At 40.5% G+C, this 101,520-nt stretch overlaps 3 protein-coding genes across 10 annotated transcripts; 1 reads left to right on the top strand and 2 right to left on the bottom strand.

Annotated features, from left to right (window-relative positions):
- Positions 1-8,239: 8,239 nt before the first annotated feature.
- ATOH7 (atonal bHLH transcription factor 7) lies at positions 8,240-9,951 on the bottom strand. The gene has a single exon (XM_004427067.3). It carries the CDS (start codon positions 9,248-9,250, stop codon positions 8,792-8,794), a length of 459 nt encoding a protein of 152 aa, XP_004427124.2. The 5' UTR covers positions 9,251-9,951; the 3' UTR covers positions 8,240-8,791.
- A 34,482-nt stretch (positions 9,952-44,433) lies between these two features.
- Positions 44,434-90,709, bottom strand: PBLD (phenazine biosynthesis like protein domain containing). Of its 4 annotated transcripts, XM_004427066.3 has the most exons (10): positions 90,611-90,709; positions 64,837-64,975; positions 55,707-55,806; positions 55,251-55,349; positions 52,355-52,464; positions 52,238-52,267; positions 49,696-49,784; positions 49,252-49,430; positions 46,676-46,738; positions 44,434-45,581 (listed from the first exon to the last, which is right to left on the bottom strand). In XM_004427066.3, the coding sequence occupies exons 2-10, from the start codon at positions 64,918-64,920 to the stop codon at positions 45,469-45,471; spliced, it is 867 nt and encodes a 288-aa protein (XP_004427123.1). In that variant the 5' UTR covers positions 64,921-64,975; positions 90,611-90,709; the 3' UTR covers positions 44,434-45,468. The 4 variants fall into 4 exon arrangements, with proteins under 4 accessions (XP_004427123.1, XP_087288261.1, XP_014640395.1 ...); XM_087432135.1 differs by lacking the exon at positions 55,251-55,349; XM_014784909.2 differs by lacking the exon at positions 64,837-64,975 and having other exon boundaries at positions 90,611-90,691.
- HNRNPH3 (heterogeneous nuclear ribonucleoprotein H3) lies at positions 89,590-100,194 on the top strand. 5 transcript variants are annotated; one of them, XM_087432131.1, is made up of 10 exons: positions 89,590-89,685; positions 95,028-95,162; positions 95,690-95,828; positions 96,350-96,534; positions 96,995-97,081; positions 97,372-97,487; positions 98,589-98,724; positions 99,478-99,573; positions 99,654-99,746; positions 99,891-100,194. In XM_087432131.1, the coding sequence occupies exons 2-10, from the start codon at positions 95,051-95,053 to the stop codon at positions 99,965-99,967; spliced, it is 1,041 nt and encodes a 346-aa protein (XP_087288257.1). In that variant the 5' UTR covers positions 89,590-89,685; positions 95,028-95,050; the 3' UTR covers positions 99,968-100,194. The 5 variants fall into 5 exon arrangements, with proteins under 5 accessions (XP_087288257.1, XP_004427119.1, XP_014640394.1 ...); XM_004427062.3 differs by lacking the exon at positions 89,590-89,685 and adding an exon at positions 89,902-90,062; XM_014784908.2 differs by lacking the exon at positions 89,590-89,685 and adding an exon at positions 89,917-90,081 and having other exon boundaries at positions 96,350-96,489.
- The last annotated feature ends 1,326 nt before the right edge of the window (positions 100,195-101,520 follow it).

Raw genomic sequence — 101,520 nt, 5'->3', positions numbered from 1 at the left:
GTGCTAACATTTGCCAATCCTCCTCTTTTTTTGCTGAGAAAGACTGGCCCTGGGCTAACATCCGTGCCCATCTTCCTCCACTTTCTATGGGACGCCGCCACAGCATGGCTTGCCAAGCGGTGTGTCAGTGCATGCCCGGGATCCGGGCCGGCAAACCCTGGGCCGCCACAGCGGAGTGCGCGCACTTAACCGCTTGTGCCACCGGGCTGGCCCCTAGAGCAGTGGTTCTTAACTTTGGCTGCACATTAGAATCTCCAGGGGAGCTTTTAAAAATCCTGATGCCCAGGCCACAACCCCAAATCAGTAAGCTCTGGGGTTATGGCACAGGCATCAGTAGTTTTTAAAGCTTTCCAGGTGATTCCAATGAGCAGCCAAGGTTGAAAAGAATCATTTTATTACCACGATTTGATCACAAAAGTTACCCAGCAAGGTCCAAGGGGATGCAGATGGCATAAGGCTATACTGTTGGCCTGGGTGAAGAATGTACCCCTCCATGTTGCACATGCAGTGCATGCTTGGAAAGTAGAAATAAACACGAACTTTGGCCTTGTTAGACGCTACTATTTTGCACTACAGTCATTAGACATGTAGCATTCATGAAGCCCCCAGAGTAAGCTCAAAAACCTGCAAAAATATACTGGGGAAAGAGGGAAAGTTGGTGCAATTCTTCTGGTCCTTTGTTTCAAAAAGCAATCCAGATCCCATAAGCATCCTTCTCTCCAAACAACTGAAGGGCTTTTCATAACTTGATTAGTCATAGAAATGGGGATCAGAGGGAAAATGGAGAAAGAAAACACACCATTAAAACCAAAATGCCTTTTTGAAATGTAGCGCCCTTCACCAAAGTAAGTTTTTAATCTGAATTGGCAAATAGTGGAACTGGTTTGAATGCATCTTTCTCTTTTTATTCCTCACTTAACTTTTGTAGTCATTCAATGAGAAATTAAATGGTTAAGAGATGAACAGTTGGGTAGAGCTAGAGGTCTGAATGACACACCATGGAGAATAATTCCCAGAGGAGTCAAAGCTGACTTTTGTAATGACAGGTTAATTTGGATATTCCTCAAATGATAAATGGGTTGCCATCTAAAGGTTCACTTGCAAATTTATTGTTTAAAACTCAGAATATAATTCCTACATACACATCACCCAATGCTAGATTCCCAAGTGAAACCAAAAACGCCCGTTTAATTCATGACTGAGTTACAGTATCTTTTATACTAGATTGGGTTATAACCCCAAGAACAGGGTTCCAGGCAAGGCAGCCAATAGGAGAAGAAATACTACTTCCCCCTCCTTTTCTGTGTCTATGATGTGTCAAAGCCGGAGTGACTCTTGTCCTTTCTGCATCTATCCCCCGTTCCATATTTTTCACCCCAGATGCCCTGTGCCCCATGTTCTATAACCTGCCCTGCTGTAGCCCATGCCATGTCACCCCTTCCCCACGGCCTGCCAGCATGCTTCTTGCTCCAAAATGACCTAACTCCAGTTCCATGCACCTTGGCTTGATGTTCAGAAGAAAGCAGTCCAACTGAACAAATTCTGAATGCCTGAGTCTTTTAACTTCACAGAGGTGCTGCATTTTTAAAAGCAGTTGCTTTCTTACTCCCATCAACTTCTAATTGATAGAATTGCTGGCTAAGTAAAAAAAGAAAAAAAATGAGGCTGTAAAGAGAGGTCTAGAAAACCGACTGGGTCAGACACCCAAATTGTTATTGTTGATCACAGCCTCCTCCTGTCCTCCTCCTCCGCACACACTCCCAAAATACTTTCCAAGCTGAGATCCTGACCTGAGTCTGTTTGTATATGGGCTATTTATAAGTTGGTTGTAAACTCAAAGGCAAATTTACTCATAATGACCGTTACTCAAGGTCACTTCCAGAGTCCTTGGGTAACCTGGACTCAAAGTATTTCCGCTGATGGCTGAGTTGAAAATCAATGTGCCTTACCAGAAAGATGAACCGTTACTTAGATTGCAATCGAGCTTGCTGAAGTCCTTTTCACCACTAATTGCCTTTTCTTGTTTTAAGTGGATCAATATTTCAGAAAGTTAATTACTGAAGCATTGCTTGAAGCATCTTCTAAGTGGTCACCAGTATGCTAAAAAAGTTGCTAATACCATGTTTTTAAAAATCTGTGCAGTGCAAAAAAAAATTGCATATTTGTTAAAAATATGTTTGCCTCTTATTTCTGTCTAATTATATTAGTTAGCATACTTGGTATTATAGAACCATAAACAGGCTGCCTTTTGTTAATGTGTAAATAATGGCCACTTCAAACTCTGAAGAGCAGTAGCCTTGAAATTGCAAGAAATAAAGAACACACTTTTCAATCCTCTGAGAATTGTACCAGAAATGCTGAGAGTAAGCATAAAGAAAATAGCTGTACTGTAGAGGCATATAAATACTAATTTACCAGAAGATTTTAACATATAAGTGAATAGAAAATGTTTCCCTAATAGTAAAAATTAAAATATGTCATCATTATTTGACAATAAATATTTTAAGGCTGAAATAAACGTAAATTTCTCTTTAGAATGCAGAAAACAGTTCTAGTTTCCAGGTTTAAAGATTACTTTTTGATGATGATTGGACCAATTTTTTAATGTACAAATATATTTGATACTTAAGAGTGATTTTTAAAAATTATTATTATTCCAATTGTATAAATTACTACGTGAGTTATAACCTGGTTAAATATCTCTAGAGCAATAGAAAGACAATTAGGTTTTGGTCTTCCTAAAACATCCAGCAAATCCGGTAGAATTCTCATAGAATGTTCTTTAGCTTTCTAAGATAAAAATTCATTCTGTCTCCTAACTGGAAACAGAGACATATTAAAAAATGGGACTTAAAGATGGGAAAGATGGGGGGTGGGAGGGGGGAGAGCTTGACCAGTTTAGATTGGAAACAAATGGAGGTACAAGTATAGTTTTGTTACAATAAGAGGGGTTTCAAAACCACAAGAAACAGGAGTTATTTTCATATAATATGGTAAGAGTGAATTGCTTGATGTTCCAAAATTCCAAAGAACCTGCTGTTTCTACACAGATTCAGTGAGTTATCTGCAAACTAGAGGCAGGTTCTCATAATTTCCCCACAATTAGTGGTCTAAGAATCCAGTGAACTACATAGTAGTATTGACTATAGTGGTCACACTACTAAAAGATTACTAAACGTGCGTATGTACACAGTCTAAATGGTTTTTCTCTGTATTTTAAGGAGAGTTAAAAGCCTGAAATAATTCAAATGAGATCATTTGAATGCAACTGTGCTTTTTAATACATGTTGGTAAATTAAATTTTTTTTCAGTATTTTGATTTCAGAAATACCTTATCCTCTTTTCTGATTAATTTTCACTTAATTTTTGCAATCTTGAGTATTAAATTTCTTGACTTACTTTTCTCCCTCATTACCTCCCTGTTGAGATAAAAATCTGTAAAGTATTTGACAACATTAGGAGAACTCCTTATTTCTAGGAATTCTTAGGTGAATTTCTAGGTGAAATTCTTAGGTGCATTCCTAGAAATAAGGGGTATTTTAATAACTCAGATGAATTTCAGACACATTCTCTAATTTTTCTATAACTCTGGGGTCTCTGTTTCTTTATCTGTAAAATAAGCAAAATACTTGAGCATTTCCAAAGATGGAGGGTAGGATAAATAAATAAATATGTATGAAGAGTTTACCTTAGAGACCCTAAAAAAAGTGGTAGCAGGGCTTTTTCCCAAGAAAAATGTTAAAAATATTTTTCTCCAAAGTAAGTGGTTAATTTGTTTAAAAAGTTCACATTTCTTTCCTATCCCACTACTTTGTTTTTCCTTAGAAGGGTAGTACACAATGGTAGAATTTCTTCCAAGATGGCATGTGGTTAAAAAAAAAATCTAGAGAAAAATCAAATGAATTCAAGAAATATCCTATCTGCTTTCTGCAGGCAGATTCCAGGGAAATTTATTTGGGCCTAGGCAGAATAGTCTAAGAGGAACTTTGACTCCTGTGTCTATAATTGAAGCTAGTGGAAATAATGACTCCGCTGTCATAGAGAAGTAGCAAGGGAATCCCTGTATTCTCTTCTGGCTTAGGCAATTCAACACAACTCTACGGCACTGTTCCAGACCCTAATGAAGAAGTGCTCCACGCTAGTATGTCAATGGCCTTACATCAAAATGAATCAACTTTAGGATAACAGATAGATACAGGCCCTCAAAAATGAGCATATCCTTTGGTCTCTGTTTCTGCATTCTTAGCTACATCAAGTCTGAATTTAACCTCGATGATTCTTTTCAGCCATGAGGACTGACGAAGGACATACATGTGCCTGAAGGCATGTGCACACACACACACAAACACACACTTCAAGTAAGGAGTCGTGGAGCATCCATTGCTAACTTAATTCAAACAGAATCAAGTGACACGTCTTACGCTTTTCCTTTCTCTTCCTGCGTGAGTTCTTTCCACTTGAAAACACACCGGGCCCCAGAAAGCTCACAAACATGGTATGCTTCCATCTTAGGAAGCTTGAGTCAACTTATTTTCTAAAGTACTTTTTTGGTTATTGAAATCCTAATGGAAAAACCATTAAAATAGCCATTTTGAAATGTGTGAATTACATAAACTGTATATTTTGCCTCTATTACTAGAAAGCAATTAATGGATCTTGGCTTTTATTCCTGTTCCTCTGCATTGTGCATGTTAGATATTCTGTGGAACTGAAAACCAGTGATCGCTTAAGCCAAAATGTTTGTGAGCATAAACTGTGTCTTTCTTCAGAAGGCATATGGTACTGTATTCTGGTAGACCACATCATCTCCATGACACCCCTTGCTGTTTCCTAGTTGTGCTTTCTTAAAGATTTGTTGGGGGTTGTGTTTTGTTTGGAAACTTTGCAATTAGAAGAAAAAAAAGAATTAAGAGTCAGTATTTAATTCAACCTGGATGTTTAAAAAAGCAGTTTAGAGGATGTGATGGACTGTTTCTTTATTCATTAAATAAAATTTTATTTATTCTCAATTAATTGTTGGGTTTGTTTTGTTTCGTGTTTTGGTCCCAGACTTTGCATGTGAGATGGGTCAGTTCTTGTTCTCAGTAGTTTTCTTTCAGCTCAAGTATTTTTTGGATACACTACCAGTTTGAAATTGCAGTCCAAAAGTCCTGTGTCAATTCAATAAAACACTTGTTAAAGCGTGCACCCACTAGTATATTGATGACCAGAGAGGGAATGAATGTTGGTCAATGAAGTTGGTCACATATTTACAGTCTTATATACACTTTGAAACTTCTTTCACCCCTAGGTAGCAAAAAAAGATATCTTTAGCGACGCCCAAGCAGAGAGCAGAGTCTAGCCAAATTCAGTCCAAAAACAGCACTTCACTTTTACTGTAAGATGGCAAAATTTAAGGGAACGGAGCCTTAATTGTTGAATCCTGCACTTCTATTAACCACAACTCAAATACACTCCATCTGTTTCATACCTAGCAGAAATTTTACATCTTCGTTAGTACAAAGGTCATCTTATTAACTAAGAAACTGGCTGTATTGGACGTTAAGGAAGATAGCCTAATCCTTCTTAAGGTCTGCAAAGACAAAGAATGAGAAGTCAATATAATCAGTTTTTGGTAATGAGGCTAATGGCATCATAGCAGATATTGTTTAATTAAGTGGTTCTCAACCCTGACAGCCCATTAGAATCACCTGGGGGAGCATTTAAAAAATATCTATGCCCAGGCCTCACCTCAAAGCAGTTAAATCAATTCTTGACCTGGGAGCCCCAGGCTTGGTATTTTTTTCAAGACTTGCTACATGTGATTCTAATGAGCAGTCAGGGTTGAGAACCACTGGCTTACATGGCCATTCCCATCTTGATAGCCCCATTCATTTGTATATGGTTCTTCAAGACTGCTGACCCTGGGGTTTGGGACCCCAACCTCCAGCTGACAACTAGGGAGAGCCCACATATAACTAGTTGAACTGAAACCCTGCCTGAGTGTGGGTCTTCTTTTATTATTCAATGCCCTCTTTTAGGACCTCTTATGGCACATATTACTAGTACTACACTCTAGAAGCATTCAGCTCTACTCTGTGTAGGACTGCTTATTGATTAGTACATGGGTTCTTCTTGGCTGCCTACTCAAGGAAAGGATGGTGTTGAGAAAGTCTGGGTATGAGTAGGTGCTTGATAATATTTGTTGATTTATTGAGAAAAGGGAGCCCAGGTAATAGAATATTTTGGAATTTCAATTCTGTCCTGTTGTCAAACTAGAAAGAACACGAATTTTCAAAGGTGAACAGTATAGAATATTGTAGCAACTTTTAGGTTGCTTGGTAATCTAAACTCTATTATGTATGATAATATATGAATCTTAACTTCGAAAAGATTTTACACTTGCTTTATCCAAGCTCCTAATCCACAAACCATGATGGATTTCCCAACATACAGTTTGAGGAGTTTTATCAAAGATTGGATTTGATCACTGAGATCCATTTACTTTTCCTTCAAATGTCTTCCAGGAAAAAAATAGTACAGTGAGTAGGGTGGAAAGATTAGGGATTTGGTAAGAGCTAAATTGCTTCCAGAGATTGCCAAAACACAGAAACAGGCAGCTAACGGCATAATATTTAACAGACAGAATCCCATTCTTCTGAAGGAGTGGGAAGGGGAAAGGAGAGGCATGGGATTAGAATCCCAGCATTTTAATTAAATTGTTCAATTTCATTAAGAAACTGCTGTTAAGTTAATAACCAAAAAAGAAATATTCATTGAGTGTTTATTCTGTCTAAACCTCTGTACTAAAAGCCACAGAGATAAAGTGAAAACTACAGTTCTCTTTTACAAGGTATCTACAGTCCAGAGAGGAGGATGTGAACCCTACCTGAAAAAGGACTAATAATCTTAATACATTTTTGAGACTTTCTCTGATTAACACAGCATTTTTTTTAGCATTAATTTTCTTCATTCTCAAACTCTACAAACTTACTGGGGTTATTAATGAAGTATTTTAAGTCTAGATCAACAGATCATTGTGCCCAAATAGTGAGGAAGGCAGATACCCTGAGCCTTGCCATTAGCCCAAGTGCACACAGCACAGTGGAGCGTGACCAGAAACGGGTCCAAGCATCGTCACTTCTAGAGCTGTGTTGTCTGCTGGACTATAGCACCTTCTCAGAGCTGTTGAAGTCAAGAGGTTAAACATTTTACTCTAATTTGCGGTGAAGAAGCAAAGTCCTGAGCCTGACTCAGTTTCTTATTAACAGATATCAGAAGGAAAGGGAAATTCAGCATTAGTCTCTCATTGGATTTCTAGAGATAACACTTGTGATTTTGTAAGTTTTAGTTTATGGGCTAGGGAAGACACTTCCACTCATTACAAACCAAATGGATTTTGATAATTAGGGATAACAAAGAAAGTCAAATTTTTAATGGAGACTCTGTAGATAAATTGCAAATAGATGGCTGTGTCTGATGTTAGGCAGTGGAATACATAATAAAAGGGGTTGGGGGATGTCATTGTTGTTTTGTTGACTTGTGACAAGTTCCATATGCACAGACAACTTAGAGTCCTGCTTTTTCTAATTATTAACAAGACATTCTCCCAAACGCATGCAGTGCTGTTGACCACCAAGTCACTCTTTACATTAAAGGCCTGGTTTATTCATCCAACTGTTAAGCAAATTTATAAAAGTAATTCAAACCAATACCATACGTATTATTTTGCTCCATCTTGATTAGCCTTGATGGTAGTGAAGCTCTTATGGCTCGACTTGTACTGATTAAAAGGAAATCACTTCCAAAAGCAACATTTTTTATTTTTCAGTGTTTGTTTCCTATATAGGAACAAATATATATATTTGCAAGGAATCAGTAGTTAGTAATTGGCTTAATAAGGAAAATAAAATATTGAGGAACTGTATATCTAGTTACTTAAAAACTAAATATTTCAATTATTTTAATCTTTTAAAAAAACACGAACAATATATATTTCCAAATTGTAGAGAAAACTTTCAAATTAATTACTTGTACTTTCATCAGCTTGTCTTTTTTGACAAAGTATTATAAACTAGCTCGTTTGCCCATCAGTGGGATTAGGTTTAAACATTCCACATCTTTACTCAGGTAAGCATTCAATATCATCACCCCCAAATAGGCCTTTAGTGCCATCAGGAAACTAGCAGGACACTTGCCATGAAAAACAGACCCACGTTTTTATTTATATTTTACAAAATCTATATTTTAATAATGTATACACAATTTTAAAAAATACAGAGCACTCACGCCCATGTACTCTACCAAAAAAAATGTCTTACTACTTCATGCATGCACACACAGTGCACTAAGCATAAATGCATTTACACGACAGAAGGTAGCTCTGTTTTAAGCATACACAAGTAATGGATACTGTAACTTCACCGGAACAGGACAAACCTACAAAGTTTAAGAAAGTGATTATTTCTCTGAGGACTAAAACTGCAGTATAGCCTAATCCTATTTTTTCTTAAGATTGTTTTCCCTCAAAGTAGTCCAGAAAGGGGAGAGGGGGCATTATTTTCACAGCAATCAAAACCATCACAACATCCATTAATGAAATCTACCACCTACTGATAAGGATGAAAAAAGAAAGGCAATAAAAATCATTCGTCCATAGGACTGGTGATGCGAGTAAAAGTAACCTGAAAGTTCGCTAATTTTATTCTAAGAATGCATCGTAGGCCATCGAAAGCCCCTGCGGCTACTTGGGGGAAGGCTGCGGCTCCAGAGCGCGACCACTGGGCATCTCACCCCGGCGGGGCCGCGCACTCTAACTGGCCATCTGGAAGGGCTCGGGCTGGAAGCCGAAGAGCCTCTGGCCGTAGGGCTCGCTCTCTCCCGGCAGCTTCGCGCCCGCGAATGGAAGGTAGTGGTCTCGGCCGAAGTGCTCACAGTGGAGATTGACCCAGTCCCGCTCCGAGCCGAATCGCTCGGCCTCGGCCAGGATGCGGGTGAGAGCCATGATGTAGCTCAGCGCCATCTGCAGGGTCTCGTACTTGGACAGCTTTTTATCCTGGCCCCACTGGGGCACCACCCTGCGCAGCCGGTCGAAGGCTGTGTTGAGCCCCTGCATGCGGCGGCGCTCGCGCGCGTTGGCCGCTAGGCGCCTGCGCGCCGCGCTCTCCAGCCGGCCGGCCCCGGAGCACGTGCCCGCGCACTCGGCGCCACCCGCGCACGGGGCCGCGGCGCGCGCTCCCGCCGCCGAGTTGCTAGGCTTGCAGGACTTCATGCCAGGCGTTGAACGAGGGAGGCGCGGAGCTCACTCTCCCGCTAGGACCCGCGCGAGGGCTAGTCTGTGGAGCGGCTCCCCAACGTGACTCTTCTTGGGAAATAAGTCATACACAAAGCAACCCACGTGGAATCAAAGTTGACAGTGGGGAGTGCGGGACTCCGCCTTCTGTCCTACTGGATCACCAGATTGACGTCTCTTCACTTGCCAAAATTTAGGGGAAATTGAGATGCTGAAGAGAAAGTCATTTTCCCAACGTGAAGTTGAAAAGGTGAACCTTCTCGCAGCAGAATTTGGTGTGGCTGGTTACGGGAAGGCCTCTCAAGTCCTTTGGGAAAGCCTGAGACTTCTTTTCAGGAAGATGAAATCTTTCCGAAGCTCAGATAGGGAAGGAGCGCTTTTTCCGCAGTAGCTGTCGGAGAGTGCTGGATGAATCTTTGAAGGAGGAGAATTTATAGCAGAGGGCTGAAGGAAGGAACAGGTGGTGGCAGGTGGGCGGGCGTCCCTCGGCTTCCATCTCAGCACCTTCCTACCCTGGGAACTGCAGGGGGGGAACGCACAGCAAAATCCTGACATTACAGCCTTCATCTGTTGAAGTTTCTCCAAAGCTATGTCCAACACTAACTAACGCACCATCTGGAGTGGCCTGGCTGTCCCCAAAAGAATAACAAGGTGGGGGTGGGAGACAGCTTGGTCCATCTTTTCCCATCCCAAGATCAGCGGGCAGCTTATATATCAAAAACTTAACCGAGGTTTTAAAATTATTAGAAATCACTTGTGTGAACATGTTGATCTTGGAATTATGAGATATATCAGAAATTTAAGAAGATTTAGCTTTGTCAAGTTGTGTGACAATTTTACATAATGCTGACTGAATATACTAACAGTTTTTTTAGTTATTAAGTTGGGACGAATTAGCAGGTCCTAATATCCTTGCAGACCTGGAATTTTACTGTGCAAATAATTTACCCGTTTTCTACAGAATAATTTATTATAACATATCAAAAGATATTAATGTGTATATCAAAAATTATGTTATTCTAATTATATAATTAAATTGCATGAATTTGGATACTTAAGCAAATTAATTCAGAATTTATACTCCATTTCCCCTTACACAGGTTCATAAATGTTTTCAGGACATACATTGAGATGATAATCACTAAATTTTTTAATGTGACATTTAAATATAATAAAATCATAATGCACATATATGTGCAAAATGGAAACATCTAAGTAATTTGTGAGGTTTTTAAAAATAATTCCTAATGGGAGATTTTATTCCCCATCTCGTAGAACTGTAAGTATTTTATATTACTTGGATGTTTCAGTTGTGTCAACTGACCTCAGGAACAATAATGAAGCATGATTTCCCCTAGTATTGATAATGATGAATTGATTTATACAGAGAAACCATTACCTTGATTCTCTCATCTCAGCTTCTTTCTAGCTCTTAAGGAAGAGTAAAGTAGCAAAGAGACCAGCTCCAAATAGATTCAAGTCAATCATTTCTGGATTCTTTGGGAAGATGCTCTTTCTCCTTTTGGAATATGGATTATGTTGGCATTGTTCTCAGATATTTTTGTTTAATTAAATTATCAACAAGCTCTCACAAATCAGGAGTTTTTTAACTGTGTCTTGCTTCCCCCACCATTGCCTTAGACTGAAACCCCATTGTGAGTGCCCTGACTCCAAGTCCTGTCTTCCCATAAATAGTTCATTAATCCCCCGCTGAAGCAATGACAATGAAATGAAGTTGAGTTACATGAAGACAATAGGATGCAATTGAACATTAATGATCTCCAGCATGACAGATGTTGAACACAGACTTTTGCATGGAGCCACTCAGCTCCGTTACTCTGAGTCATAACAGTCTTGGTCTGGCACAGCAGTCCTGTGACAGGAAAGACTATGTTATTTAGTCATCAAAATGTGAAATACATTTTTTTGAGTGTTCGTGGAAATCTGCCCTATTAATGCTATTATTTCTCATGTTCATTTATCTCATCCCTTGCCCCCAAGGAGCCTCCCCTGTGCTACTCTTTGGAATATTTTCATACAAAACATACTGTGCACTTGCTCTGGACACTATTGACCGAAGTGCTAATGAGATGCATGCTTTTGCCGGCCATGTATTCAGGGTTGGTGAGATTATAGCCTGTACATCAAGAGAATCAAAAGCATAGCTTGAAGAGAAAAAGGAAACATAGCAGTATACACACAGCACAGCTATATTAGAACATAAACCAGCAGATATCTGTGATATGAAATTGATCCAAGGATAGAGAGTATTGTTGCAATAAAGGGCGTTAGAAGGTATATAGTAATTCATTTCCCAAATGTGTTCTGAAGGACAATTTATTAGTACTACAAAGATGCTTCTGGGGAAAAAGGTTCCATTGTCAAGTAAGTTTGGGAAACATATCTGCTATCTCCTGCTTGGAGAGTCATGAAGCAAAACTGACATAGTAAAGTTTCTAAGAAGTCCTGGAGTAAAGAAACATTGATTTCAGTGTTTCCTAGACCTTCTTGAACACAGAACCCTTTTTTCCTAGAAAGGCCTATTAACAAACTTCCTTGGAACACACTTTTTCAAACCTGCTCTAGTACCTTCCATTTATTTTATAGAGGAGGAGACTGAGATCCAGAGACTAAACACTATGCTCAAAGGCACCAAACAACTTAATGACTAAATTAAGACAAGAAATCAAATCTTCTACATCCTTAGCTTTTAGAGGCTTTAAAATTATGAGATCAATTAATACAAGCCCCTCAGTTTAATATGGGGCAGCTGAGATCCACCAGCGACTTCCCAAAGTCAGACAAGTCACTAGTAAAATTTCAGGAATAGAGTTAGAAATTTTGTGCTTAAAGGACAGTGTTGTTTGTTTTATAACCTTAGTGTCTAGAACAGTGCCTAGAAAATAATAGGTAATAAGTGACCCAGACTGAATGGCTGGAAACATAAATTAGATAAATGATAGTTAGGTAGATGCCAATCAGAATGAGTGCATTCCTGGTGAATAACCCATTCAAATGATTTACAATCCCTCACCTTGTAAAGAACACACACTAGCTCCACATTTTGAATGCAGAATGGATTCTTTCTTATCAAAAAACACATCCATAGCCATTTGAGCCAGAAGAACAAGCATGTCAGACTAATTTCCACAGTGTTTCTATACTAAGGGCATGATCCCACCAGGTGAATTGGCAGTTACTGTATGTCTGGGGATTGGCCAGAAATCAAAACTGGCAGATGGAGATGGAGGAAGGGGAAAGGTAGAAGGAGCTTACACCTGTAGGAGCAGAAAAATAGGAGAAATATTATTTTAGAGGTAAAAGATAAATCGCTGGAAATTATTACATAAAATGTGTAGAATAGTTTCAAGAGTAAACAACCCTTTATTATCCAATACCATATTTAATTTTTAGAATGGAAACTCTCCAAAGAAATACACAATTAAAAGAGCGAGAAAAACACTTAGCAAAAAAATGTTCATTCTGAAATTTGCAGAGAAAAATATGGAGAATGAGAAATGGGGCTTCCTTATGGAAGGGGTAGCAGTTGGGGGCTCTGGAAGATAAAGAAATTTTAAGATTAAACCGTGAAATATTAAGAGGTAAACCAGCAAAAGACAAAGGAACGATGAAGTTGAGTTCCACTTACATTTCATTAAAGACCAGAAGTGTGAGGTGTTAAAAGTTCCTGTAACTTTATAATGTGCTATGTAGTTATTAAGGGGGGGACAAAACCCGCAAAAGAATTTATATGTTTAGAGAAAGGAAGGGAGAAGAAAAGTCTTGCACCTCTGTCCCCTGCCCCTCAAAGGTCTGGGAAGAGAAAACCTGGTAGAAGGCAGAACTAAGAAGGGACAGAGACAAATGTCTCCCCGACAGGGCCAAGAGAAAGATGACAAAGATGGGGAGCCCTGTCTCAGGCCCCAGAAGTGATCACTCACCTCCAGAAAGTACAGGCTCAGGTGAGTCTCCAACCCCCAGTCACTTCACACACTGCTTGAGAATTCTGGTTTGGCAATCTGATTTAGCTTCTAGTCGCCATTAGCCAGACTGACTTGCATGATTTGGACTCTGTGTTCACTCTTCTCGGTAGTGGATCTCAGCCTCTTCTTAGAGGCCGGGCTAAGCACCTTCGTCCAAGTCAGTTTTGAATCCTGGATCTGCTATCAACTAGCTGTGTGCCCTTGCACAAATCACTTCTGTTTCTCCATCTGCAAAGTGGAATCCTAATACCTACCTCACAGGGCAGTAGTGAGCATTAAATGAGACTGTACCTGTAAAGGACTCTGCCTGGTCCCCAAGAAAGTCACTCTTTAAGTGACGGCTAATACTACATGTTCTGAATAGTTTTTACAAATGATAATGAAAATGAACTCATCATCAGTTTCTGCAGCCTTTTTGAATTTAATGAATAATTTTTGAACCTTTTACACATAAAGCTACAGTTAGTCATGATATAAATCCCAGCTGTGTGACCTTGGGCAACTTACTTAACCTTTCTGTGCCTCTTACCTTATCTGTAAAAGAGGGTTAATAATAGAAGCAATCTGATAGAATTGGTATGAGAATTGAATTAGTTACTCTTTGTAAAGCTTTCAGATCTATGCTTGGCATAAAGTTAAATGCAATATATGTGCTTGTTTAGATAAACGAAATGACCTGTTGCAATTATCCAGGATGTAGATTAGCCACCCTCCTTCTGCTCGTTTTTGCTTTATCTCCCTGCTCTTCAGTGCTTGTCCCATAGAGTGAGCAGGGACAGGGAGAGGAGGATAAATTCAAAGGAATTCCTTTTGCCTTTGATATTGGAGCGATCTAAGTTTGAAATATCAGAGACAGAAGCCAAAAAAAGGCTGCTCAGGGCCTTACTGGGTAGTAAATTTGATGGTTTCGTTGTAGTCTGACATTCAGTCTGACAGTTACAGACACACATTTTGAAGTGTTAATTTTCAAGGGATGCTTCACTTTTCCAGTAACTGAAATATTTGCATTCACCATCCAGGGCCCTTCTCTTCCTAGTACTGAGGTATTTGAGAAGACAAATTAATAATCAGGATGTTTCTTTTCATGAACATAGAAGCAGAACAAAGGGAATCAGTCTTAGGGTTGTGCTGGACTGTTCTATGGTACACTTGGCCTGGAAGCTGTGTTTTTCAGAATGCCCTTCCCTGTGTGGTTCCCTGTGTGGATTTGAGTTAGGCAAAAGTGAAGTTGCATGAGCTTTTGGAAGCAGAAATGAAGCCACTGTAGGGGAGAAAGACAATTCCTCTACCCTCTAGGTCCTTCTGGCTGGTCTAAGAATCAAATTGACATGAGACAGAATAACAGGAGAAAATAAAACAAAGTTTAATAACATATATACATGAGAGAAACCCAGGAAAACTGAGTAACTCACCAGAATGGCTGAAGCCACCACCTTAAATACCATCTTCAGCCAAAGACAAAGGAGGATGTTGGGGGTAGTGGTTTTCCACTACCCAAAAGGGAGGAAGGCAATTTACATGGAGATGGAAATGCAAATGTTTGTTAAGCAAGTGTTTGCTGGGCCATCTATAGACAGTGTGACCCGAGAGACAGAACTGATAAAAACGGGCTTGCTTGTGCCTTTCTGTCTATCACGCCTATTTTACATGATACATAGTTATCTTATGGTATTAGTTCCTCCAAGGAACAGGCCTTCTATCTTAAATTCTTTTAGGCAGTTGGGGGAAGGTCAAAGTTTCTTTCAGAGTCTTTTGTTCTTAAAACTAATTAAGGCAAAGAGACACACTTGGGGGTGGCCAATTCTGATCCCCCACACCACCATGCTCTGAAGATCATTGTAGGTTAGAGGCCATGAGAGGTGCCCATGGATTCTAGTTTGTCCTTGCTCTTTCTCTCTGTGTATCCAGGGCTCCCTCCCACCAGCCCTGCTGACCAACAGCTGCCCCAGGCCCACTAACAGATGCTTCATGCAAATTCACAGAGGTAGTGGCCACAAAGAAGCTGACTTCTGCACCATCCTCCCCACCCAGTCTTACTCCAGCAGCTGGACATCCCTGGCTTCCAGGCTCTCCTGCAAGCTCTGACTCATTCACTCAAGCCAGGGCTGCTTAGTGACTGTTCTCTGATCCTTCAACAACCCTTGTTGGGCCTTTATGTCCCTAGCCCCGTCCCCAGTTGTGTAAGGCCTCATCATTAAAATGAACTTCTTCTTCCATAATACTCACAGTGGCTCTGCCACCCTGGTTGAACCCTGACTGAATCAGGAATCTTTCATCCAGGCCACAGGAAGGCCACAGGACCTACCCCTGCCTCCCAATGGAGACCCTCCACACTGGTACCCAGTGTCCATGTGTCCACTAGAATTAGAGCCTTTGTCTCTTGAACAGTAATTACTATTTCCATCTGTTCAGCCCTGTGCCAGGCAACATCAGGGATAAGACAGCCTTTAGCTTAATGGAATTCACAATCCAGATGTGGAGATAAGACCCAACACACATCAAAAAACTACCCTGACTAGTAAACCAAGTTCATGCTCCCCAAGAGGTGCACATGGCGGTCCATTAGAGTATGGGAAAAGATTAGAAATTTTGCTGATATTTATTCTATCTCTTTTTTTTTATTTATATCTTGGGGTGTGTTTTATAGTGTACAAAATATAAATACATACATTTATATGGGAGTATATACCAATGCTTTTTTTTTCTGATAGGAGCATGTGATTAGAAAGTTAGGGCCACTGTCCTAGGCATGAGGCAGTACAAGATGAGTACTATTAGGAGCTCAGAACAGGGAGATTTTACTGTGCTCTGGAGGAAGAAGGATTTTAGCTGGTGGCCCCACCTCTCTGATATCACCTCTTACTGCTGCCCCGTCAAAAGTCTGCTCCCCCTCCTCTGCCCAAGCTCCCCCCACCTAGGGGCTTCTTCACTGGTTGCTCCCTAGGCCTCAAATGCAATTTCCCCAGATCTTCCCTGGCTGGCTCCGCTGTGTCATTTAGCTCCTGTTCTATCTGATCTTTATGTCCTTAGTTATTTGTTTGGCAACTTCAGGAATTCAGGGGATTCCTCTGTACTGTTCCTAGCTGTCTCCAGTACCTAGAATTGTGTCTGGCACATAATAGATGCTCAAGAAATATTGGTTGAAAGAAAGAAGGAAAGAAAGGGAGGAGGAAAAGGTCTTTGGAGGGATTCCACACACAAAGGGAAAAGAGACACTGCTTCAAGAGCTGCTTCAACACAGCTCTTTTTCCTCCTGCTAACGGACTCTTTGGGGGGGAATTGTGCCCTCCAAAAGCAGTGGCAACAGGCCTGCTGCTTTTGTTCCAGCTCTGAAATTGTGGTATCCGCTGTTTCGCAGTGAGCAGGTGGCTTACTTCCCAAAGGGTGGCTCTCGTTACAATCCAGGTTTCAGGCAGTACCTGAGTCAGCTCAGAGTAAAAGCCCGGAGGCCTCACCAGCCCAGGCCAGCCGCTGACGTCAGCTCCCTGCCCCAGGAGGAAGCGGCTTTATGTTGATTTTAGTTGGTGTTGCTTTTTTGTTTCCTCGTGCAATTTCAGCAGCTTGGCTGAACAAGTTATTCTAAATGTCCAAACACCCGGGTCTTTTAATTCTGAGGTCGTGTTTCCGTCCCTCCTCACCATCATGTTTGATTCTTACCTCCCTGCCTGTGCCCCAGCCTCCTACTGACCTCCACTGAGGGGGGAGCAAAAATATATCATGCTGGCTGACCAGACATCTGTACCAACCAGATTCCTAGGCTGTCTCTAAGTGGGATCCAACATTGGTAGCCATATGAGTATAAACTCTTTTCCATTCATTTGGCAACCATATACCAACCTGTTTCATTGTCTCAAACTGATTTTCATTCATTTGTTTGTTCAACAAATATTTATTGTACTTACTGTGTGCCAGGTCCTGTTCCAGGCACTAGAAATAGAGTTGATCACACTGCAAAATTCTCTGCCTCATGGATATTTAAAACTGGTATTGTTGGTGTCTTCTTATGAATTTATTTCCTGTTTCTCCAAATAGGTTATAAATTCTTTGAGGGAAGGGGCAAATTTTAGATATCTGCATCTTGCTAGAGTGTACAATAAATACATATTTGCTGCTTGATAGGCTGAAGTTCTTACCCAAGCTAACTTTAAGCTAAGGAAATCAAAATCACCACCATAAAAAAATTAACACCTCCAGGAAACACCAAATGCTTACCAGATGTTAGTTCCTGTCTTCACAATACCCTTTGAGTAGGGATTGTGATCATCTTCACTTCATGGCCAAGAAAACCAAGGGCCCTGGTTAAACTGAGCCACACAGCAAGTGACTAGATTTGAAACCCAGTCTCTTTCTCTCTAGAGCCCATGCTCTGTGCTGCCTAATGGAAGTCACATCTTCTTAAATGTGAATTTAAGAAGGTCTCGTCTGGAAGAGCTCTGATGTCAGTGACAGGGCCTTATTCATCTCTGTGTCCCCGGTGCCTCGAATGATGCCTGGCACGTAGTAGATGCTCATTAAACATGCTGGGACATGTATGCAGCACTGTGTCAGTCCCAGCCTGCCCCAGCTCTGCTAAACAGTAGGCAACAGGACTGGTAACCTGCAGGCACAGATTAGCCTATTTCTGTGAACCAACTCTGAGGTTTCCTTGGAGCACCATCTCCCACTAGCGGTTTAGAATTAGTACCCAGCCCTGAGCTTGGTGTCTGATGTACCTGGGGATGAACCAGAGGTTCCTGAGGACTCATTGACCCTTACCCTTCCTCTTTGGACCCTCCCGCAATCCCCCCACTGTATGCCCTACTCTTTAGGTTTCTGAAGGCCTGTCCTTACCCTCAGTCTGGTTAGCAGGGTCTCTCATTTACCTTGAGCTCTGTCCTCCCAAGACCTGGACACTTACTCTTCTCTCAGCAGAGGACCAGGGGCCTGCTTCAACCTACACATACCTCCCTCACCCTAGGACCCACCACTTCATCATTTCCACATTTCAGCATACTTACAGCCTCCTGCTTCTGCATCTCTTCCCACAATATCAGATCCTTAGAAGTCAGTACCAAAAGAGAGAGAGCCTAAGTTTACAATACCCCTCTGACACTGGGCTTCTGACCATCCTCCTCACAGGCCAATTTCACCACTGAGTCAGCTCTTCCAACCCCAGCCTCCCATTGCTTGCATGTTCACCTCCCTGCCACTGCCTGCTCTTGAGGCTTCAGTGGAGCAGACAACAGAGCACCCCACACTTTGTCAATCATACAACCACTGCTGACTGCAGTGCTCGGATGACAAGTGACACCCACAGCCCCCTCCTTTCAGCACATTTGTCCTGTTCCCCAGTGGCTAATGCCCAGTTACCGTATAACTTGTCACTCTATGTCACTTGATTCATCTTAGCAAGTTTGCTTTGCTGCTAACTAATGAACACTGAATTGGGGCCCAGGTTGGTTCATGCCTCCATGCTCCCTGGTGGCATGGAGGATGCTGGTAGGTCATCCCAGAGGAAAGCCAAAAGTTTACTTAAATACTTGATGACTTTAGGCCAAGAAACAACCCTAGAACATGAGTTTTCTGCAGAAGCCCATTATAAGAACTTCTCACCAAATAGATCTCCCAAGTGTCCAGACTCAAGTGGGTCAGAGGAATTCCAGAGTGCTGGCTCTAACTCCCAATGCCCACTTTCTCCTATGACTTACTTTACCCAGAAGATCAGCTTTATTGGTTCCCCAAAGTGTGTTTCCCAAAGTGTGTCCTGAAACTGTTACACTTCAGCAAACAAAAGAAAATTCTGGCTAAACAAAGCTATATGGGCTTTTTACTGCAGGACTTTCTACAGCCTTTACTACGATCATGGTCCTTCTCAGGATGGGATATGCGAGTTTCCCAAATTATGTGGCCATGGAACCTCTTCATCTCAGAGCATATCTAGAAAATAGTATCCACAGAAAACGTTTTTGGAAAACGCAGGCTGAATCCATACTCTTACATTAAGGAGAAGGCCCTCTAAAAACATTTTAGTGGTTGATTTTTAAAAAATATCTGTATGGCTTTAAACTCAAAAGTTTTGTTTTTGTTTTTTTTTAAGATTTTATTTATTTATTTATTTCCCCCAAAGCCCCAGCAGACAGCTGCATGTCATAGCTGCACATCCCTCCAGCCGCTGCACGTGGAACGCGGCCTCAGCATGGCCGGAGAAGCGGTGCACGCCCAGGATCCGAACCCGGGGCCGCCAGCAGCGGAGCGTGAGCGCCCAACCGCTAAGCCACGGGGCCGGCCCAAAACTCAAAAGTTTTTTAACTTGCTATTTTGAAATTAATGAACCAACTCCTTCTCGTCTACATTCTAGTCATTCTTTTGAGTCCTGAAGATTTTGCCTATAAAGTTACCTGTGAGCACGCAAATTCTCCAGGTGGTGCCAAGGGTGAGGTGGATGTGCTAGGAGAAGCGTGTTGGCGCTGGGAAGACTTTCAGGGCAAAAAATTGGCTCACCAGGAAGATGGTCAGAGGCTCACCACTCAGTTGGCAGCCAGCCCAGAATTCAACTATATAGGGACCCAGGAAAGGAAGGAAGTGCCAGTAGAGAGAAGGGCATTGGTGGCAGCGTCAGATTCAAACTCTGGGCTAACCCACAGTTTCTTGCCCAAGGCCTGGTGGTAGACACATGCCTGTGAATCAACTATCTCTGTTATTTGAGTGTCTCCAATTATTGTCCAGTTAACTCACTAAAAAGAGAGAGAGAGACAGAATCAGACACTGTATTCCTCCTGATGGAAAAACACAGCTCCTAGTATACCTACTAAAAAATTGAATCTGAATCTTATTAGGCCTCTGTATTTAACAATCAATTTGCATGACGTTCAGGGGACAGAAACATGTTAAGAGACAATCAGCAAAATTCAGAATTGAGAATCTCAATAGGACAGTTGACTGGTTTGTCAACAAATATACTGCATGAGGAAAAAAAAGTGAAGAGGGAACCTATGGAATTAAAATAAGAGACTACAACCATGTTAACCATATGCAATGTGTGGCTTTGTTCAGATCCTGGTTCAAAGAAACCAACCCTGAACATATTTATGAGGCAATGAGGGAAATTTGGATCCTGATTGCTTATTGGACAGTAAGGAATTATTGTTAATTATTTTAAGTGCAATAAAGATATCATGGTTACCTTGTTTAAGTCCTTATATTTTAGAGATACATACTGAAATATTCACAAATGAAATTACATAATGTGTGGGATTTGCTTCAAAATAATCTAGGGTAGAGGGAAATGGATAGAAGCATAGGTAAAACAAGATTGCCTATGAGTTAATAATTGTTGAAGTTGGGTGATGGGCATGTTGTGGTTCATTATGCTATTCTTTCTGGTTGAAATTCTTCATAATACAAAGCAAAAAGGTGGGGAGGGGGAGTGTTGATCACACCATATGAGCTCCTGAAATTAGAAAGAAATTAGTCAGTAGAAAATTTCCATTTCAGGGTTGTTTTGGGTGATACTTTGGGAATGGGGACGTAATTCGGAACAGGAGCAGTGTGTGTCTTCAGGTGCTGGTGGTCAGCATCAGTGTCTTGGGGTCAAGGAGCTGACCTTCTTGCAGTTCAGTCAAACCACAGAGTCTGATTCCGGGTTCCCAAAATCTAACACTTTTCTGGTTTTACCCAAGACCTGCCTGGAGATACACCTAGCTGCTTCCCCCTGGTCTGATCCCAGTCCCTTTATCTACCATCTGGAGAGGAAGGGGAGAGTGGGAACTTAGAAAAACAAATGGAAGGCACAAAAGTCCTCAAGGAGGGAGCTCATAAGAAGGCTGTAACTGCTAATTCATGACATGGAAACATGAATGCTCCAGGAAGCTTGGAGAAAGTTTTGGTGAATCATGTAAAGTCTATCATGAGCTATAGCAATACCACTGATGCTCTGAGTGGCTTCTGCAGAAGTGAGGATGGGTTGTGCCAAGGGCAGCTATTTGGGAGGAGGCTGGTCATGGCCATGGCAGTAGGATGCACTCCATGACGAGAAAAGAGAAGAAATTGAAGTGGCCCTAACAGGGACTTGTGTCTTTAGCTCTGCTACCAAGGTACCCAATAATTGGTGACATCATATGGACTGTCTCCCTATTTGAGGGAGCTAGGAGAGAGACTTTGATCGCTTGCTCAGGGATTTTACCTGGCTTTAGAGCTGTCACTGATAAACAGACCCAACCTCACAGTTGGATCCTCAGAGGAAGCCCTTTGGAGAAGATGAGGCTAGAGCCTTTGCAGTTTGAATCAGTGCCCAAAAGTGATTTAGAAGGATGAATCCTATGAAAGAAGCCATTTCCAGTAATAACTGTAGGAAATCTCTGGCCTGCTTTACTGGATCATTGGCATAGCTGAAGCTACTCCAGTTAATCACTGAAGGTAATATTGTAGTTCATAAAGAAAAATATGGGGCTGGCCCAGTGGCGCAGGTGGTTAAGTGCGTGCACTCTGCTGCGGCGGCCCAGGGTTCGCCGGTTCAGATCCCGGGCGCGCACCGACACACTGCTTGGCAAGCCATGCTGCGGCGGCCTCCCATATAAAGTGGAGGAAGATGGACATGGATGTTAGCCCAGGGCCAGTCTTCCTCAACAAAAAAAGAGGAGGATTGGCAGATGTTAGCACAGGGCTGATCTCCCTCACAAAAAAAAAACAAAAAAAGAAAAATATGTACTTAGCTGTACTAGTTTGTGCAGCTTAGATGAGCCTGGGGCCTTTTTTCAGAGACCTTCAGCACTTGAAAAATTAATGCTCCAGTGTCATCTATTCTTCAGAAAGCCCACTTGGTCGTTTTGTGTAGGCACAAATTTAAATCCCAGGTTGCCAGATGTAGAGGTAAATCACTTAGCCAAGGAACAGATCCACCTGGCTAACTACCTGGCACATGCATCTCCATGCAGACTTATAGCTCTTGTGGTTGAAGATGACTTTTATGGGGGAAATTTTATGTTATAATGATATTCTCAAGGTTCGAAAACCCAGAGGTTTTGGATTAAACCACTTGCAAACATCACAAGCCTATTATACAAAACTCACCCTTCTGCCTTTTTTTTTTTTTTAAGTTTTCAGTAGGAAACAGTATCACTTAAGGTTCTTGCAGAAGGAGAAAGAAAACAGAAACAGTCTTCAGTTAATTTAAGCAGAAAGGAGATATGGAATGAAATGAGGAGTGGCTCACTAAATCAAAGGATCTTAAACAACCAATTTTCTGGCAGGACAAGAATGAAGGTGACTTCAGATCTTAGGAGCCATTGCTCTTGGCCCTGGAGCACTATCGTGAGATGACTCTGCTCCGACCCACTTATCTATAGCAGTCAAATTTCAGATACCCAGGAGAGAGAACTGGATTGGCCAGCTTGTCAGGTGTCTCTAGCTGTGGCTAGGAAACAGCAACGTGGTCACTGGCGGGTTGGTCATGAGCCAGAAGCCGCTGCAGTTTGTGTCTGTTAGAGAAAGAATGACCCTTTCATACTGCCCCAATGATGGGGATCCAGCTGAAGCTGTCGATAAAGGAAAAAAGTAATCAGGCATCTCTCAGAGACTGCAATTCTGGCTGTAGCACAGTTCTCCAACAACCAAAGCTCTCTACTCATCTGCAAGAACTGGCCCTCCGTCTCCCATCTGCCTTACCCAGCCCCACTCAGAAGCAGGGCTCCTCAACTCTGTTCCCTTGGTGTCCATTGCAAAGACACTGCTTCTGATTGGAGCACATATGGCCAGGCAGGCCCACACTTCATCAGAGTGGCCCTGAAGAGAGCTACCCCCAACCCCAGGTATAGAAAAGTTTTTCTCCCATATGTGTTGTCACTAGATCTTTTTTTTTTTTTTAAACCCAGCTCTATTTTTTTTTTTTCCTCTTTTTCCCCAAAGCCCCAGTAGATAGTTGTATGTCATAGCTGCACATCCTTCTAGTTGCTGTATGTGGGACGCGGCCTCAGCATGGCCAGGGAAGCGGTGCGTCGGTGCGCACCCGCGATCCGAACCCGGGCCGCCAGCAGCAGAGCGCGCACACCTAACCGCTAAGCCACGGGGCGGGCCCTCACTTGATCTTAATTACCCAACTTTCTCCTGGGAATGATTCACCTGAGAAAAGGACAGAAGCCATTGCCATGACTATTGCTGGGTTCCCTGAAGTTCTGGTTCTGATAGGACCAGGGATTGGCATGACATGCTTCTAGATCAACAACCCATTCCTTACAGGGTGAATCAAAAAATGAACCCATTCATACAGGGTGAATATACCTGAATCTTCTTTGTTGAAAAACAAGAAAGATTAATGAGTCAGAACAGGGAGCTATGATGAAGTTAAAGAATGCCCATGCAACTTTAAGACTACAGAGTTCAATGGTAAAAATGTTAAAATTCAAGATTTTAAAACCAGTGCTGCTCATTCATGTCTTCTGTTCCTGTTAATTTTAACACGCATATCTTGTTCATATTTGGCTGAAATTATCATTATTATCTTTATCGTTATTTTTACCACCCCAGATTTATTAAAAGTACATTAACATACCAGGCACTATTCTAAACCCTTTCAACATATTATTTCATCCTCTAGCAGCCCAGTGAAGTGGGTACAATTATTATCCCCATTTTACAGGTGAGGAAAGTGAGGGCCAAAGAGGTTAAGAAAGTTGCCCCAAGGTCCTTCTACTGGTGAGTGGTGGAACCTGAATTTGTCTGACTGCAGAACATAACCTCTTAACCACTATAAAATCTTATGTCAGTCCAAAGAAAACGGGCTTGCTTAACAGGGAGTCGGAACATGGAACATAATGATTCAATACTGACACATGCAGAGGAACCCACATGTCTCCCTCAGGCTGGAGACAGTGTGGTAAGGCTTTAGGAACTTACATGTATTGCATTTGTGGTCAAGCCTCCAGGCCTTGGATAAATAGTGGCTAACCCCACCATTAGTCTGGCTTAGCCTGACAGCCAGGCTCCAACACTAGCCTCTAGTAAACAGACTCTTTAATTCAGCTTATTGATGGGCTGCAAAGACATCAGACTCCATTGGAAGAATCCTGGGAGGATGCTCTGAGCTCTGCCCTGCCCATTAGGGGCTGTAAGTTTGTGCAAACAACCATAAAATTAAACCCACCCAGGGAGGGACATTGATTTCCAATTGGCATAGTTCGCCAGATGCTGTTTGGTCTAAGAACTGCTTAACCTCTACTAGTGACGCCACCTGCCCTTGGCTCCGCAGGGTGTGTTCCCAGCAGGGAAGGCATCTCCACTAATGTTGCTGCAGGAACTTGGGCTGAAGGCGTGGCAGGTTCCCCATATGTTGCACGGGACAGGCCAGCCACTCCTGGGGTTGGATTCATCCTCTTATCCAACCCTGGAGCTAAAGCTGCCCCTAGGAGATTACAGACGCTCCCACCCCTAACTAATTAAATAGGTGACCTCCTGCTGCTAAAAGGGAATGGGGGCGGAAAAACAGAAGTTGCCTGATTTAACCAGGACCTGGGTAAGTAGCTCACCAGCCGGACCCAGAAATCACCAATGCGTGGCTAAACGGTCTCTAACGGGTCAGGGTGGTTCTATGCCTGAGACCCGGAGTTCTGTTTATTCTCAACCCTGTTTGTAGTTTTCAAATCTTCTAGTCCACTACGTTTGTCATAGAAGCTTTACACATTATTAAAAATAATATTATCTGTTAATGAGTATGTCTTACAATCATTATCATTATACACCACTCCTTGTGTTAAAACATTGGAATAAAAGTAACTATTCAAAGACACTATTTTTTTCTCATGGGACAACCTAAAGATTATTCTACCACCTTATACACATGCACATGCACACACATACACATGCAGACGTAAAGAGCAGGCTTCTGGATTCAAAGCTGCGTCTGCCTAAACTACCAGTGTTGAATCTAAATGTCCATGCAATTATAAGTTTAGATAGAAACTAAAATCATGGTTTGGATTAAGGAAAGAAACCTGTTAGCATTTTTCGGGAGTTCAGCCTACAAGTAAGTTATTAGTTGTTCTGTTTTCCATTCTGTTTTTGCTACAAATCATTTAAAAGGAAAGAAGACCTGAGAGGCAAAGAGGAAGACAGTTGTAATAATAGGAAATTGGGATAAATTAAAATGGTACTAAGTCACAGCACAACTTGGCCTCTTTGCCACCAACTTTTGACATTCTAATTAGGGTAAATGGTTATGCAAATCTAGTCAGTCACTCATTTCCCCCCTAGCCAGAGTGCCTGTGATTGTTTAAGTGAGGACTGTTGATGGCATAATTAAAGCTCTCCTAAAAATTAATTGGGAATTGGAGGACAGCCTCCAAAGATGCCCTAATTTGTGGGCAGCGCAGCACAGCTGTCCTTTTGTCCTGCCCACCACCAGGATGCCTCGAGTTTCCCCATCAAGTATAATAGAATGTGACACTCGAGGTGTTCTCAAGCCTCGGTGCACAAAATGGAGTGGAAGACACAGACAGAGAGGAGTCTGCGGCACCCAGGCTCACCTCCTTCTGGGCAGCTGAGGAAACAGGGTTTCAGGTGAATCCAAACATGGAACACAGAACACCTGGGTTTGGGGGCATATATGAAACAAAATTGGTCATGAGTTGATAAACGTTGAAGCTGCATGATGGGTACGTGGCGGGGGCAGAAGGATTAACTATAGTATTTGCTTTGCTTTTGTGCATGTTTGAAATTTTCTGTAATAAAAAAAACTTAATGCATACATTACCACACAAAATTGGGGTTCTCTTGCCCAATGCACATAAAAAAGGCCAATTATTGCAGCCTCAGCTTTGGGGGAAAAAAATCAGCTTTACTTTGCGAGACCGATCTGCAAGGAGACAGGGGCATTTGCTCTCAGATCTGTCTCCTGGATCCAGGGCTTGGGGCACAATTCATGGGATTAAGGGCAGGGCAGTCTGAAGTGTGGACATAGATGATTGGAGGTAGGGAGAAGTGAGGTAATTGATGATCTGCACAAGCGTAGTCAAGCTTCATGGCTCTTCATAGGGCAGGTTCACAAAATGGCGGCATCACCATGATCTGAGGTGGAGTTTTTAGCTCCTTGATGCCAAAAAGGTCATTTATTGAGCATTTGCGCAGGCCCAGTTGATGGGTTGGTGGTCTTGTTACGACCCAAAGGGGGCGGGGGGCAGTCGTCTGCCCACTGCAAGACATGCCAATAGTCAAGAGGCAAGGTGGTAGGAGAGAAAGGACTTTTTATTACAGCTTGCTAGCAAGAGGGAGTATGGCCGACTCACGTCCAAAAGAACCATCCTAAGGGGGCACAAAAATCTTACAGCAGTTATATAGGCTGGTGGGTTATAGGGGAGGGAGTTAGGAAAGTTGACCTTCTGGTGTTAGAGACTGGGAGTCATCATACCAGATCTTTCAGTTTTCATTGATAATGGCTATCAGCATAGACTCTCTGCCTGGGGGGTCACCACATTCCTAAGGAACTCAAAAGAACAAAGTTACCATCTTATCACAGCTAGGAGGGGCCATAAAATCCACAGAGCATGTCTGGGTTAGTTAATCAGAAGTCATGCAAAGTTACAATAGGGTTTCTTTTCTACAATATGGCTTCCCTTATGTCAGCCTTGTGTTGAGCTAGTATCACTCTCAACCGGCCTGAACTGAACAAGGAGTCTCAGTTCCTGAAAAACCACTCTTAATTACTCTGTTGATAAGATGGGGTCAGTTGAACTGGTCCTGGAAGGCCCGCGGTTACACATACACTACTGTTAAATTAATTAAACGAGGAGGCCATTAGACTGAGATGGTTCTAATGCCTTAGCCACCTACATAAGCAAACCAAAACCTAAGCCTGTAAATGCCTCAAGGTTAAGAAATCAAAAGCTAAGGACAACCTATCACAAACAGCCAACTTAGGCTTTCCAAATAAGGCAATTGCTTAAGCTACAGCCAATCAAATAATTTCCTTGCTCTGCTTCTAAGTCTTCTCTATAAAAGTCTTGCCCCTAGCTCCTGTGAGTGGAGTGCTCCTAACCACTTCTGGTTTGGCACTGCCCAATGGAAATCAATTTTTGCTCAAATAAACTCTTAAAAATTTTAATACGCCTCAGTTTATCTCTTTTCTCTTTTTCTTTTTTTGGCCTCAGTTTCTTTTAACACTACCAAAAAATAACATCTATCATGAGGAGGAAGTTCTTAGTAGCAAAAGTCAACTTATGGTTACCCTCTTAAAGGAGAAGAGTTATAGAGTACCTAATCTTAAAAATGAGTATGCTGTTCTGTTACTTCTTATCAAAACAACAACACATCCCCAGATCTGACCCTGACTCTTCCCAGGTTTGCCCTAGCTTGGAATGAAGAGCAAAGATTGAGGAGAGAAGTGGTACCAGGTGAGAGACAGAAGAGGGGAAACCAGCTGAGTGGGTGAGAAAAGTGAGTTCCCCAGATAATCCATCCAGAGAATACTTGAGAGTTGACTATGAATTAATTCCATGTCATAAAAAACCAATACAATTCTATTTGACTGAAAAAGAAAAATAACTGAGAGATGCTTTCTAAATTAAATAAATTAATAATTTTATTTATTTATATTTTTCCCCCAAAGCCCCAGTAGATAGTTGTATGTCATAGGTGCACATCCTTCTAGTTGCTGTATGTGGGACGCGGCCTCAGCATGGCCAGAGAAGCGGTGTGTCGGTATGCACCTGGGATCCGAACCCAAGCCGCCAGCAGCGGAGCACGTGCACTTAACCACTAAGCCACGGGGCCGGCCCAAAATTAAAAAAATTAAAAGTGCCTGATAGTCAAGGGGCAAATTCTCTCATGATTAACAAGCTCCCCTTTGCAGCCATGAGCTAAAATGCAATGGGAGAAGCAGTTGGTAGTTTCAGTCCTATAGGTAGAGGTTTTTTAAAGACGGGGAGTCCCTTGACTACAGGAATCATAGTGCTGGATAGCTGCAGGAGATCACCAATCTTCTCCAGGGCAAAATGATGCTTTTATCTTTATCTTTTAGGATTATCCATGTCTGAGGTAACAGTAATTAATGAGCTAGTAAAAAGCTGCCCCAGCCAGGCTGTGCCTAGTGTTTCCTAGCTTTGTTAGGAAAACTTGAGAGAACCAGTGTGAGCTAATTGATTGGTCTTCTGGTAGTAACTAAATCAAAAGTGTCTTGGGTACCCTGAGAAGCCAGAGTCTCCACTTTCCTGAGAATCAATCAGCTCAAGATTGATGAAGGGCTGCTAAGGTCAGACTTAGAAACACAAAACCATCTGCCAACTCTCCAGGGCTGGTACCTGCAGTAGAGCAATTTTAGAAGAACAGGTGTTCACTTTTAACTTACCTCTTCTTTCCTTTTATGCTGAAATCATGATTTCAGCTAGAAAGAGCCTCCAGTTGGTTGAGGAAATTCAAACTGTGTATTGTAACTTAAAATAACTTGGCCCAAAGGTATTGTGATAACCTCAACCGGCTCTTGCACAAAGTCATAGACCACTCATCCCTGACAGTGGCCACTCTGCCCTCTCCAGAAGCATTTGGCAGCATCAGGAAACAGTGACTATAAGGCATTACTCTAGAAGGGCAGCTATATACTGAATGTTTGTGTCCACCCCCCCCCCCAAATTCATATGTCGAAACCTAATCCCCACTATGATGGTATTTGGAGGTGGAGCCTTTGGGAAGTGATTAGGTCATGAGGGTGGAGTCCTCATGAAAGAGATTAGTGCCTTTAAAAAGAGACCCCCTTTGAGGCCCCTTCTGCCATTTGAGGACAAAATGAGAAGATGGCCATCTATGAACCATGAAGTGTAGTCTCACCAGACATCAAATCTGCCAGCACCTTGATCTTGGACTTCCAACCTCCAGAACTGTGAGAAATAAATATTTGTTGTTTATAAGCCACCTAGTCTATGGCATTTTTGTTATAGTAGCCCAAATAGAGGACGACCAAGGGCTAAGCCAGGGAACACTGTTTCACTCTCTGAGTACAGAACAGATCCATTTTGGTCCATCCACTGTGCAGAGTACGCTTGAGAACCCACAAAGTCCTTCAAAGCTGACACTTAAATGTTTCTGGTTCCTTGAAAGTATCTTCTGGGTCAGTAGGCTAAGAACATTTTCAAAAGTCTTTGATGATGGTCTGTAAGCACATCCATATGCTTGTTGATGATGGTTCAATAACTGGAGTTGCCTTTCCATCATAAAAAAAAAGATTCAGAATTTACACCAAGTTTTCTTCTTTTAAATGAAGGTATTCCTTGTTCCTGCTGACCATTTATGTCCCTGATTTCCCAAAATATGGGAAATTCCCCAAACCACTCTTGTGGTAAATTGCATTTTTCCAAAGATGGCTGCAGTCAAATATATCCCATCTCATATGCTCTTATTACAATGTGACATTAACAATCCTCCATCAAGAGATGGGATTTGTGTTCCTGCCCCTTGAGCCTGGACAGACCTTTGTAAACTCCTCGACCAGTAGAATGTAGCAGAAGTAAAACCATGTGACTTCCTAGTATAGTCATAAAAGGTGATATAGTTTCCACTTGGCTCTCTTGGGAGATGTGCCTTGAAAGCCAAGCTGACATGGATAAAGCCCAGCTATCCCAAACCTACCATGCTGGAAACATCATGTGGAGAGACTACAGAAAGATAAAGATCTCCAAGGAGCCCCAACTGTTGTAGCTCCCAGCTGTTTGAGTGTTCCCTACACAGCCTCCAAACCTGTGTGTGAACAAGACTTTGATGATCATAGCCCTGCCTTTGAGCCACACCAGCTGACACCAAATGGAGTAGAAATAAACCTTCCACACTGTGTCCTGTGCAAATTCCTGACCCACAGAATCTGTGAGCACAATAAATGATCGTTTTATACCTCTAAATTTTGGGTAATTTGTTGTACAGGATACTAACCAGAACAACCCTCTAGAGATAGTCCTTGAAGTATAAAAAGGACATTAGATTTGTAATCATATAGTCTGGTTTTGAATCCAGATTTAACCATCTAATACTAGCTGAGAGATCTTAAGCAAGTCAATTTCCTTTTTGAGCATTGCTTTCCTCACTATAAAATGAGGATAATAATAGCTGCCTTAATATGCATCAAATTTTAAGATGCAGAACAGTGTGATTAGTAAGCTACCATTAGTGTGAGACATTATGTCTATACACAAAGACATATATATATATACACACAAACACACCCACATTGATATATTTCTGCATGCATAAAATGACTGGAAGAATACAAATTGGTAACAGTGATTGCCCCTGAGGAGGGGAATGGTAGATCAGAGATCAGAAGTGGGAGTGAAATTTAGTATATAGACTTAGTATATAGACTCTATATACTTTTGCATTACTTGAATCTTTTACCAAGTGTTTGTATTAAGTGTTTCAAAACAATGATAAAATTAGAATAAATAAATTTTGGGAAGTTATATGGCAAAATTTGTATAATAAATATTAAAATGTTTAATAAAAATAATAATTAAGATAGTGCAGTATTGGTATAGGAAAAACAAATGGTAAATACAACAGAATGGAGAGCTCAGAAACAGCCAATCACATATGGATATTTGACATATGAGGGAGGTGGCACTACACATCATAAGAAAGCATGGACCTCTCAATAAATGGCTCTGAGCCAACCTGCTATCCATATAGAAAAAAGTTAAATTATACCCCTCCCTCACACCATACACAAAAATAACTTCTAGATGAATTAAAGACCTAAATGTGAAAGGCAAAAATTATAAAATTTTTAATGATGACATAGAAGAATATCTTCAGGAACTCAGTATGAAAAAAATTCTGAAACAAGACACAAAATGCATAAACAAGAAAGGAAAAAAGTGGTAAATTCAGCTAATTATTTGTTTATCAAACAACCTGAGAGAATGAAAAGGTAAGCCCTGGGGTAGGAGAAGATATTTGTAACTCCTATGACTGACAAATGACTTTTACTCAGAACTCCTACAAATCAGTAAGTAAAAGAGAAAACCCAATAGAAAAATGGGCAATGGATTTGAAAGATACTTCTCAAAAAAGGAAATAGATAGCCAATAAACATACTAAAATATGGTCAACCTCATTAATAAACATATGCAAATTAAAACCTCAATGAGATATTTGTAACTCACTTACCAGATTGGCAAAAATGTTAAAAATCTGACCAAGGGCTGGTGAGGTGTGACACAATGGGAACTGTCATACTAGAGAGGTAGTGGCGTAAATTGGTACAACTCCTTTGGAAACCAGTTAGGCACTGTCTGTGAACACTGAAGATATAGCCTGTGACCTACCAGCGGGTACGTACCCTAAAGAAAATTGTGCATGTGTACATTATGCCACACGAAGAAGAATGTTCACAGCAGATTATTTGGTAATAACTAAAACAGGAAACAACTGAATAAAGTGGTATGTTCTTTCAATGGAATTCTATATAGCAATACAAATGAACAAATTAGGGCTACACACAAAACTAGATGAATCTCACAAACATAATATGGAGCAAAGAAACAAGACACAAAAGAATACATACAGAAGGATTTCATTTGTGTGAAGTTTGAAAATAGACAAATTATACTTTATTTTGGAGGAATACATACACAGGTACTAAAATTATAAGGAAAAGCAAGGGAATGGTTACCATAAAATCAAGATAATGGTTACGTCTGGGAGGAAGAAGAGTCTGATAATCAAGAAAGAGAACATGGAGACCCTCTGAGGTGCTGGCAATGTTCTATTTCTTGTTCTGGGGGTAGTTGCATGGATATTTGCTATAAATTATTTGTTAAACTATACATGTGTTTTCCATGTTTATGTAATATTTCACAATAAGAGAGGTAAAGAAAAATTTAACCCCAGAAATAAAGCAAAGAAACTGCAAAAAATGTTAATACATGACAGAAGAGGAATTTCAGTTCAGTGGGGAAAGGATGGGTTATTTTGTAAGTGTTACTGACACAAGTGGCAATCTATCAAAAGAAAATAAAATATATGTACAAAAATAAATGTCAGATGGATTTTAAAAAACTGAATGTAAAAATTAAAAATCTTGGAAGAAAATTTAGGAGACAACATATACCACCTAAGTTGTAGGGCAGATTTTTCTAATCAAAAGTGGAAACTCAGAAACCATAAAAGAAGGAATAGACATATTTGACTACATAAATACTTTAAAATTTGGTGAAAGTCATACAGACAAAACATTGAGGAACACAACTATGAGAGATAAAAAGTCAAAATACACAAAGTGTTTTTGCAAACCGATAAAATGCAATCGAAAATAGGCAAAATATATGAATAGAGAGTTCAGAGATGAGAAAATACAAATGGCTGGGTGTCGGCCTGGTGGCGCAAGCAGTTAAGTGTGCGTGCTCCGCTGCGGCGGCCCGGGGTTTGCCGGTTCGGATCCCCGGCGCTCACCAACGCACCACTTGTCAAGCCATGCTGTGGCGGCATCCCATATAAAGTGGAGGAAGATGGGCATGGATGTTAGCCCAGGGCCAGTCTTCTTCAGCAAAAAGAGGAGGATTGGCAGATGTTAGCTCAGGGCTGATCTTCCTCCCCCCAAAAAAAGAAAATACAAATGGCAAGTAAATATATCAAACTATGTTTAACTTCCCTAATCAGGTAAATGCAAATTAAGTAACAAAGAGCTATCACTTATCAGATTGGCAAAATTCTGCTGGTGGGGTTGTGGTGAAAAGGTCACAGTGCTAATGGCAATGTGAACAGCTCCAGACTTTTTTGGAAAGCTATCTGACAATATCTACTAAAATGAAAAATACACACATTCTTCAAAGCAGAAATCCCTCTCTGTCAAATCTATCCTAAAGAAATAAAAGTACCAAGACATAAAAAATAAAATAAAGTTGCTCTGTGTAGTACAGCTTATAATGGTAAAAATCTGGAAATAACAGGTCTTCAATAGGAGATTGAGGAGAGTGATTGAATAAATTGTGGAATGGCTATACTTTGGAATAATGTTCCACCATTAGAAAGACTAAGCTAGAGAATGAGCTAAAAGATCTATAGCAGTTGACTGTTACATGAAAAAAAGGAAGATGCAGAGAGGGGTAAATAACGTGACACCATTACTTTAAAATGAACATATACAAAATGAAAATTGTATATGTGTATATATAAGCCAATATATTATGTGAACATGAAGAAAAGTATGGAAGAATACACCAGGTTATCAGTAACAGTTTCCTGGGGTTGGGAATGGGCAGGGAGGAGGACTAGTTGGGAAAGGAAGCGGTGAGAGCTGGGGTGAAAAGGATAAAGACGGAATGCTGAGCACGTGCATGAGTAGGAAACTAAGCACTCAGCACTCAGTAAAAGTCCTGAGATAAGAAGGGGGCAAATCAGTATAAATGGGTAGAATACACCTAATGTAGGGAACACAGACACAGAAGGAGCCCAGGGTATAGAATCCAAGCAGGGTGAGGAGGGTGTCCATGTTGTGATGGTGGTAGCCTGGAATGGGAGTCAGAATCCAAGCAGGGAGAACAGGACTTCCCTGCAGGACATGAGTGGAGAGGTAGGAGACGGTTACATACAGGAAGATTGATCAAATAGGAAAATATATTAAGGATAATGGAAGTGACATTTCTCACTGTTGGTGAAGGGAGTTACAAATACAGAAAGGGCTGGTGATGTTGGATTAGAATTGGAGGTATTCATTTGAATTCATGGTTTTCAACATAGGTAGATAGATATAGAAATAAATAGAAGTATGTGTGTGTGTACAAAACATATATTCCCTAACTCTGTCCATTGAGACAGGCTGAAGCAGCAACACCCAATAGACCTAACAATTAGATCCTGGCTTCTAAATGCCATTTTGCATTAGAAGGAATCAGGGCTCCTTCAAGAAATGGCTGATTCCAGGTCTGAGGCATAAAAAATACAAAAGGAGCTGGAATATCTTATTGTGCCAAAAAGCAAGGAAGTGCTCAAAGAATGATGTAGACAATAGCCAGCTTAAATGGGCTCTCTCTGGCCAAATTTGGGATAATGTATCAAAATAAATGTTCATAGTAATAAATTATAATCTATTATATAATACAGAAAACCATGAATCCAAAGAATATAAATGAATGAATGAATGAATTGAAAGTTTGTTGTGGAACAGGATATTTAAATGGTTTCAAAGTACTTCCCCAGAAAATGCTTATTAATTACAAAGGGAAAAAGAGTAACTTTACAGTGAAGAAATCTAGCAGACGACACTACCTTAATCAAGTAATCAGAGTAAAGGTCATCAGTCCTGGGGCTGATTGGAATCATGTGCCACCTAATAGGATGCAACAAGGACACTGTGTCAGCTCTGATATTCCTGCCAAGATGCCTATCCTGAATCTAATCACAAAGAGGCATCACACAAACCCAAATTGAGAGACATCCCACACAAAAACTGGCCTGTAATCCTCAAAAGTGTCAATGTCATGAATATCAAGGAAAGACTGAGCAAGTACTCCAGACTGAAGAGACATGAAAAACTAAATAGAACATGTGATTTGGGCCTGGATCCTCTTGCTTATTATGAAGGGCATATTGCTATAAAGGACTCCTGGTGAAACACGAATCGGGTCTGAGGATGAATGAGCAGTAATGTATCCAAGTTAGCTTCCAGACTTTGGAAGATGGTGTTATTGTGTATATTTATTGGTATATGTTGCAGTGGTGTATATTGTGTATATTTAGAAGAATGTCTTTGATGGTGTATATTGTGTATATTTAGAAGAATGTCATTGTTCACAGGAAACACAAACTAAAGTATTTGGGATAATGGGGCATCAGATTAGCAATTTAATTCTTGAATAGTTCACAGGGAACACTTTTGTACTGTACCACAAACTTTTCTGTAAGTTTATGTTGACAGAAAAAAAGGGATAATACCAGAGAGAGAGAAAGATAACAAATACAGACATCTAATTTAGCTCAAAACCCAATAAAATTAGAATAAAGTTATTCTTTAAAATATTTTCTTAGGGAGTGAGGGATGGAGAGTTTTGGGTTTTGGTTTTTTACTGAGCGAACTTCTAGGGTGATGTAAATAGTCTATATCTTAATCTGGATGGTTGATACACACTGTATACATATGTTAAAATACATATAATACATATGTGCCCAATTTCACACATTGGGCACTTCCCTCTCCCCACTCGGGGAAAACTGGAGGTTTTTTTCTTTGGAGAACATAAAGCAGACGCTCTCTAGACTCAGGGGCACCAAGCACAGATGGGGGAGGGATGCCATACAGAAAATTGAGAGATCAAGTAAACCTATACATGGCAAATTCTGGTTCACGCCACTCCAGGTTATTTTTCTTCCCTTGGCTCCCTGAACTGAAAACTTTCCTTCACGTCTTATTGGCTGGAGTTGTACCACATGCTCAATCCTAATCCAATGAACAGCCTAGGGAATGTGCATAATGGAGGACTTCCCCAAAATCAGGACAACCTTGAAGTTTGTCATCACCCTCATCATTATCAACCTCATCAACACACATTTATCATATACTTATACCATACAGACTTGACTATATTACCTACTGGACCAAAATTAAATATTCCTACAGCCGTTAATCTGAGTAGCTTCTCCAACTCTCAGAATCCTAGGTCAGCTCGTGGAGCAGCCACCACAGGGACCAGAGCCTCTCGCCACCTCCACAGTACTGCCTGCCTTGTTCAGGATCCAAATTTTCAGGAGATCATTTCTGATTTGGCTGAGCCTAAGTAGCATGTCCACCCCCTGATTTGCAGGGGAGGTAGCCTCTGGCCACTTTGGCTTCCTTGAGAAGTTGGGCACTATCTCCTTGACTCCTCACAATGAGAATTTCCTAATCCAAGGTGCTAGGAGGATGGTGTTCAGATGCTGCATAACTCCAAACAAGCGTTCATAACAACAGAAAGTCATGCAACATCTTTAATCTATCTTGAGTTAAAAATAGAAAACACTTTTCTTGTTATTGAGTTATCCTTGAGTTTACCTGATGCCTCTTCGACTGGATAGTCTCTCATTTCTTTCTCTGCTCCAACAGCATAAGGTCGTGAATCCTCTTATTGTAATTTAATACACAGGAGTGTTCCTGGTCTCTAAGAGTTCATAATCTCCCATCACCTGATACTCTCTGTTACAAAGGACTGACGTGTGATTTTGACTCTCTGCTTTAAGTCTCATTCCATCCATCAATGGTCTCTGTTTCGCAGAGATTCTGTATAGCAGTTTGCATGTGTATAAAACAGAAAATAGGATTGAACACTCTTCCCCTTTAACAGAATCTCACTCGAGTGCTATACACTTTTTAATATAGGGATCAATTCCTTCTGGAAAAGATTACAATATTAATTTGCTGTGAATGATTAACATTGCCAAGCCAACTCCCTAATATTGCATACAATAAAGTTTGTTTTCGCTCCCCTAAAAATCAGTGCTTCTTATTCTTGCAGGTCTCAGCAGCCCAAATTGTTCTGCATATGGTTGCATGTTTAATTAGTGATCCTTCTGTGTCTGCAATTAGCACCATGATGATTAATAAAATAACTCCTTTAAAGCTCCATTTAGCTAGCAGAACTGCACAATCAGGTATAATTAATTCATCATTAATAAATCATGGCTGATTAACTAATCTGTTTATTACCAACACATTACTGAACAGCTCCATCTGAGCACAGCTAATTTTTCTATACTGAACAGAACTGGAAGCTAAAAAAAAAAGCTCCTCCAAAACTGCACTAAGCAGCAACTATATTGTTATTGTAAGGGAGATTTTGAGGCAACGCACATTTAAAAGTTATTGAGCTGCATAGGCAATTGTCGCTTGGGAGGGAAGAAAACAGTGGCTAAATCTGGAAGGCTGAACACCAGTGGTTCTTAAACTTAAGCGTACACCAGAATCACCTGGAGGGCTTGTTAAAAACCATATTTCTGGTCCCCACCTCTAGAGCTTCTGATTCAGTAGGTCCAAGATGGGGCCTGAGAATTTGCTTTTCTAACAAGATCCCAGGTGGTGTGGATGCTGCTTATCTGGGGACCACACTTGGAGAGCCACAGTTCTACCCTTTCTCATACACTGGGAATGACTCACAATTGTCATGATTTCCCAAGTCCTTTCTATAGATTTTAATAGTTAAAAAAAAAAAACCAGGGGTCGGTCCCATGGTGTAGCAGTTAAGTGCACGCGCTCCGCTGCTGGCTGCCCAGGTTCGGATCCCGGGCGCCCACTGACACACTGTTTATAAGGCCATGCTGTGGCGGCGTCCCACATAAAGTGGAGGAAGATGGGCACAGGTGTTAGCCCAGGGCCAGGCTTCCTCAGCAAAAAGAGGAGGATTGGCATGGATGTTAGCTGAGGGCTGATCTTCCTCACAAAAAAAAAAAAAAAGTTCTCATCACAAGAAAAAAAAATACTTAAAAAAAAAAAAACAACATGGGCCAGCCCCAGTGGCCTAGTGGTTAAGTTCTGCACGCTCAGCTTCAGTGGCCCAGGTTCGGTTCCCTCGGACCCACACCACTCATCTGTCAGTGGCCATGCTATGGTGGTGACCCACATACAAAATAGAGGAAGATTGGCAGCGGCTGTTAGCTCAGGGCAAATCTTCCTCAGCAAAAAAACCCAACAACAATAAGAATATCCTCCAGTATTATTTATCTGTTCTTGTGTTTACATGCTCTCTCTTCAACTCAATTGTTAGTTCAAGAATTGCTTTCTTTTATTTCTCTCTCTGCCTCCACAGAACCTAACAACTGCTTTCTAGATGTATAAACTCTGGACAAAACCCAGACAGGCTTGTGCATTCAGCTCCCTGCCCCAGTCTTTCTAAGCCCTGTCCTTCAATACTCCCCTGACTACGCCACAGTACTCAGTGTCTGTGCCATATGTAGGCCCTAATCACAGACCAGCACAAGTGCTCATTATCTTTTCATGAAAGCATGAACCTGGTCTCCTCAGTTAGAGTCCCTTGAGAGCTCTGTAAGCTCCCTCTCTAATCTCCTTTGCAGCTTGCCCCCCATCTCTCCACCCCACCAGCTTCTAGCACAGTGTCTTATACACAGGAGACAGCAAATTGCTTTTTACCAACAACCTCAGACTGCTGAACAGATCTGACCCACAGGCTGTGAATTCAGATCCCAGCTGGGCACCTGACTTGCAGGATACATGGGAGCAACAGCAAAGGGGATTCCCACCCTGAAAAGAACTTGGAAAGAGGCAAACAATCTACCCTCCGAGAGCTAAACCACAAAGCAAACAAAGCAAATCAGAGCAGAGAAAAACAAGGTCAACTTTAAGCAGTGGTTCTCAACGAGGGTGATGGATTTTGCCAAGTGCCCCCACTTCAGGGATATTTCACGATGTCTGATGATATTAAAGAAATGTCTTAACTATAATCTGGTCGAAGCTGAAAGACTGGGCTGGTGAGCAGTGGAGGCCCTGGGAAAGGTTGCTCAGGGAGACAAGCATCAGTAGTGCCCAGCCCAGTCAGATCTGGGAGGGAGGGTGAGCCATGGAAAGGAGAATCCAGGCCGTGCCATGAGGCAGGTTACATTCAGTGGACTCACATCTCACACAAGTGCAGGGTAAAGCCAGGGTGTCTTAGAAAAATACTTAAAAAATTTATAAGACAATCAGGGAAATAGAAACATTAACTGGATATCCAATAATATTAAGTAATTGTTTCTAACTTTTGAGGTGTTGTATTAGTTTTCTATCGCTGCGTAAAAATTACCACAAACTTAGTGATCTAAAACAACACACCTTTGTCACAATTTCTGTGAGTCAGGAGTCCAGGCATGGCTTTGCTGGGTCCTCTGCAAGGCTGCAATCAAGGTGTTCGGTGAGGCTGGGGTCTCTGTCTCATATGAACACTCAACTGGGGAAAGAGCTGCTTCACTTAGGTTGCAGGCAGAATTCAGCTCCTTGCTGTTGTAGGACTGAGGGCCTCATTTTTGTGCTGGCTGTTGGCTAGATGCTGCCCTCAGCTTCTAGAGGCTACCCACAGTTCTTTTTAGAGTTCCCCAACATGGTACCTTGCTTCCTCAAAGCCAGCAAGGGAGAAAGAGACTCCAGAAGACTGGTGCTACAATCATATGTAACATAATCATGTAACCATGTACACATAATTCAGTATATCCTACCATCTTTGTCATAGTTTATTGGTTAGAAGCAAGTCACACTCAAGGGGAGGTGATTACACAAGGGCATGAACACCAGGAGGCAGGAATCATGGGGCCATCTTAACAATCTATCTACCATAGCTGTGATGTTGGTATTGAGGTTACTTTTTTTTAAGAGCGCTTATATTTTAGAGCTAATTACTGAAATATTTGCCAAGGAAAGTATATGATGTTTGTCTGGGATTTGCTTCAAAATAATCTAGGCGGTAGGGGAAGTGGGCAAAGGTATAAATAATTGGCCATGAGTTAAAAATTGTTAAACCTGGGTGACAGTTTCTTGGCACTCATTACACTATTCTACCTTTGTATGTTTGAAATTTTCATAATAAAATTAAAAATAAAAAGATAGACAGTATGTGTATTAGTTACCTATTGCTGCAAAACTAATTACCTCACCACTTAGTGACTTAAAACAACAAACATGTATTGTCTCAGTTTCTGTGGGTCAGGAATCTAGCACAGCTTAGCTGGGTGCCTCCGGCTCAGCGCCTCACAAGGCTGCAGTCAAGGTGTCAGCCCGACTGCAGGCATCTGAGCCCTGACAGGGGCTAGAGGATCCACTTCCAAACTCATTCTTGTGGCTGTTGGTCCTCGGTTCCTTGCTACATGGGCCTCTCCTTAAGGCTGATCATGACAGGTGGCTGGCTTCCCAGAGACCAAGTGATGAGAGAGAGAGAGAGAGAGAAAAATGGACCAAAACAGAAGATGCAGTCTTTTATAACCTAATCTCAGAAGTGACATACTCTCACTTCTGAATATTCTATTGGTCACACAGACCAACCCTGGTGAAATGTGGGAGAGGAATGCACAAGGGTCTGAAGAGCAGAAGGTGGGGATCATTGAGAGCCATTTTGGAGGCAGGCTACCATAAGGCATAAGGAAAAACTTGAGTGTTGTCAAAATTATCCTTGAAAATCCCATATATAACCTATAAAGCCTAGTAGACAGATATACCAGTTCACAAGCCCAACACTGTCAGTTTTTCTCCAGTGCTGTAACACATCACTGTTTTGCTGAATGCAAGATGAAGTTGTTGGCTTGAATTAGAGATCATGGTTGTTCCAAAAATAAACATATTTAAACATTGAAATCATATTTGGCCCTTCTCTGAGTGTGTATAGTTAAATTCAAGTAAATTAAATGCAGTATTCTATGCAGGATTCTAATGCATTGTTTTTTGTTTTTTGTTTTTTGTGGGGGTTTTTTGGTGAGGAAGATTGTCCCTGAGCTAACATCTGTGCCAATCCTCCTCCATTTTGTATGTGGGATGCCACCACAGCATGGCTTGATGAGCGGTGTATAGGTCCAAGCCCAGGCTCTGAACCCATGAACCCCAGGCTGCTGAAGCACAGCACGTGAACTTAACCACTACACCACCAGGCTGGCCCCCCTAACACATTGTTAAAGTGGGGAAGCTTATGTCTTGATGACATCTGCCATTTAGGTCCATTTTGCTCACTCTCCTTGTTTTAGCTGCAAAGTCACCAGCAGCTTTCTGATTATAATTTGGCTTCCCACACAGATATGCAAATGAGGAGAAAATGCTCTGATATAATCCATTCCATGGTTACATTTCTTACTGTAAAATTTTTAAAAATTGGTATTCCGACTTTATACATCAGTCTCTATGTGCTAGGTTAATGTGAATCTGCACATGATAAATTCATTCTTGGTGCATTTACATAACAGGCTTCTAGCCTGCACCCCTGAGCCTCTGGACTGTGATAATTTATCCAAGTAATGCCACCCTAGGGTGCCATCTGACTGGCCTGAAATCTTCCCCAGGTGTGGTAGCTATATTTTTACTGCACACAGAATATATCCATGAGCTCCCCACATTTCTCAGCTCCCATTCTATTAGATGGTGGTATATGACCAGTTCTGGCCAACAGGCTGTAAGCAGAATTGACACCCATCACTTCTAAGCCAAAATATAGTGAGGTTTCCATACACTCTTTCCTCCTACTGCAGCTACCATGGAGGCCATATGCTGAGATGGCAGAATGCAAAATCGGCCTGGACCCCTGCATGATCACGAGAAACAGAACCCCTTCTGAGCTGCACTAGAAAAGTAATATGAGTACAAATAAAAGTTTGTTATAATAAGCCACTGTGATTTTATAGATGTTGCCTACATTAGCATAACCCAGTCTAACCCAATACACCAGAGGATGCTGACTTTGCTGGGAGCACTTTTTCAGTCAACAGCAACATTACACTTCTGATCTGGGAGAAATCTCTAACAATTTCCCTCCACATTTCTCTATGCCCACTCTTAGTAAGATCAGGTAGGCAAGAGATGGGCAGAAGCAGAAAAGACAGGGAAAAACCTAACTGGAATTAGAGTTTTTAAAGTGCCCTCAAACCGGCCCTACTTATATCAGCAGAAAACTCACTCTACACAGTGTGCTAATATGTGGGATCAGAATTTGCCACCCCAAAAGCCACTCTTTGGCTTGATAATTTTTAAGAACAAGAGACTCAGAATGAAACTTTGACCTTCCCCCCTAACTGCCTAAAAGAATTTAAGATAGAAGACCTGTTCCAGGAGGGAGCTAATACCATAAGATAGCTATAATATAACGTAAACTAGGTGTAATAGGGAGGAACCTAGCAAGGCCCATTTGATCAAAGTCCTCTCCATCTCTCAGTGTCTTTACAAGGCATGGTCAACATTTGTTTACCAAACATTTGCTTTTCCGTCTCCATATAAATTTCCTTCCTCCCCTTTGAAGTCCCAAACTACACCCCCAACATCCTCCTTTGTCTTTAGCTGAAGATGGTATTTAAGGTGGCAGCTTCTGCCATTTTGGCAAGTTACTCAATTTTCCTGGGTTTCTCTCATGTTTACATGTTATTAAACTTTGTTTGATTTTGTCCTGTTATTTTGTCCCATGTCAATTTAATTCTTTGACCAGCCTGAAGAACCTAGAGGGTAGAGGAATGGTTCTTCCTCCCCTACACTAATTTTTAGAGGTTGTTTGCTCCTGCAACCCAAAGATGTCATTTCATTTCCTCTGGTTTATCTATTCAGGTGTGCCTGTCCTGCCTCCTTCCCTACTTCCCTTGCTGCCACTTCTGGAGCACTATAGCCACTATGGCCACTCAGTCAATCTTAAGTAGGCTGATAGAGTAAACACAGTAAATATAATCAGCTGCACTGACTATCCTGACTCAACTGTCCATGGCTAAATGGACAATTTTTTAAAAATCACTCACAAAAGTGAATATAGGGTTTGAAAATATAGGATGAAAAGTCAACTCAAGTGCTTCAAATAGCAACTTTCATGCAAAAAAAAAAATTTCAGAGTCATCTCAGGGATTTGTTTCCCAAAAATATCTATTAAGAACAGCATACAGGGGCCGGCCCAGTGGCATAATGGTTAAGTTCGAGAGCTCTGCTTCAGCAACCCAGGGTTCACAGGTTCAGATCCCGGGCGTGGACCTATGCACCACTTATCAAGCCATGCTGTGGAAGGCGTCCCACATATAAAGTAGAGGAAGATGGGAACGGATGTTAGCCCAGGGCCAATCTTCCTCAGCAAAAAGAGGATTGGCAACAGATGTTAGCTCAGGGTTACTCTTTCTCACCAAAGAAAAAAACAGCATACCTTTGTGAGATGAAATTCATACCCTTTCAGCTATACATTTCTATGAAATTATTCCTACAATTCAATCTCAGATTGGAAAAACCGCATTTTGTGAAGACCCTCCAGTGATTCTCCCCCTTGATGTCATGACTCACCGATGAGTTGTGATGAGCTGTGAGGTGTGTGTCAGGTCATTGGTTACTCATTAAGTTAAAGCACTGAAGCTGATGAATTATTTACAAATTAGGGAAAAGATTACTGCTATAATAAATTCACTCTCATATGCCTTAGCAAAAATAAATAAAAATAGAAAACATGGTATTATTAAGACGAAAAAAATTGGGACACTACAGGAATTTCTAACTGATTAGCTTGCAGTTTTTGAGATGGCTGAGAACTGCCGTCAATGAGATCACCTTAAACAAACACTCTTAATGACTGGAAAAAGTCCCCATCCCAAAGTCAATTATACGTATTCAATATTATAGATTTAACTGAATTTAAAGTTATGTTAAACCCACACATCTATGGACAGCTAATCTTTGACAAAGGAGCCAAGAACATACAATGGAGAAAAGAAAGTCTCTTCAACAAATGGTGTTGGGAAAACTGAATAGCCACATGCAAAAAAATGAAAGTAGACCCTTACCTTACACCATACACAAAAATTAACTCCAAATGGATTAAAGACTTGAATGTAAGACCTGAAACTATGAAACTTCTAGAAGAAAACATAGGCAGTACGCTCTTCGACATCGGTCTTAGCAACATATTTTCAAGCACCATGTATGACCAGGCAAGAGAAACAATAGAAAAAATAAACAAATGGGACTACATCAAACTAAAAAGCTTCTGCACAGCAAAGGAAACCATTAACAAAACGAAAAGACAACCTAACAATTGGGAGAAGATATTTGCAAACCATACATCTGATAAGGGGTTAATCTCTAAAATATATAAAGAACTCATGCATCTCAACAACAAAAAAACTACCAACCCAATTAAAAAATGGGCAAAAGACCTGAACAGACATTTCTCCAAAGAAGATATACAGATGGCCAACAGACACATGAAAAGATGTTCAAAATCATTAACTATCAGGGAAATGCAAATCAAAACTACAATGAGATATCACCTGACACCCGTCAGAATGGCTATAATTAACAAGACAGGAAACAACATGTGTTGGAGATGATGTGGAGAGAAGGGAACTCTCATACACTGCTGGTGGGAGTGCAAACTGGTGCAGCCACTATGGAAAACAGTATGGAGATTCCTCAAAAAATCAAGGATAGAACTACCGTATGATCCAGCTATTCCACTGCTGGGTGTTTATCCAAAGAACTTGAAAACACCAATGCGTAAAGATACATGCACCCCTGTGTTCATTGCAGCGTTATTCACAATAGCCAAGACTTGGAAGCAACCTAAGTGCCCATCAAGGGACGAATGGATAAAGAAGATGTGGTATATATACACAATGGAATACTACTCAGCCATAAGAAACGATGAAATCCAGTCATTTGTGACAACATGGATGGACATTGAGGGTATTATGCAAAGTGAAATAAGTCAGAGGGAGAAGGTCAAATACCGTATGATTTCCTTCATTAAGTAGTAGATAACAACAACAATAAACAAATACATAGAGACAGAGAAAAAATAAAAAAATAAAAATAAAGTTATGTTAAAACTTATTAAGGTAAGAGAAGACTCCATTTTAAGTTGTTACTCTAAAGCTATATATCAAGATAAAGATATTACATTACTTTTAGTGTTTAATTTTACTACTATACTCATATACATACATTTTTTTTTAATTTATGGGGTTTTAGTTACTTAAATATATGTCCTGATTTTTAGTTACTGAACATGAGTGTGTTCCAATAAAGGAAATAATTTTTTAGATACATTAAAATTACTCCCAATCTTACCCCCACACATGAACTGTTTTTACTTTTCTATCTTCATGGCTCATCCTTGTCCATATAAATTCATGTTCTCTGTAGACATAGCATAACATTTCTAACAATTTATAGTCTACTATAATTTTCTTTCTTAGTATTATATCATGAAATATTTTTCTATATTTCCACGTAGTTATTGGGTCTTTTTAATGATTGCAAAATATTCTATTGGATACAGCTAAGTTTAAATGGCTTGATCTTTTACTCCTCATAAATTTGTTCCTCATTCTGTGATTGGTAGTCATAATCAAAGGTGACAACATTATTCTTTGTTACTGGTTACTTACATTTCAGATATACTCAAAGGTTGAGCCAAAACTCCATTAGTTAATTAGTCAGGAAGTATTATTAAATCTCCATTAATATGTCTTCATTTTTCTATTTCTAACATGAGGATTAAGTGGACTACTATGCAAGTTTGCTAAAGGCAGCCCCTTACATTTCTTTTTGTGCAGAAAATACTTAGTCATTCAAGATAGCAGCACCGCAGTACCACCATCTTAGGCTGTCAGCGTGCCCTCTAACACAATAGCAGCACCCCCGCTAATGTCAACTCGTCCATCAGGACGCAGAGAAATCTCCAGTTCTCCTCCTCGGTGGGAACACTGAAAGGCTAAAGAAAACATAAAACAAGTCACAAATTAAGGTCGTTTTCACCCTTTTTAATTAACAGAACATAGTGAGAGACCTCTTATTACAAGCTCTAGAATCCTCCCAGGTCAGTTTAAAGAATAAATTCCTTTCTCTATCCACAGTACCACTCAGGCCACCCTGTTATCTTGAGGATTGAGGGGCCACAAATGCAATTTGATCCACAAAACACACAGCTCCACATCTTCCCTTCCTGAGCCACTTCCTCTATCACTTCCTGTAATGCCCCAGACATACCTCACCATAGCTTCCTCTCGGCTCTGTCTAGGAGTAAGCAAGGACGTGTGAAAAGACAGAGGCATGAACTAAAAGTCTAAGAAAATAAAGAGGGGTGGTCTCGGCCCTCCTGAGAAGACTCCATCTTCCCGGGTCTGAATAGGACAAAGTTCACTTTGTGGTTATCAAGCAACCACACGTGTCAGGCAAACAAGAGGCACGGCCTCAGCTTTCTTGAAGCTCAGTGCTGCGGGGAATAACTCAGCTCACCAAATAGAGAACAGCCACCCTACTATCCCCAAATCAAGGTCACAGAGGCCTAACCCTCCCACCATGTAAGATATCCATCCTTTAGGGTCAGACTCCTACTTTGGTTATTGGGGCTATGTAGCCTCCATTGGCTGCGATCTATTTTCTCTGCCCCTGAGCAATACATTTATCACTAGGGGACTTGGCTCAAAAGCAATTTGTTTGATTCAATCCCGCGGCTAGCAATGGCAGTAAGGAACCTTGATGGTCATTCAATCTCAACTTGTCACATTATAAATAACCTCTCTGGGCCAAGTTATACAGCTCGTTAATTTTATTCAACAAACACTTATTGGGTACTTACTGTATTAGAAGTGTGTCTGTGTGATGGGAGGCCCAGAGGTGGAAAATATTTGGGGGGGAGGATGTTTTTGAGTAGAGAGTTCAGGGTGAAGGAATTTAAAAACTTTTCATTTTCATGTGGGTGATACATAACATTTTATTACATCTTCAAGTAGGCAGTACATATGAGAAGAAATACTAGCTTAAAGTTAGGCAAATTAAAAAGAAATCGACAAAGAGCTGTCCTACCATGCATGTTTTTCTTCCCCAGTTGCTGAGACCAGTAGCTGCCAAGAACAGTATGTGCAGACCCTTAAAAGAAGTAAAAAGTTATGATACAATCCTGAAGAAAACAGGGGCAACTGTGGTAAGTTTATAAGCGATTACAATCAACTATCCAGTGTGACTAAATCTTAGATGATTTAGTCCTTATGTTGGCCACAGCCACAGCAGAGTGTGGAATTATGAATGGAGATAGAAAGGAAGACATAGAATTTATGGATAAGCTCCTCCAAATGGTGTATTCTCTATATCTTACACTTTCTGAAGGCTGGATTAAACTGCAGGTTTTAATTCTTGTCTTGTCTACCAGTTCACTGTCAGCCCACAGGAGGAAAAATCAAGGCCTTCACATAAATCTTTGTACATCTTTCGAGGGAAAATACCTCCTTCCTCTGAGGATACACATGCAAGGAAAGGTGTGAACTCTGACAAAAGGCCAAATTTCCCACCAAGCCAATATTCCCAGGCTTTTGGTGTCAAAAGAACTTTCTTTTTAGTGAGGTATTTTTTCACCTGATTGTGCCCTAGTTTTAGATCAAAGAATAGATATTAAAATGATGAAACAAAGTATAATGTAATAGCTGACAGAAAAGTCTTTGGGGGAGAAAAGGATGTGGAGGAAAAGGCCCTTCCTTCAGGAAAACTTACTAAATGTTATGAGAGGTCCCCAAATGGTGACCAACCATCCCAGTTTGCCCGAGACTGTCCTGGTTTTAGCACCGAAGGTCCTGTATGCTGAGAAATCCCTCAGTCTCAAGCAAACAGAGATGGTTGGTCATCATCATTCAAAGAACTTCCCACTCTGGAAAAGCATTTTTGCAGGGGGAAAAAACTTGCCTTATGTGCCAATTAAGATCTTTATTTAGCAGCTATGCAAGTGTAAATCTGCTCAGAATTTCTCTTCCATGGGGGAGGGTTGAGCTGGACTGTTTGGATGTTGTTGGGCATTTTCCTGAGTCTTTAAAAGTGCTTACTTGCTGAGCTTTGAATTTCATGTGTTTTGTTCCTCAGAGAGTAACTAAGTCAAGGTCCTGAAGCCACCCCGGCCCTTGCCATCTGACCAGAATGGGAGCCTCGAAGTCTCTGCCCAGCCTCCTTCTGCCCTGGCGTCATCCGCTCCACCAGCCTCCTCCATCAGGCATTCCTCTCTTTTGCTACTCAGCCTACTCCTCTCAAAGAGGTTGTAAGTAGGAGGCTTCACATTCTTGCCCATTTTTTATTTCATCCCTCTGCTTCTGACTGATAGAAAATCTTGAATACTCGCAACCCCAAACCCCTCCCATCCACTTTGGGGGCAGGTCTGGGAAAGGAGAAGGGGAGGAAAAGAAACACTATTCCTGCCCCTCTTTCCCACCTGCAGCCAGGAATGTATCCTTCAAAAACCAAATCTTACCTTGATGTCAAGGATTATGCAGGCTGGTCACTGAAAAGAATAAAAGGCTTTGGAAATGTAGTGGACATCAGGCCCTGAATTTTGCAAATGTCAGATCTGGAAGTATTGGCTCAGGGAGCCAGTGTTGTCGTTATTACTAAAATAGCTAATAGTTATTGGGTACTTACCATGTGCCAGGCAGTGTGCTAAGCACTTAACATGCATGTGTTTACATAAGCCTAAGAGGTATTATCCATGTTTTATAGAGGAGGGAACTGAAACTTTAAAAAGTCAAGTCATTCTTACAAAGTAGTTTTCACATGCATTGTCTTGTTTACTCTTCATCACAACCCTCTGAGAAGAGGTGTCATAAAGACTCATTTTGCAGGCTGGGAAATACGTCGAGTCTAAGCTACTGTCCAGGGCACCAAAGCTAGTCAGTAGCAGAGCCAGGACTTAAACCCTACTTTTCTGACTTTAACTTCTTATTTTGTGAGGAAGATCAGCCCTGAGCTAACATCCATGCCAATCCTCCTCTTTTTGCCGAAGAAGACTCGCCCTGAGCTAACATCCGTGCCCATCTTCCTCCACTTTATATGGGATGCAGCCACAGCATGGCCTGACAAGCAGTGCATCAGTGCGCGCCCGGGATCCGAACCCGGGCCGCCAGCAACGGAGCGCGCGCACTTAACCACTACGCCATGGGGTTGGCCTCTCTGACTTCAGCTTCTATTCTCTTCCCAAGTTCCTCTTTGCTTTCTCTATTGAAGAAGTTCTTGAATGTTCTGATTTACTGTGTTTAGAAGTCAGCAGGAATTATTAAAGTGAAGTATTTTGTGCTACACATTGTTACTGAATCGGAATTACTGAATCAGAAATAAAAGGTTACATGAAAAAAAAAAGTTAAGTCATTTGCCCAAGGTCAACAGCTAGGAAGCCAGGATGCAAACCCAGGCTGTCGGAAACTAGGGTCTAACCCTGCTATGCTGCCTCCTTTAGTCTGTGTTTTTCACATGAGACTTCAGTGAAGGGACGGCGAGGGGGAAATAGGGAAAAAAAGGAAGCTCAAAACCCAAGCAACCTGAAAGGTCCCATGAAGGGCACTTAAACAGCTGTTTGTTATTCTCCTCCTCCATTGTTTAACCCTCCCAGGACCCAAGTCAAAAAGTACCTGTGACAGGGTCTTCGGCCACACCAAACCATGGCGCAAAATATCTGGAGTAAAAGTCAAACGCTCGGGCCTGCCCATCAGACTCTCCTTTAAGGGTGAGAATGAGTCCTTTCACCTTCCCTGTGTTTTCCACTTGCAGCAGATTCTGTGTGTTCACCTTCAGGTTCTCCAGAAATGACCTTGTTCATAAATGGGGTGGATTATTATTACTAACCCACTCCACAGACCACCCACCACACAGACTCTGCAGAGCAGGCCAGGATGCCGCTGGCCCCAGCAGCTCAGCAGGAGGGGAGGGAAGAGCAAGGGGAACATCTTCCTACCCGGGAAACAACTCTGGGGCTATGTAAATCCTGGTTTGACCAGACACAGCATGGCCAGACCATGCCAGAGCTATAAATCGAGGTGCTTGGCTATCCCCAAAGTACACTTGTGTTTGTTTACCTGTTATAAGTATCACTGAGCCGGACGAGTAGATTTTTGGTGTCTGGAGAATAGCAGATGTCTTGGACCAGTGTGTCACCTATGGCAGTCTGTGGAGACAGACCAAAAACTCCTCAGGAGTGTGCCCTGGATCAAGTCCTTGATCCCCTGTATGGGGAATGACTTCTCATGAGCATCTGCTGTGTGCCAGGCACACCCATCATCTCCAATCCCAAGAGTTTTAGTTCAGTTTCGGGACTCAAGGTGTTGCCCAAGGAAGGCCAGTTTCCTGGTGATCAGAGGCCTTTAAGAGGGTTGAGCTTACCCTCTGAGAGCCAAAGATAGGCATTGTTCACAAATGTTACCACGTACCTCAACACACAACTCCTTCAAATGGGTGTTCTCCCCACAGATAAGGAGAAAGACTTACAGAGGCCCAGGGTCATGGTCACACAAACACACACACACACACAGACACACACACACACACACACACACACACACACCCCTTGACCCAGGTTTGCGGGGCTGTGGAGGGGCCCTCACTACTGTCTACTATCTTTAGAGATGGGGTGGCCTTATGCCCACCTTTCAGAGTTGTTGTGAGGATTAAATGAAATAATATAGGTGGAGTTCCTGCAGCAGTAACTAGAACATTCTACACGGCAAGGACTCAGGTCCGGCAGTTTCATTGGAAGTGAGGACTAGAGGACTCATCTTAATGCTGCTCTGCTTGGCAAGCCCACTGTTTTCACTCCGATTGTATGCTAGAGATCAATAACATAGCAACCTTTCTTAAAGATACGTTGATACGCCCTTTACCAAGGACTGCACATAATCTTCCTCATATCCAAGAACATTATTTATTTATTTTCTTGGGGTGCTCAGGGAGATTATGAGGGGACAAAAGCCCCTCAAGTCATACTTTGGCACTGCCACCAGAGCAGATGACAGTTATGTGGTAGTTGTCGGGATGTCATTAGGTGGCTTCAGGATTTCTAACTCTCCTTAGGGACCGAGATGTTCCAGGTCCCAAGGCTGAGAAGCCCTGCTCCTTGGGTAGTGCCTGGGCTGTCTGCCTCTGTGACCATGGCTGACTAATGTCCCTCCCTCGAGAAATGGGAACTCCTGCAGCCAGATCTCATCTGCCCTCCAGGGCCTCTCATCTCTCTGAAAGGTCATCCTGCCCTTCTCTCCATGGATTTTTATGTCAATTTGAAAGTTTAATTCTCAGCTGGGAATCTTATTGTCAGTTTCTAGGAACACAAAATGACAATTCTCACAATAAATAATTCTTTATCATCCCCACTGTACAGTTGCAACCCTGAGGCTTAGAGAGATTATATTAAGTTCTTTCTACCGTGAACAAGGTCTCCTACTATGAATATTTTCCATTTTCTTGGCAACATGCTTAAAGCTGTCCATTTATGATTTTGGCTTGTCTCCCAAAACCCAAGCCATAGGTGGGGCTGAGGGTAAAATCAGAATCCATCATGATTGCTTATACTCTTTGAAAACTTAGATAAAGCAAAACACTAAAGAGATTACAAATGCTATAGTTGAAAATTCACTGAGAAACACCGCAGTGGCACCCACAATAGGCCATTTCATGGAATTGTTTTTTCTTTTCATTTTTTTTGTGAGGAAGATCAGCCCTGAGTTAACATCCGATGCTGATCCTCCTCTTTTTTGCAGAGGAAGACCAGCTCTGAGCTAACATTCGTGCCCATCTTCCTCCACTTTATATGGAATGCCCCCACAGCATGGTGTGACAAGCAGTTCATTGGTGTGCGCCCAGGATCCGAACCCACGAACCCTGGGCCTCTGAAGCAGAGCGTGCACACTCAACCGCTTGCGGCACTGGGCCGGCCCCGGAATCGTTTTTTCTCATGGCAGCCCTTGCCCTGGTCCTGACCTGGGCCCTTCCATCTCTACAGACTAAGCACCTGGTTGTCCAGGGCTGCTCTGGTCCTCTGGAATCTCCATGGGACAAGTGTAGTGCTGCTTCACTAGGTGACAGTGAGAGTTAAATGAGATAATGCATGTGAAACGCTTAGCACATGGATTGCACAGAGCAGACTCTCAAAAATGTTCTCTATTATTAGTTATTAATATTATTAAGCCCCACCCCTACATAGACCACTTGAGGAGGTCAGGCCAGGTATTCATGCTTTCCTGGTCTCCTTCATCAAAGCACAGCCCCCCCCCACCTCAGCCCCATCCTCCATCGCAGAAATTGGGGACACTGACAGCTGCTAGGCAGTTTCCGTTCTTTTCTTTCATTCTCAGCCTGCCACACACAGACTCTCCTCCCCTCACCCTACCGTGGAGGCTAATGCTGACAATGAAGAGTCAGGAAAAACTGGTCAACCTTCTTACCAAATAGATTCCATATTAAAATTCAAACCTCAAATCCACCGTGAACTATTCATCCAAGCTTAGACTGGAACATTTATACTGGTAGAAGGTCTATCTTCTGGGATCAAATGGTACTGAATCTTTATGTTCAAACAGTAATAAATGACCATATCACACAACGTCAGGTTCAATTCTTTTCACTAACCTTTATCAAGTCCTCCACCTCATGGAAGTCCTAGATGGGGAAAAAAGACAAACCCATTGTAAAACAGGCAAGCCATCAGTTGTGCACAGTTTATGGCAACAATTAGCAAGAGCTGACCTGGGGGTGGGCTGGATAAAGAGGAAAATCCAGGACGATATCATCCTCTCCTCTTCTGACCCTTAGTTCCCCGCTCAGAGTGACAAAGGTTAGAGTACTATTCACGTTTTCTGGCCAAAAAAAAAGAGTGAATTAGAAAACTGTTTGAAAAGGAATCAAGAAATTGGAAAATAAACTTCGTTATATGTTCATATATCTGTTTCGATCACCACTGCATTGTCTGAGACCCTCTGGCAGTACTGTCCCTTCCTGTGATGGGGCCCAGGTGTGGGTTGCTGGGGTCCAGAGTGGAGAAAACTCTCACTGGATTCAAACTGGAGAACCAAGAACATAACTGATTGGATTTGACATCATACTGCAAGGCTGCAAATCCCAGCGCCTTATCACTTACTAACTGTACCCTTGTGCAAACTATTTAACCTCATTAAGCCTCGATTTCCTCATAAGTAAAATGGGGTAATAATGAAACCTATACTAATTTCATTTTACCAATAAAATTGGGGTAATAATTAAACCTCATAGGGATGCTATAATGTTTTCTAATGCAGATTTTTAAATATCCACCTGCAATAACTCTATTAGTCTGAGATACGCCAAGGGGATGACAAATAGAACGTACAAGTTATGAACAACAGTCTGATATGAACAAATCAGATTTATTCTAAATAAACCAAGCTAAAATTGTGATTTAAAGATCGGACCACAAATCCTGATATCACATCCCTCCATGTTACTGAAACAACTTGGGCCATTTATCTGACCCCAGTGTACGTAACATTTTTAATGAAAACAGAGATTTGTGACTTAATTCTTTTCTCTCTCCTAATATTCTTGTAAAACTTAACCCTATTTCAAAGGTGAGGAAATTTGGCATTGCTTATTAAATTTCACTGAGTATAAAATTTACATTCTGAAACCTAAAGTTTAATTTTAATAATAGGTGTAAGACCTCAGTATTTACAAAGCATTTTATCATACCTTATCTCATCTAACCTTAAGATGGGGGATCTGAGGGCTGTCATTCCAAACCTCAGCCTCATACCAACCACTGTGGGGTTTTCAAAAGGCACTCAATTCAACTTCAGTAATACCTACTTTTCAAGACTGAGTTCCTAAACATTTCAGGATGCTTGCTTGCCTTCATTCTTGTCCCCTGTCCACAGAAACCAAAATTATCTTTTTAAAATGTATAATGGATTACACCATAGAGGGGCCTTGGCCTAACTCTCAATGTTATCTCCTGCCAATCATCCTCTTGCTCAGGAAGCTCCAGCCTGGTTATATAGACGCCTCAGGGGCTTTGCATTTGCTGCTGCCTCTGCCCAGAATGCTCTTCCTCCCACTCTAGCTCTTTGCACAGATGGCTTCATATTCTTCAGTCCAAATGTCCTCTTCTCTAATCCATGCTGTTGTCCAGAATCTCATCCCCTTTCCTCTCAGGGCTAGGACTAGGTGAGGCAAGGAAGTACCAGGAGGTATAGAATGTAAGGAGGCACCAGCTCTCAGGTGTAACCTGAGGCCGTGATTGTCTCACTTCCACCTTGCCCTGACCCAGCTGCCAGGAGTGTTGGTGACTGACAGCTCTCAGCTGAGTCCTGCTCTGGGAATTGCCCTTGGCTGAATAGTGCTACTTTATCCAAAGTCACACTGCTTTACTGGGCATTGGAGACTGGTCAATGGAGGGTACAAAGGCCTGAACCTTTGCCTCTATTTGGAACCATACTGCTTGAAGGACCTTCGCAGCCTCAGACCTCCCTGTGGATTTGGCCTAGGTCTTTCTTTGTTGCTACCACTTTGCAGTTCAACTTCTTCCTCTGTTCAATCCTGCTTTCTTTACCCCTCTACCAGTATTGATCCCAAGAATACTGTCTCCAGTCCTTCCAGCATGCAAATATGTCTCAGGGTCTGCTTCCTGGGGGAGCTTGCCCTGTAACACCTTCCCTTACTATCCCCGTCTAAGCAATTCCCTAAAGAACCTTCTTTTTCCAACTCCCCACTGTTACCCTCTGTCATATCATCCTGTTTATTTCCTTGCTGAACTTTCTGTTTGTTGCCTAGGCTTGTTCACGGCTGCTTCCATCTCCACTTTTAGGGCATTTCCAGTGTCTCTCCTCTGCCTCACTCCCACAAAGCCCTGATCTTTATGGCTTTGTACTAAATGCAGCTAAGACAGAAACTGATAGAACTAAGGTGCTGCGTCCTCTCTTCACAAGGTGAATATCGCTGGGGCTCAGAAATCTTTAAAATTCAGAGTAAAACAACTCTTGTTGTGAAATAAATTTCAATGTGGGTGGGGACATACTTAGGGCAAAGTGTGCCTTTTTGTTCCCCAATGTCACCTCACGTGAGTCACCTATTGTGCCTTGCGAAACTCCCCTCCTGTATTAGTCACAGAGACTAGAGAGCTTCTATTTAAATAAAATGGCATTCTAGGGAACAACATGGCTTTTGAACATGCCTGGCACATACCCAGAAAGGCCAAAGCGTTATTGAAGGTTGCTGGGGTTTTTTGTTTTTTTTTTTTTTTGTGAGGAAGATCGGCCCTGAGCTAACATCTGCCAATCCTCCTCTTTTTGCTGAGGAAGACTGGCTGTGGGCTAACATCCGTGCTCACCTTCCTCCACTTTATATGGGACACCGCCACAGCATGGCTTGCCAAGCGGTGCGTCGGTGCACGCCCGGGATCCGACCCGGCGAACCCCGCGCCGCCACAGCGGAGCGTGGGCACTTAATTGCTTGCGCCACCGGGCTGGCCCCTGTTTTTGTTTCTGCATAATGAATTGCATGAAATAAACTGCAATGTCTTTAGACCAGTCACTTTGGTTACTGGAAAAGAGTGTGTGAGAATTTTAAAACATATTTTCTAAGTGATAGGTTCATAAAAAAATTACATTACTTATTTTGTGAAACAGCACAGCTGCAGAGGCCAGGGTAGCATGGCCACAGAGAGGGACCTCACTCACCGGTGTAAACCACCTTAATCCAAAGCAGGAACCTTCAGAGGAGGAAAAACCAAAGAGAAACGAGATCATTCCCATACAAGTGGGTTGCAAAAACTTTTCTTATTCTTTTCTATATATTTCACTAGCATGATTAACAGCTGAAACACATTGTGAAAGGAGGAATGAAGTCTAGACAAGCATCCTAGGGCTCCCCAGTGCTAAATCTAGAGCTGAAACATTCAAATTCACCCACACTCACTCCCCCAGACGAACTGAAAACCAAATCAGCATCTCTCCATCTCTCCTCTCTGCATGCAAATAGTAAGTGGGCATTTCCCTTAAATATCATTCCCTCACTGAAGAAGCAGCTTCTGGTACCATTCAAGAACGGTTAAAAAATGCATATTTACTTTGTGTAAAGTTGTCAGTTGGGTGCAGTTTTCGGATAAAAGCAGTTTCAGAGAGGTTCATTTCCTGTGCAATTTTTTGATGCATGTCTTCACCCAATTTCTAAATTAGAAACAAAAGGTTATCGAGACTCAAGAATTGCAAATCAGACTTCCTTGGACAGCAACTGCCATTAGTTAATAACGAGTTTAGTGATATTAAAAGTTACATGCTTAAAAGGAAATAATTGCTAAGGAATTTAAGGCACTTTCATAAAGATTGTTTTTGGGAAATCCATGCTTGTAGCACTCTGTGAAGAGATGTACAAAGATAGAACAGACTCTGAAAAACCTACTGGCCTGGCCTATCCTTTGTCAGATTATTACCAAGTATATCTGAGAGAGTGTGTGCTCTCTTCTAAAAACAATCTCTATAAATGGAAACTCCACAAATCTCCCTTTCTTGCTGGATAAAGAGATGTTTGGCACCGCCTCTGGATAGTGACCAGTCTGCCCCTATCTATGCATGGTTCACTCTCTTTCATGAGTCAGGCCTCAGGCAAGAAGTCACTTCCTCCAGGAAGTCTTCCAGGCCATTCTGTCCAAAAGCACTCTCTCCTCCCCAGAGCTTAGACCACCTGAGATTACCTAGTGTGTCCCTTTACTGTCTGTCCCCCCCACCTCTGACTCTGAGCTCTATGAGGGCACAAACTGTGCTATCTTGCTTTGTCCTGCCTTAGAAGAATGCCTTGTATTCATCCCAGGATGGTAGGAGCTCAATAAATATTTGCTGAAAGAATAAATACATTATTCACTTAATGTTCATTAAAAAAACCCTCAATATAGATATTTTTATCCATTTATAGATGAAGAAATTAAACATGGAGAGGTTGTGTAATATCCTAAGAACACAATATACCTAATAAATAGTAGAGTGATTAATAACGTGTGCTTTGCAAATGGTAACAACCAGTGAATCTAGAGGAAAGATATATGGATGTTCATTGTACCATTCCTGAAACTTTTCTGTAGGTTTTTAATTTTTCAAAATAAAATGTTTAAAAAAATAATGCTGGCTTTGGAAACAGACAGAATTGGATTTGTATCCTGGGTCAGCCCCTAGTAGCAGTGCAAAAGTGGCCAAGTCATTTAATCTCATGGAGCCTCAGTTTGCACAAGCTTTAAAATGAGGACAATAGTACTTAAGTCAAGGGCTATTATGGACACATACATTCATATATATGCACACACACATTCCTCTTAAGAAAAAAACGGATCAGAAATATGAGTTTTCCTTTTGAGAATGAAAATCAATTTTTTAATCGACAAAATGCTCACTAGATTTTGAATTCTAAAGAAATCTGAAAACAAATGCATTTTTTCTTTGGCCAAACTTACTATTCTTGAGCTCCTGAAACCCAGAAATAAGAATTATAGCTTTCTACTAATAAATTCATAATTCATTTATCTGAGTTATGCAAGTTAAATACTCTTTTAGTTGAGTCAATTTCTTTTGAAACATTTTCCATATACTTGTATAAGGCATAAAACAGTGGTTATTGTGAAAAATCAGTCATGATTTTTAAATTATCAGCTGATATAAAAATCCTAGCAGGAGACTTACTAAGCTTTTCTTAAAGGAGCAGTGTATTCAAAATCTATAGAAGCTCTGTAGTCCTATAGAAAGAGAAATCACTTGAGAAATTGATACTTATTTTCTGAAACCCCAAACATAACACAATGGTTTTGGTTTTTACTTGACGTTTTTCTTTCAAAAGATTAAATCCAATAATGCACATAAAGTGCTCATCACAGAGCCCAATACATGGTTAAGTACCTGATAAATGTTAGCTTTTTATTTTGAGTGGCTCAAAGCCCATGCTTTAACCTGCCACACTACCCTGCCTCCTCATAACAAAGACAAACTATACTATTCCTTTAACATGCTGGAGACATGAAAACAAATGTCTATCAGATAAAATGGACTCCTACAACGTACAACGTTTCTGAGGGGAAAGCGGCAATCAATCAATTACCGAGTGCTGTGCTGGGCCAATAGCATCAGCACCACTACCAAGGGAATTTGTTAGAAATGCAGAGTCTCAGGCCCCACCCCAGACCTTCTGAATCAGAATCTCCAGTTTAACCAGATCCGAAGGTGATCCCTCTGCACATTAACATTTGAGAAGTCCTGGTGCATAAGATAACGGCCCTGTGTTAAAGGGGCTTAGTGTCTCGGTGGGAAGTCAAGACAGACACAGAAAGCAACAGTGAGCAACACCAGAGAGTATGTAATTGAGATACATAGATTTTAACAATAAATACTCTAGGACTTTAAAGATGAGGCCTTGAGGTGGACTTAGAAAAGGGCAGATTTTGGTGAGGTGGGCAGGAAAATGTGGGCAAAGAGCTTTGTATTAGAGAAGCTTCTTGGGCAAGTCACTTGACTTCACACTGTTCTCCTTCTGTTAGATCTTTGACATTCTAGGATTCTATGAGCCAAGGTAAGGAAAATTAAGATGGTAGGAATGAAGTGGAGTGAGCACCTGTCACACCTGCGGGCCTTGGGATGGAGAAGTCTCAGCTGAGTAAAGGAGTTGGGAGGGGGCTGCTGGGGCCGCCCAGCCAACAAAGCAAAGATGTTAACAATTGAACTCAAGCACTTTCCATGGCCTGTTGGATGTTCCCTGTGGAAACTGGCCCACATGCCCGTGCATGCAAGACCTGAGAGAAACTGGGAGCCATTTAATTCTCTAGTGTGGAGTCTGCAATCACAGGTCTCAATGGTGATTGAAGGTATGATAAAGAAAAGCCTATGCTGGTCTTCCTGGATTTGCCTCCTTGGCTGCAGAACCCTACACTGCCTGCCAGTCCTTCCTCTATCTGATCTGTCCAAACTCCCTACCCTTGTCCTTCCTTCCTTTGTGTATTGCTTCTCTCAACCTTTAGGATAAGAGTCTCTAAAAGCATTAAAGCATCCGACATTGTAGCCAAGCTTACCATCTATTGGTAATAGATTTCTTTGCAAATGGGCTTTTTTTGCACATGAGTTAGAACACACACTTCACTGACCATCACTCTTTAATCCTCTCTGCCTTGGTATATTGCACCGACTGCAATTTGAATTTCTGTAACTATAATTTCTGTCCCAGGACACTTACAATGCACCTGCTATTTGCCTGAGGGACCAAAGACAATGTAGAAAGTTTGATAGTAGCAGCCCTCAATATGCACCACAGGCAGCTGAATTTCTACACTGGAACCAAAGGCCAAGATAATGGTGAATCATGAGAAGCTGGTATTTCTTCAACTTTGAGCTTTAGAAACAAAAGAAAGAGACTGCATCATTCAGAATGTTGAATTTTGGTTCCAATAATTTTTCCATTTTACACTTCAAGCTTATTTTCAAATGCAGCACACAACAGTTATAAACCAATAGCTTTCTCTTTCTTTAATATCCATTTCCTTTCGGCAATCTCATATGAATCAAATTTACAACGGCAAAAACAGACTCGTGTTTGTTTTTCTGAGTTCCAGTGTACGCATTGGGACACTGAGGTTCGTCCCATCCTCAATATGGCCCATAAAAGATCAAGAGTAAAGGTTTAAAATACTCCCATCTTGTGGCAGTTTAGAAATATGACAGCCTAAACATGACAGTCCTGCTATAGATAGATTCCAGCAAAAGAAAAGCACTTGGATATAGAAAGTTCTACATCATCCAAGAAGAAATGGGAGATTCCTTCTGAGGCACTTGGATTTCCTATTGTGAAGTTAGGTCCACACAATGCAGCACTCAAACAGTAGGCCATCTTCAGTTTTTCCTAATGGTTCCTATGGATGCCTTGTCTCTCCAGCTCCATCAAAGAACTCAAAGTTCATACCGACCTTGCATACCCCACCCACGGCACCCCACCAAGGAGAACAAAAGATCAATTATTGTCGGTTAACAGAACTTTTAGGAGATTTTGCCAAAATTTAATTGATTATAATATTTTCACTTTCACTCGACAGATATTTGGCACCTCCCATGTGCTAAGCCATGTGTGTTGGAACAAGTCAGAACAGGTTAAGATCTCATAGAATGTGCAGTCTAGTGAGGAAGACAGGTATTGAATGAATTACAGTAAGAGTGATGCATGCTGCCAACTGAGCAGTAAGGAGTGCTGTGGGAACACATAAAAGGGGAGGACATCTAGTCTAGTGGTGAGCACGGTGGGTTAAAACATGGGCCCTGCTGTCAGGCAGAACTGGAGTGGGATCCTGAGGTCAGCCACTTAGGTAAATTACTTAAACTTCCTTTGTTTTCTCATCTGTAAAATGAGGATAATAATAATAAGACCTACTAATAGAGTGGTCGTGAGGGTGAAGTGAGATAACATATGAAAAGCAATTAGCACAGTATCTGGATGAACTTGCCTGAAGTCATTTCTTCCAAAGCTGAGGTTATATTCCAGAAGCCAATGAGGATACTTGGGAAGTAGAAATTCCCACACTGACATTTCCCCCTCCTTTGCATTGCTCTCTTCTTTCAAATACTGGGCAAAGGAAAACCCTTCAATGCCCTAGAAGAATCTTCTCTGCACTCCTCATCCCTTCTCTGGGCATAAAAATGAGACATGAGGTTGGAACTCCATAGAAACCCCAGAATCCTCTGACTCAATGTGGTCACATCGAGCCAGGGATCCTCTCTCTAAGGAAGGGCACCAAGTTTGGAAATGGCCACTGCGCCATAAGCTTCCCTACATGAGTTAAAGCATGGACTGAACACAGTATTGCTATACACCTGTTTTTCCTTAAATACACAACCCACCAGGCTGTCAAGGGGCTTTTGGTATTCTCTAAATTTAACCAGGAAAAATGGAACAGCAAGCAGTTTAGGAACTAAAACTAAGCATTCCTCTTTAAAAGTGTGAAGCCAATCTTCCCTGCTGTCACTGGAAATGATTGTTAGTGTTTAAAAGAATAAAAATGCATGTACATGAATATTACATTTGATCCTAGCACGGTGTCTAGCACATGGTAGACAGCCAGTAAATGCCAGTTCAATTGGAATAAATGTATACACTGAGCACACAACAAAGTTGTTTTTACAGATAATTTTACCAGGAAAACTCAAGAATAAACCTTTTAGAAGGTTTTATATTAAAAAATAAAGCTTTTTAGAAAAGGTATCCTCTAAAACAATGGTTCTCAACTGGGGGCGATCTTTGATTGTCATGACCGGGAGATAAGGCGGGGGGACTACTGTCATCTAGTGGGTAAAGCCCAAGGATACTGCCAAACATTTTACAGAGCACATGACAGCCTCACACAGCAAAGAACTACCTGGTCCAAAATGTCAATAGTGCTGCTACTGAGAAACCCTACCCTAATCATACTCACATACACATACACATATACATACATACAATAACAACAACAAAACAAAAAAACTTGGGGGTTTGTTAGAATATCAAGGAGAATAAATATGGGCTCCCTACCCCTGTTGATGTGTTATTTTCACTAAATATTAAAGCTGGTTTAGGGGGCCAGCCCAGTGGCGTAGCGGTTAAGTTTACACACACATTCTGCTAAGTAGGCTGGGATTCACCGGTTTGGATCCTGGGCACGGACCTACTCACCGCTCATGAAGCCATGCTGAGGTGGTATCCCATATAGAAGAGCTACAACTCTACAACTATGATACACAACTATGTACTGGGGCTTTGGGGAGAAAAAAAGAAAAAAAAAAAAGAGGAAGATTGGCAACAGACATTAGCACAGGGCCAATCTTCCTCAAAAAAAAAAAAAAGGTGGTTTATAGAAAAATAAGTGAAGTACCACCTCTTATCACTACCACAGCCTTCTGACCTATTCCAATAGTTGGTCATGAGTTCCTGTAGGTTTTTACACAGCTGTCATCGAATGTATCCTTTTCATTTTTTTATATTGTTTCTATACATTTTCCATGTTTCTATATGATCTTTGTCAAATTGATTGTCAGGCATTTGAGGACACCATCAATTTTTTTAAGGTGTTAAATATTTTTTTCAATATCTGTTCTATGTTCCCTTTAGCCTTTAATCTGTTTGTGTTTTCACCTAATGTACAGTGTCATAATTTCCTCATGTGAAAATTTCAAAAAGGGACTTGTCTAGAAAGGAAAATGAAATAAAACTTTAGAATATTATAGAAGCTCTTGGAATGTTGTTACCCAGAATTTTTTCTTTTCCTTCCAGCAGTCTTTCATCAAGTATTCGAAAAGCTCAAAGTGCAATTACCTAGTCTTTAGTCTGTCCTCCAAGTTCTTCTGTGGTTAGTCTCATCTTGGTCAAATTTTAAATAATTTTAAACAAAACAAAACAAAAAAGACTATTCCTTGAAGCCATGCACTTAAAATCTGAAGTATTTTCTCCTCCATAAAACCCAATGTTGTTCCGTTCTCTGAGTCCCCACTGTACCTGGCACTTTTAGGTCTTTTAGCCTCTGTGGTTTAACTACTGAATAACGATCAGGTTTACATGTCTGTTTCCTGCACTAGACTTTGAGCACCTCAAGGGCAGGCAAACTTACTAATCTTTGTACCTCCCGTCCCAACCCCAGAGCCTGGTTCATGTATTTATACGTTAATGACAGGCTATAAATGCCTACTGAACTGTGGTCAACATTATGAAGTTTAGCACTTATTTGTCTTAATATTTTCCTGAATTTACTTGTGTCCTCTCTAGGTGTTTCAGGTCTCCACTGTCTCCAGCCGTGGGTAAAAGAATCCAAGGGCAGAAACCACAGTTTATACTTTCACTATCATTTTTATTGATTATGAATTGGGGGAAGTGCTCAATTAGCCTCCAGGAGAACAGGACTCTCATGTCCAGAGAATAGAAAACTAGCAAACTAGTCCTTAGATATCTATTCAGTTGTCCCTGACAGGCCATCAAATGAGCCTGGTCTCACAGGTCCAAGGCCAAGAAGAAGTGAGCTGGGAGACTCGTAAGAGAGCATCCCGAATCATGGACTGCGTCATCTTCTTTTTTTTTTTTTTTTTAAAGATTTTATTTATTTTATTTTTTCCCCCCAAAGCCCCAGTAGATAGTTGTATGTCATAGCTGCACATCCTTCTAGTTGCTGTATGTGGGACTCGGCCTCAGGATGGACGGAGGAGTGGTGCCTCAATGCACACCCGGGATCCGAACCCGGGCCACCAACATTGCAGCGCGCGCACTTAACCACCAAGCCACAGGGCCGGCCCTGCGTCATCTTCTTTTTCTCTCTTCCATTCATACTGAAGCATATTGCTTTGAACTGTGCTAAGTTCTTTGCTTAAATTTTTATTTCTTAGTTTTTCCAAATACATAAATAACATGTAAGATATATTTTAATGGAGAAATAGAGATAGATAGATGGATAGATAGATATAATTAAGTCTGGTGTTTAGTGAGTATACTGGAGGTAAAAGGAGTAAATTGAAGAATAATGCTAATTCTTGTCATCTGGTGGAAATTGAGTACATAAATCACTTGAAACTATTTTCAAAACTCTTCAAGGGGGGCTGGCCCCATGGCTTAGCGGTTAAGTATGCGCGCTCCACTACTGGTGGCCCGGGTTCGGATCCTGGGCGCGCACCGACGCACCACTTCTCCGGCCATGCTGAGGCCGTGTCCCACATACAGCAACTAGAAGGATGTGCAACTATGACATACAACTGTCTACTGGGGCTTTGGGGGAAAAAAAAAAAGGAGGAGGATTGGCAATAGATGTTAGCTCAGAGCCAGTCTTCCTCAGCAAAAAAAAGAGGAGGATTAGCATGGATGTTAGCTCAGGGCTGATCTTCCTCACAAAAAAAATAAATAAATAAAATAAAACTCTTCAAGGATATTACATGGGGACATGGGGCAAGTATACTAAGACTTGACAAGCAGTTTTAGTCAATTCCACAATTCCTTTACGTGAAGTTATGTTTGCCAGATTGTTTCTAAAGAAAGTTCACGATTTAGAATCTGGTTGTTACTTCTTCTCTCACTAATCCTCCCAAGCTCTTGTGTTACTTGATAAAGCCTATTAACTTTATTACTTTCTGCATTTTGTGGTTGGAAAATGCCAGCGCAAGGTTGCGTAATGAATGTATCACGAAGGTGAGATAAGGACTCTTGATCACCATTTTGCTGCTCCACTTGAGGGAGAAAATAAGTGTATCAAGGACTCAATTAACAATATTCACTTATCTCAGTAAAGCCTCAGCTGTTCTCCATCTTGCTGCATACTAGACTCACTTGTGGAGCTTAAAAAAACAGTGCTGCCTGGGTCCCACCCCCAGAGATTCTGTTCTAATTGGTCTGGGATACAGCTTGGGCATGGGAATTTTTAAAGCTCCTTGGGTGATTTTAATGTGCAGACCAGCTTGACAGTCACTGCACTTGAAGGCCCCAACACACACTTTGCCCAACTTAATAAGACTTATTTAAGATCATCAATTGCTCACTGTGTTCCTGAAGTAATTCTCAAATAATCAACTCTTGCACTAACTGCTCTGAGTGGAAGGCTTGTTTCCTAATATCTAGGTACTAATACAAAGCACCTAAGATCAAGGAATATTTGACTACTCTGTTAATACTAATCCTGATCAAAAAGCCATTTTTAAAATGAGACTTTCAGTAAACTAATTTCTCCCTATATTAGAGCTTAATCCCTTCTATCTTTCTGCTTAATTACTTAATTCATTGCAAAATGTCTCATTTCTTTGCCCTGAAAATAATTTCTAATTGTCTGAATTATAGGAAAAGTTAAAGATATCCAGCTAGAATCTTTTATGCTAAATGTAATATCAGTCATGTCCAGTCACATAAAACTCATCTAATTTCATTCTCCTCCACGTTTGGTGCTAACTCTATGAAAACCAGATGGCTAAAACGGAGCTCTAGTTCTTCTTTTTTTTATTGTCTCTAGTTCTTCTTTACATGAATCTTCATCTCTCTAGACTTAAGTGTCTAGGTGTATGCATTCTTGTCATATAATTTGGTCAAAATCAACTTGCAACATGAACATTGCTGATATCAGTTGACAAAGTATACAAACCAAAGAGGTAAACAAACAGGTAGGTCTGGTTTTTTAAGAAATACTTGGTTCTACAGTAATCTAGAATTTCAGGCACTGTGCTTCAAAACAAAATACTTACATTTTCTAGGAGGCAAACAGCAGCAGGATTCCCACAAAATGCTTTTGTTGTGAATGCATCTGCTATGAAAATAGGGAGCTTCATTTCCTTGCAGGCTGTTTTTGCAAGCTCTCAAAATTGCTGGTAGCCTGCTTTACTTCTTGTTGCACAAAACAAAAAAGTTAATTTTTTACTTGGTGTACTGAAGCAATTAGCAGTTCCCAGATGCAAAGTCAAGCAATTATTCTAACACACCTACATTTAAAGATACATGATCCCCTAATTTTTTTAAGCCTGTAAATTGAATTTGTTTTGAAATACTGCATGAATAGAATATTTTCTTTTCAGGTTTTGTATTGACGTTTCATACTGTACATATACTTAACAACATAATCATATTCTGCCTTAGAATAGCCAAAACTAGCTCAGGCTACATTTTTAATGAAGTGTATGAAACATCCAAGGGGCACACATGTTGCTTACAGTCTCCCAATGAGTATGACTACCCTTTATTGATTTATTTTAAATTGAAGTATAGTTGACATACAATATTATGTTAGTTTCAGGTATATACTATCTTTTTAAAAGAATGCATTTTTCTAATTATAAAAAATATGTTGATTATAAAAAATTGGAAAATTAAAAAGTGACCCATAACCACTCAAATCAGCAATGATTTTTTTTTTACTTAACATAGTCAAAGGAGCCTCAGGCTTTAATTAATTTTATGTTATTGTATAAATCTGCAGATGGTGACGTTTTTGAGCTCGTGATACAGATTTGTTAAAGCTTTTCATGATAAAAATAATACTTTCTCTTTACTGGAAATCTATAAAATACAAGAAGCAAAAAAAAAAGAAGAATCTCCTATACTTCCACTCCCTAGAGATAAGTTCTGTTAACATTCTGGGTGTTTCCTCTGCTTTACTAGAAAGCATCAGTTTTGTTATAGTAATGGAGGGATTCCTCCCTCCCAAAGTTATAGAACTTGAAGAAAATTCAGCAAAGTAGGGGTGCTTTGTTTGAATCCAAAAGAAAATAACCCATCCTAACATGCCCTCTAGGCAGCTCCCAGGCCTACAGGTTTGTTTCTTTTTGTTAATTTTTATACAAGTGTTTTGCTTCACTTTCTTGCCAAATGCCTGCGTTTTAAAATTTTTTTTTATTGAGCTATAATTGACATGTAACATTATATTAGTTTCAGGTGTACAACATGATTCACTATTTGTATATACTGCGAAATGAGCACAAGTCTAGTTAACATCCATCACCATATATAGTTACAAAAAAAATTTTTTTCTTGTAATCAGAACTTTTAAGATCCACTCTCTTAGCAACTTTCAAATATGCAATACAGTATTATTAACTATAGTCACCATGCTGTACATTACATCCCCATGACCTAATTATTTTATAACTTGAAGTTTGTACCTTTTGATCCCCTTCAATATCTTCACTAAGTTTGTACCTTTGACCTCCAAGCAATAGCATTATTATTTTAGATATACAGTTTTTAATCAGAATTTTTACCCTCTTAACAGTGTAGCATTAGTATTTTCCAAGGGCACTAAATGCTTCAAAAATATCATTTTAATAGACATACAATAGACTTATGGATATGCTATAATTTATTTAATCATTTACCTTTTGGTGAATATTTATTTCTAATTTTTCACTTGTAAAGATAATGTAGTGATCAAATTGCTGAATGTAAATCTTGGTCTGCACTTCTGATTCTCTCATTAGAAAAGATTCCTAAAAGTGAAATCCCTGGGTCAAGCATAGAGATATCTTAACTTACACATATAGTTAAATTTATCTTCAGAAGGAATGTACCAATTCAGACAGCATATGAAAGTGTCCTACCTATTGCTACTCTGATAGATAAAAAATATCTTGAGTTTTCATTTGTGTTTCTTGAATTAATCTAACCAGACTGTAAAGAGCATAAAGTCAGAACTTCTTGTTTTTCTTCACTGCTGTAATTTCAGTTCCTAGAACAGTGCCTGGCACATCATAAATATTTATTGAATTAATTAAGTAAACAATATGCTGAGCATACATCAAAACTGGACTTTCATACATTGACTGACAAATACTTAGAGTTTCTCAACATGGTATCATCTGCCAGCCAACATTTCAGTTTCAGTAGCATCATCATTATTGACAGTACATTGCAGTTTGTTTATGCAATTATTTGGAAGTTTTATTATAGAGTGCCTTTATTTTAGAAAATTTGAATGGAGAACAGAAACAAATTAAAGTTCTGACAATGAAGCATAATTTTCATAAGTGTAATAGAGGCCGGCCCCGTGGCTTAGTGGTTAAGTGCATGCGCTCTGCTGCTGGCGGCCCGGGTTCAGATCCCAGGCGCGCACGGACGCACCGCTTCTCTGGCCATGCTGAGGCCATGTCCCACATGCAGCAACTAGAAGGATGTGCAGCTATGACATACAACTATCTACTGGGGCTTTGGGGGAAAAAATAAATAAATAAATAAATAAATAAATAAATGTAATAGAATTGATATTATTATGGAAATCATAGGTGTGCCAAAAGGAGCAAGTTTTTAGCCTCATTGAACTTCAGCCTCATGGGTCTTAGCCACCAGCTACATGTTCAATGGGATGAGAAAATATATATTGAAAAGACTGTCTTATTTTTCTATAGTCATTATGAATTCCACGTGAAAGTTTTAAAAATAATATGTTTGTTTAAATAGTCTTCTGAAGTTTCTTAATCTAATTCAGTACAGAAGAATAAAATTTTACAGCTAAGTACTTTATCAGGCTTCCAGAAATACTGCATTGCTTCTCAAATGAAAACATTTCTTTAAAGGGAAAAAATTCTCAAAGACTCTAATAGCCAATGTCATTTGCCTGTTTAACAGCCACCTCCCTCCACCCCACACGCACACACTGGAGCTTCTCTTTTCCTAAAAGAACTCTGGTTTTTTTTCGGGGGAGGCAATGTGCCCAGCCCCATCAATGAATCACAAATGGTCTAAGCCAATCAGAACAGTCTCATTCTCCTTTGCCAGATGCTCACTATTCCAGATTCTCTTGCAGCTAGAGATGGCCACATGATCCAATTAGGGAAAGATTGCTGGAGGGATTCTGCGGAAAATATTTTGCTTTCTGTAAAAGGGGCAGATCTGAGAGGAGAGTGGACTATCACTGCCCCTCCTCTTTTTCCTGTCTTGAACATGTTGCTGATGCCTGGAAATGCAACAATTATCTTTTGACCATGAAATGACAAATATGAAGATGAAAAGCTAACAAACTAGGTAAGAAAGAAAGAGTATAGGTTCTTGACGATACAGTTAACCTGCTAAATAAACATTAGAAGCTCCTACTTCCAAACTTCTTAAGTAAACAACAAATGTCCTTAAGGTTCAAGTCATTGTTAGTCCATGTGGTAGCAAAAGTAATGGCTCCCCAGAGCATCATGGCAGAGTGAGCTTCCTCCATTGAACTCTCCCCCTCTAAGACCCAACAAAAAGGACATTCATATTCCAACAGAAGCTATTCACACAACACGGAGGATGTCTGAGGCACCCAGGCAGCCATACACCCGAGGACTGAGGTTCTGGAATCTCCAAAGTAAGTGGAAGGAGGTAAGAGGCTCTCCCTTCCTTCCCCAAGGACTGCGACCCAGAGACCGAGACAGTGCGGCTCTCAGAGGAGGGGGAGGGGTGGCTCGCCATGTGAAAAACGGTGCTCTGCAAGACCCCTCACAGCCTGAAGGGATTCCCCTACAGAGCGAGCGGAACTGTTGCGAGGGTAGTTTCAACAAGCTAGCCCCTCAGGAGAGCAGAGAGCAACAGCGAGGAGAGAAACCTCTGACATCGGGGAGGGGAAAGTAAGCGCCCCTCCCCCACCCGGCCCGCCCAACTGGTGCTTCAGCACAGCAGTGCTTCAGCTCAGCCCCGTCCCCAACGCAGCGGCTCCCAGGCACCCAGGCCCGACCAGTAGTGGGGCGAGCCTGTGCCCCTGCACTAGAGGCAGCGGCAGCTTAGTCCCCACCACGCCACAGCCCCAGCTGCTCCAGCTGGACCAAGCCATGGTCCCAGCTTCCCCAGCTCCACCGGGCCACGGCCCCAGCTCTTTCAGCTGGAACGTGCCCCACCCCCAGCTCCTTCAGCTTGACTGCCCCCCGCCCCCGCCACAGCGGCTTCGGCTTGGCCTGTGCGCAGGCTCCAGCTGACTTGGCGCCAGCAAGTTTGGCCCGCCGCACTCCAGTTCCAGCTTCTTTGGCCCAGCGCACTCCAGTTCCAGCTTCTGTGGCCCAGCAGCACTCCAGCTCCTCCTTCTTCAGCTCAGCGCACTCCAGTTCCAGTTTCTTTGGCCCAGTGCACTCCATTTCCAGCTTCTTTGGCCCAGCAGCACTTCAGCTGCAGCTGCTTCAACCCACCTGCACCCAAGCCCCAGCTGCTTCAGCCTAGCTATGCTCCAGCCCCAGCTGTTTCCACGCTTCCCCCCCAGTAGCCTCCACTCAGCCACGCCTCAGATCAGGCAGGGGCTGACGAGAGTGCCCGCAGATTGAGGCAGGCTAGAATACACAGCCATTGACCCCCACCCAGTGGCAGCAAGAGGAAACTGTGACCATATATTTTCACTATGAGGAAAGGTAAGCCAACACCAACAGGCACCATGCAAAAATATATTAAATCTCCAGACCAAAAGGAAAATGAGAAGCACCCAGAAGTCAACCCGGAAAGCACAGAAACGTATAACCTTAACAACAGAGAATTCAAAATAGCCATCATAGAAAAACTTAATGAAATACAAGAAAACACAGACAGACAATTCAATGAAATCAGGAGTTTCTTCACAAAAGAGATTGAAACTATAAAAAAAAACCAATCAGAAATCTTACAGATGAAAAACACAATAGAGGAGATAAAGACAAATCTGGAAGCTTTAAGCACCAGAGCCGACAATATGGAGGAAAAAATTAGCAATATTGAGGACAGCAATGGAGAAGTGCTCCAGGTGGAGGAGAAAAGAGAACTAATACTAAAAAGAAATGAAGAAACTCTCTGAGAACTATCTGACTCAATTAGGAAATCCAACATAAGGATTATAGGTATTCCAGAGGGAGAAGAGAAGGAAAAAGGAGCAGAGAACTTGTTCAAATAAATAATATCTGAGAACTTCCCAAACCTGGGGAAAGAACTGGAAATACCAGTGAATGAAATCAACAGATCTCCTAAATATACCAACACGAAAAGACCCTCTCCAAGGCATATAGTAGTAAAGCTGGCAAAAGTCAATGACAAAGAAAAAATATTAAGGACAGCTAGACAAAAAAAAATAACATTCAAAGGATTTCCTATCAGGCTCTCAGCTGATTTCTTGACAGAAACTTTACGGGCTAGATGAGAGTGGAACGATATATTCAAAATTCTGAAGGACAAAAACTTTCAGCCAAGAATACTCTATCCAGCAAAAATATCCTTCAGATATGAGGGAGAAATAATAACTATCCCAGATAAACAAAAGCTAAGGGAGTTCATTGCCACAAGACCCCCACTACAAGAAGTGCTCAAGAAGGCCCTCATCCCTGAGGAAAAAAAGAGAAAGGGGATTCAAAGTTTTGAACGAGGAGGAAAATAGATCGACAAAACCAGAAAAATTGCAGTCCTCTGTCAAAACAGATTAGCAAATACTTAATTATAAAACCAAAGATCAAGGGAAGGTAAACACCAAGCATAAATATAACCTCATCATGTTAAACACGAACTCACAACACAAGAAGGAATAAGATGTGACAACAATAACGTAGAAGGGGAAGAGGAAAGGGATCAAATCGACTTAGTCTAAGGGAATAAAGGCCATCAAAAAATGGACTATCACTTCCATGAGATGTTTTATACAAACCTCATGGTAACCACTAACCAAATAATCAGAACAGAATCACACATGATAAAGAAAGAGACAACTAAGAGAACCCCCATACAGAACTACCAAACTGCATTGGCAGTCCGAAACACAGGAGACGAGAAACAAAAGAAATGCAAAAGAACCAGAAAAAGAGCGATAAAATAACAAAAAGCCTTCATACCTATATGTAAATGGACTGAACTCTCCAATCAAAAGACACAGAGTGGTGGGATGGATTGAAAAACAAGACCCAACAATATGCTGTCTCCAGGAAACACATCTCAGCTCTATAGACAAACACAGGCTCAGAATGAAAGGATGGAAGACAATACTCCAAGCTAATGGCAAAAAAAAGAAAGCAGGTGTTGCCATACTTATATCAGACAAAGTTGACTTCAAGATAAAACAGATAAGAGACAAAGAGGGGCAATATATAATCATAAAAGGGACACTCCACCAAGAAGACATATCACTTTTAAATATATATGCACCCAATACAGGAGCACCAAGATACATAAAGCAACTATTAACAAACCTAAAAGAAGATATTAACAACAACGCAATAATAGTAGGGGATCTTAACACCCCACTCTCATCAATGGACAGATCATCCAGACAGAAAATAAATAAGGAAATAATGGACCTAAATGAAAAACTAGATGAGATGGACTTAACAGACATATACAGAGCACTCAATCCAAACACAGCACATTACACATTCTTCTCAAGCACGCATGGAACATTCTCAAGAATAGACCATATGTTGGGAAACAAGGCATGCTTATATAAATTTAAGAAGATTGAAATCATAACAAGCGTCTTTTCAGACCATAGTGCCATGAAGTTAGAAATCAACTACAAGGAAAAAACCGGGAAAGTGACAAAGCTGTGGAGACTCAACAACATGCTACTAAACCACCAATGGATCATTGATGAAATTAAAGGAGAAATCAAAGAATATCTGGAGACAAATGAAAATGAAAATACACCGTACCAACTCATATGGGATGCAGCAAAAGCGGTCCTGAGAGGGAAACTCATAGCAATACAGGCCCACCTTAACAAACAAGAAAAAGCCCAAATAAGCAACCTGAAACTACTCCTAACAGAATTAGAAAAAGAAGAACAAACAAAGCCTAAAGTCAGCAGAAGGAGGGAAATAATAAAAATCAGAGCAGAAATAAATGAAACTGAAATTAAAAAAACAGTAGAAAGGATCAATGAAATGGAGAACTGGTTCTTTGAGAAGATAAAATTGACAAACCCTTAGCCAGACTCACCAAGAAAAAAAGAGAGAAGCCTCAAATAAATAAAATTAGAAATGAAAAAGGAGAAATTACAACAGATACCACAGAAATACAAAAGATTATAAGATGGACCGGCCCCGTGGCTTAGCAGTTAAGTGCGCGTGCTCTGCTGCTGGCGGCCCAGGTTCGGATCCCAGGCGCGCACCAACACACTGCTTCTCCGGCCATGCTGAGGCCACGTCCCACATACAGCAACTAGAAGGATGTGCAACTGTGACATACAACTGTCTACTGGGGCTTTGGGGGGAAAATAAATAAATAAATAAAATTATTAAAAAAAACAAAAGATTATAAGAGAATACTATGAAAAACTATATGCCAACAAATTGGACAATCTAGAAGAAATGGATAAATTCCTAGACTCATACAACCTCCCAAAACTGAATCAAGAAGAAATAGAGAACCTGAACAGACCAATCACAAGTAAAGAGATTGAAACAGTAATCAAAAACGTCCCAAAAAATAAAAGTCCAGGACCAGATGGCTTCTCTGGAGAATTTTACCAAACATTCAAAGAAGACTTAATACCTATCCTTCTCAAACTATTCCAAAAAATAGAGGAAGATGGAACACTTCCCAACACATTCTACGAGGCCAACATCACCCTGATACCAAAGCCAGGCAAGAACAATACTAAGAAGGAAAACTACAGACCAATATCCCTGATGAACATAGATGCAAAAATCCTCAACAAAATATTGGCAAACCGAATACAGCAATACATTAAAAAGATCATACACCATGATCAAGTGGGATTTATACCAGGGACACAGGGATGGTTCAACATCCACAAATCAATCAATGTGATACACCACATTAACAAAACGAGGAATAAAAACCATATGATCATTTCAATAGATGCAGAGAAGGCTTTTGACAAGATCCAACATCCATTTATGATAAAAACTCTCAACAAAATGGGTATAGAAGGAAAGTACCTTAACATAATAAAGGCCATGTATGACAAACCCACAGCCAACATCATACACAATGAGGAAAAACTGAAAGCCATCCCTCTGAAAACAGGGACAAGACAAGGGTGCCCACTCTCGCCACTCTTATTCAACACAGTACCGGAGGTTCTGGCCAGAGCAATTAGGCAAGTAAAAGGAATAAAAGGAATCCAAATAGGCAACAAAGAAGTGAAACTCCCGCTGTTTGCAGACGACATGATCTTATATATAGAAAATCCTAAAGAATCCATTGGAAAACTATTAGAAATAATCAACAACTACAGCCAAGTGGCAGGGTACAAAATCAACTTACAGAAATCAGTTGCATTTCTATATACCAACAACGAACTAACAGAAAGAGAACTCAAGAAGACAATCCCGTTTACAATGGCAACAAAAAGAATAAAATATCTAGGAGTAAATTTAACTAAGGAAGTGAAAGACCTATACAATGAAAACTATAAGACATTATTGAGCGAAATCAATGATGACATAAAGAAATGGAAAAATATTCTAGGCACTTGGATTGGAAGAATAAACATAGTTAAAATGTCCATACTACCTAAAGCAATCTACAGATTCAATGCAATCCCAATCAGAATCCCAAGGACATTCTTCACAGAAATAGAACAAAGAATACTAGCATTCATATGGGGCAACAAAAGACCCCGTATAGCTAAAGCAATCCTGAAAAAGAAGAACAAGACCGGAGGCATCACAATCCCTGACTTCAAAACATACTACAAAGCGATAGTAATTAAAACAGCATGGTACTGGGCCGGCCCCGTGGCTTAGCGGTTAAGTGCTTGTGCTCTGCTACTGGCAGCCCGGGTTCGGATCCCAGGCACGCACCGATGCACTGCTTCCCCGGCCATGCTGAGGCCGCATCCCACATACAGCAACTAGAAGGATGTGCAACTATGACACACAACTATCTACTGGGGCTTTGGGGGAAAAAAAGGAGGAGGATTGGCAATAAATGTTAGCTCAGAGCTGGTCTTCCTCAGCAAAAAAAGAGGAGGATTAGCACAGATGTTAGCTCAGGGCTGATCTTCCTCACCAAAAAAAAAAAAAAAACAGCATGGTACTGGTACAAAAACAGACACACAAATCAATGGAACAGAATTGAAAGTCCAGAAATAAAACCTCATATCTGTGGGAAGCTAATCTTTGACAAAGGAGCTAAGGACATACAGTGGAGAAAGGAAAGTCACTTCAATAAATGGTGCTGGGAAAACTGGACAGCCTCTTGCAAAAGAATGAAAGTAGACCACCTTCTTCCACCATACACAAAAATTAACTCAAAATGGATCAAAGATCTAAAGGTGAGACCTGAAACTATAAAACTCCTGGAGGAAAATATAGGTAGTACACCACTCGCCATCAGCCATAAAAGGATCTTCTTGAATTCCATGTCTACTCAGACAAGGGAAACAAAAGAAAAAATAAACAAGTGGGACTTCATCAGATTAAAGAGCTTATACAAGGCAAAGGAAACCAGGATCAAAATGAATAGGGAACCCACCAGCTGGGAAAAAATATTTGCAAACCGTATATCTGACAAGGGATTAATCTCCATAATATATAAAGAACTCACACAACTGAATAACAAAAAAAACAAACAACCCAATCAAAAAATGGGCAGAGGAAATGAACAGACACTTCTCCAAAGAAGATATACAGATGGCCAATAGGCACATGAAAAGATGCTCAACATCACTAGTCATCAGGGAAATGCAAATCAAAACCACACTAAGATATCACCTTACACCCATTAGAATGGCTATAATCACCAAGACAAGAAGCAACAAATGCTGGAGAGGCTGTGGAGAAATGGGAACCCTAATCCACTGCTCATGGGAATGCAAACTGGTGCAGACTCTATGGAAAACAGTATGGAGATTCCTCAAAAAATTGAAAATAGAAACACCTTATGATCCAGCTATCCCACTACTGGGTATCTACCCAATGAACCTGAAATCAACAATCCAAAGAGGCTTATGCACTCCTGTGTTCATCGCAGCATTATTCACTATAGCCAAGACATGGAAGCAACCCAAGTGTCCCTTGAGTGATGAATGGATAAAGAAGATGTGGTATATATATACCATGGAATACTACTCAGCCATAAAGAAAGACAAAATCGTCCCATTTGCAACAACATGGATGGACCTGGAGGGTATTATGTTAAGTGAAATAAGCCAGAATGAGAAAGACAAACAGGGCATGATTGCACTCATATGTGGAAGATAAAGCAACACATGGACAGATAGAACTGTTTGGTGGTTACCAGGGGCTAGTGGGGTGGGGGGTGGGCACAAGGGGTGGAGAGATGCACTTATATGGTGACTGACAAACAATAATGTACAACAAAACTTTCACAATAAAAAAAATGAAAAAAAAAATAATGGTTCCCCAAAGATGTCCACATCCTAATTCCAAGAACCTGTGAATATGTTATGTTACATGGCAAGGGGGAATTAAGATTGCAGATGGGATTAAGGTTGCTAATCAACTGACCTTAAAATAAGATTATTCTCGATTATCCAGTGGACCCAATGTCACAGGGGTCTTTAAAAATGGAAGAAGGAGGCAGAAAAGTCCAAGTCAGAGAGACATTTGAACATGCTATGCTGCTGGCTTGAAGACAGAGGAAGGAGCCACAAGCCAAGGAATGTAGGTGGTCTTTAGAAATCGGAAAAGTCAAGGAAACAAATTCTCCCCTAGAGCCTCTAGAAGGAACAAATTTGGATTAGTCCGTTCAGGATGCCATTGCAAAATGCCATAGACTGAGTGGCTTAAACAGAAATTTATTTTCTCACAGTTTGGAGTCTGAGAAGTTGAAGGTCAGGATGCCAACAAATTTGGTTTGTGGTGAGGACTCTCTTCTTGGCTTACAGATAGCCACCTTCTTGCTATGTCCTCACATGGCAGAGAGAGGAAGGGAGCAAGCTCTCTGGTAGCTCTTCTTATAAGAACACTAATCCCGTCATGAGGACCCCACCCTCACAACCTCATCTAAACCTAATTACCTCCCAAAGGCCCCATCACCAAATACCATCTCATTGGGGGTTACAACTCTAAGATATGGATTTGGGGGGGAGGAGGACACAATTCAGTCCATAGCAGCACCCCTGCTAACACTTTGATTTTAGCCCAGTGACATCCATTTTGGACTTCTGATATCCAGAACTATAAAATAATAAATTTGTGTTGTTGTTAGCCACTACGGTTGTGGTCATTTGTTACAGCAGCAATAGCAAACTAATATAGTCCAATATTCTGTTACTTGCAGCCCAACACAATCCTAATTTCCAAGAACAATAATAATAGTTAATACTTATTGAGCCCTTATTATGTGCTAGGCATGGTTCTAAGAACCTCTAATCCTCAGACAACCCCCATGAAATAGATACTATTGTAATCTCCCTCTCCATTTTACGGATGAATAAATGGAGGCTCAGAGAATTTAAGTAAATTTAAACCCAAAGAGTCTAACTCCAGAGTCCATGTTCTTAATCACTATGCCTTAGAATGTATCCAAGGACCATAAGTGAGAAACACTCACTTAAGGAACTAAAATCTTAGTTCCATGAAATTGTAAACTATCACTACATAGTGATATGAGTGACAAGAGAAATTTTGTCTTAAGTGTTAAAATAGTTTTCTAGACCATCATTAAAATGAAAACTCAGAATTTAAAAATTCTCAGAATTTGCAGACACTCAAGAATACACAGGACCTTGGTACAAGAAACCCTAGAAAACTATATTATCTTGTGTATGAAAACTAAAGAATTATTTCTGATTAAATAAAAAGAGTTGTTGGCCAAGTATAAGTTTCTTAAGCATTTTTATTTGTTCTAAAACAGTGGTTCTCAGATTTTAGCATGCATCAGAATGATCTGCGGGACTTGTTAAAACACAGATTGCTGGACTCCATGCCCAGAATTTCTGACTTTGTAAGTCTAAGGTGGGGCCCAAGAATTTACATTTCTAACAAGTTCCCAGGTGATGCTGATGCTGCACTTAGAGAATCACTATAGAAAGAGCATGAGGGCCGGCCCCGTGGCTTAGTGGTTAAGTGCGCTTGCTCCGCTGCTGGCGGCCTGGGTTCGGATCCCGGGTGCGCACCAATGCACCGCTTCTCTGGCCATACTGAGGCCGTGTCCCACATACAGCAACTAGAAGGATGTGCAACTATGACATACAACTATCTACTGGGGTTTTGGGGCAAAAAAAATAAAGAAAAAGAAAAAAAAAAAGAAAGAGCATGAAATTTCTAACACCATAAATGTATAAAAAATATTTTTCTAAAATGTATTATATAATTTTATTTTAATTTTTATTCTGGGTCAAAAGGTAGAAAAAGGAAATTATTTTTTAATCATCTAACTTAATCAATTAATATCCCTGTTTGTATTCTATGCTAGCAGATTATGCTTCAGGTAGGATTCACATTAACAACTTAATTTTCAAAAATTACTGTGTATTTCACAGCTGGTGGGAATGCAAACTGGTGCAGCCTCTATGGAAAACGGTATGGAGATTCCTCAAAGAATTAAAAATAGAGACGTCCTATGACCCAGCCATCCCACTACTGGGACTATATCCAATGAACCTGAAATCAACAATCCAAAGAGGCTTATGCACCCCTATGTTCATTGCAGCATTGTTCACTATAGCCAAGAAGTGGAAGCAACCTAAGTGTCCCTCGACTGACAATTGGATCAAGAAAATGTGGTATATATATACAATAGAATACTACTCAGCCATAAAAAAAGACAAAATCGTCCCATTTGCAACAACATGGACGGGCCTGGAGGGTATTATGTTAAGTGAAGTAAGCCAGAAAGAGAAAGACAAACACTGTGGAATTCACTCATATGTGGAATATAAACCAACACATGGACAGAGAAAACCGTATTGTGGTTACCAGGGGCAATGGGGGTGGGGGGGGCACAAGGGGTGAAGGGAGACATATATGGTGATGGAAAAACAAAAATGTACAACCCAAAATTTCACAATGTTAAAAACTATTAAAACATCAATTAAAAAATAAATTTTTTTTAATTAAAAATAATTACTGTGTATTTCCTAAATGCCAGGTACATGCTAGAATTTGGGGATAAAATGATGAATGAGTCACTAACTCTTTCTCAAGGAATTCTCAGCCAATGGGGAGACCAATGTAAAAAGTACAATATGAAAGAAAAAGATATAGATAAAATGCTTAGGAACACAATGAGAGAGCAATAACTCTGCCCAGGAAACAGTCAGAGGGAGCTCCAGAGATGAGGTGACATTGGAGTGGGTGCAAAAACACAAAAAAGTGTTCAGCAGTTCCAGAAGATGGGAACAGGCACCTTTGACAGAGTGCATGGATGGATCAGAGGGCAAGCAACTGGATATGGAAATAGAAGGGGGAAGAGGATAAGAGAGGGTGGAGATGAGGCTATAAAGACCTGCTGGAGCCAATGTTCATGATTTGGTCTTCATCTTTGTGGGTTCAGAAATCCAAAGTTCAGTTCAACAGCTACTGTGTGTCAGGCTCCAATGCTCGGCGCCCAGGGAGAGGTGAGAGGCTCATGAATATGCCATGCCTCTCTACCCTGAGGATCTAATTTAGAATTTATTTCTGAAGATGTCTCTCTTTTTCTCTCTCTCTCCTTAAAATTTTGATTTCATTTCTGTAAGGAAAAGGCAACTTTAACCTCCCCTGAATCACTGAGAGAAAATTTGAGGCAGGTAAAGTTTAAGCAAATTGCCTTTTTTTTTCTTTCTGAGGAAGAGTCGCCCTGAGCTAACGTCTGTTGCCAATCTTCCTCTATTTTGTATGTGAGCCACCATCACAGCATGGTCACTGATAGACAAGTGATATAGGTCCACACCCAGGAACCGAACTCAGGCTGCCTAGGCAGGAACGCTCTGAACTTAACCACTAGGCCACCAGTGCTGGCCTGTGACTTGCCTTTCTTTACCCAGTAAGTGTGAAGCCAGGTACCTGAGGGTTACCGTAAATATTCAATAAGAAAATGATTACCTTTTGACCTTTTTCCCAACACACACATGGATGAAAAGAAATTAATCTTGTTAATTTGTTGTTTTTCTTATTTAACCCGAGGGGTGACACAAGGGTCACAAGGATTTATGAGCTTGTGCTGTACAAGAAAAAGAATGCCTTCAAGGGAGTTACAATCATCAGAAAACCAGCCCCCAGCTGCCACTGACACCAGAAGTCAGATTGCCCAAGGGCTTATCTGGAGTGAAGGAAATATGGATTATCCCTTTGTTTCTCTGAAACTCTTCCTGCCAAGCCCCTTAGCTCTATAAAACTCCCTGCTTTCTTCTCTTGTGAAGGCAGATTTGAGAGAACCTAACCTCCTGTCTTCTCATTTTGGCCCATTTGAATAAAACTTTCTCTATCTCCAAGCACCAATGTCTCAGTGATTGGTTTACTGCACATCAGACATGAATTTGAGATTAAGAGGTTGGGCATCAAGTGGGCTTGCACAAACTATGGCATCCTGGTCAACTTAATGGCTGGTCCTGAGGTGCAGCTATCAGACAGGGTGTTTTTAAAATGTATTTTTAAATTAAAATAATTTAAATTATCCTTCTCTAACTTCACTCACATTCCATCTGGATCCCTAGAGTGGCTTTATATGCCCCTCAATGATGCCACACAAATATGCCATTTAAATAGAAATCAACTACCCCCAGAAGGTACAAGCTCAGAAATTTAAATTCATACAATTTCTCAACTAGTCATATTTTTTAACTCTCTTTTTTGTGTGTGTGAGGAAGATTAGCCCTGAGCTAACATCTGTTGCCAATCCTCCTCTTTTTGCTGAGAAAGATTGGCCCTGGGCTAACATCCATGCCCCTCATCCTCTACTTATAGGGGATGCCGCCACAGCATGGCCTGATAAGCGGTGCGTGGGTCTGCACCTGCGATCCGAACATGTGAACCCTGGGTCACTGAAGTGGAGCACATGAACTTAACCACTACGCCACTAGGCCAGCTCCTTAACTCTCTTTTTTTATTTTTTTATTTTATTTTATTTATTTTATTTATTTTATTGATGTTTTAATGGCTTTTAACATTGTGAAATTTTGGGTTGTGCATTTTGTTTGTCCATCACCATATATATGACTCCCTTCACCCCTTGTGCCCACCCCCACTGCCCCTGGTAACCACAGTACAGTTTTCTCTGTCCATGTGTTGGTTTATATTCCACATATGAGTGAGATCATACAGTGTTTGTCTTTCTCTTCCTGGCTTATTTCACTTAACATAATACGCTCCAGGCCCATCCATGTTGTTGCAAATGGGACGATTTTGTCTTTTTTTATGGCTGAGTAGTATTCCATTGTATATATATACCACATTTTCTTAATCCAATCGTCAGACGAGGGACACTAAGGTTGCTTCCACTTCTTGGCTATGGTGAATACTGCTGCAATGAACATAGGGGTGCATAAGCCTCTTTGGATTGTTGATTTCAGGTTCGTTGGGTAGATACCCAGTAGTGGGATGGCTGGGTCATAGGACGTCTCTATTTTTAATTCTTTGAGGAATCTCCATACCGTTTTCCATAGAGGCTGCACCAGTTTGCATTCCCACCAGCTGTGTATGAGGGTTCCTGTTTCTCCACATCCTCTCCAACACTTGTTGTTTTTTGTCTTGGTGATTATAGCCATTCTAACGGGCGTGAGGTGGTATCTTAGTGTTGTTTTGATTTGCATTTCCCTGATGATTAGTGATGTTGAACATCTTTTCATGTGCCTATTGGCCATCTGTATATCTTCCTTGGAGAAGTGTCTGTTCATTTCCTCTGCCCATTTTTTGATCGGGTTGTTTGTTTTTTTGTTGTTCAGTTGTGTGAGTTCTTTATATATTATGGAGATCAACCCCTTGTCAGATGTATGTTTTGCAAATTTTCTCTCCCAGCTGGTTGGTTGTCTGTTCATCTTGATTCTGGTTTCATTTGTCTTATAAAAGCTCTTTAATCTGATAAAGTCCCACTTGTTTATTTTTTATTAACTCTTTTTTTTTTAAAGTTGGTTTTTAATCACCAACCTAGTATACAGATATAACCTTATAAACCATGAGATAGTACAGAAAAAACTAAAATCCCACTTGATCATTCCCTGTCCCACTACCTTCCCCAGAGGTCCATCAGGTTTGTTTTTGGGAACATAATAGACACTTCCTTGAATTCTAATCTTGGTTCCATTTACCATGTAAATGTAGGAAAATCATAAACCTCTCTTGTTCAAATAGCTTAGTCATTAACCTGCCCATGGGTGTGCCTGGGAACACTGATGCTTTTTTGTCCCTCTGCAATAGTCTTTGTTTACAGTCTCCTGTAGCTACACACAACAGAAAGTTGATTACTGTTATTCTGTAGCTGTTAGCATCAAAGAACCCACTTAGCTTTTGCTTATGACTGCTGCCTCAAAACTAGGCTACTCATTAATAAATGCCAGTTTTGTTCTTTTAAAATGTAAATACTTAATAATAGAGTACTGGCATTCAAAGTGTACATGAACACTGTCTACTTTACCAGCTGGTGAAAAGAAAATAAATATAAAAAAGAATTACAAATTGTAAGTAAAATAAGTTTTAAATCAAAATTTGGAAGAAAATTTATTTTTAAATTAGTTTCATCTAGCTACGAAGATTTTATATATATACGCACATAGTACTCAACTCCTTTGTGTTTACTTTTATGAGTATTTCCTAGACTTAATAGAAGCTCTGGAAGACTGCCTTTCTTAAAATACTTATAGTTCTAGTTCTGAATTCCTGAACTACATTTATGTTCAAACACCCACTGTTTTGGAAATTTTTCACTTTCCTGTTGAAGTTTATGGTTCTCATCTTATAATCATGATTCACCATTTATCAACCAAATTTTTTTAACCAAATTTTTAAAAACTACTTTGACTATTTGAAAATAAGACCCATATTCTTGCCCCCTAAGAAGTTCAAGAGGCTGGAGCAAACTGCAGAAAATAGATTATAAACTGATGTTATAATCCTTTGTAAGCAAGTAAAACATGATTCAGCACTTCATTTGCAGTGGCAAAACCCTTAGCACATGACAAAAATTACTTAGGCTCTTTCTGCTGCTCTATAAAGATGCTGTATTTGACTATCCAACTGTACTCCATGTTTATATTTTGAACTTTGAATTAATAAGCCTCAGCTGGAGACTTAATAAGCTTTTTGTAAAGCACTGGTGGAGTCTTACTCTCTCTTGAAATTAATGGGGAAAACTGAGTCTTTATACTTTATATGGGACGCTGCCAGAGCATGGCTTGCCAAGCAGTGCGTCTGTGCGTGCCTGGGATCCGAACTGGCGAACCTCGGGCTGCTGCAGTGGAGCGCGTGCACTTAAGCCCTTGCGCCACCGAGCCGGCCCAGAAGCAGAAGACTTTAACAACGTTATAAACCAACTAGACCTAACAGACATCTATAGAACACCCCCAACAACATAAACAACACATTCTTCTCAAGTGCACATGGAACTTTCTCCAGGATAGACCGTAAGTTAGGCCGTAAAACAAGTCTCAATAAATTTAAAAGCTTGGAATCATACAAAGTATGTTCTTCCACCACAAGGGAAGAAAAGTACATATCAATAATAAAAGGAAAAGGAAATTCGGGAAATGTGGAAATTAACATTCCCCAATAATAAAAGGAACTGGGGCTCCTTGGAGAAATGGCCAATTCTAGGGCAATGGCAGGGAAAATACCAGATGAGTCTAAAGCATCTTCTAGTACCAGAAAGTAAGGCAGTACTCAAAAAATGAAAAGGAGGGCCAGTCCCACGGCCTAGTGGTTAAGTTCGGCATGCTCTGCTTCGGTGGCCCAGGTTTGGTTCCTAGGCACGGACCTACACCACTCGTCAGCAGCCATGCTGTGGCAGCAACCCACATGCAAAATAGAGGAAGACTGGCACAGATGTAAGCTCAGGGTGAATCTTCCTCAGCAAAAAAATAATAATAATAAAATTTATAAAAATTAAATAAAATAAAAATAAAACGGATAGGGGCATGTCAAAAGGATACAGGAACCAAACTGAAAGAGCTCCCAGTGGCCTAAGCAAGAACAATTTGAGCAACAAAATAAGTAATGTGGTATTGGCCTATAACCAAAAGTATAAAATTAATATCCATGAGGAAAGAAGAAAGGAAGAAAGGAAGGAAGGAAGAAAGGGAGGCAGGGAGGCAGAGAGGCAGGGAGGCAGGAGGAAAATCTCACTTCTAGAATAATTCAAAATAATTTATCTAGTTATTCTTCCTCCCAGGAAATGGAGCTTACATGCCCCTGCCCCCTTGAGTGTGGGCTCCCTCAGTGACTTGTTTCCAAAGAGCAGAACGTAGGAAGAGGATAAAAAGTAACTTTACAGTGGAGAAACCTGGCAAATACTAGCTCAGCCAGGTGATCAAGGGTAACATCATCAGTGATACGTCACACTGATAGCATGTACTCTTGAGATGATGGGATGAGAATGGCACTTTACCTCTGTGGTCTTCTTCCCAAGAACCCATAACCCCTGCCTAATCATGAAGAAAACATCAGAAAAATCCCAATTGAAGGGTATTCTACAAAACACCCAGCCAGAGGATGCTAAGGAGACGATGACTAACGTAATGTAGTAGAGGGGTATAAAGGAACTCTCCATACTATCTTTGCAACTTTTCTGTAATTCTACAACTATTCTAAAATTTAAAAATTATTTTAAAAATTTTAAAAAGGATCTGAGGCCTGCCAATAACCATGTAAGAGAGCTTGGAAGCAGATCCTCTCAGCTGAGCCTTGAGATAACCGCAGCCTCAGATGACACTTTGCAGCTTCATAAGAGACGCTGAGCCAGAGGCACCCAGCTCAGCTGCCCCCAGATTTCTGACCCACAGAAACTATGAAATAATAAAAGTTTGCTGTTTTAAGCTGCTAAGTTTTAGGGTAATGTAACATCAATAATAACTAATACAGTATAATTTCTCTTATGTATAATACTCGGAAGCATCCCCTGCAAACCACAGGGACAAGTTGCATTCCATCTGTTTGATAGTTATATTCCTCATTGTAAGTTAATAAACTCGCATTCCAATTTTTACAACAGATTCTACAGCAAATTTACTTAGCCTGAACCTATTCCCCAAAACTTCCAGAAGGTAGAAGCAAAATATATGTTGATAAATGCCAAATCTATATCCCTAGCACATATTAATTTCCTACTAGACACATCCGCTTAGATTATACATGGCAACTCAAAATCAACATACCCAACATTCCTATTTCCTAAGTTGGTTACTGTCCCCACCATCCAACCCTAAACCAAAAACAATTCATCTTTGACTTCTTTTCGTTCACTCATCCACAGGCCGTCTAATCAATCACTAAATAAATCACAGGTCCATTTCCTGGAAGGGAGAGTAGCTAGATAAGTTATTTTGAATTATTCTATAAGGGAGATTTTCCTTCCTTCCTTCCTTGCTTCCTTCCTTCCCTCTCTCCTTCCTTCCTTTCTTCTTTTATTTATGTCAGTATCAGTTTGCTGATAACAGCTCCTAAGTATTTCTCAAAGACATACTCTTACATCTATCCCTAATATCACTGTTCTAGATTAAGTGCTCATCATTGTTCCTTGGCCTTCTCCTAGACTTCTCTCTTCTACTCCTTTCAATATCCATCCTCCACATTTCAGCCAGAATTATCTAATTGGAGGTTGATCATCAACCTGAAAAAAAAAGCCAAGCTCTACAGGGTATCATAATAACTCCTCGAAGATCTGGTTACTACCTTCTCCCTTCATTTATTTCACAATGTTCCAACTGCTTAGAGCTCCCACTTCTACCAAGTGATTTCCTACCTCCATGCCTGGATCTTACTGTGTCCGTGGCCTTCAATGCCTTTTCTATCTTTCATAGCCCAGCTGAATTTTACTTATCCTCTACCTTTCAGCTCAGGAGTTATCTCCTTCAGAAAGTGTTCCCTGAAGCCCCAGGTTGTGCTAATGGTCCTATCCTGTGCACCCCAAACACTCTGTGCTTTTCCTATCTGATCACTTGCTGATAGTTTAATATACTTCATCTATTTAATGGAATGTATGTATATGCTCCTGAAAGTCAGGGACAGCTTCACTTTATGCACTTTATTTTTTGTGAACTGAAACATATATACTGACCTACTAGGGATTCAGGAATGCCCTCAAATCAATTTCCATTTTATTGATAGCAACAGCATCTGCCTATATTGGAAAAACAACAGTATATTACATGTGAAATATTACTTATTCTGTCCATAGATAATACTTGGTATTTATATGAGTTCACAGATTTCCCTGGAATAACTTTTTGCCCCCCAACACAGTGCTTAGACACTGTACTTACCAAAAAAATTCTATCAAATTCACTGTTTAAATGAGTATAACAGGAATGAACCACATTTATTAACAATGACATGACAAACATACATGAAACAGGATGGGACTAGAACTATTATTTCAACTACTAATCTCTACCCTATATAACAATCTAACAACCTACTTTAGAGATTAAGAAACCAAGGTTCAGAAAAGTTAACTGCCTCAGAATCAAACAGCTGGCAGGTAAGTGTCAAAACTGGGGTTGGAATCTAGGTCTGTCTGATTTCCTGATTATGAAGACAATTCTAAGTTTTGCCATTGACCTTTTTGTAAACTCGGGAGCATTATTTTATCTTCTGATTCTTCTATTTCTTGGTCCATAAAATAATAACTGTGCTAGACTGTAGTGAAAATTAGTTATTTAAAGTGCCTCCACCCCCAGTATAAACCATCATTGTTTGTACACTGAGAGGCAAGGTACATATATAATGAAACCTATATTTTTATCTACCACTCAGAAGCTTAAAATCATGCGCAGGGGGAAACAGTCTGTTACTCTATCATCTGTGTTGTGTTTTCTAAGCTATTAATGTGCTTATGACACATTAAGAGCAGTATAATAGTTTGCTTTAAATTCTTTAAGTAGCTATCTTTTGTAGCTGTCTTCCCTGGTCTTCTCAGCAATCCACTGGAACAGGAAAAATGTTCAATATTTTCAAAAATTAGAGAATGAATGTGTTAGGTGCTTTCTTCCTGTTAAGTTTCCATTTGTTTACTTAGCATATAATTATTAAAATTAGGTGAGACCTTTTGGTTTCCCTAGTCGCAGAAGAACACTTAGGTGACTTAAACAAAAAAGTATCAAGAATGTAAACTGTGTAATTAAGCCTTGTCTTGAGAAATAATTTTGAATCATGACAAGGAAGATCACTGCTTTCTAAAGACAGTAGATATATATGACATAAATCAAAGAATAAGCATGTCACAAAACCTTTTTTTTTTTTTGTGAGGAAGATCAGCCCTGAGCTAACATCCATGCCAATCCTCCTCTTTTTGCTGAGGAAGACTGGCTCTCAGCTAACATCTATTGCCAATCTTCCTCCTCTTTTTCCCCCAAAGCCCCAGTAGATAGTTGTAGGTCATAGTTGTACATTCTTTTAGTTGCTGTATGTGGGAGGCCGCCTCAGCATGGCGGGAGAAGCAGTGTGTCAGTGCGCGCCCGGGATCTGAACCCGGGCCACCAGTAGTGGAGTGCGCGCACTTAACTGCTAAGCCACAGGGCCGGCCCCATTTCACAAAACCTTGGTAAGACAGATTTAGTGTTCAAAACATATTAACTACCTTAACTAGGGCTAGCCCGGTGGCGCAAGCGGTTGAGTATGCGTGCTCCGCTGCAGTGGCCTGGGGTTTGCCGGTTCGGATCCCGGGCGCGCACCGACGCACTGCTTAGCAAGCCATGCTGTGGCGGCGTCCCATATAAAGTGGAGGAAGATGGGCACTGATGTTAGCCCAGGGCTAGTCTTCCTCAGCAAAAAAAAGACAAGGATTGGCAGATGTTAGCACAGGGCTGATCTCCTCACAAAAAAAAAAAAACTACCTTAACTAGACACACTCCTAGAAACTTATTTGTGGGTTTTGTTATATTTTTAGCTTATTTGCTTTTCAAATAGGCAAAAGATTATGATAATCCAATTTTTAAGTTATTTTAGAATGCCATTGGGGCTATGTGAACAACTACCTTAACCAATTTTCAGTTAATGTACCTTCCCTCCCACCGAAGAGTGCAATCTCTTTTAATATCTCTTTCTCTCAGGCTCTGCATGGAATTTTCCTCTCCTCTTCATCCTGATGGTGTAATACATAACCACATGTTCATTACCTTGTTTTCCTCTGGGTGGTATGGGTACTTCTATTTCCTTCTCCTTTTTCATCTTTTCTCTCATTATGTCCTCTAACAAGATCCTCTCTAGGGTCCCTCTGATCTCTATGCTAATAAGAGAGCACTGAAATTACCAAAAGGAAGACAAAGGGAAAAAAATCCCAAAAGCAGCTGGGAGCCCTTAGTTCTAACCATCTCTATGGAAACAATTCCACAGAGATCAATCGGGAAACAATTCTGTAGGGATCACTGGAGCAGCGGTGAGCCAATCTCACCAAGCCTTACTCACAGGATTCAACTTGAAAATGAGAATAGTTGATAGATATATTTTTTTTTTCAGAGAAAAGTAGTAAAATAGGAAGCCAAATAAAAATTAGGTTTACCCCTATATGGTGTACTTTTTTTTAACTCAAAACTTCTTACTTGCTGTAATAATAAAAAAGCAAAATGAATGCACGTACTAATGTCAAGTCCTTCCTAAGCATTAACATTGGCAAACAGCGGAGTGCCCAATACAAAGAAATTGTGGCAAGAAAACATTGCAATTTGGTGCTGAAAAGTCATTAGGATGATTTTAGGAGTGTGGCCCATAACCATACAAAGTAAGTATGCGGAAAGAATGCCAAACTCAATCAGGCAGTAAATAGATTGCTTGAACTCAGGCAAGGGTCAAAGAGATTACAGAATTCCATCTACCAAATCAGGTTGGAAGACTGAAGGGATCAAGTAGTGATGTAACTTGAACCCACGGAAGAACTCCATTTGAAGTGTGGGAGCTTGGAGTCTTGCTAATACAGAAATTATTAAAAAAAAGAAAGGGGGGTGGTGGTGCTCACAGGGTCAGTGACACGAGGACATCAAGTTTAAGGCCTGTTCAAAAGTCTCCAGCCAATCAACTGTTAACTGCAGGTCTCCTGAGATTGTAACTCCAGTGTTTGTTAGGTGAAGTAACTTCAATTTGCCAAAAATGATTTTTGTTCCCTTAATGCATGGTTAAATTATTTGTAACCCTGAGAAGGTCCACAGTGCTTTAAAACCCTGGCCCCTGGCGTAAAACCATTTGGGTTCAAATCCTAGCTTCTGCCACTATGTGTGTGACCTTGGGCAACCTTTTTCACTTCTTTAGAACTCAAGCACCTCATCTGTAAAATGGGGATAATAATTATCTTTCAGTATTGTAGAGTCAGTGAATTGAGCACAGCACCTAGCTCAAGCAAGCTCTCAATAAATGTGAGCTATTTTTAGTACATTATCCTGGTTTTGTTTTTTTCTCTCTTGTAATGAAGACAACACTGTTCCTTCTCCCTTTCTCTGAGGGGTATTTTGAGAGAGTGGGCTCAAGAAACGCAGTAGGGCTCTATGACCTAGCCAATTCTTAGTGTCCCACACTTGTCTTAAGCATGTTAGGATGAATTAAAGCCATGAAATGGAAGTTTCCATTATAAAAAGGTAAATGACCTCCTGTGTCCACCCTACACACTGCAGATCTCACAGGGAGAAAAAATTATTCAAGCTTCTCCACTGCTAACACCCCATGCGCCCTCTCATCCCACCCTAGACGGGCTTCCAAATGTCTGTAGCATAAAATCCAAAGTCTTTGGGTGGATACTGAAGGTCTACAAACTAGTTACGTCCACGTTTCCAAGCTACAGGAACATCCCTGTGCTGAAACTCACTTCCTTTTCTCCTTCGTACTTCACGTACGTTCCTACGTTTGCTCTTTAACTTACATGGATCTCTTTAGCAACACTGCCCTGCACCCTTCCCACAAAAATTCGGCTTGCGTTTTTTTCAATAATTAAAAAAAGCCCATAAGATGTCACTAGGAACCTTGGTGGTATGACAGCACAACCAAAAAGTATTTATTAGGTGTCACTTGTACGCGCAGTTTTCAAGGATGCAAAGCTCTATTTAGAAAATAACCCAAAGTCGGCCGTCAGCGGCCGACTGGTTACTAAGGTTACAAAGTGGCAGATGAAAGGCAAGAGAGAACGCTAAAGCGAAAGGAGAAAGCGAGGAGCAATTTGTAGCGAAAGGCGGTAGGGAGGAAATCCATCAAGCCCCCCCACACCAGAGGCACGGTGGGTGGGGTTGTCGGCAGCGCCACGGCCGAGGGAAGGAGAAGCCCCTGCCCCAGAGCTGAAATCTGGGCCTGGCGGACACTTTTGCATCTTCGCAGCACCGAAACATGCCCATTTTTACTGCATAATACAAACATGGTGGACAAAAAAAGCCGTCCTCGCGTTAGGCGGCCAAACCACGTGGTGCCCTTTCCAAGCAGGTGACGCTGGGCTAAGGGCGGGGCCTTTACGGAATTTGTTCTTGGTGGGGCAGAGTACCACAGAACTTTTCCAGACCGCGACACCACGGTTCCGTCAACACACGCTCGCAGGACCACTGCTGCCACTTCACATTCTCCCTGAGAGGGCAGAAAAGTGAGCCCTGAGAATTAGATGGTTTTACGGTAAGCAAGAAAGGCCGACTTAGCCGCCTTTCGCTAAGCGGGCCAGCCTCGGTTTCTCTCCACCTCTCCCTCAAGTGGTCAACCCACCAGCGCGCAACCGCACTTCGTGCTTCCCGCTCCAAGGAGGGACCGAGTCTCTTGTCTCGCGAGAGCAGGGCCGGCGGTCTTCGCCGCTCTCGCTCCACCCCCTCCTTCTCGCTCGCTCTCTCCCATCCCCCCCAGCCAGTCGCTCTGCTGCGCAGCTCCCTTAGTGGTTGCCACGGCTGGAGACGGTTGGGAGAACCGTTGTGGGGAGCGCTACACGAGACGAGCGACTTCTCCCTTCTCACGACCAAACCCCGTGAGCAGCGGAGTCGGCGTTACTGTCGCCCGACAGGGTATCTGAAGTAAAAGGGGGTAGGTTGGGCTGGTGGTTTCGAGAGCGGAATCGGGAGAAGGCCGAGACTGGGAGGGGGGTGGGGTGGGGGGGAAGTGTGGAGGTCGCCGCTCGGAGGCGGCCAGCCTGCGCCTCCCAGGCGATCTCCCACTTCAAGGAGGGCGGCCTGCCGGCGGGAGGACTTGCTCACGTGGAATTCAGTGGACGAAGCCGAGACCCGAAGTGGGAGTCACCCAGCATTTCCCCTGTTTCCCCGCTGGTTTGGCCTCCGCCATTTTGGGTACGGTGGCGCGGCCACCTCGGCTTCCCGCCCTCCCCTCTTTCTGCTTTTTCACCCATCAGCTTCCGAAAACTGATTTAGAAGGCCCGGGGGGTGGTCAGAGAGCCCCGGAAGGGATATGGATGGGGAATGAAGCGAGCAGGGAAAGGTTGGGCACTTGGGGCGGGGGGAGGCTCTGGGCTGGCGGGCGCGCTCCCGATGGAAATGGCGCCGGATGGGCCTGGCCTCCCACCGCGGCCTCCCTTCCTCCGCAGTCTCGGCAGGGCTACCTGGGCTGGCGGGACTGCGAGTGACTTCTGACGCAGATTCCCAAGATGAGAGAGGCTGGAGCTGGGGGAGGAAGGCCAATGGCGACGAAGGCGCTCAACTCCCAAATCCAGGACAAAGGAGGCAGACGGGCTCCTTTGTAATTCCGCCGCCCGGTGGCCAAGGTTTTTAAGCCAGGCTTGGCTGCCGGACCGGGAGGGAGGGAAGGGGGGGACTCCCCCTAGCTCTCTGGTCTCTAGGGCAGCTAGATAAACGGAAAGTCTGCGGGGAGGAATAAAGGACGCTTAGCCGGCCCTTATATTCCAGATTTGGAACTTCGAAAAGAGTACGTACTTATTTTCCAAAGGGTTTTTTTTCACGCTTATCTTAACCGTATAAAGACTTTGTGGGTAATTGTTTTGTAAGCAAAAAAGCGGGTGACTTATCAGATAGGAATGTGAAATGGGCATATTTCAGACAGGTCGTCTGGGCCCAGTGAACCATGATACGTCTTTTTGGGCGGGGATGGGGTGGTTTAGTAATAGTTTTGTGTGGTTTGGCATATATTGGATTAGAATTTAAGTTGTTAGAACACAACCAGAGATGGCAAAAGTGTGTGTGTGTGTGTGTGTGTAGGAATTAAGCTATTGACTTTCAACATTAAATCTCCAAGAGTTGTATTTTGGGCAAAGATTCTTCTGGCATTAAGGCTGCAGAAGTAAAATACTTCGAAATACAGTTTATTTTGGTAGCTAAGCATGTTTTTTATTTAGCGTAGGACTGTAGTAATATTTTGACCGAGAAAAGAAGCCTCCTGAACAGAAAGACAAACGGGAAGCCCAGTCGTGTGATGTGATTTTTAGTCCTTAAGAGAACTGGGTCGGTAATTTTGACCGAAGACGGTACAAAAGACATGCAAGGCCTGAAAATAAGAGTTTCCAGTAACGCATATGAATCTTTACGAGAAGTCTGTTGTCTACTTTTCCAGCTTTAAAAACAAAAAACTTTCCTGTTGAAGACATTCTATGATTTTAGTGGACTTTGAAAAGACAGCCCAGAGTTTCCTATAAAGTGGTATATGATATAACAGCTTTCCTAGTTGGATTACCGTAGAAACCTTTTTTCCTGCCGTCTTCATCTGCATTATAATTTGGAATTCCATCTCATTGCCTTTGCATTTTTAGTAACCATGGGTTTTTTTTTTTTGGGTGTTCTTATTTTGGTAAACAAGTGGCTGAACTGCAGTAGGTGGTAACTTTGTTCTAGAAAATAACTCATTGGTAATCATTTTAGAGATCTCGCCTCCTTTAGATATTAGTGGTGTGTCTACGGTTTTTTTAAACTTAAAATTAAGGAATAAGCACATTGGAAAGGGGGAATTACATAAAATTTCCATTTTAATTATATCACCACATTCGTGCTGAAACTTGCAGTTCATTCTCATTTTTTTAGGACCCGTGGGCAACCACTTAAAAATTGATTGATGCATCAAACCCTTACTTTATGTATTATACTTTGGAAGGTAGTATATGCCTCTATGTTATAAAGGAATTTTATATTTCATTTGGCTCTTTGTTAGATGCTTTTTAGTAATAGCTTAGAGATAATTCACATACCATGAACCTCACTCTTAAAATCATACAATGTGTGGTCTTTTGTGACTGGGTTTTTTCACTTAGCATAATGTTAGGAAATTATGTGTAAAATCTCATGTAAAACTGACTGAAGTTATCCTAATATTTCAACTGCTGCTATTTTTAATTGATGGTAACACTTGGAATTCTTAAAGCAGAATTGTGATTAGCCGTGACACTGTTGCAAAGAAAGGTTGAGATGGATTATCCTGAATAATTAGCAAACTCTAGTTTCTGAGACAGCTCTATTAAGGTATTAGAGCTGATTGTCTTTTTGTATGCCTTTAGAGTAAGTAGAATTCTTTTAGACTCAAATTTTGAGTTTCGAAGAGATAATCGAGTGTGGCTGTCTTTTTATTCTGTACTCTCCATATGCATGGGATGGAGAGTCACCCTATAAATTAGTCTGTCTTCCAAATCTGGTTAACTTTACCCCCAGTTTGAAATTAACAGTTTAGTGTCTTTTTTATGGACTTAATACTTTGTTGTTTTTATGTAGGTCTCGTTGGTATAGGCTGATCCAAAAATCGAAACTAGTTTGCTTGCAAGGAATTTCTTGGCAAGTGCTGAGATTTATAAATTTACATCTTTTTTATATTTGTTTCTGAAACAGTGTCTTTACGTTGAAAAAAGAAATGTGCTGAATGATCAGCACCACACTAAATTCTTTTCACAGCACATTAGATTGACTTCGCAACGTAAATTTTTTATGAAGAAATAATATTTGATGTTAGGTCCTGTCCACTTTTTCCCTCTTCTGGTCTTAAATCGTCCTTTATAGGAAACAGTTATTTCTTAGGTTGGTGTTAATTTAAAAAAATTTTTTTTAAGAAAATGGTCAAGATCTTCAAAATATCTTTTAACTTTTCCCAAACTGATTTGGGGCCTGCTTCTTTCAGGGGTACTCTAGAACAGTATTTTTTAAATTGTCTAGCATGTATTATAGTAAACATTTCAGAAAACCCTCTTTTTTTCCTCTCTGCCTTAGATAATTCCTAAGGAAACTTGAAAGCTGAAAGCTTAAGCATTTGTTGACTTTGCAAAAGACTTGTTATAACGGTCCTTATTTCCTTTCAAGACTCAGAATTGTTTTCCATCCTTTCAGGTTGAGTTATTTTGTTTGTGGTGTATTTTATTAGTTTTTACAGGGTCCGTTAAACTCCTGTAACAATGGTCATCATTCAATGTTTACCATGCTATAGACCAAGCATTGTGACGGATTCTTAAAACAGTCCTGTGAGATGTTGGCACCACTGCTATCTATATTTTACAGTTGAACGCAGAAATTAAGTAGTTTGCTTAAATTAAAAAGCCCAGTGGGTGGCAGACTAGGGATTCAAACCCAGAATTTCTTTTCTCTTAAAAGTTCATACCAGTTATTTCCATGCCTAAGAATTAGCTGTAATGTCAAATAAAAATTCGTATTCTTCCCATTTTGGATCTCTGTGTCTAGAGTGGCACCTAGGATTCTTGCTTTTTAAAAAACGGCAAAACAAATAGTAAAGGTGATTCGTATGCAGAAGTATTTGATTAATAACCACATTTGGAAAGTTTCTACATTAGCTTGTTTTAAATGCATGGATTCTAGGAAAAAAATTTTACTCTTTGCAGATGGTATCCCTAACAGCTGCACTGATAATTAGATCATGTGAAATTAAATATTAGTGAATACTGTTGATATGAAATATAATCCTCAAGCATAAAGGAATCAAGTGAACGCATTGCTTTGTTTACAGGGGAGGAGGTGGTGAGGGAAAGGTTTGAAATAACTCAGGTGAGTAGGATTCCTACAGCTGCATAGAGAAATTTGTAAGGTCTGGTAAGTTTCTGCAGCTGAAGGACTTCTGCATTAGCCTCTTGAAACTGTTCTGGAATCTTAAAAGAAAGGATGATTGTCTCTTGGGAAGGGAACTGGTTGGATGGGTTCTTTTTGGAGGGGAAGGAGGGCTTCTCACTGTACGCTTTTTAATATTTTGAATGTGAATGTATTACTTTTTTTAAAAATTTGTGTTTAAAAGTAAAGCAGTGAGTAAACTGGTTTTTAATGTACTATGTCCAGTAACTTCCAAACAGGTGGCTTCAAAAAACACTGATAGTGTTGGAAGGAATTCACTTGAGTGGCCTTTTACCTCAATTTTAAAACTCAACCTACTTAACTCAGTCATTTTAAAACTTGTTCTTGAGGAGTGTTTAAACCAGATTAGTTAAAATAGAGATGGGAATTTTTCCCCCTTCAGAGATAATTTGATGTATTCAGAATTGTAGTGCATCTAATAAAATTAGACTTTGTAGATTAGACCATTTTTCCAACATCAAAAAAGTCTCATTGTACTTTTGACCTAGGCTCTTACTGTGAGTGGATGGTGGTACTGTGTGCAACTTTTGAGTAATTAAGTTTTCAAGAATTCGCATAACTATTCAAATGAATAATAAAACCTGGAAAATGTCAATGAAAATTTGAGAGATGAAGAGGAGGCTAGAGTTGACATTAAGATGACAGGATCAAAAAATAGGGAGAGTTTGAAGACTGAGAGTGGAATTATATACGTTTTCTTAAAATTAGGCGATAAGTAATATTTGATCGTTAGAAACTCAGTGCTTCTCTGTGGGAGAGGTCAGGTTTCACTGCATTTTCCTAGTCTTTTTGCCTACCCCCAAATAGAAGTGTTGGATTGTTTTATTGTGGCGTTGTTACCTGAGCATATGTTATGTTTCCTGTTGTGCACCAATGAGAGGTGTTTCTTCACTACCTCTGACAAGAGTATATTTTGATTGACTGCTTTATGTGCTTGTTTATTTTTTATAGCATTTAAATCAAACGGTATTGAGATGGATTGGGTTATGAAACATAATGGTCCAAATGACGCTAGTGATGGGACAGTACGACTTCGTGGACTGCCATTTGGTTGCAGCAAAGAGGAAATAGTTCAGTTCTTTCAAGGTACCTCTAGTATTAGTCAAAGTTTAGTAGTATTTTAATATTTATATTACTCAGTTTTTAATTTGTGAAACCCATTTGGGGGATTTTGATTTGCATATGATATCTTGGTTAATGTATTAAGTTACGAAATGTGCTCCAGTTAACATTCAATACAGAATGTGTAGAGTATGTGAAACCTAACTAATGTGTGATAAATTTAATTGAGACTAATTATGTGTGATGAAATGAACCATGAATTAGCATATGGAGCATAGTTAAGTTTGGTTTGAGCTTTTTTTTTTTCTCTGCCATGTAATATAGGTGGGCTTTTTAGAGTGTGTGTTATTTAAAAAGATTAGTTGAAAGAAAAATTTGTGTAATCCAATAATTGAAAAAGTCTTCAGTTTGTATTTTGGGGTGATGGGAAACTAAGCTTTTTTGTTTTGTTTTGTTTTGTTTAGACTTGTTTTAAATATTTGATTCAGATGGGAATGTTTCAGCCTTTAACACTGTTCCCCTTGATGGGGTTATTTGTCCTTGGGTTAAAGGGTTGGAAATCGTGCCAAATGGGATAACATTGACGATGGACTACCAGGGGAGAAGCACAGGGGAGGCCTTCGTGCAGTTTGCTTCAAAGGAGATAGCAGAAAATGCTCTGGGGAAACACAAGGAAAGAATAGGGCACAGGTGGGGATGGAGAGTTTGGGATGGTGTTAAATTTTTATTTTTGGGGGTTGTGGGTCACTATTGCTTAAATGTGGGGGGTAACAATAACATTTTTCTGGGGTAGTTTTAAAGACTTGATAATTATCTAAATTTAACTTGGAAACTACAGATTTGGGTGGGGAATAATGCTAATAGTTTGCTTAAATTACAATTAGATTATTTCCATTTCTCTGTAGGATGTTGTTGAATAATGCTTTTGTATAATCAACTATTCTCTAAACACCTATCATGTACTAAAAGCAACAAGCTAAAATTATATTTAATTTTATGAATTGTTTTCAAATGACTAATTTGTCTATGTAAAACTTAAATATTAATTATTTAAGTTTGTAGGTGTAAAAAATGTTAACTTACGGTGTATTTAGGCTATTTAAAGTGGGTTATGTATCTAGATGTAGAAAAACTTACTGCATTTTGCCCAATATCTTATTTACTCTAATACATCTATGCTGAAACTTGTACCTTAAACCATTTTTAAATAGGTATATTGAGATCTTCAGAAGTAGCAGGAGTGAAATCAAAGGATTTTATGATCCACCAAGAAGATTGCTGGGCCAGCGACCGGGACCATATGATAGACCAATAGGAGGAAGAGGGGGTTATTATGGAGCTGGGCGTGGAAGTATGTATGACAGAATGCGACGAGGAGGTGATGGATATGATGGTGGTATGTGTATCTAATGAACAAAGGTTCTGTTGTCATTTTCTTAATATTCCTGACACTTTGTCAAGAAATATAGAAATGGCAGTAATTTCAGTACCTATTAGGTTTTAAAACCTGTTCATGAAAATACGGATCTCCATGACCAGCTGTGGGACTTGATTGATGCACATATTGGTATCTAGGTAACTTACGTAGAAATTAAAATGAAGATACTGGCATATTTTGACATTTGCTGTTTGCATCAGGATGAAAATTAATTTTGACGTCTAAATATATCCTTTTGAAAGATTTTTAGTTTCCACCCAAGTGTTAACTGCTTTTTTTATATGCATTAAGTTGGGAGTTGCAAACTTGTAATAATAAGTTAACCAGACTACTTACCACAAAGTATGTGTTTGTAAACTAAATTATAAAATGTATGTCTTGCAAGTGTATTCATGTATTTCTCCCTTAAATTACACAGGTTATGGAGGTTTTGATGACTATGGTGGCTATAATAATTATGGCTATGGAAATGATGGCTTTGATGATAGAATGAGAGATGGAAGAGGTAAAATAAGACACACTCATTTTTAGGGGGATTTTAGTATTTGCTTTACAACCACTTAGTAGTAATATAGGTGACGTATAAAAAAAGTAAACTCAGGCATATTTCAGTGCATGCCTACATGGGCCTTTATACGGATGTATACTTAAGAGTAATTCTTCATTTGATGTTTAGAACAACTGTAAGTGTTAAGATTTCTTCGTTGTCAAAAAGGTGTGTATGGGGAAGAAACATTTTGTTGAAATGCTTCCGTTTCTTCTCAGTAGTTTATAATTGGAAATTTTATTCTCTAGGTATGGGAGGACATGGCTATGGTGGAGCTGGCGATGCAAGTTCAGGTTTCCACGGTGGTCATTTTGTACATATGAGAGGATTGCCTTTTCGTGCAACTGAAAATGACATTGCTAATGTGAGTAATTTTAGTAATTTATTAGTGGTTCTATACTTCATGCAGGTATATAAATTTTGAAGTATTCCTCTCATCTTTTTAGTTGTAATGTCCAAAATCCCTTTATTATGAATATATATACATGTATATATCCTTCAGTAGTTGATGAATATTTTTGTGTGCTGACCTTTGTAGGATTCAAGCAAGTAAAAGGTGCATTCATAAAGTCCAGTTAAGAATTTAGTGAAAGGCTGATGAGCATAGAGTGGTGATGACTAGAAGATTATTTCCCTTGTTGTGTCAAGTTTTAAAAGCATAGATATATAACAAGTCCATAAGTTTTAGTGGTTTGGTTTGGCTTTCTAGGCTGTATGGTGATTAGAAACTGAGGGGCTGAATATAATGGAAGTAGATGCTGCTGTTACTGATTTGAAACAGGTTGGTTTCAAATTGGTTAGAGAATCAACAAACTTCAGCCAGTGGGCCAAATCCAGTCACATTCATTTATTTACCTATTGAGTAGTTGCAGTAGAGACCCAGTGGCCTACAAAGCCAAGTATATTTACTGTCTAGCTGTTAAAGAAAAATTTTGCTCTAGAGTTTACTGGAAACCAGTTAGTCTAAGTTTGAGGTGCCTTTTAGAGACTTGCTTAAACCTGCTTAACTTGTAATTAGAACTAAATAATATTTTGGGAGCTATCCATTGTTCTGAATTCATAACACCCAGTTTCTGTGCACATACTGCCAAGTCTCAAGTGACCTATTTGTATTTCAAACAATAATTTTGAAATACTTTTCTTGGGAGTGAGGGCAGGGGACTTATTCTTCCCCCTCTCAGTAGTAGGGTATGAGACTTATGATTTCATTTGTTTAAATTATTCTCTAGGTTAGAAGTATTTTTTAATATCACCTAGCTTATTTAAAGAGTAATTGCTTTGCATTTTTCCCTGAGCGTATAGTCTTATATTCCCAGAATCTCTGTAGTTGATGCAGTTGTTAGCCTTGCAAAACAGGGCAGCAAAAGGGTTTGTTTTAATGGATGAGGAAAAACCAAGGCATGTGATAATTTACTTTTGATAATCTAAATAGAAAAGTAAATAACAAGTGTTGTCTTTTATTTAGTTCTTCTCACCACTAAATCCAATACGAGTGCATATTGATATTGGAGCTGATGGCAGAGCAACAGGAGAAGCAGATGTAGAGTTTGTGACACATGAAGATGCAGTAGCTGCCATGTCTAAAGATAAGAATAACATGCGTAAGTGGTATCATTGGCATGTTGTGTTGTTTCCTAGGTATTAACTTGCTTATAAAATAACTTTCTCATTTGTAATTCCTCAAATGTAAGAAGAGGTTCTAGGATCTGTGGGTAACTTGCAGTAATAGGGACATGAAACCATATGGCCTCTAATCATTTAGACTTAATGGTTTTCTAGGGGGCTTTTTATTAAAGAGTTAATTCAGCCTCTTAATACTTGACAGATTTGGGAGCTTAAGTTATTAAGGAGGGAAAATAGGTATGTTATTCGCACTTGCTTGAGTTCCCATGCCATTTGCAAATTAATACCACTTCTTAACCTATACATTTATCAATTCCATTATAAGTTTTTAAGCCATTAAATTTCACCTCAACCAGTTATTCCCAAATCTGGCTATACATCAGTCTCTCAGTACTTAATAAGTTTTCCTGGACACTACCCTTAAAGATTCTAATTCAGTTCTGATTGGGCCTGGAATATATTTTTAAGAAATAACACCAGCTGGTTCTGAAATTATCAGCCCTATTATAGATAAGGAAACTAAGGGCTGAAATACTTGTTCAGAGTTGTGCAATTTGAACAAAACCTAGATTTTAGCTCTTATCTGGCATTCATTTTACCATTCCACTAGGAATTGGTAAGCCTACTTTCAGGTTAATATTAGCTAGTTAGCTCGTTAACCTTTTTAATGTTTTTATTGATGAGTTTGATCCATTGTTCTTTTCTCTATTACTCTTACTTTTTCCCTAAAGAACATCGATACATTGAGCTCTTCTTGAATTCTACTCCTGGAGGCAGCTCTGGAATGGGAGGTTCTGGAATGGGAGGCTACGGCAGAGATGGAATGGGTATGTAAAGTTTTTCAAATAAGCAGAGTTAGACACTTTAGCAAACAATCTCAAACTTTTTTGTTTTTTTTTTTTTAAAGATAATCAAGGAGGTTATGGCTCTGTTGGAAGAATGGGAATGGGGAACAATTACAGTGGAGGCTATGGTACTCCTGATGGCTTGGGTGGTTATGGTAAGTGTCTTGAACTTATTCTGGTTTGGTTTGTGTTAGTCCCCATATGTGGTGCAGACAATTAAAAGTTTATAATTTTTAATATCTTATGCACTGATAGCTCCTACTAAACAGTTCTTAATGTCTTTTTTTTTTTTTTTTAAGGCCGCGGTGGTGGAGGCAGTGGAGGTTACTATGGGCAAGGTGGCATGAGTGGAGGTGGATGGCGTGGGATGTACTAAATTAAAGGATAACCACCAACATAAAAGTCCTGACAACAGCATCTGGTCTACTAGACTTTCTTACAGATTTAATTTCTTTTGTATTTTAAGAACTTTATAATGACTGAAGGAATGTGTTTTCAAAATATTATTTGGTAAAGCAACAGATTGTGATGGGAAAATCTGTTTTCTGTAGGTTTTATTTGTTGCATACTTTGACTTAAAAATAAATTTTTATATTCAAACCACTGATGTTGATACTTTTTATATACTAGTTAATCCTGAGGATGTGCTGCTTTCATAAGATTTGGGTTGATGTATATTACTATTAGCTCTACAAGTAGTATAGTGTAATTTTAGTGGACAATGGTTCACCTCTGCATAAACTACAAGTCTTAATAAGCAGACATCTGGAATAGAGCTTGGAAAACAATTAGTGTAACTTTTTTCTTTAATTTCTGCTGGACAATACTGTAAATATAAAACCTAAAGATGAGTTTAGGTGGCTTCAGGAGTATAAATTCAGCTGATTCTATATTAGTCATTCTTTTCAAATGTCATTTATCAGGCATAGCTCTGAAATGATCCCAAGAGGTGCCTGAATTTCTGAATATTCATAATTGTGTTACCTGGGCATGGGAGTGTTGGAAATTTAAATTCTAGCCCTAGATTTTAGAATAAAATCCCCTCAGCACTTGAAGTACCAAAAAATGTTTCCAAAAAGTGATAGTTGTAAGTTATCTCAAAATGTCTTAGACTAGGTTAAGGTTCTCAATGACATGAGAATTCAGTACAAGTACAAAGGTATTTACTGTGGAGTACAATTCTCACAGATGTATTTTGTTTCTTGCCCAATAGTTAAAGCATATGGTTTTTTAATAACTGTATAAATGACTACTTTAAAAACAATGTAAGAAGTCCATATTGTGGTCTTAATTAAAATAAGAGTCCTGCAGTTGGATTTTGCATCTGATATCTGTCTTGAGTTTTAAAGCCATTGTGTTAAAAAAAAATACTATATGTAGCAAGGAAAAGGTGCTTTTTACTTTTAATCCCTTTGATCAATATGGCTTTTTTCCAAATTGGCTAATTGATCAAAATGAAACCTGTCAATGTGAATTCAGTTATTGAACCTGTTACTTGTTTTTGCTAGAAATGTTATTAATGTAATAAATATCAATGTGGGAGATAATAGTACAGCGTCTGTCCTAGAATGCTTTGTGTCGGTTACTGATTATAATAATCACATTGGTAGAAGGTACTAAATATGATGTCTAATTGAAGATGAGACAAAGTGACTCCAAAGGTGTGACTGCTGTTAGAGAAGATAGGTGTGATAGCCTAAATGGAGCCTTTGAACTCAAGCAATGATCGATCTTAATGCCTGTACCCACTCCCTTACATATTGGGCTCATAAGACTTACTGTTTTTAAAGATCACGTGTGCTTTTATTTTCCCAAGATAACCCTGTTCTTTAAGCAGTAAACGTGTAAAATGTTATAAATGAAAGCTGCCCTTCTAAAGCAGGCTAATTTTTCAGATCTTTTATTTGATTTACAAAATTCACATTTTAA

Source organism: Ceratotherium simum, chromosome 6 (assembly GCF_057802395.1).
Source record: "Ceratotherium simum simum isolate JZ-2026a chromosome 6, ASM5780239v1, whole genome shotgun sequence".
Lineage (NCBI taxonomy): Eukaryota > Metazoa > Chordata > Mammalia > Perissodactyla > Rhinocerotidae > Ceratotherium > Ceratotherium simum.
Note: the sequence above shows the minus strand (reverse complement) of the source record. Positions and strands in the feature narration are given on the sequence as shown.

Coding starts and splice junctions, on each gene's coding strand:
- ATOH7 (XM_004427067.3), bottom strand. CDS start 9,250: ATGAAGTCCTGCAAGCCTAGCAACTCGGCGGCGGGAGCGCGCGCCGCG.
- PBLD (XM_004427066.3), bottom strand. CDS start 64,920: ATGAAGCTCCCTATTTTCATAGCAGATGCATTCACAACAAAAGCATTT. Junction 55,350..55,706: donor AACTGACAACTTTACACAAA/GTAAATATGCAT, acceptor CCTCCTCTGAAG/GTTCCTGCTTTGGATTAAGG. Junction 52,268..52,354: donor TTTATCCAGCCCACCCCCAG/GTCAGCTCTTGC, acceptor TTCCCCATCTAG/GACTTCCATGAGGTGGAGGA.
- HNRNPH3 (XM_087432131.1), top strand. CDS start 95,051: ATGGATTGGGTTATGAAACATAATGGTCCAAATGACGCTAGTGATGGG. Junction 95,829..96,349: donor AAGGAAAGAATAGGGCACAG/GTGGGGATGGAG, acceptor ATTTTTAAATAG/GTATATTGAGATCTTCAGAA. Junction 98,725..99,477: donor TAAAGATAAGAATAACATGC/GTAAGTGGTATC, acceptor TTTTCCCTAAAG/AACATCGATACATTGAGCTC.